The sequence below is a fragment of the Trematomus bernacchii genome, unplaced genomic scaffold (genome assembly GCF_902827165.1).
Source record: "Trematomus bernacchii unplaced genomic scaffold, fTreBer1.1, whole genome shotgun sequence".
NCBI classification, from domain to species: domain Eukaryota; kingdom Metazoa; phylum Chordata; class Actinopteri; order Perciformes; family Nototheniidae; genus Trematomus; species Trematomus bernacchii.
Genome location: NW_022988098.1, coordinates 8,145,120 through 8,289,298, shown reverse-complemented (window position 1 = coordinate 8,289,298; position 144,179 = coordinate 8,145,120). Strand labels below are relative to the sequence as shown.

General features: G+C 40.2%; 4 protein-coding genes and 1 long non-coding RNA gene across 6 annotated transcripts; 2 read left to right on the top strand and 3 right to left on the bottom strand.

Annotated features, from left to right (window-relative positions):
- Positions 1-23,643: 23,643 nt before the first annotated feature.
- On the top strand, positions 23,644-25,463 carry svbp (small vasohibin binding protein). Its single transcript, XM_034121544.1, has 3 exons — positions 23,644-23,778; positions 24,268-24,401; positions 24,525-25,463. Exons 2-3 carry the CDS (start codon positions 24,288-24,290, stop codon positions 24,609-24,611), a joined length of 201 nt encoding a protein of 66 aa, XP_033977435.1. The 5' UTR covers positions 23,644-23,778; positions 24,268-24,287; the 3' UTR covers positions 24,612-25,463.
- A 786-nt stretch (positions 25,464-26,249) lies between these two features.
- fbxo2 (F-box protein 2) lies at positions 26,250-34,692 on the bottom strand. The gene is made up of 6 exons (XM_034121507.1): positions 34,543-34,692; positions 32,250-32,318; positions 31,552-31,678; positions 30,170-30,262; positions 29,526-29,664; positions 26,250-26,973 (listed from the first exon to the last, which is right to left on the bottom strand). The coding sequence occupies exons 2-6, from the start codon at positions 32,284-32,286 to the stop codon at positions 26,839-26,841; spliced, it is 531 nt and encodes a 176-aa protein (XP_033977398.1). The 5' UTR covers positions 32,287-32,318; positions 34,543-34,692; the 3' UTR covers positions 26,250-26,838.
- A 2,309-nt stretch (positions 34,693-37,001) lies between these two features.
- Positions 37,002-104,693, bottom strand: LOC117475609 (integrin alpha-5-like). Its single transcript, XM_034121913.1, has 30 exons — positions 103,016-104,693; positions 93,093-93,217; positions 89,269-89,369; positions 86,892-87,015; positions 85,577-85,638; positions 85,382-85,427; positions 85,090-85,215; positions 81,644-81,688; positions 80,884-80,927; positions 80,735-80,791; positions 76,936-76,988; positions 73,201-73,403; positions 72,362-72,553; positions 71,379-71,424; positions 71,179-71,292; positions 68,141-68,196; positions 67,189-67,346; positions 64,366-64,503; positions 54,673-54,740; positions 50,429-50,579; positions 48,500-48,592; positions 47,361-47,440; positions 46,710-46,790; positions 46,494-46,599; positions 45,489-45,647; positions 44,924-45,028; positions 39,564-39,677; positions 38,679-38,780; positions 38,442-38,564; positions 37,002-37,741 (listed from the first exon to the last, which is right to left on the bottom strand). The coding sequence occupies exons 1-30, from the start codon at positions 103,213-103,215 to the stop codon at positions 37,658-37,660; spliced, it is 3,156 nt and encodes a 1,051-aa protein (XP_033977804.1). The 5' UTR covers positions 103,216-104,693; the 3' UTR covers positions 37,002-37,657.
- Positions 104,694-130,511: 25,818 nt separating this feature from the next.
- On the top strand, positions 130,512-140,670 carry LOC117475332 (apoptosis regulator BAX-like). Of its 2 annotated transcripts, XM_034121483.1 has the most exons (6): positions 130,512-130,596; positions 134,604-134,634; positions 136,854-137,015; positions 137,937-138,075; positions 139,271-139,375; positions 140,528-140,670. In XM_034121483.1, the coding sequence occupies exons 1-6, from the start codon at positions 130,578-130,580 to the stop codon at positions 140,666-140,668; spliced, it is 597 nt and encodes a 198-aa protein (XP_033977374.1). In that variant the 5' UTR covers positions 130,512-130,577; the 3' UTR covers positions 140,669-140,670. The 2 variants fall into 2 exon arrangements, with proteins under 2 accessions (XP_033977374.1, XP_033977375.1); XM_034121484.1 differs by lacking the exons at positions 130,512-130,596; positions 134,604-134,634; positions 136,854-137,015 and adding an exon at positions 137,469-137,848.
- Positions 140,434-143,726, bottom strand: LOC117475333. The gene is made up of 3 exons (XR_004555158.1): positions 143,693-143,726; positions 143,411-143,576; positions 140,434-140,670 (listed from the first exon to the last, which is right to left on the bottom strand). It is a non-coding gene; the product is annotated as an uncharacterized LOC117475333 (long non-coding RNA).
- Positions 143,727-144,179: the final 453 nt, after the last annotated feature.

Here is a 144,179-nt window from a genome sequence, read left to right as displayed (position 1 = left end):
GCACCTGCAAAAGCAGCTCTCACATAGCCCAGACAAATCTCTCAACAATCTGGACTAAGTCTGCCAAAAGAAAAGGTCAACTGAGGCCAGAGCACTGAGAGATGTCTGTGCTCTGGAGTGCCACCAGTCTCTCGTGAAACTGTCTTCACCAAGACGACCATCTCTTGTTTGACTGTGCTTCTATACACCGCCTGAATGTGTGTGTATATGTACTCTGTGTGTGTGTGTGTGTGTGTGTGTGTGTGTGTGTGTGTGTGTGTGTGTGTGTGTGTGTGTGTGTGTGTGTGTGTGTGTGTATATATAGGTATGTGTGTATGTATGGATGTATAGGCAAGTGTGTATGTATGCATAGGTGTATGTCTAGGTACGTATATATGTGTATGTATGTGTGTATATGTGTATGTATATGTTTGTACGTATATATATAAATATATATGTGTATATGTATATATATATGTATATATACTGTATGTGTGTGTTTAAGTAGGTACATGTGTAGATATTTATCATTTCAAACAAGCCCTATGTACTTTTTCGTTTTTATTTTACTAATTTTGTTCTGTATTTAATTTGTCATTCTCGGGTCACTAAAGAGATATGATTTTCAAAACTCTACTTTTAATATAATGTGACCCCAAGTAAAGAATAATACAACAAAGAAACTGTCTTCACCAAATCTCCAAAGGATTTAGCAATGACTGTTCAAATCGGTCTCTTTGGTGTCGCTGTTGGGAGGTTTGCTGCACATGTGTGTGTTATGCTTGTTTACACAGATGATTAATTGACTGACCTCCCTTCATGGCTCCATGTTGCAGTCACCTGTGGGTTTTTTGGAGATGTGAGAACTCTTATCTCTTTTAGCTGGAGCGTTACACTAGGGGCTAAGGGCACAGAGAGATGCCAAGTCGCCCTCTATTTTCCCACCACCCTCTCAACCTGTATGTGTGTGTGTTTATGAATTTCAGATGGAGTGCTTGTCTCGCACGAAGGACCTCCGAGTGCCAGTTTCACGCTGAAGCCCACTCCAACGTCAACTCACTTTGTCAGTCGATTTGCTTAATGTACCCCCCTCACCTTTCATGTGGAGTTGTTTATCTGGCTCTCGCCCAGACAGCTCTGTTCATCCGTGGCCCGGAGAATCAGACAGAAGAAAGTCCCACATGTAAACTGCTTAGAAAACTTCTGGGTACACTGAAACTGATAAGCGTCCATCTTTACATCTTTATCACTTATCTTATTACGTTTTTCTGCAAGTACTTAGAAATATCAGTGGTGGAAGAAATATCCTTTACTTTAAAGGTGGGGTAGGTAAGTTTGAGAAACCGGCTCGAGATACACTTGTTGTTATATTCCATGGAATGCTCTTAACATCCCGATAGCAATGAATATCTGAAGTGCTTTGACAAAAAATCCATAAAAAATGTCATCAGTGGAAGCCGTAGTACTGTAAAAAGCACGACCAATCATTTTAGCCGGCCCAGCTAAAATAACTGGATGGCCTACCTGCCTGTCAGCCTTCCATCTGTGCACAGACTTATCTCGTGCCCTCATTGGTCATGTGCGCGTTCGTGTGTGTTGGAGGAGGGGCTCTGTGAGGAAGTGGCAGATTTTTTCCGGCTGTGTATTTTCAAATTCTAGCGCACTCAAGCTGGTTTCTCCAAACTTACCTGCCCCACCTTTAAGTAGAAGTACCATTACATTAATATCAAAATACTCCATTAAGAGTCAAATTCCTACATTCAAAATCTTACTACTTACTCAACAAAATGTACTAATAAAAGTAATAACTCTTATTAGATTGTTAATATTGTTGCATCAAGAAGCATGTTACTGTTGTAGACACAAAACAAGTATTTATACACACATTTGCAACTTTTTGCAATATATTGGATAGTTTTACTTTTTTTAAGACATAGCCCACTGGTTTTATTTTTAGAGATGCATTATGTTGCATCAATGCCACATTTTAACCTGAAAGGTAACTAAACTAACTAAACTAAAGTTTTAAAGGAAAAATGCACCTTTTAAATGTATTGGAGAAGTATAGTATGACGCAATATTGAATGGAAATACTCAATTCATGTATAAGTTACAACTTGAGTAAATGTAGTTACTTTCTACCACTGATGTCAATAAACCATTTTCACACAACATGTATACCCATACCGTTCTATTCCTCCATAAAAGGAAAAGGTAATTACGCACGTAGACAGTCAGAGACCAATAAACCCTCAGCTTTGTGAATGCATGTCCAAAGACTTGATATCCGGCTGCTGTCCTGAACCCTTTATCAGGCCAAGAGCAACTCTCCGTGACTAACAGGAACCACCGTCACCATCTCTGCCAGCCAGGAAATAAATACAGCTGCAAGAACGTGGACCGACACGCTGTCCAGTGATGTTTGGTCAACAGAACGGGGAGCTTGTTTATCATAAACACAAACTTCTGACGAGCTTTTAGAGACGGTGATAACATCTCAAACTTGAATGTGTCTCAGCGTTTAGTAAAAAGCGCTGCAGAAATTAAACGCTGTAAATACAAGACCACTGCAAGAAGCTCAAAACACAACGGAAACGGGGACACTAAGAAGTGACGCACACAGCTCGGACCGGAGATCATAAGGTTGGCCAACTGTCTCTGTTGTTGGAAAGTTACCTAAGATGTTTTAGTGGCTTATTTTAACAATGTGCTCACACAAATCCTTCCAATACTTTTGCAGATCTGCTGTAAGCTAGCTAGCTAATCGGGTCATTTCAAATGTACTCACGAAATACTAACAAATATAAAACAGGCGAACTGTGGCCAACCTTATAATCCCCGAACGTCAACAAGCTCTCAGCTGAGTGCATCACTTTTTTAGTGTCCCTGGCTGTTTCAATTGGGTTTTAAGCTTCTTGGAAAGTTTTTATATTTGCAGCGTAACCATGAAGCAGATTCAGGCAGTAGGCGTATAGATTCACCCTTAACGTATTATCCTTCAGAACAGTACAGCCTACAGAGAAGAGATAACATCTGATCCTTTTACAACAAACATTATATTATCTTTTAAGTTTTGTTCTAACTTTGTAATCCTGCTAGTAATCCCCAATCTTTTTAAATGTACCAGTAATCTGAATACGTCTATTTTCTATGTAACAGTTACTTTGTTTTGTATGCTGATTACGTTATCTCTTTAAATGTAATCTGTTACTCCCCAAGCCAGTATTTATTGGCTGAAATCCTACCTGAGCAGTTTCTTTTAGCAGGAATGTCCTATCTGTCTCTCCCTCATGACGTGAACGCAGCGTAAAAACAGTGCAGGTGTTCCAGGTGTTGCAGATCTGCCCTCGCTGGATAAACCTCGTTCAATGCGGGCACTGTTCAGAGAGTGCGTGATTCCAGAGTTTTACCAACTCCTCTGGCTGCTTCCCTTTGGACGATTACGCCAGCAGGGTTTACTTTAGGATGAGAGCGTGACAGCTGTGGAATAATTCCCTCTGCCCACAGGGAGCGAGACATGGGTCACAACAGAACCACAAGAACACAGAACCTACAGGAGGCTTAAAGGTCCCCTATTATACTGTTTTTCATCAATATATTATAGGTCTCAGATATAAACAGAACATGTCTCTGAAGTGTTTGGCTCCAAATACCAAACAGATCATTGCAGCATCCCATAATCCCCTCTGTTTCAGCCCTGTTTCAAAAGTGCTGATTCTCTGTCTGTTACTTCAGATGAAAATAAGGAGCCCCTCCCCACGCCCCTCGAGAGAGATTTGGTTAAAAAGAACACAATGGTGCTCTAGGAGGAGATTCAGGTGATAAGGTGGGGGGGGGGTTACCTTGGTTGGTGATTGGCTAATGGTTACACAAGACAAAACATCGTTATGACATCATAACGTGGCCAAAATCTGATCAGCTCATTTTCAGACAGGTTTTTATATAAATGGATCAGGACAAAAAGAGAGAGAATCTTTTTTCCTGAAACTTTCAGAGTCTCTTTACACAGAGGGGACACATGTTGATGTAGAAGAGACATGAAGAAGAGGGGACACATGTTGATGGAGAAGAGACATGAACAAGTGGATTTTGCACAATAGGTGACCTTTAAATGGGCCATGGATCAAGAGGCAAGGCAAGGCAAGTTTATTTATATAAGGCAATTCAAAGTGCTTTACAAAAATGAAAGACATGAAGAGCATTAAGAAACATATTATAAAAGGCAATGTCCTGCCGAGCGGTTACATATGTACTCTTGACTTATACACATTTTTGTTGGTTGTACATGTGTGTATTTGTTATTCCTGATCTTTTTTGGGAAACGTTATGACTGTAAGTTCAAGGAGATATTGTCAATTTAATCACTAAGAAGCCCTACTTAGCTCTTTGGGGTTTTCCCTCTCCTGTATTGTGTTCTTTAGGTTTTAGTGCATGTAAATGGTCTGCAAAGGCTCAAGTCCCTGTGTTCCCTCCAGAGGGAGTTTATATACAGTATGTATCCCTGTTTATTTTATTATGTATTAAAGAGCATGATGCAAAGCAGAAATGTAGTGCCCTATAGATTAGTGAAACACTATCAGAGAGAACAGTGAACGCATACACCTCGTTTGGCTCCTCGACATCAGTTCATTGCCATGAAAAGTGCAGAAAGGGCCACTGATGCTTCTACCACCGCAGGCCTGGTGTGTTCTGCTTGTTCCTTACCTCCTTGTCTAACTCACACCTTCTCCCACTCTGTCCACACACACACACACACACACACACACACACACACACACACACACACACACACACACACACACACACACACACACACACACACACACACACACACAAACACAGAGGAGGGCCTGTACGCGTCCTCCTCAATTAGGAGTGTTTAGCTTTAACAGTGCGCCGGCGTCGGCTAAGCCACAGCCCCCTCGGGACCGAGCCGCCAATCTCACTGAGTCCACACACACACACACACACACACACACACACACACACACACACACACACACACACACACACCACACACACACACACACACACACACACACACACACACACACACACACACACACACACACACACACACACACACACACACACACACACACGTGCATACAGTACCCTGAAATTAGTACGAAACACACACACAAACATGCACACACAGAATCATACACACAATTCTCACTACTTCGTTACTGTACTAAAGTACATTTTTCTGGTATTATTACTTTACTCCACTACTTATTTCTCTGACGACTTTTTACTTTTACTTCTTACATTTTGAACACAAATACCTGTACTTTCTACTTCTTACATTTCCCAAACAGGCTGGTTCCTTTAGTTTGAATGTGTGTTTGGTGGCGTGATCATTATTATTTAGAGTCATTGCGTGCCTATTGATTTGAACACGATCCGTGTATCCATCATTTCCTGGTCTTCTCTAAAGAAGAGGGACCAATGAAAACGTTGTCATGTTGCCGTTGTTCAGCATGGAAACATTCATTAGCTAACAATGACATTATTGTTCTATTAATATAAAGGGAGGTCAGGTACTCTTTAAAACAGCTGCTAGTTATGGGTACTTTTTACTGAAGTACATTTCAAAGCCCATACTTCTTTACTTTTACTTTAAGAAGTTTAGTCAGTACTTCTACTTTCACCAGAGTATTTTTAAACACGAGTATCTGTACTTCTACTTGAGTACAGGATGTGTGTACTTTTTCCATCTCTGTCTACCATCAGTGAGTGGCAGTAGTTTTCTCTCTGCTACACACACTGATACGCAGTCCAGGTCATCAGTGTCACCTGCTGTGGTTTTATGCTAAATTAGCGTGGCAGTGTGTATGTGTACAGGTGGGATACACTACACTCATTCATACAGAGACACCTGGCTGTCTTGGAGTGCATGTTTCTTTGTGTGTGTGTGTGTGTGTTGGTGTGTGTTTTGACAGCTGGGTCTAACCAGGCTGCTCAGTGTCCTCAGACGTCCCACAGAAACTTTAACCCTTTGACCTCGATTTTCACCACACGCCACCAGATACAAACTGCAGGTTTCACTCAGAGTTCAGTCAACTCTGTTCCTCAAAGTTAACAGAGCTGGATTCACAGAGAGAATCATAGTATGTACAACTTAATGTATAACAATTATTTACAAAACATGTCTCTATAAACACACCATACCCGAAAAGCAGCAGGGAGAAGAAAATAATCTTATATTACCTGCCCCTTTCTCAAAATAAATAAATGAATAGAAATAGATGGTCTGTTCTTCATATTTTCTTATTCACAGCCAATCATCACAGTATGGTAGGAAAATAAGAGAAACACAAAAACGTACAAAACAAGACCTAGTTCCCACCTGACAGTTAATCACTGAAAAGTCATGTAAACTGGGTGCACCTGGTGGGGTCAGTGGAATATGTTATGTCATATTTGCACATTTTGAAGGATTAGATAAAAAACCTGCATGGAAACGGGAATGTTCACTCAAAACGTTCTCAATATAAGAAAAGATAAGTTATTGTGTGGCTGAATAGATGTTCCTGTTGCCCGAGAAAGACTACTGTATACATATGTGATATATATATTGATATGATAGGATAATAAAGGAATTAACCAGTGAGACAATCTTAGAAAGAACAGATAAGGAATACATAAATATACCCTTTCAGCCCACTTTTAACTGTTTCTGTCTGAAGCTAATCAGTTTTGCATCAATCTTGATACAGGGTACTTATTATATGTTGTACTTTGGATTCCTAAAGCTTTTAGTCTACTAACCCATCATCCAAGGGTAGTTTTCACTATAAGTAAAAAATAATTTTTGGACGGACACTATAATTTACATTTTTTTACTATGTTCAATCTGAATTTTCTTTAAAATAAAAAACATCTATATTGATTCTGACTTTTCTACATCCAACTCAAAGGTTTATCATTGCTTTGAGAAAAAAGATGATTAATATTCCCCTTTTAGAAGTGTAGTTATGGTCATTTGTTCTGGGAATGTCATTTTCGAGCCTGAGACCTGAAAAACAGGCTCGGGGCTTAACAGGTAAACTGCTCAGAGAGTTTAAGGTTTCAGTATTAAGTATTATTATATTTCACTCAGCCGATATAGTTACATGAATTATATAGATGTCAAGTTGTGAATGTTGCTGTATGCCCGACTTGCAATAATGTGATTTTTTTCTGGCCAGCAGTGTATTTTTTTCAGACGTTAACGTTGCATAAGGGATCCCCGTTTTCCAAAGAAAAGAGCGACTGTTGGTAATTATCCAACAATATTCTGCAACATTTTGACCACAGGCCTGCAGTGTGGCTGAACCCTGTTGGGAAACACTCTGCTCTGGAGAATATCCACTGAATCGAGTGTGTGTTCACAGTCCTGTGTGTGTGTGTGTGTGTGTGTGTGTGTGTGTGTGTGTGTGTGTGTGTGTGTGTGTGTGTGTGTGTGTGTGTGTGTGTGTGTGTGTGTGTGTGTGTGTGTGTGTGTGTGTGTGTGTGTGTGTGTGTGTGTGTGTGTACCTGATCCTAAGAATGCATGTATTGTTTATCACATTCCTGGTGTGTGTAGGGAAACCTAAACCCACCGTGGCTGTACGCTCGCAGCTCTCCTCAGACAGAAAATTGGGAGGGTTGGGGTCCAAATTACACTCGGTGAGAGAAGAGAACGCTGCGTTTGTTTCCTGCTCGGTGTGTTTGGCGTGTGTACAGTGACGGGAGTGTGTGTGGTGGAGTGTAATGAGTGTGTGTTGTGGAGTGTAATGAGTGTGTGGCGTGTGTTTTTCTCTGGCCTGGCCCACTGTGGGCGAGAGCTGCCTCACTCTGACAGGCTCTTCAAGGAGTATTATCGATTCTATCTAAACTAAACGGGTGTCAGTGTCCAACACAACATAAACACAAGAAACACTGCCACTGTGTAAGGGTGTGTGTGTGTGTGTGTGTGTGTGTGTGTGTGTGTGTGTGTGTGTGTGTGTGTGTGTGTGTGTGTGTGTGTGTGTGTGTGTGTGTGTGTGTGTGTGTGTGTGTGTGTGTGTGTGTGTGTGTGTGTTCAGTAGCAGTCCAGTTCAGTACTTGAGATTGATATTAAGAGGAAGAGCCTATAATTAACAGGAAGCTCTCCACAATGCTTGTTCTTTTCTTTCTAAATAAACCCCCCAGAAAGTAACTGTCTCATTACAAAGACCTTAGGATGAGGCTTATACTTTCAAAATAAAAGCCCATAGAAATTAACTTTATCATAACAGGATGCTTAAAGGGGACCTATCATGCAAAATGCACTTTGTACGTCTTTTATACATAAATATGTGTCCCCGGTGTGTCGGGGAACTCATGCAGCGTCAGAAAATAAAACCCTCTCTCTTTTCCTCCGTACCCAAATCTTTTAAAAACGGGTGTTCAACGAGCGGATACAGATTTCCATCTGAACTGACGTGTCCATCCGTGGTGACGTCGGCGGACCCACAGAAAGTTGCTATCAGAAACAATGCCTGACGTGTTTTGGACGTCTTTGTTTACATTAGCAAGCCTCGCTAACACTCAGAGCTAACCTGTACTGGAGAGCACATGTGTTTAAAAAGCAGGAAATAAAAAAAGAACTCACCTTGTGATAAACCCGCAAGAGAAAAAGCATTTGAGCTCCATACTGTTTCAGAAATAATCCTTGACGTGGTTTAGACAGGATGGCGTTTTATCACAACCGAATTTAACTTTATCTCCGGTAGAATCTCTTATTTATTTTTTTCAAGCTAAGGACCCCAAATCCGCGTTTCTCTAACAGGGCTGCAAAAGAGGGGTTTGAGCAGTATGAGGCATGGCTACAATGGGTGATCTGTTTGGTATTTTGAAAAAAAAACTTCACAGACATGTTTTATATAGGTATGGCCCTACAATATATGTTTCAAATATAGCATGATAGGTCCACTTTAAGATGAGGCTTATAATGTAGAAATAAAACCCCAGAAAGTCATTGTATTGTTACAGGAAGCTCAGAATTATTCTTGATTTTCTAAATAAAAGCCCCAAAAAAGCAACAATACAGCTACTGCTATCATCACCTATTTATTACTTGCAATATTAGCCCTGACACAAATCAGGTGCCAGTCATACAGTCACAATAAATCAGAGTGGAGATTTCTAGGTCCACTTGAGATTGCTATAAGGGCAAGAGGAAGCCTTAACCTTTCTATAATCTATGTATTTACTGAAGAGAATGTGTCTGATTGCTGCTCTAATACGTCTTCAAAAGGTTGCCCAAAGGTTAAAGGTGCGTTCACAACTAACTACTTTGATTCGGTTCAACTTCGGTTCGCTTGTGCCAGTGTGAAAGCTGTCAATCAAACGTTTGTAGACTAAACAATGACATAAGACTGCTTTTTTTCACAGATGTGCTGTCGGTGTAATTGTGCTGCAATGACTGGCCTGTTATTGACTAAATAATCTTATAATTGTAACCAACTTTTATTGCAAAGATTACTAGGAGTCCTGGGGTTATTTGGAGGGTATAAGGTCATGTTTATAGAAAAAAATGAATATACATTTTCATATCCATCACACATTCTGTCTGTACGGTTAGACGTGTGTGTGATCGAAGGGGGGGTGTGTGTCCAAGCTCGGTAAAAGTAAACACAGTGGTGTGTTCGCCTGATCGCTGGCGTTTAGAGGCTTTACTAAGTGGCACCTGGTCACTGCCAAAACAAACACAACCCTGTGTGTGTGTGTGTGTGTGTGTGTGTGTGTGTGTGTGTGTGTGTGTGTGTGTGTGTGTGTGTGTGTGTGTGTGTGTGTGTGTGTGTGTGTGTGTGTGTGTGTGTGTGTGTGTGTGTGTGTGTGTGTGTGTGTGTGTGTCTGCGAGCACACACGTGGGTAAGCGTGTTGCTGCTAAGTGCCACTGTGTGTCGGCCAACACAAACAGGCTTAATGAGAAGCAGCTCCTGGGACAGAGAGAGAGGGAGATGGGGGAGAGATGGGGGAGACCAACACACTGACCCCGCTGTGTGTCTTAAAGCAGCCTCTGTCCTCCCCCTATAGCAGGACCATCACCTCCATCCAGAGAGGGCAAAATTACACACATCCTTTACTCAAGTAGAAGTACAGTTACTCGTGTTTATAAATACTCTGGTAAAAGTAGAAGTACTGACTAAACTTCTTTACTCAAGTAAAAGTAAAAAGTATGGGCTTTGAAATGTACTTAAGTAAAAAGTACCCATAACTATTGTGTTCAAATCAATAGGCACGCAATGACTCTAAATAATAATGATCACGCCACCAAACACACATTCAAACTAAAGTAACCAGCCTGTTTGGAAAATGTAAGAAGTAGAAAGTACAGGTATTTGTGTTCAACATGTAAGAAGTCAAAGTAAAAAGTTGTCAGAAAAATAAGTAGTGGAGTAAAGTGCTGATACCAGAGACATGTACTTTAGTACAGTAACAAAGTATTTGTACTCCACTACTTCCCCCCTCCCTCCGTCAGCCTCTCGCTCCTCCACACTCCTTCCTGTGCCCGACTCTCACCCCTCTATTCACCGCTGAGGTGTGAGAGTGAAGGGGTGATAGGGGGGAGGAGGGGGTGTACGAGGTGAGTGATGGCAATTAGAAGAACATTTGTAACTGTGTGAGGTAGAACCGGGTTGTTTTCTAGATGCTTAGCAGCTGTGGGAAGGACAGAGGAGAGAAATGGAGGGAACGTGCTTTAAAGGTCCCCTATTATACTGTTTTTCATCAATATATTATAGGTCTCAGATATATACAAAACATGTCTCTGAAGTGTTTGGCTCCAAACACCAAACAGATCATTGCAGCATCCCATAATCCCCTCTGTTTCAGCCCTGTTTCCAAAGTGCTGATTCTCTGGCTGTTACTTTACCTCTTAAAAAGTGTGTTAAAAAGAACACAATGGTGCTCTAGGAGGAGATTCAGGTGATAAGGTGAGGGGGGGGGGGGTTACCTTGGTTGGTGATTGGCTAATGGTTACACAAGCCAAAACATCGTTATGACATCATAAAGTGGCCAAAATCTGATCAGCTCATTTTCAGACAGGTTTTTATATAAATGGATCAGGACAAAAAGAGAGAGAATCTTTGTTCCTGAAACTTTCAGAATCTCTTTACACAGAGGGGACACATGTTGATGTAGAAGAGACATGAAGAAGAGGGGACACGTGTTGATGTAGAAGAGACATGAAGAAGAGGGGACACGTGTTGATGTAGAAGAGACATGAAGAAGAGGGGACACATGTTGATGTAGAAGAGACATGAAGAAGAGGGGACACATGTTGATGTAGAAGAGACATGAAGAAGAGGGGACACATGTTGATGTAGAAGAGACATGAAGAAGAGGGGACACATGTTGATGTAGAAGAGACATGAAGAAGAGGGGACACATGTTGATGTAGAAGAGACATGAACAAGTGGATTTTGCATAATAGGTGACATTTAACGAGTCTACAGGAGATTTATATTCATCCCTGAAACCCCCATACATCTCAACCTTTCTAGTACCTACAGTAAATGTCACATCTAGGAGCTGATAGCACAGACGTTGCACAAAACAAATATTCATGGCCGGTTGATGATGCAAAATCTAATAAAGGTTAGGCAGAGAAATAGCCCTTTGCCATGTTGACTGCAGGGCCTGGGGATAGAACCGATGACCCTCTGATAGAGGTAGATGCTTAAAGAACACGGCTGCAATGGAGTAAACACAAACACAACCACAAACAACAGTAATGATTGCGTAATCATTAGGAGATGAAGAGGAGACCGTGGGGAGTTTGTATAGATAACGACGAGGCCTTATGGTGACTAAGGTTCAAGGTTCAAGGTTAGTTTATTTGTAAAGCACATTTTAAGACACATTTGCATTTCAAAGTGCTTCACATAGGCATTTAACACATAATAATACAAAAATTAAAAAAGACTATTCATAAAAGCGATAAAATAATGGATGCAGCTAAAAGTGCAAGGCACGGTTATACAGTAGCATCTCAAGACGTAAAGACCTGTGTTGTCTTAATCAGGGCTTTTTTTAAAGTATGTTTTCTGTAGTGCTGTAGTGGAAGCCAATGTGTTTGGTGGACAGTACAAACTGATGAGAGGAAAGTTAATTGAGAGGTCATATTGTATTGTGGAAGCTAATCAATCATTCTGCCTACCTGGTTCAAAACTCTGATATTAACTGACCTTCGTGTGTTAAAGACTGAATGATTTAGACAAAAATACTTTTAGATGATTCAATCATTAAGCTGGTTCCCTTTGTTTAATTTCACCACTTCCTCTCACATGACATTAACGTTAAGAGCTGCACACACTGTGAGGTAACCTTCAGTTAATGTCATTTATTTCTATTTGTCAAAGGAATTTACTAAAACCCAGTGTGCAGTGTACATGAAAGCAGTTACAACACAAACAGAGAGAAGCTGCTTTGTTATGAGAGAGAGACTGGAAGAGGAGACAGGAGATTAAGGTCTAAAGTCCCTCAGACTCCAGGAGGATCCTGATGCTTAGAGGGGGGTGGCTGAAGCCGGTGGTTGAATACAGATGTTTTGGGATTTGTTAGACATAGAGAATTTCCCTCAGTTTTGTCTCTGTTAGCACTGAGACAGAGTCGAGATGATATATTCATGGAGAGGGTAAAAATGTGTCCATTATTGGAGTTTTGGGCAATACTGTTTGCTTTCTTATATATTTCTTAGAATAGTCTAAGTTTACAGCCCAGAAGATTGATGGAAGGGTTGTGTTCAGTTTGGTATAAAAGACAGCATAAGTGATATCAACTATGTGATCTTATGATATTTGCTGGATTCTTGCGTGATCTTGCTAAAATCAGCTGTAAAATGCAAGGTAACAGGAGTTAAGGCAGTCTACTGTACAATCTACTGTACCATGCAAACCAACTTAACTGTTAGAAATAATGTACTAGTGAATAAAGACTTATAAGTGATTTGTGGCAATAATTTCCTAGAAGAAGGAAAAATAAGACCAGACGGGTCTTGCAAGCATACAACTTAGATATTGAATTCTTAATGCCTTTATATCGAAATTACTTTGACATTAACATGTAGAAAAGCAATTCCCGTTTGAAGAGGCAGTATTTAGGTTTGAACGACTTGAATAATGTCATGTTATTTGCTTTTAAGATTAAGACTTGATCAAGGACTTGGACTTGAATTTGGCTACAAAGACTCAAGACTGACTTGAGGCTTGTTCTCAATAGGTGCGTTCACACCGGAGTACTTTGGTGTACTTTTCCCACAATAGTTCATCAGAACTACGATATATTTGCGTTCACACCAAAAAGCCCCAGGAACTAAAGTAGCTCAACTTAGTTCTTCAGACCGGCTTTTCAGGCCCTGCTAGAGAGCAGGGACTGTCGTGGGAGAAAGTAGTTCGTACGTCTGATTGGCTGTGCGGAATGCAAACCACGCCCGTTTGACTCAGAATTTTTTGTTGTAAGCGGCCATTGTATTTCCTCGCTTCGCAGCACACATGAAGAGATTCCTTTTGTGAAAGCAGTTATTATAGCAACACTAAATAAATCAATTGGAGCGGTGGAGTGATGAGGATGAGGATGTGTCTGCGCTTCTGGCGATTGACTCGGAGGACGCGAAGCGCCACATTCAGAAGCTTCTACTGAATGCAGTTTCTGTGGCTCTGCAAAGTTAGCAGACCTGGCAAAGTCATGTCGGGACGACTACGAAGGTAAAATAAAATACATGCACTGCACTGTTTTAATCTGCACAATACTGGTCTTAGATGTACTTTTATTTGCTCAGTAGATCGAGCTAGCCATGGTAGAACTTGCTAACGTTAGGTCCAAGCTGGCTAATAACATCTAGCTAGCTAGCTATTCTCAGCCGTGCCCGCTATGAACACGTTTTGACTTGTGAATAAGTGTGCAATGTTCTGTAATTTGCTTCACTAACTCATGGCACTAATCGTGTGTTTCAGACGAGGTGTTTCTCTCAGGATTAGAAACTAGTTTTCCCCTCCGGGATAAAACAATAATATAACGTTAGCAATTAGCATGCTAGCTGGACATAATGCTACCTCTGTGGCTAATGCATAGAGGTAAACAATAGATTGTAGTTGCTATAATTTCAAGTAATTTGCAACATTCATTCTACATGTTAATGGTAAAAGCTTAAACAGTTGATTACCTGCATGCCACAAAGACTGATGTTCTAATATTTTTGCACATTTAAGTAGAAATGTAATTGAAATTCTATTTACTGCCTAAACATTGTTCCTTGTATTATCCTAAATAGTTTGACCTTGTTTCCTCAGAAGGCTTCTCAGACTACATGGAGGATCCCTCAGAGAAACACAGTTTCCACGTTCAGTTCCCCCCCGCTGAGAGTAGGCAGCTCCACACCATGTGCCCGTTCAGCGGACACCATCAGGACTACCATCCTGACCGCTGCTGCCATACTGCAGCAAACAGGAGGGAACGGAGGTGAAAACACACTTTATACATTTAGATATGTGGAGCACAAAGAAAAGCATTCCTAAAAAACATTTAGCAGCTAAACTGTGGATAACAAGTAAACCACATTGGTTTGTTATTCAATATTCAAAAGCTTTTTGAATCATTACATGTCACTTGTTAGACACTTTTATCCAAAGCTTACATACTCAATACTGTGGGCAATCCCCACAGGAGCATTTTGGGGTGAAGTGTCTCAGGGACACAACGACATGCTGACTTCAGTGGGGTTTGAACCTGTGCTCCCCTGATCCGAACACCAATGCACTTATCCACTGCGCCACACGCCTCCCTATCATGTCCTGAGAGCCCTCCATCCCCCAATTGCTAGTGCCTTCACCATTTAAAATGTTAATAGTCAAATCAAAGGTGTTCCCCGTGTTCCTCCTGTTGTGTGCCTGCAGAGACAGATTTGGACAATGTTGTCTCGTTGTTGCGATTAAACTGATCTTGTATCTTGCATATTTCACCTTAGGAAAGTGGGCACGCGATGACAGCTTCCTTGACACCATCATGGCGATGGACCTGCGTGCCATGGTCAGCAAGGAGAATGAGGACCTGCGTGCCAAGGAGATGCACGACGAACGGCTGCTGCATTCACAGCAACAAAATACCTTTCTGGCTGGGCTTCTGGCAGTGCTAAGCGAGCTGATTAAATCCAACAGGCCTTCAATACAAAAATTAAGAAAAACTTGTCGTTGATAAACTGTACAATGACTTGTTGGGAGGCGTCTGGTGCAGTGGTCTGGTGCGTTGGTGTTCGGATCAGGGGCGCACAGGTTCAAACCCCACTGCAGTCAGGATGTCGTTGTGTCCCTGGGCAAGACACTTCACCCCAAATTGCCTACACCTGTGACAGTTAATTTTGTATTATTGTGATTATATATATATTGCCACTGTTATTATATTGTTTTGATACTACTGACACTTATTGATCTGCTGCTGATAAATAAAAGAGAACCTACATGCACGGCACTAGCATCATGACTGTCTTTGTTTAAACCAGCAGCAGTGCAGCGGTACACAGACTAACCTGTGTGTGTGTAACGTAGTTCTTCAGGTGTGCATGCTTAACATGTATGTTAACATGTATGTATACAAAAGATTTTAAAGAGCTTTCAACCTCATCCCATTGTCTTTAACACACATTTAACATAATATACTCATTAATATACAGTATGAGTACTGTTTTGATACTGACATTTAATCTCTGCACTATTGTAATTGTGTCTGTTGACTGGTAAATAAAAGAGAACCAAATGCACTGTACAAAATATCAGCTTTATTGTCAATTTACAATTTCCATGCTGTTCAGATGCCTCTCCACAACGTTGCTTCCAGGCGAATACAGAGGAGTTGAAAAGAGCCCTTGGACATTCGGAAATCTTCGATCCACTGTACGTTGGCACCACCTCCCACCAGGCCGACGTTCTATTGTTCACCCAGAGTTCCGTAGTATTCGCATATCTGGAACACATACAAAGACACAAATTAGCCCTACATAACTCCATAAATCCTACATTAGATAGTATTAATGTGATTTAATGAAAGTACCATTGCTGTTCTTTGGGCGTGATAACGGCCATCATCCTCGGCTGTACAACGGCGAAACATGTCCATCGCGTGTGATTTCGTCGTCTAATCCTTTTGTTAAGGCTTCTTAACCGCCTTCGCCTCCGACTCAGCATGTCTATTGCATTTGAATGGTCGATCTGTATTTGTGGCTGAGTTATTGGCTTAAATAACTCCGTTACGGTGTCTGAGGTCGGAAGGTAAACAGAAGCATACAGCGGAAGCGGAATTTTTTTTTCTTCTTCTCTCGGTTTTTTGGCGAATTGCAACTTTAAGGTGCATACCGCCACCTACTGTACTCGCCGTGAAGTTGTTTGCGGCCTGCCAGTAAACCCAAAGCAGAAGAAGAAGAAGTGACGTCAGCGGCTCATTTGCCTAATCCACCCCCAGGAACTCATTTTGGTGTGAACGCGATCTGCTTTAGTTCATCAGAACTAAAGAGCTCTCATGAACTAAAGTTCTCATGAACTACTGTGGGAAAAGTACTACTATATAGTAGTATAGACATGAACTTGACCTCAACAACTCAAGATCTGATATCAAGATTGATTTGAGAATGGATTTCGACTTGACTTAAAGGATTTGACGTGAACTTGACTCAAAGCTTGTCTGGTAAATTGTTCTGAAAGAACTTTGACTTGACATCAAGAAATTGAAAATTGATGTGAGAGACAGATTTTAGACTGGAGACTTGACTTGGACTTGGGACCCAAAACAGTTCTGCTTCTCACAACCTATGTAATACTTGGTGGGTTGTTTGGTCCAAAATGTTTTTTATTAACACCCTTCCTTTTTTGTACAATTGCCAAGTGAATATCATGACGTTTTCTGTCCGATAAAGACACCCTTTTCCCAACGTTACCTCAGATATAGTTGAGTCATCTCTCTGGATCCTCCTCTGAACCAGGCCGCTCACTGTAACTGTATCTGAGTAGCAGAGTGGTGTTAAAGAGGCATACAATCTGAAAACCCTTCCCAGCTTCAGGGAAAGAACCTCAAATACAAGCTGACAGCGTTCTGAGTGTGTGTTTGTGTGCCAGTGTGTGTGTGTGTTTGCTGCATCCCTCACACTGACCCCTGCTTGTCAGGTCATATCCTGTCCATATCTTTTTTATTTTTTATTCTACCGGTTGCTGCTCGCTGTTTGCTTTGGCGGCTGCAGGTCTATCGGGGTTTAGGTGTGAAGAGAGACACAGAGCGTGAGTGCATTTCATGAAGCTTTTGTGTATGCCTGTACAGTAACCGATGTGTGTGTGTCCAGTTATTTTAGGCACAGTCACCATGGTTGTTTATTTTTAGTTCTGAAAGACTTTGTGTGTATGCATTATGTACACGTCTATGGGGATTTGTACACAGCGTGCTCACGGGTGTGTATGTGTGTGTGTTTTTTGGCAGTGGACTGGCCAGAGGTTGTGGTGAGTTTGTGTGTTCAGGGCCGCTGGTGTGAAAGAGCCGTCAGAGCTGCGCTTCCCCCTGGAGAGAGAGTTTAATTTAGAAGAACAAGGCTCCTAACACACACTCGTGCCGCTGCCTCGTCTCTCCTCACCTCATCCCTCCCTCTCTGCCACTCTATAAAACTTTAACCGTCTCTCCATCTTCTCTTCCTTTACTTCTTAACCTTTTCATCCCTTTTCCTGCTTTGTTGGGCTGCCACTCCGTCCCTCTGCGAAGCAACTTAAAGGTCACCTATTATGCAAAATCCACTTCTTCATTTCTCTTCTACATCAACATGTGTCCCCTCTGTGTTAAGAGATTCTGAAAGTTTCAGGAAAAAAGATGCTCTCTCTTTTTGTCCTGATCCATTTATATAAAAACCTGTCTGAAAATGAGCTGATCAGATTTTGGCCACGATTTTTTGTCTTGTGTAACCATTAGCCAATCACCAACCAAGGTAATCCCCCCCCCCCACCACCTTATCACCTGAATCTCCTCCTAGAGTACCATTAGGCGCTTTCACACCGGAGTACTTTTCCCCGTACTTTTCCCGTTTAGTTCCGTTAGTGCCTGGAATTTTGCGTTCACACCAAAAAGAGAACTTAGTTCCGAGAATTTTTACCCCAATTTTTAGTGCCTGCTAGAGAGGTGGGACTATCCTGGGGAGAAAAAAGTACCAATTTCGATTGGCTGGGCGAATTGCAAACCACACCCTGTAAAACTCTGAAAAGTTTTGTGAAGCCTCCATTTTATTTGCTGGCATTAGCAATATTAGCATTAGCATTAGCCCCGCGCACCAACGGAGAGAGAATAACTTATGGCAACACAAAAAAAAACATGGGAGCGGTGGAGATGAGGAGGTGTCGGCGTTCTGGCGATTTACTCGGAAGGCTTCAGTAGAAGCTGCTGGGAGTCCCAGCAGCTTCTACTGAAGCCAGTCCCCAACTCCGGGGACTTCCGGCCGGGGACTTCGGGTGGCAGTATACGCCGTGAAGTTGTTTGCGGCCTGCCAGTAAACCCAAAGCAGAAGAAGAAGAAGTGACGTCAGCGGCTTCATTTGCGTAATCTTCCCTCAGGGAACTTATTCCGGTGTGAACGCAATCTGTACTTAGTTCCATGGGGGTACTAAGTGCTGGCACTAAGTGCCGGCACTAAGTACAGCAAAGTACTTGGTGTGAAAGCAGCTAATGTCTTCTTTTTAACCAAATATCTCTCAGAGGGGCGTGGGGAGTGGCTCCTTATTTTCATCTAAAGTAACAGACAGAGAATCAGCACTTTTGAAACAGGGCTGAAACAGAGGGGATTAGGGATGCTCCGATCGCCAATTTTGGGGCCGATCGCCGGAATCAGTATCGGCCGATACCGATCGCCGATCCGATCAAGTGGGCGGGGCCTAAATGGAAGATTTAAACATCACTTTAAATCTTTCATTTAAAGTGATGTTTAAAACTCAGTTAATGGGGCTCATTCACTGGAGCTTCCACAAACAACAATCAACTTAATTATTACATTCAAATGATGTACATTATTCAAGTTTACATTCACTTTGGATAATAACACGGGAGAAATGAGCGGTCTCTCTCTTTTCCTCTCTCCCTCTCTCTCTCCCTCTCTCTCTCCCCTTCTCTCTCCCCCTCTCTCCCTCTCCTGACAGCTCGTCAGTATCGTCTCATGCAGCTCACTGATCCAGTAATGAGTGACCCTACAGTGAAGAATAAATATATGTATAACTAGTTTAGCTTGTTCCAGAGGTAGATAAGATAGCTAAGTGTGTTAGGTCTAACTCTTAGTGTGTGTTGCTCCGCTCACCGGTCCGTCACAGCGTGCGGAGCTGCAGGATTTCTGCTTCACACACACGTTGCATACCGCTATTTTACTGTCTTTTTCGGACACCTTAAAATAATGCCAGACCGGTGAAGCCATTTTGGCGAGCTTGTTTTGCCGCGCACAGAGAAAAGTGTCATGTATTTTACGTCATGCGATCGGCTCTCGCGATCGGCATGTTTAGAGAGCACCGATCGATCGGTAGAGAGTGAATATCGGCCGATCTCGATCGGTGACCGATCAATCGGAGCATCCCTAGAGGGGATTATGGGATGCTACAATGATCTGTTTGGTATTTGGAGCCAAACACTTCAGAGACATGTTTTGTATATATCTGAGACCTATAATATATCGATGAAAAACAGTATAATAGGGGACCTTTAAAACTGAAGAGACAGACAGGTTGCTCGAGCCACTGGTTAGTATAATGAAGTTCACTGTAACGTTGTTTTATGCACGTGTTTGGTCCTTTGCTGGATATTCATAACACTTTCTAATCCTCTAAGGGCGGGACAATACAGAAGCAAGGATGTACAAAGAGAAATGGATACACCATTGGACGTGGGACCTCGGATCTTGGGCAATAGAAAGTGAACATTTGTGTTTTGCTTAAGCCCCGCCTCCAATCTGCAGCATCATGGCCAATCGCGAGTCTATCAAATGAATGGAGAGGGCAAATAACTCTCGATTCAGCTTTTAGTAAAGTGTTTGTACTGGGCAGTTGATTTAGTTTACAAAAATAATATCTGCTGATATTTGTCCCGAAAATGACCTAACGGAAGTTGTAGTACCAACGTCCGGCCACCAATAAAATTTGCTTCAACGTCCTGCGAACTTTCTGCAATAGTAAGATGGTTTTCCGACTGGAGGATTGGTGACACCTACTGATTATCTTGACGAACTTATATAAAAGTCCAGTGTTACTTTGAACACTTTATTACTGTCGATATGTTCACAGGAGCAATTTGGGGTTAAGTATATTGCCCATAGACACTTAGACATGTTGACTAAGGATCAGACGCTAACCCTCAAAGTGAAGGAGGCCTATTTTTTCCAGGGTCACAGCTCCTTAGTGTACAATAAAATAAAATGTTATTAATACATATAACTACATGGAACTATCTGCACATACAGTGGTAGATGCCCTATGTGCTAAGCGCTAACCAATGGTTTCATACTTTTTAGTATCTTAAAAATGTGAAGCCCCCCAACTGGTACAGATGGTGTAATGTAAAGTATATGTATTTTACACTGTAAGCCAGGGGTCCTTGCCCACAGGATGAGAACTACTGAATTAAAGCACTTTTAGACAGTACAACAACAACAACAATCTTTTACTAATCATGCACGTCTCTTTATGTGAGTTGGGTCTAATGAAATACTGTACAATATCAATTTGAGGCATGTTGAAGATAGTTTGATGAATGTGTGGTGTATTGCGGCGCTGCGATGTAAATAGTAAAATGTTTATGAGCGCAGAGGCATGTCATCAGCTCACTCCATCAATCTGCACCACCCTAAAGCTGCAGCAAAACAATAAACAAGCTCTGGAAATATAGGGCTAACGCTTTATGCAGTGAAAAACCTCAGACAGCGCTGAGAAGTAGAGCGTGGGGAGAATTTTCTTTTCCCAAACTTTATTCAAAAAATGGCGCTTGCAGTCATATATTTTTTAGCATTATTCTAAAGTGGAAACGGGATGGCACAATTATTTCCCATCTGAAAATACCTGGCAAAAACTCACTTTCAAATGTTTTCTTTCTATATGTGTATTCACTTTCACTTTCAACACAGGAATTGTAGCCTTTGCAGACCATTTACATGCACTAAAACCTATAACACACTACAGGCAAAACCCAAAATAAACAAGAGGGCCTATTTAACAAGTACGTATTTTGTCTTGTTTTGTTTACTTTGTCTATTTAGTCACACATATTTGATGTTTTTTAGACAACACACACACTTGTCTGACTATTCTGATTCTCCTCACAATAATAACAACACCTCCTTAAACTCTGTGGTTTGCTCTTTACATATGCAACACCTTTTTCCTGTGATTTATTGCTACGTTTGGTTCAATCATCCCTGTGGGTGTTTGTGCTTTTGCTCTTCCCAGAATTACCCTGTCAATCAAACTGCGTGGTTAGTACTCTGACGTCTTTCACCTCACATTTTCTCTGGGTGGCACGCTTTGCTGACAACCGTGATGACTTGGTAACTGCCCAGTGTGTTTACTGTGTCTTTTCTTGTTTTCAGATGAACTTTGCTACATGAGATAAATCTTCCACTGAGGATTTCCCCAAGCTTTATAACTCAGGGGGGGGGGGGTTAGTATTAGCAAATATTTCATAAGCTTTTGCAATGTGAAACATCAGATTTGTTAAACCTGCAGACAGAGGTCAAAACAATGAGCATTATTGCTCTAATTCCTGGAAATGCAGCTTCCAGCTTCAGTCTTTTCACTTAAAGAGGTCGTATTATGCTTATGGGGGTGTTCCCTGTCCTTTAAAGTGGTATATAACTTTTAGTGCATGTAAACGGTCTCCAGTGCAAACACTAAAATCCCCAGCCCGGCTGAAACGCCTCAATTGAACTCCTTTGTTTACACTACGTTACACTCACGCTTCTATTGGCTAGCGCATCAACACATTGTATGTGAAACTCTAAGGGGCGGGACATCTCTAAGCAGTTGACCAATCACAACAGAACCGGCCAGCTAACCAATCAGAGCAGACTGGGCTCTGGTTTCAGACAGAGGGTGAAAAGAGGTGCTGCAGCACAGGCAGTATGATAAAAATAAAGAGCTTTGTGAACATTAAAGCATGGAGACATGTCACAGTCGAGACACTAGATACAAGAACCTAAAAAAGAGCATAATATGTCCTAGCCAATGATATGTCAGTTAAGGGACCTGTTTTTCATTATTAAGCTTTATGAAAAGTGTTTTTCTTTATGCTTCTGTGCATATGGAGCAGCAGGTCTGGCTGTTGTCTGCGGCGCTCAGCAGAAGTTGTTCTTGGCAGGATATTATTTCGAGGGAGAGCTCTCCGCTGTAGTTGGAGGATAAATCCAGGTAAACCGTTGGTATGCTGCGCGATAAATCTCTGTGGCGTGTAGCCTTGCCAGAGGGCACACACTCAGACCGGGGTTCACAACAACAGCAGAGAGAGAGAGAGAGAGAGACTCGCTGTCAGGAGGCTCGGGCTGAGGTTTCCTAATTTCATATGTGAGAGTGTTTAGTGATTCTGTCCCTTCGTAATGACTGTTTTTGTTTCTGAGGTGATAAATGTGCTCTGGACCTCCCCTCAGCTGGAGTCAGGCTCACTCCTCACCCCGCTGATTTATACACTGAGGAGCTGCCCTGAGGGAGTCTGTACAGTGTGTGTGTGTGTGTGTGTGTGTGTGTGTGTGTGTGTGTGTGTGTGGTATGAGTATACTATAGAGCACAAGTGAAAACAGGGCTGAAGCAGTTAAAACATTTTAATTATCTAAATGTTCATGAACAGGTGTAAGAGGATCAGGCTAAGTGACTCTCAGGACCAATTTTTACCACTTGTAATTTGTATTAAGAGTTGGCCTATTTCAAAAATCATCTTACCATCATTACCAAATATTTTTTGCAAATTGAGAGGCAGAAGAGAAAAAAAGTACTAAGGAAAATGAAATCTACAAACACTCATGTCACATGGCCCAAGCATCTGTATGAATGCAAACTTGTGCAAGTACAACAGACTATAAGACAAGGGCGACATCTTGTGGTTAGAGTTCTTCATTTTCTAAGATAAACCAAAAATTGTTGAGTAATTTCATATTTGATCAAAAATCCCTATAGATTTTTGTTCTACCTTGCCTTTATTGTTAATTTAAGAAGATGCAGGCTTTTCAGGTATTTATTTTCAGTTAATGCTATTGGTGGTCGGTAAAGGACAAAAATGATAAGTGGTAAAACCATAGACTGTACATATAAAGGGTAAAACACAAAAGGAAACATAGAAATGTACTAGGCCTACTGCTAATTGGACAATTGGATCCAATGGTTAAAATCCAAAGCAATATGTTCGTTATGACGCAACATATAGAACTGTATAATATTTGTTTTAATGCATCTCTGTATCAAATGTCAGCAGCCTGAGAGTTCCTACAATTATGAAACTTAGCACAGGGGGGGAAATAAATATAGCGTGAGATCCACTATTAATCCATCTTGTTTATTTGTTTTCCTTTCTAAATTGTATTCGTATATTATTCCTAGGAGAACGGCGCTGGATTGTTGTAATGAACAGTAGGGCCTACGTTTTTTTTTTATTCAGCGTAAACCGGAACTTTTGTCAAACAACCGGAACCTTCGAACGAAAGCTTCACTCGGGTTTGTTTATCGGTGACACCCCGGGAACAGCTGTTGGATCGGCTAACAGCTACAGCCAACATACCGGCTAACTGAACGTTTATCAACATTATATCACTGTTTTACGCCTTTTTACTCTACAGGTAAGTGCAACAGTAACTGCAATATACATATGTTATAGCTGGTTGGAATGTTAGTATAAAAAAAGGTAAACAACAGCTATCAAGCTAACATTAGCTAACTGGGAAAACAGCTAACGTTGGCTTTGTGAGTTTATTTAATGGTTTATGTTTAAATGAATGGCATGCTAGCTAAAATGTCCTGCAAGTTATGCAGGCATTTGAAAATAAAACATTATCGGATGAGTATGGACAGTGTAGAACACGATACAACATATTATCAACTGTCACTCTTCTATTCAACATATACAAACTACCGTTAACGTACACCAAACTACCGTCCGTTGCTACGTTTAAGGTTGCCGTTTTCTGACGATATTATGCACGTTTTTACCGAATTGAAATTATTTGTGTATGTCATGATACTGACAAATATCTCAAACTTTGTATTTAAGACTTTTAACTCAGGTTCTGTCAGAAATGTGATAATCTTCTTACCTTTAAACTGCACAGGTTGCTTGGAGACTGTTGCCATGGAGCCTGCCTGCCGTAAAGACAAGCAGAAGCTGAACTCCACCCCGACTAGAGGAGACCGAGCCAAGCAGAAATCTGCTCAGCAAGAGCTCAAACAGCGGCAGAGAGCAGAGGTAACTCCCAAATATGAACCTGCCATAGACTCTCTAGTGCTCTGCCAAATGTATTTTATGTCACATTACGTCTCGCTCCTGTGTAACCATCTGTGTCGACTGTCTTCCCTTCTTTATTTACAGATTTATGCCCTGAACAAAGTGATGACGGAGTTGGAACAGCAGCAGTTTGAGGCCTTTTGTAAACAGATGCAGACACAAGGAGAATGAGGCCTTACTCTTCACATGGACCAGAAGCTGTTACCATGCAAAACTACCATACTAATGTCATACAATCACACACATTAATGTTCAATTAGACAATCTTTGACCTCCTACTAACTCAAATTCTTGATTTTGTAACTTGGATACGCCAGAGACTATTAGTATAATCAACCGATCCGATTGTAGAAGGTGTTGAAGGTAAATGTGTCCAAAAGAAAACTCTGAAAATGTAAATTAAAGCTGCTTCTTTTCAAGACACATCAAGTCCACAACATTTCCTTTGCTTAAATATCAACGTATCTTAAATGTATCTACTGAGCGTCCTTTTTTATCAATACTTCTGATTTACATGCTTTGAGATTTTGAAGTAGAGCAGGTTAAACACAGAGTAGCTGTAAGTGAATTTACCCAGATGCAAATGTTATTAAGCTGGTTAGCGATCCTTTAGTTGAAAAGCACACCTGAAAACGAGCTTTGGTATCAGCCGTCAATCACTAGAGGTTATCCTCATTTGGAAATGCTTCATAAGCTTCTTGAAATAACAGTTTTTCCCTGAGAAACATCCAATGTGCTTCGGACTCCCAACAGCAGAACAATACCTTATTTTCAGTGAAATGTAAACATTGTTTAATGTAGCTTTAAAATACACGGTGCCCTTAGTATGCCAGTGTTAATGGTGCTCACTTTGAATCACTTTCTGTGAATGACATTGTATGCAGAGCCAAATGGCCTGTCCATGTTTCATTATTGCAATTTGAACTATTTATGTCTGATGACTGAAATGTGTATATTACTGACTGTATGTCTTCCACCTTCAATTGACTTTGGATTGAATGAGAATAAAAGTGTTTTTTTTAATTTGCTGCATGTCATATCTTATATGTATTTATAACTGGGCCCTGGGTCTTCACATGCAGTTTCTACTTATTCGGGCACATATAATCCTGTTCAATCACATCCAGCTGTGTGAGTTTTGAAGTTAATTCTGCATGCTGTTATCTCAACTGAAAATCTTGCTAATCTTTTATACATCCGAGCATTTCTTGGGTTCACAAAATCCATACCGCAGAACACACAACTACATTTTAGCCTGACACTTGGTATAAATCAAATAGTCATATGCTATTTTGAAAAACCCCTCATTCTATATATGTCTATTTCTGCATTGTTACTGGTACAGGCTGCCGATTCAAGATACTTTTGTACTTATAGTCACATTTTAAATATGATTTGCAAAGGAGTATACAGTATCAACAGTATTACTTATAAGTAGTCAAAGTATTTCTCCACCACATATTTTAATGTTGCGGCTGAGCTAACCGGAGCTAGTTGATCCACTTTAGATGAAGTCAGGCAGTTTAGTCTGGTGATAAACAACCTTTTACGTACTCAAGCTTAATAATTGAGCTGAAGTTGAGGTACTTGAACATTAATTGAGCATACAAGATTTCCCTCTAGTAAAATAAAATGGAAATCCTCAAGTACATGTATATAGAAATTGTATTAAGCATAGTACTTGAATATGAACGTACCCCTACATTACATTTAATTTAGCTGACGCTTTTATCCAAAGCGACTTACAATAAGTGCAAAAACTACAACTACTACTGCTGCTTGCAAGAAAGAAACAACAAGGAATACCAGTCTTCATTTCCTCAGCCCCACATTTTGAAACGTCTAAGGTCCGTTTTATTATAATTGAGGACAAACCGTGACCACACGTCAATCAATTTTACATCTACAGTCAAAATGCAATCATTATTGGGACAAACAAAAGGGTCTCTTAGTCGATAACATCTTAAAACTAACAGTCAAATTGACAAAACAGGCAATTATTTAGTTAAGATTTTATTTCAGAGTCCAATTTGAAATCGATATCTTGATCATTTACACCTCTATTCACCAAACACATGGTTTAGATTAACACTAAAGTAAGTCACTGTGCAGAGGTAGTAGTTACTGTAACAGACCATAATAATGTCTGTGTTGCAAGCAGTCATTTTAATATCTTAAAGTTAGTAAAGCTGCTGTTTTAGTTTGTTAGTGCAGTCTTCATAGCAGCAGTTTGTTTTAACAGCATTAAGAACGAGGTGTTAGCACAAGGCAAAGCTGGTCCTATTGAAACCTAGAAACCTCCCTGGAGTCCTTATATGACTCCAGTTCCCTGTCCTCCTTTACCTTCCAGTGTTATAACTACTTGGTTCCCTTCTCCTCTTTCACTTTCCCCCGTCCTTCAGACCTCCACAGTCACAGAGCTGCCAGTGACTCGGACTCCGAACCATCCGTCCCAGAACTTTGTGTCCTGTCCTCCGTGTTCGAAGGTGATGAAACGCAATCCAGGGCCGTACTCAGAGAACGTGTGGCTGACCTGGAGTTCAGAGTGAGAGAAAACACACTGTGATACAGACTTGTGTGTGGGGGAGAGAAAAACAGCAGCATCAGTCGCTTCAGCAAGTTCCAAAAAAACAACATGTTCCCGTGACAGATCCCTGTGATGGCAGAAATAAATAGTATGGCAGCAGCACAAATCCAGCACCAGACACTTTTTGTTATGCTGCTATGGACAGTCTAGCAGTAATGTACGTTCTCAAAGATATTGAAGTGACTGTTATTATACATATTTGCATACATATTTTTATATATATTTGTTTTTGTATTCGGGATTGTGGGAATATTTTGATCTCTGTCTGTACACACAAACTGAAAGATTGACAATAAAGTTGACTTTGACTTGACTTTGAAAGGAGGATATCAGTTGACGTTATAAAGTGACCAGAGGCCTGTACTACGAAGCCGGATTTTCCTAACCTGGATATGTTTGAGTTAGCCGGTTGGCCCAATCCAAAACATACGCGCTCTGGCTAAGCTGTACTACGACGCTGGTTATCAAGTGGATCGCTCAAGCCAGCCGTGTCCTATCTAGTTAGGTGCGCGTTCACATGGAAGGGGTGGTATTTGGAGCATTCGACCAATCTCAAACATGGACAAGCGTACTGACAGCGCAGCGTCATACTTCCTGAATGAAAAGTGAACTTTAATATTAGTCAAATATGAAGAACTTAAACTTTAAACATCCATGACTTAAACACTTTATCCAGGATAAAAGCCACATAGCTGCACCTGCAAGGTGAATACAGCTGGTAAAAGAAAAAGTGTTTGAATGCGTACATTAACAGGTTTATGAAATCACTGCCCCGTCCAAGACACGATCTGACTTTAATTAGGAGAATTTGACTCGAGTGTTTCGTCAACTTAATGTGTTGCTTAAAATAATACTTCTGCATACAGTATGTGACACTGTGAGTGTTGCACGGCCAGATACGGCTCAAGAAGCTGACTCAGATAAGGAAATATATGATACATTATGATGTGATATGATATGAATGATAATGGGACACATCGACGTCTGCACTCACAGGACTGTACTTAATGTTACTCTGATCCGGTTACTTATGTTGTGGCAGATATTTAAGTAAGCTTTCTTAACGCTAATATTATAATAGTCAGATTGCTCTGAAGATGGGAGGGGATATTCTATTAATGTTCACGTTCACACAGTCAGTTGATTTTGGCCGGCCGTCTTTCCTGCAACGGCAGTTTTTCTGTATTTCCTCTATCCTGTAATATGAATTGATCGCTTTAAACTCCGCACACGGAGCTCTGATTGGTCAGCAGGCGGTGCTTTCACTGAGTTGATCTCTTAGCCTGCCACCTAACCTGCTCCGGAGCAGGTTTGCCGCTCAGCATAAGTTACCATGGAGATCTAGCCTGCTAAAAAGAGAACCAGCGTCGTAGGACCGGAAAGTCCGAGATTTCCCTGAAGTTAGCCAGCTAAGCGAAAATCCAGCTTCGTAGTACAGGCCTCTGGTCCAATACAGGATGAGGTCAAGGTCGATGAGCAGATAAAACCTCTAATTTAACAAAAAATAATGCCCTAAATGCCCCTAAAATACTATACACTGGGTTTCTGTGGCAACGTTTCCTGGAAAAGACAAAACTGTTTGGATCTATAAAAAAGGTATCCAAAAACACAACCTCATTATATCTCATCGCAAGCTGTAGTGTTAGCAAACAGAGTCAATCGTCTTTTCTGATGAGTTTACAGCAGCTATGTGCAAATACAGACAACTCTATCCGGTTGAAATTCATGCACGACACATTTTATGACATGGCATTGTACTTATAGAATCATCCGAAAGAGACAGATGAATGAAATACAACTCTTCAGAATGAACATTACCATCGACAATGTGTTTCAAACTGAACTGTGAGTAATGATTGTGTCCCTCTGTGACCTTAGTTCCTCTGCTGTATACCAGAGATGGAAAGAGTACACATATCCTTTACTCAAGTAGAAGTACAGATATGTGTTTAAAAATACTCTGGTAAAAGTAGAAGTACTGACTAAACTTCTTTACTCAAGTAAAAGTAAAGAGGGCTTTGAAATGTACTTAAGTAAAAAGTACCCATAACTAGCAGCTGTTTTAAAGAGTACCTGACCTCCCTTTATATTAATAGAACAATAATGTCATTGTTAGCTAATGAATGTTTCCATGCTGAACAACGGCAACATGACAACGTTTTCATTGGTCCCTCTTCTTTAGAGAAGACCAGGAAATGATGGATACACGGATCGTGTTCAAATCAATAGGCACGCAATGACTCTAAATAATAATGATCACGCCACCAAACACACATTCAAACTAAAGGAACCAGCCTGTTTGGGAAATGTGAGAAGTAGAAAGTACAGGTATTTGGGTTCAAAATGTAAGAAGTAAAAGTAAAAAGTCGTCAGAAAAGTAAGTAGTGGAGTAAAGTACTGATACCAAATAAATGTACTTAAGTACAGTAACGAAGTATTTGTACTCCACTACTTCCCACCTCTGCTATACACTACAGATCCTCCTCCTCCCTGTGTACCTGTTTCCAGGAGCATTCGTCACTGTCGGGGTCATGGGTCACCGGATCAGGTTTGAACTGCTCGATGACCTCCTGGTTCTCATCCAGCAGAGTCACGGTCATCTGGTACGTGCAGCCGCAGTCCGACCTCCCACAGTACCTGCATTAAACACCCTGATTATCAGTGACTTAGTGTTGAGAAAATACTGAATGTGCTCTTCCAATACCAGAGTCCACATGATAACAAAGGTATCCCAACTGTAGCTGTGTACATGACAGGATGTATGATTACCTAGAAGAGCATCAGGACTGTTTTAGGCATATGATAGCTATGTGATTAACATGATGATTCAGCCTCTATGGAGATAGACATATGACAAGCATGATCATTTCTGACGTGGAGCTAATCTGAAGTAAACATTGAATACTGCTTTATATTCCTCCATCTTGTGACTGTGTAACTCCCTCTCTTGGATATCAGCATGTGAAGGACACTGTTCAGGAACTAGTTGATGCTCTGGATGTGATGACTACTTCCATTCTTGAGAGGATCAGAAATACATGGATTCTGAGATTGAAGCTCAAGCCGGGGACGAGTGATATTTTTCTAACACTCACACACTTACAGGAGGTGTGTAAAGAGCATCACTCCTACTCTTTCTTACCAGTCTTCCACGGTGACGGGAGGCTGAGCGTCCAACTGCTCGCTGGAGTAATCCTCCGCCAACAAGTCGATCACCTGCCTCTTTAGACACAGCCTAGGAAACACAGTTTTTAAGAAACAGGAAGATTTTACCTTGGGTTATCTTACATACATATACATTTGTAGATATGACTTATATCAGGGTTATCAGAATCTTTGGGGTTATAGTTCCGAAGTGGTTTTGTGTCCTTCTTTTAAAGCAGATAATACAAAATGCAGCTTATAAACACAGTACAAAAGTCCACATACTGTAAGGCTATCAATATAAGAGTGTAAAGATGTGTTTTTTTATTTTTATATATTCTTTATTTAACCAGGTAAAAGTCTCAATGAGATTAAAATTTCTTTTTCAAGAGCGACCTGGCCAAGAGGACAACATGAACCAACTTACAACAAATGAACACAAAACAATACAGGCAGGTGTTGAGCGATGTATTGAATTGTCAGTATTTAAACATGACCATACACCAGGGGCGGACTGGCCATTGGGAATACCGGGAGTTACCCCGGTGGGCCGGTGCTGTGCGAAAAAATTCATCTTTTTTTTTTTGCCTAAATCCTACCGGCCCACATTTGTAAGTGTTCCGGCCACTCCCTGGCAGGGAAACGGGGTTCAGGGGGAGTGGCTGTACCCGTAGGATAGAAAAGGGGGAAGTGACGTCTGACTCAGAGGTCGTGCGGCTGTGGAGAAGAACGTGTTGCCCACATTCTGTTACTGAGTTTAGGCTAGTTAGCTAGCAGGTTTATTGTTTTGGGTGCAGTCACTTTTGCCTCCACTTGCTGTTCAAATAAATGTTGAAAGAAAAAGTAAATCTGTTTACAGTTCTGTTTCATATGGGTGTTGAGAGATGTCCCTAATGTTGCTCTCAAAGTGCACCAGATTGATGCATTTAACTTCAACATTTAAAAAAAAATCTTCCCGGGGGAGCTTGCCCCCGGACCCCAGAGGAGGTGAGGTCCACCACCTGCCCACATCCCCTGTTAAATTGTCTCACCCACATTGAGGATGCTTCCTACGCCCATGTTTTATTTCATGTGTCAAGTCAGGCAAATTGGGTCCAAATGTTATTGCATTAATGATCTGTTAACATTAAAATCACTAAATATATGCTGTAACTATTTTTGCTCTAGGCAACTCAAGGGCTCAGGTAATGTGATTACTATATGAATAATGGTCCAAAATAACATCAAATGCATAGGGTTTTTTGTTAAGTAACAAACTTTCGTCGCCGGCCGGCCGATACATGCCGCGCATTAAGTGGGCCTGTCTGTCAATTAAACCCTGGGCCACTTTTTCCCCCCAGTCCGCCCCTGCCATACACACAGACAGTAATACACACTCACTCAAAGGAGGTTGCAAAGTATTTGGTCACTCCGTCGAGGCCGGAGTCGGAGCCGCAGTCTCCCGGTATCTCCTCCACTTTCCACTGACTCCCGCCGTTCTCCGTCAGCTCCCAGAAGTCCAGAAGCTCTGGGAGGGAAATGCACAAATGTTCAATTCCAAGAGCAGACACTCTAAAAAGAAATCAACCCATCCATCAATCCATCCATTTTTAACTTTTTAATGCTATTTTATTTCTATTTCAGAAATATTTTCCACTGTTTATTTGTAGTGTCTTAATTTCTCGTATACATTGCCTTGTTTTTTATGCTGCTGCAACGCAAGCATTTCCCAAATTGGGATCAATAAAGTACCTACCTATCTATCCATCCATCCATCCATCCATCAATCAATCAAGGCATCAATTCATCAGTCAAAAAATAGATAACGCAATTCATCAATCCATCCATCGATCAATCAGTCAATCGATCAATACTAATCATACATTTGAATGCTTGTACTTTTCAATTAATCCTCAATGAAATGCTCTCAATAGAAATAGCTGTTTAACAGAAGTCGAGAAGTTAATAAGACGTACATTTTCCAAACAAACCAGTTAGTATTCATTATTAAAGTTTTTACTCTTGAAAAACACTCATCACATCCGATTTATAACATGGTTGTAGATATATCTCCTGTGACGAAGAAAATGGCCCCTCACCTTCCCCACTGGGGTTCTTCAGCAGGTTTTTGGCCATGACTGCAGCTTGAACAGGAGGAGGAGGCGGGGCTGAAGAAACAGGAAATGAAATCAATAAGTGTCTCTACTGCGGTTTCTAATGGGCGGACAATCCCCAGGATGCAGATACAGCTTGCTTTATTCCATCTGCATCCTGTACAGCATACATTAGACTTCTTACTCATGAACTCTGTTTATAATACACAGTTCATCTGTACATGTGTTATTTATTAAAGTATACAGTGTTTGTTCTACTGTACAGTATTTCATTTTACATTATTTATTCTACTTTCTATGTACATATATATTTGTCTTAGTCCTGCAACTGACTGGCACCATTATGACAATTGCACTATTTTATTGCACTATTTATTTTCATATATTTGTATGCTAGGTATATTGTTTGTTGCATTTTTGGAGTAGCATTTGCCAATAAAGCTAAATAATAATGTCTCAAACAAGGATTATATGATCATAATGGCATACAGTCGACTGCTTTAGAGTCAATTAACACTTTAAAACAAAATTATTCCTGCAAATTACCGGCATTATTATTGAACTTTTACACTACTTTGTTGTTATTTTGTGTCATTTTTCTCTCCTCATGTTTAGAGTATTGTATGTTGCATGTCGGAGGAGCATACGACACTGTAACTATTGTGCATATGATAATAAAGCCCTTTAATCTCAATTATTAATGTCCCAAACACACAAAACATGCAAGGGTTGTCTGATGCTAAAGGCAAAAGAAACGATGAGATCTTACGTGGGAAAAAATATGAATTTGGACACACAAATGTATTTACTGACAGACACGGTGTTTGGTCCAGCAGCATTGAAAAGGTTAAATGTAAAAGTCCATGAAGGCCGGGTCACCTCCACAGAAGTGGAACACTAATACCCTGTTCTGCTGACTCACTGCTCAACAAGTGGGCCAAAGCCTCTCTGTGCACATGCTGAATAGCAGGAATCACAGAGGATCAACCCGTCATCAAACACACATCAGTCAGCATGAAAACAACCCGGGGTCGTGTGTTGCCATAGAAACTGTGGAAAGCAGGAGGTTAAGGAGCTGTTTTGAGGCTGAGGAGGTTATAGGTGTTACTGAAATGTACTTAAAATGAACTGGCTTTAAGAGAAATGCATAACATGTAACAGGATTATGTAATCAGGATACAAACAAAAGGATTCCCTTACAGTTACATACAAAAGAGTAATCAGATTACTGTTATTTTGCGAACTAGCAGGATTACAATGTTACAATTCAAATGTACTATCACCGTAATAAACCGTATTTAATTGTACCATATCTAGACTTCTTGCACAATCTTTTATTTGTATTTTTGTATGTTGCATCGTTGGAGGAGGTCGGGTCAGAAGATTTTCATTGCCATTAAAACCTTTGAATCTTGAATCTTGTTAGTAAAAACCTAAGAGCATATACAGAAGTGTTTGTTGTAAAGCATCAGATGTTCTCTCTTCTCTGTAAACTGTGCTGTTCTGTAGGATAATACTTTAAGTGTGAATCTATACTTCTACTGCCTGAATCTGCTTTATGGTTTTCACTTTCTTTGGTTAATTACATAAATAAAATCTCTGAGCAGAGGACACATCTTTGATCCTAAATATCTTGGTTTCTTACATAATACACTGAAGTAAGAATCATCTTATTGATATTCCCTTTCCCTTGTATGTATCTGCACTGCATTTAATATTGAGGTAATCCAAAAGAAAGTACATTGTTTATATATGTTGATACTCAGATCAGGTTACAAGTCATTGTAACAGAATACATTTCAAAGGTTACCCTCCCAACTCTGACAATGATCCTACACATTTTTTTAAAACTATAACCACTTCAAACCACTAAGTGTTCTGTTATAAGATCAGAAAACTCAAAATATTCCTACATTTCTGAGATTACTCATCAAATTACTGTCAATGCAAAGACTATTTGTGTACTTTAAAAAAGTCACACCCAAAGAATATATAAAGGTCACAACACCAACAATAACCTATAAAAGAAGCAGTTTTGGACATTTTTAAAGGAAACGCCATGGAGGTATTTATCTGAGTAACATACAACATCTCCCAGTTTCTTGTTTGCATTATAACATTACTCACTAAGGCACCAAACAAAAACAGCCGAGTCATGTTCCCTGGCTGCAGACTTGACATCAGAGGCATAAAATACGCAGTACATGCAAAAATACTCTCATGATCCACTGTAAATAAACCCATTCTGCTCCGTGTGAAAACAAAAAAGCTTACTCACAGCGAGAGGAAATGCAGTCTTCTCTGTCCTTCGTCTCTTTTTCTCACTTGCGCTTGAGCTCCTTTGCAGAGGCCCCCTCGTCACAGTGAGGCCTTTATAGCCAGGGAACACACACACACACACACACACACACACACACACACACACACACACACACACACACACATACGCAGTGAGAGAGAGGGGGAGGGAGAGACACAAAACCCTCTGCAGGTTAGGGAAAGCATCCATCCAGCAGAACTCAGCAGAACCACACATGCTCACACTCAGCACAAATGTCAGTAAGAGCAAATATAAAACCCTCAGTGCTCTTCTTTCTAAAGGACACATGCAGGCCTTTAACTGTACTAACGTTGTATTCTGTAGACATTACGTTACATGTCACTTGTTAGACGCTTTTATCCACAGCGACTAACATACTCAATACTGTGGGCAATCCCCACAGGAGCCATTTGGGGTGAAGTGTCTCAGGGACACAACGACATGCTGACTGCAGTCAGGGTTTTAACCTGATCAGAACACCAACGCTCTGCCCACTGCGCCACACGCCACCCCCAACAACAACAACTATGAAGTCTCCACAAATGCACTTGTGTCTGCAACTATATCTTTGCTTTCTTTCACCTCCTCTGACAAGTCCCACTTTTTCATCAGGAAGCTTCACATCAAGTGTGCTGTTATGGCGCGTTAGTGACGCAGAGAAACACAGTGGGAAAGTCCTGTACAGTATGTCCAAAGAAGAAGAAGAAGCAGCGCCCTCTATTGATTGAGTAATTCAAAATAATACAAACAGCATATACATATAACTTTAAAATTAGTTGTGAACAAATGCACCGCCTCATAGTTGTCATAAGGGGCTTATCTAACTACAAAGATCATTTCGTTTTGAGAACCAGGCTAGAAAAATGTTTATTTCTGGTGTAAAGTTGGGCATTTTAACAAGAGGATCTATGGACATTGCTCCCTGCTGCAACCAGCCCCCTACAGGCCACCTGATGAACTGCAGGCTGTGGCACTTCCGCATAGGCTTCACTTGCCGATTATCTCATACATTCTTACAATTAAAAAGACTTCAGAGGACATCTAAGGTTGGATTTCAAGAATATGCGCTTGTACAATTAAATTGTTACTCTAAACCTTACTCAAAATAAAATTATAAAGAAATAGTGAAAGTCTCCACACATTTTGACAATAAAAATGATAAAAAATACGCTAATAAATCGTCCAATCATGCAATCATCAATCCATGATAGGCACTATTACTTTTTGTAATCTAAACTCATTTTAATGCTTGTACTTTAAAAAAAATGTTACCTCGTTGAATAAAGGTGCATTTAAAAGTTTAAATGCAGCTCTACGTCACAGCTCTACCATGGTATTACTACTTTTAGATAAGGTGAGTACTTGCCCCCCCCAAAGCTTATACGTACGTTTTCTGTCATGAGTTTTGATAAAAAATAAACCCAAAGATACAGAAACATTAGTGTAAACAAGAGAATAAGTATTACAATTTGGGAAGGCACATGAACACATCAGAAAACTGCAGTACAGTGGCAATACAATATATCACCTGCAGAGGGGGGTAATGCACTGCAATAAAGTTATACCGTTTTTGGTATTACTAATGATGTGTTTTACTCATAGAATGTATATATAAACTAAGATATATACTAAGACATCTGACATAAACATCTCAAAATCTGATAGTAGAAAATTGTTAATTTGGTTGATGTCTAATGGTAACACAAATATTTAAGTTCTGCAAGAAATCTGAATCTATGTCATGTTATTGCATACTTTATCAATAGGTTATTACCAGAAGTGAGAGAAGTACTCAGATCTTGTACTTGAGTAAAAGTAGAAGTACTCAGATATTGTACTTGAGTAAAAGTAGAAGTACTCAGATCTTGTACTTGAGTAAAAAAAAGTACCAGAGTGTAGGAATACTCTGTTACAGTAAAAGTCCTGCATTCAAAATGTTACTCAAGTAAAAGTAGAAAAGTATTATCATCAAAATATAGTGAAAGTAGCGACAGTAAAAGTAGTCGTTGTGCAGATTGGTCCATTTCAGAATAATATATATGATATGTTTTATAATGATTGATCATGAAAGTGTTCTCAAAGCTGGTAAAGGTGCAGCTAGTTTGAATGACTTTGTATACTGCAGGGTAGCTTGTGAATTTACTCCAGGTGGAACTACAGTCTGATTTAACACTTGATTATATTTCACATCATTCATCCAGATCTGTAAAGTAACTAAAGGTATTAAATACATGTAGTGGAGTCAAAGTACACCATGTACCTCTGAATTGTAGTGGAGTAGAAGTACAAAGACGCAGGACAGTGACATACTCAAGTAAAGTACAAGTATCTCAAAATTGTACTTGAGTAAATGTACTTAGTTACTTCCCACCTCTGTCCAACATATGAATAGTTCTTTACAAAAGAGAGTATATGGGTACACAAAAAGAGGCTTTATTCTGGGCCACAACACCAACGGGTCATAACACAATGAATACATTACGAACATTATAACAATACACACCTCCCAATATGGGAGAGGAATAATTCAAGTTAAACATTGCAGTTTGATCAGGATTGTCGTGCAGACAGTACAGAACAACATTCAACGACCAATGGGAACAGCACTGTGCCATAAATAAAGAGTGGTGTATAAACCATACAAAGGCAGACGTTTCTGGAAGTTTCCAACACTGGGATTGCAGACATGGCTTTAAACAGGGATGAGGACATACTGTAGAGTTAGTGCTTTTTGTTGGAGCTGCATTTCTTCCTGTATTGATAATCGTTTCCTGGAACACACGCTGAGTATTTTCCATTTAAATCGTTTTTCCACAGGGAGACGTTTCTGTCCTTGTTGCTGCAGAGGCTTGATAAACCGTGCTCTGATTCAACACGTCCCAAACAGCAGTGCGTTTCAACCTCATGACCTTTGTAGTCTTTCCTGCTGTGGCTTTTTAGTGCATGTCCAGTGACCCATAACAGTCCCTTCTTGAATGGGTTCTCCTGCTCATCTCCTGCATGTTTCCCTGTTTGTTTCAGGAATGTGACGGTGGTTCCAGTTGTGTGGAGCAGGGAGGCTCCTTCTTTGGATCTAAGCTTCAGACGAGGCCTGGGGTTTGAGCTGGGCCTTTTCCATGGTGGTACCGTACGGATCGGACCTCTTAAAGAAGCCCATCTGCAGGGAGACATGGAGAGAGGAGGATCAGAACAAAGATATATCCGACAAAAAGGAGTTTAACTTCAATTACACTTGATGATGAGTCAGATGAATCAAATCTGACTTTTCCCTTCAGATCATTGGCGGGTTATGTTATTAAAGACTTATTTAAGATTATACTAGTCAATAAATCAAATGCAATACGCACACGTATCAACACACCATACACATTGTACAAAAAGTACCCTTTAAAACACCATTACTGAGGAAAATGAACAATAGTTAAATACGCTTTCATAGAAAAATTCAAACATAGTCTATCACATCACTGATGAGTTGTACAACACCCGAAATTGCATGAGAAACTTTGTTTTGTGATTAAAACAGACACAAAAGTGTCAAGACCTTTTTTCTTTCTTTGTGAATGTTTTTGCCTCTGTGGCAGTTTTGTGTCTCTTTCTGTGAATGTTGTGTATCCTTGTGAAAAATGTAGTATCTCTTTGTTGTCATTTTGCATCTCTTTCCTTCTTTTTTTGGGTGTCTAGTGTCCAAGCAGTCCTTTTTCAACAGAGGCTCTATGACAGGTAGAACTGTATCTTAGGTTGTAAAAACCATCTAATCCCCACCTCAACTGTACATGACGTGGCTGTAAACAATATCCTAACACCTGTCAGTCACTATTTTCTAGTATAAGCAGGGTTTTATATCCGCTTGTTACCTTGTATAGTAGATATATGAGCAGGGCGAGTAACAGCAGCCCAGCCAGGATAGCCAGGATGATGATCCACACAGGAACAGGGAAAGGTGTGTCCGGTTTGTTCCACATCACAGCCATCACCACCTGAACAACAAGAAACAACAGCATGTGTGAGCCTTCGCAGATTTGTACCACCTTCACATGTTACTATCCATTGAAAACATGTCTAATGTTCAGTAAAAAACCCGATGAAGTTACCTTTTTGGATCCTGATGGCTTGAATTTGGGAGGAATAGAATAAGGCATCTTGTCCACCTTGTAGTGAACAGAGCACTCCAGGACAAACTGCTTATAGACCCTCTGTGGACCGGCAAAACACAAATATTTTAATATGAATATAGCGCTTAAAAAACAGCACTTTAAACAAATAATGCTTCAAATGTAAATATGCCGGATTTTAGCTTTGAGCTAAGTTCCATCCGTAGTCCCTCACATACAACATTTAAGAACATGACATTTATATACATAGCAAAAATAAATACATGATATGCAGATGATACCAAAATAGTCCTAGAAAGACAAGTTAAACTTAACTAATGTTGCGAAAACTAAAAGGTGCCATGGGGTCAGATTAGAATTTCCGAAAGGGGGGTTCGTTTAGCATGAAACACTTGAAATAACTAAAGGATAAGTTAAAAAATAAAGTAGAAAGAAAGAAAGACTATTTCTGCTAAAAAGTGAGCAATGATTGAGAGTCAGACCTAAACATTTCAGATGTGTGTATCTCACACTGCACTGTCACTTTAACTCATGTACCTTTGTTATTCATGTTTTATTGTCTTTGCTTTAAAATTAGTATTTTTAAATGACATTTTATAATATGTTTCTGCTCTTCATGTCTTTCATTTTTGTAAAGCACTTTGAATTGCCTTGTGTTGAAAGGTGCTATATAAATAAACTTGCCTTGCCTTAAATCGAATCATCTTGTAAGCCTAGTGTGTTCTTAGTACTTCCCAACAGAGGGCAGTATAGGAACACATATTTGTAGACGTTGCTTCTCTCATACAGTCCCTGTCTCCCTCTTGGAGTGTTCCTGTACTGTAACAGATTGAACATGACCCAGCACAGTTCCTGTAGCCTCACCTCGATGAAGGTTTCGGCCCAAAGTCTGGATCGTAGAGTCAGGATGACGCTGGCTCCTCTCTCCAGCGTCCCAACATCACACTGAATCTGCCAGCACTCCACTGAAGAGCAGCTCTGTGGAGAGAGACAGAGAAACAGTCAAACACAGCACACTCAGCACTACTGATGACACTCAGATATTGGATCGGGAGTCTCAAATCAACATGAATTGTCACAGTTTATTACATGGTTTAGTTGAATACTCGATTCTGATTGGTCAATTCAGAACACGTGACACGTTGTTAATCCAGAACAGACAGACCGCTGTCAAGGATTTATTGACCGTTGTTAACCTCTTAAACCCTGAGCCTGTTTTTCAGGTCTCAGGCTCGACAATGACATTCCCAGAACAAATGACCATATCTTCCCTTCTAAAAGGGTTAAATTAATAATCTTTATTCTCAAAGTAATGATAAACCTGTGAGTTGGATGTAGAAAAGTCAGAATCAATATAGATGTTTTTTATTTTAAAGAAAATTCAGATTTTACATAGTAAAAAACTGTAAATTATAGTGTCCGTCCAAAAATATTTTTTTACTTATAGTGAAAACTACCCTTGGATGATGGGTTAGTAGACTAAAAGCTTTAGGAATCCAAAGTACAACATATAATAAGTACCCTGTATCAATATTGATGCAAAACAAGTGAAATTTGACCTTTTTAGAGAGATTTAGCCAAAAACCCCCACTTCTGGGGTCATTTGGGTGGATTTGACCTATCTCTGGCCCCCCTTGGTCGATTTTGATGAATGAAATCTCTTTATAACCGCTAGAGCCAATGGAATCGAGGGAAAGTTATATACACACCAAAACGTTAACAAATAAGGAGTGAGAGTGACGCGTTACCAAACCGGAAGCTGCATACACTCTGGTGGCTACCATTAGCAGCTAACCTTTCCGCTCCGATTTTTACATAAAAAATGGAATTATGGAATATAAATAATTTTTTAAAAGGTACAGGTACATTATCAACCTATGGATCAACAGTTGTAGACATTTTTTTTTCGTTTTAATGCCATTGAACACGTCTTTTGACCTAATTGACAGCTACGGTGAGACGATCTGCCGTAAAAGCTCCGTAAAGGTACGTGTTGTGATGTCTGTGTTTGCTTCCCCCATCGCAAGTTCGGATCGCTCAGTGATGATACTATACCTAAATAATCAGTGGAGTCTCAGCTTTAATAGGCTATATTGTATGTGCAGCTACGATAAGTAATATGGGTATCTTTATCTTGAATTGTGTGCCGCAGTGCGTTAGAATTTTTTCGCTCAGGTGTCATTTAGACCCTTCTTATGAGACTTGTGTTTTGTTTTGGTAAAAATGGTTCATATCTTCAGTTAGCTGAGATTCTTCCCGTTAATCTGGTGCTACACATTAATAGTTTCATAAATGTTAAGAAGCCCTGAGACATTATCTCGAAAACAAAAAGGTGGGAGGGGTCCAATGGGGGGACCGCCGTGCTTAAGAGGTTAAGGACGCTCACATCTGCACAAACAAGTCCGGTCGATTGAACTGTATACAGTTTGGTCTAACTGACAAGACAAGAGCGACAAGAAAACAGCGGAGAAGTAACGGGCAGACACCCTCCTTTTTACGCAGCGGTCCAGACATAGACATCAAACGGCGACACATATTCAGTTGCCAGTTACTTTGGCATTAGGGCAAGGATATCTAGATACTTTCCAAGGTTTGACATAATGAATTGTGCTACTTTTAAAGCAAGCAACGATGTTTTCAAATCTGTAATCAAAAAGCTCCGCCTTCCTGCCATTGCGTTGCGACGTTTTTTTTTTTCAAACGGTAACAACGGACTATTTTCCTTAGCGGATGCATGTCAATTTAAATCAATACATACAACTATTTTTTAAATCAATAAAATCATTTTCTAAATCCATAAAAGCATTTCAATTAATAGTGGGAGTCTATTTGTTGAGAATGTGGCCATGTAATAAGACCGCGTCGCTGCACATTATCCCTTACTTATTCTGCAGAACGATGTTGTATACAATTATGATTTCCATACATGGTAAGGAGGTCCACTTCAGAACAGGCTGATACACATTGTTCTGTTGACAACACATATTGTCAATAGGCCTCAAATACATCTTACTTAATCGCCACTTCAGTAGAACTTAAAAAAAACACATTTAGTTTAATTTCTATATGTATTCTTAGGGTTTTTACAAAGGCGTTTGTTCAAATGCCGATCATAGCCTGATAAATATAATTATGTATTCCCGAAATCAGGGTGGAATTGTTAACCCTTGCTTTATCCATTTTTAAGAACTATGTTAATGAAAACTCATCTTTGTTTTTTAAAGCTGACGATAAATTGACCGGACTTCTTTCTGCTGATATGAACGCACAGTCCTTTGATCCGAGCGTCCTCCTTAGATAAAGTCTGCTAACAAACAATAGAAGTGGAATATCCAAATTGACCAATCAGAATCAAGTATTCTACTACGCTGTGTAACAAGTCCATTTTCAATGTTCAACTATGGTTTTGTAATGTTTTTTATTATTGCATTTTGGCTACTCTCGCCATCAGAACATCTGAATATTTCTGAGACAGTGATCAACACTTCCCCTCACGATGCCAGTGCTCTATTATCTAATCTTAAGAACATTTTATCGTCTCTTCCTGGAGACCCTCCTCCCTCCAGCTTCTATCTGTCGTCAGTTTCACCGTAGTCTGACATCTTTTACTTTGTCAACAGACATTCAAAAGACCTCCATTTGCTTGCTTTATATAAGTTGTAGTGTTTGCGTGCATGGAACGACAGCAGGAAAGTCATTTGGTCCAATTTCAAGATCATCTGAATGCCATAAGAGATTAATTGTCAAACATTACAGTCGGTGATGCAAACCACACAAAAGGAACTCAGTATATCACAAGCCTAATTAACTTCATCTCTCAAACAATTACAGCCGGCAGCAGCAGGAGATGTTGACCAGAGCTCATTATATCTAGTCCCATTTCCTCTGTTGAAAGAGATAATCTCATTATAGCTCAAATCTTCTTCAAAGTCACAGGCCAGTGCTTAGTCTTCCCACAATCTGAATGGACTATTTTGGTTTAAATGTACTCCATGAATGCGAACAGAACTGAATGAAAGTCACATAGCACCTCGGGAGAGCCACACACTAATGAAATAACACTCTCCCAACCCAACACCCAACACCCAACACCAGAGTCTCAATTGAAGAGCGTTTGTTGTGGTATGTCGGTGAAAGAAAAGCGTCACCATGATTCCCTCCACATGCTGGGTCATGGAGGGGAGAAACAGAGAAAAACAAACACCTCCTGGGGGTCTTTATTGGACACATGGAGGCAACTCTTTCATCCTAATAAGGACCAACTGTGCTCAGGAAGTTAGAGGAGAAAAGGTAAATCCAGCCAGAAATTGGTTATTTTCTCACTTAACCATTCTGAATGGACTAGGTATGCCTTTAAGTGCAAACAGGTATATTCTTTGTAGAATAAATAAAATAAAATACTGTGGTTTTGGGGCATCTGGAACATACAGTGTTACCTTAGCTAGGCTAACAGTTGCATCATGCTTGCAGTGTTTGTGCTAAGCTAGGCTAAATAATAATAATAATAATATATGGGATTTGTATAGCGCTTTTCCAAATGCTCAAAGACGCTTTACATAAAATCAGAACAGAAACAATACAAAGAAAACAAAAAAACAAAAACAGTAGTCCTAATCAAAGTGCGGAGTAAAAGGGGGGTCAGAGTTTGAAAGCTAGAGTGAATAAGTGAGTTTTGAGAGACTTTTTGAAGGATTCAAGAGTGCTGAATGTGTTAAATGTGTTAAATACAACCATTGCTTGACAAACAAATAAAAGGGAATATGAGAAACATAGAAAATAACTTCACAGTGATAACATATCTGTCTACAGGAATACTACAACATATTTGGTAGAAAGTGTTAAAAAGCATTTGGAGGCTCCACAGGGATTTATTTTAGTTATGTCACTAGAGTCAGCATTGGTGATTGATCTTTACCATGTATTGAAAGAACTGGATACTGGAACTGAACATGGCACCTATTTAATCCAATCAATTATAGCTTGTTTGCCATACGACAAAAAAGTTGTCTATCTTCCAGGTTTTCTTCCTGGTTATGAGGACAACTAAATATGTGGAGTGGAGTTTCTCCCACTGGCCCCACCCACAAGTTCCCACATGGCTTAAATGTTAAATTTAGGGAGGATGTGGCGCAGTGGATAGTGCGTTGGTGTTCGGATCAGGGGAGCACAGGTTCAAACCCCACTGCAGTCGTTGTGTCCCTGAGACACTTCCCCAAATGGCTCCTGTGGGGATTGCCCACAGTATTGAGTATGTAAGTCGCTTTGGATAAAAGCGTCTAACAAGTAACAAGTACCGTAATGTAATGTAATGTAATGTTAAATAGAAAAAGTAATAATTGAAATGAATGTGCAGTTCGAGGCATCCTAAAACCGTTAACAGTATAGCAGACGACTCTCTTATAATGGTGGTCAATGGGGACATTTTGTTTTTTGGGATGTAACATTTGAAGCAAGGCTGAGCAGCAACGATTTATCCACTACGTATGATGCATCCCTAGAATGTTGAAATGAGTGGGTGCATTGTGGGTATTGTAGGCGCCAGCTTGTGACATGAAGAAGAATGCCTGGTCCTGCTGCATTCATTCGGTGACCACATGTTTGAACTTTATTTTCCTGTAATAGCTTGAAGCCATATCACGAGTATATGCTAGGACACTGTAAATTACAGTAGGTGTGCATGCTCAAATGTTGTATGAATGAGTGTCCTTGAGTGTGTCTTATGACTCTCACTGATACATTATGCTTTTGTAACAGATTGGAGTTTTTGGGATGCATTGTTATCAATTGATATGCTTAAGTATGTCTCTATTTTAGCCATGGCTCAAAGTATTGACAGTTAAAATACATTGTGCTAAGGATTTCTTTTTCTTTTAATATACTTTACATAACCCCAGGAGGTTTTTATGCATTTGTCCTTCATACACGCTTTCAAAAATGTCCCAAATAAAAAAGAAATCCCAAATTAGGATCAATAAAGTACTTCTTATATTATCTTTCAAATGATTTATCTTATAGTACAAATATATGTGTAAATTAAGAATGAAACAAAACTCAACTGTGACAACACTGTATTGATAAACCAGTACAATGCCAAACGAGAAAGTGTCGTTAGAAATATATGAAGTAATTGAACCTCATAATGAACTCAGTGGATGCATATGGATTGGTATTAAAGCAGCGCTCTTGCTTGAAACTGAACTTCCTAGTCTTTCACGATGTCTCACCAGGTTTCCTTGTTCAGCGAGCAGATCTCTGAACACCTCCCTCCTCTGGATGTGATGCTCAGGGCTGGTTTTCAGTGACGTGGGCTGAGCGGCTGCAGGCTGGAGCTGCAGAGAGAGAGAGAGACATGGTCATAAACAAACATCAATTTAGGGCTAAGAATAACCCAAGAGCAAATCTGACTGACATGTACCTCTACCTTTTTACGTGACTGTATGTGCATTTAATATTTTTTATTTAAAATGAAATACTAATATGTACCAAGTTGTGATATGTCTACTGTAGTTTTATTGTTTATTGTTAATTATATTAATTTCTATGTACTATTACTGTGGATTCGGACCCCCTTGAAAACTAGATGGTGCATCTCAAGGGGTTTATCCTAATAAATACATTTCTATATATTCGTTTTGTAAAATATGTTGTTCAGGCAGGAGGATAAAAAATAGACCAAAAACACGCTTCTCTACTTTGTATTTTGCACTAGATGTTGTTTATGTGTAATTGCCTGTTTCACAATCATTAATATTAATTACGTGGAGTATGAAAGAGTGTCCTCGTCCTCACCTTGAGTTTCAGAGCGTTGAAGGTGTGTTTGGAGGAGCAGCTGAGCGGCCCCTCGGTGAGGAACTCCACAGGGTAGAGAAGCTCGTGTCCGTGGGCCCTCAGAGGACAACGCACCTCTAATGATGAGAGGCTGACCACACTGGGACCGTTATTCACCAACTGAGAGACAGACAGAATTTAAGTTACAATGAATCATTATTAAAAGTTTCATAAGGAGGCGTGTGGCGTAGTGGTCTAGTGCGTTGGTGTTTGGATCAGGGGGTCACAGGTTCAAACTCCTCTGCAGTCAGCATGTCGTTGTGTCCCTGAGACACTTCACCCCAAATTGCTCCTGTGGGGATTGTCCACAGTATTGAGTATGTAAGTGATAAAAGCGTGTAACAAGTAACATGTAATGTAATGTAATAAGGTCCGTTAATAGTCCCTTAAAAGATATGTTTACCACATTTATTACACGGCTTAGTTGAATACTTGGTTCTGATTGGTCAATTGGGACATCCCCTTGGTTGTTATTTTTCGCAAACAGACCGTTGCTAAGGATAACAGACCGTCGCTAAGGAGGATCAAAAAGTCAGAATGTTTTGAAAAAGTCAGAATTTTTTGAAAAAGTCTTAATTTTGAGAGAATTTTGAGATTTTTTGAAAAAGTCTGTATTTTGAGAAAAAGTACGAATTTTTAGAAAAGTCTGAATTTTGAGAAAAAGTCTGAATTTTGAGATTTTCAGAAAAAAGCCAACATTTTGAGAAAAAACTCAGTATTTTGTACATGACAGGATGTATGATAACCTAGAAGAACCGGTATTCCTCCATCTTGTGTCTGTGTAACTCCCTCTCTTGTATATCAGCATGTGAAGGACACTGTTCAGGAACTAGCTGATGCTCTGTATGTGATGACTACTTCCATTCTGGAGAGGATCAGAAATACATGGATCCTGAGATTGAAGCTCAAGCCAGTGATATTTTTCTAACAGTACTGATTATAAAACATTAATAAATGTGTGTGTACCTCGTAGACCTGCTGCAGCTCTGGGCCCACGTCCTGCTCGTCCCTCAGGCTCTGACTCACCTTCCAGTTTGGAGGAGGGAAGATCACTTTGTCTGGGCGGGAAACACTGCAACAGAGGAACACAGAGGGGTTGTTTTTGGGCAGGAACCACAATGATAAGCCAGATGATATAATGGTAATGTAATGATGTAGTTCACGAGGGTGTTGTAGCCTCACCCTTGCAGAATGACGTCAGCCTTGGCAGCCACTTCCAGCTCAAACTGCACCACCTCGCTCTCTGAGTTATTCACATTTTTACTATAACAGAGACACATAAAGTTATTAAACTGACAGAACAGTTCAAACTGTTATATTTCTGCATATGCAAAGAGAATGACCTTCCTGGATATGTTTAAGCGAGGTGCTGCTAGGTCTGTGTTGCTAACATCAGACAGTCAGCTAGCTGTTCCACCTCGTTTTGGGTCATTTTGCTAACTGTCTCTGTATTTAGGGATATATTTAATGGAATAAATAAGTAACAATCTCCTCATCTAACTGTGAATAAGTGTGTTATTCTCTCATATCAGTCCTCTGTCGGAAACACCTCCATTGGACTCCTTTGTTTACGTCTGCAAAAACATAATGACATCACTATGTAACACTCGCGTTTCTATTGGCTAGCGCTCCAACACATTGCCCAGCCTAGGAGTACATGCTCCTGTCTCTCTCTCCAAACTGGGGCATGTTGAGTGCCATCTACTTTGGATAATTTACCTAATTTGAATTACTACCACATAAAAGCCCACTTTAAAGAATCTGAAATACCTCTTAAGAACTTTAACTTATATCTCAACACGTAGAACTGGACTGTATAAGGAAGTGACTTACCTTCGTATTTGGAGTTCAAACTGAACAGTATTGTGAGTGTCCTTCAGTCTGGGTACAGTGAACCGAAGGCCGGCCCATAACTAGAAAATGAAGCACAGAAAATGTAAAAAAAAAATCCAAGAAACATGAAAACACATTGTAGGAGCCAATTAACACTGTGGTATAAAGGTAGGAACCAATGATTGTGGACTCAGGTTCAGCCAGAAAGCCAAACACAAGATTACAATCATTTGCTAAGGTATTGTGTGAACCGTAATATTATGTACGGTAAAAGGAAATAAATGGACTATATTTACTGTAGCTGCAAACTTTGTATCGGACTTTTTTTCACCTGGCAAGCTATGTGTGTGTCAATAACGTCAAGTTAGCGCATCCTCAGAGGCTTAAAGCGTTGGCTAAGCCTCTATACACACACTTTAAAAACTCAAAATCTTGCCAAGTATTTTTGTCTAATATCTAGTCAGAATATGTCTTTACACTCGATATAAGAAACTGAAGAGGTAACAATGCAGTAAGATATAGGGTCTTGTTTTTAGACGATGCAACTTCCAGACTCTAGAAAACATCTTATTTTGAGTTGTATCTCAAATTAAACAAGTTTCTTAAGCTGCTACAACAAATTCTTATTGGAAAATCACCAACTAACATCAGAAAACTGAAAACTTTTGAGCATTTCAGACTTGTTTTGTAACAACATTTACTGATCCTAGTAAGATAGAGTTCAAAATAAGTTTTACCAGCTAAAGATCTCATTTATCTAAATATCCTGTCTTATTCAAGAACTCTAACCAAGCAAATGTTCACTTGTTCTATTGTTTTTATCATTTTGGAGCAACATTCTTTCCAGTGCATGATATAAAAATGAAACGGATGTCTTGCATTATTCATCAATCATTTTCAACATTTCCTCGACAACTTAAATATCAAAAAATGGCCTCATTGGTGGTAATGAAAAGTTGTAATCTTATTATAAACAGATAATAAATAGTCAAACAGAGCCTTGACTCTTATTTTGATCCAAAGTATTCCCTTGCTTTTAGAAACCGATGCATTTCTCTCTGCCAGAACGAGTTGGCGTGACTTAATTGTTCTAAGAAACACAAACTGAAGGAGGCCAAAGCCAACATGTGGGCTCTTACGCTGGTTCCAGACTTCATGGGGTTTCCCAGGTCACACACCAGGTAGCGAGTCTGGTTTTCTGCCTCATAGCTGCACGTCAGCTGAGTCAAGCTCTGGAGAGGACACACAAACATCAAAAGCTCTGACATTAATATCACTGGAGAACTAAACACTGAGCCTAAAATAGTGCGCCTGTTGTTTTGTCAATGAGACGTATCAATATGTCAATGAGACGTTTTCTAAATTGGGGTTTTCTATTTTGTTGTGTTTTTACATCATGTATGAGGGTTTTCAGTCTGGGGCTATACGTATGTCTCGTGCTTTTACATTAGTTTCTTTTTGTCCTATCGGTTTTGTCTAAATGTATTTATACTGCTTTTTTATATATGTATTGATGTACAACACTTTGGTCAACTCTGTTGTTTTTAAATGTGCTATATCAATCCAGTTGGATTGGAATATGTTTCCTTTGACAGACAGGATTGTGTTTTTTGCCCCAACTTTAATCCAGTATTGTTATTTTTTTGGCATATTTCTCATGCTGTGTTTTTATTCCGCAATAATACTGTTGGGAATGTACACAATGTGGGTTTTCCACATCCGTTGCTTTCAAGAGCGAACATTCTGTACACTGTAATGAAAGCCATGTGTTTTTTGTACTTAGGATGGAGAAAATAATTTGTTCTGTGATTAAAATATAGTATTTTGTATCCGTATAGTTACCGATAGGGAGGATCAAAGTGTCTACAGTAAATGGTGTTTGGCACAATGTCAAGTGTACACATTGTGACAGCCAGGGAGTGAGGCCTCCATTGGAGCAGATTTTCAAAACAGTGGCAATACAGTGGTACTACAAGTTATGTTTTGGCCCAGAAATACATTTTTCCATTGACTTACATTTGGAAAGAGATGTCTGTTAATCAGCATCTTTGTTTTTTGCTAAATCATCTACCCAGTATTTGAATCGTTTGTATTTAAACATGCATTGTGTATTCTTCCGGGTTTTTGTCATTGCATTGAAACCAGGTTATGACACTATTTTGCCTCGATTGGTTAGGTTATTAGTCTTATTGTGTGACTTTGGTTAGTTTGTATTTACCAAATTACTGTGGAAGTCAAATGTGTCTTTTGTCATAGTACTCTGGTGGTTTTGAAGAAAGCATATTCTGTGCTGGTACCTGTTCTTCCAAACTGGGTGTGTGCCAACCAACCGCCATCTACTATAGTTAACACACTGACTATGGATAAACACCCAGAGATGGCAAAAGTACACACATCCTTTACTCAAGTAGAAGTACAGATACTCGTGTTTAAAAATACTCTGGTGAAAGTAGAAGTACTGACTAAACTACTTTACTCAAGTAAAAGTAAAGAAGTATGGGCTTTGAAATGTACTTAAGTAAAAAGTACCCATAACTACCATCTGTTTTAAAGAGTACCTGACCTCCCTTTATATTAATAGAACAATAATGTCATTGTTAGCTAATGAATGTTTCCATGCTGAACAACGGCAACATGACAACGTTTTCATTGGTCCCTCTTCTTTAGAGAAGACCAGGAAATGATGGATACACGGATCGTGTTCAAATCAATAGGCACGCAATGACTCTAAATAATAATGATCACGCCACCAAACACACATTCAAACTAAAGGAACCAGCCTGTTTGGAAAATGTAAGAAGTAGAAAGTACAGGTATTTGGGTTCAAAATGTAAGAAGTAGAAAGTACAGGTATTTGGGATCAAAATGTAAGAAGTCAAAGTAAAAAGTCGTCAGAAAAATAAGTAGTGGAGTAAAGTACTGATACCAGAAACATGTAGTTACTGTAAGTACAGAAACGAAGTATTTGTACTCCACCACTTCCCACCTCTGTAAGCACCTCATGCAACCCCACTTCAAAACACCTGAACCACCCTTTTAAAGGTCAAAGTGACCGTTGTGTGTCTCACCACGTTGTTGCGTGCGATCCCGCTGTAGTCGGCCTCTGGAGGAAGAACCACGTAGAGCTCGGCCTCGTACGCCCCTCCCTCTCCTTCGTTCCTGGCATTGAACGTCAGACTCAAGGAGTTTTCATCGCCCAGGTAGACCTCAGCTCTGTCACTGAGAGACGAGAACCACAGCAAGGTTGTTGACAAAAAATGAAATAATTACCTTTTCAGCATGTTGGAAAATTGCTGAACACACAGCGTAGAAAAGTGAGTTCCAAAACCAGAAATCCTAGAAAATAAACAGTGAGCAGTTCGAGAACTTTGTCAACACCCCTAATACATGATGGCTTTCTGTCTTTTTTATTCTTTCATATCCATTATTTGAGAACTCACTTGAAAAAAGACCTTTCGAAACCGTTTAAATAGTCAAGATAACAACCTTTTCCATTGCAGCAACAATTCGTCAGTTGCACATTTTAGTTTGAACGTTTGTGTAGTAGTTGCTTCAGAGACATTCACACACATTCATGGTCCTCAGATGGTCTTTTTCTTTAAAAACTAACATCTACAAGATGAATCGCCACACATTTTGTACAGATATTCATGTCTATAACCCCTTAGCAATCCTTGACTTTTCCTTGAGTGATGATGCTCCCTCTTGTTGACTTTGCCCTTTAAAAGTAAACAAAGTCAAAGAATAAGCGATCAAATGTTGAAAACGTCACGAAAACTCAATTTAGTACATAATACTTATATGCAAACACAGTCTCACGGCATTTCGTGTTATAGTCACGAAATTAATCTATTGATTCGTGTTCACCAACACGATTTCGCCATTTTTTTCGTGTCACACAGAACGATTTTAAAAGCAATGTAAATAATAACAAATTATAAGGAAAAAGACATTTAAAAAAATACAGATTTAAGTATTCTGACACAGAACGATTTTAGAAGCAATGTATTTATATTGGTAGTATGTTTTGTGCCTGCACCAAATAATAACAAATTAGAAGGAAAAAAAGATGACAAAAAATACAGATGTCAGTATTCTGAGGCTCTGAGCCATTTCTTTTCCTCACTGACGGCAAAAAAACTCAGACATTATACAATTTAAAATAAAAGGGATAGGGTTAGGCTTAGGGTAAGATATTGAGTAAGAACATGTTTTTATGAACCACACAGCTTCTGGTCTTCCAAGACCCGACCGGACAAAAAGACGTGTTGCAGGCACGAAACATACTACCAATAGAAATACATTGCATTTAAAATCGTTCTGTGTGACACGAAAAAAATGCGAAAATCATGTTGGTGAACATGAATCAATAGATTAAATTAATTTCGTGACTATAACACGAAATGCCGTGAGACTGGGTTGTATATGCTAACATGCTAAGCTAAGAAGGCGAACATGGTAAAAATACCTGCTAAACGTCAGTATGATTACGGACATGTTAGCATGCTGACATTAGCATTTAGCTCAAAGCTACACCATGCTAAATAACAGCCTTATAGAGCCTGCATTTGTGCTTGGCTGTAGACTCTTGTGTTTTTCTAAAGTTGAATTCCCCAAGAGTATCTATTACAAAGCCATTATTTTTCTTCAGTCGTGAAAAGGCCTTTTTTTAATCGTACGCCATCCACATTACTACCATTTAAAGCCCTTATTTGCTGGCTTGGTTTAGTTTGAGCTACCTTTGCTGCCGTGTTCATTTGAAGTGTTTCGGTGCAGGGCATGACCAAAATGCCAGAGAAGCAATTGTAAAACGTAATGAAAAGCAGGGACGTGAATTCCTTTCCAGACAATGCTTCTCTGTTTCTAGAAAGTCCCCACAGGCCATGTTCTCCGGGCATATCTGTCCATGACTGACCTGGGAAATGACCCAAATCTGATCACTGTGATTTGTCTCAGGAAACCGACCCCCACCTTCTTCTGCATGTTCACAGTGACGCCTGTGTGCAAACAGCGAAGTGATAAATCCTCTTGACACTCTCACACTGCAGCCCTCCCCCAAAAGCTTCACTTTGTGGCAGTGAATTCATGTTTCTATTGAGCAGGAGGAGGAGAAAGGGAGTCTGGCGGAGGGTCAGCATCAGGGTTCTTCTTTCACTCTCCGTTTCCTCCTCCCCTCCCCCCGTCTTCAGAGGGTCTGGACGCAGTGACCCCTCGCTAGGTAAGACAACCACCAGATGATCTTAATTAAGCCTGGGCAAGTTTAGCGAATGCAGAGGAAGCAAACACTGATACTCTAACGCCAACACTCAGCAGATGCTAAGAAGAGAAATCCTCAGAGATGTTAACAGCGCTTTCATCAGGCGTTTCAATCTTTGGGAGAGATGTCACAGTGGAGGACAAATCTCTTAAAAGCATAATTGGATCCAGAAGATACAACTTAAACACCGGGGCTGTGAATGTTAAACATCTTGCAGATTCTTAGAGAACAAGAGAAAGTGCTGTGTCTCGTAGAATGTCGGTGAATTCAGGGAAAAATGCTGAATCATTCGAGTCCCGTGGCACAAATAACAAATGCAGATATTTGAGTTTTTTGTGGGAGACTTTCGCTCTTGATTGCATTTCTGCAGCTAAGAGAAATCACATGGTGATATAATGCAAAACACTCCTCATAACAGAGCAGCCTGGGAGGAGACAGTCTGAGTTTTCTTTTGTGAACGGACCGAGACACTGCCAAGTATTTGGCCGACGTCCATTCATGAACAAGGATACACGATTAAAAAACATGTTTGAATCCTTCCTCTTAATCTGTACTCCAGTGAAAGCATGTTATGAGCTTTGAACTGTCTTCCAGTGTCTTACAGTCAATAAATCAAGTTTATCCCTTTGAAATATCATTCATATTGTTTTCTTTGATGTTTGATCTGAACTTTATTAACAGATATTTGAATAATAATCTGTAGGCAACTGTGTCTGTAGTCTATCCTTGAGGCTATAATAAAAATACTTTGAATGCACTTAAAGCCAAATAAAACATCTTGAAATATGACTTTTTTAAATATATTTTAAGCTTTTATTTATTGTGGAAGCTATAAGAATCGTTGGATAACATGGAAGCATTTAGAGAAAAGTTTATGGTGTTGCCCATGTGCCAATACCTCCTGATGCGTGTACACATGATACATCAAACGTGCTAACTAAAAGCTAATCCATAGCACTTCACAGGGTACCTCTATCTAGAAACTAACAACTTTTTAAGATTGACATCCAGCCTTCCTTTATCTTCTAACTTTGGTGAGTGTCCTAAAAAAAAAAGGACTTTGAGGAGGTGATGCTACAGCGCAGAGATTGCGTTTTTGATTGTGCACTCATTTACTTAAGAGCCCTTTAAAACCACTGATAACTAGTGTGACCTTGTAACCTGATGGGCAACTTGATTAAACAAATGAAAAAAACCTTGTGGTCTATCCTCCCCAGCAGCAAACAGCACATGCACAAAGTTAGCAACTAGCATGTGCACATAGTGAAGCATTTAGCTGCTAAAGATGCAGATATTTCCCTCGACAGTTGATGGAGACCAAAAACAGAGCTATAATGAGAGTTAATATTGGTCTTACTTTCACCTCCCACACACTCCCCCCCCCCTGCCTGAAACACCACCATTAGACTCCTTTGTTTACCTCCTGAACAAAGTGTCATCACTATGTAACACTTGCGCTACTACTGGCTAGCGCTCCAACACATTGTACGTGATAGGCTAAGCAGCGGGACATCTCTAAGCGGTTGACCAATCACAACAGAGCCGGCCAGCTAACCAATCAGAGCAGACTGGGCTCTGGTTTCAGACAGAGGGTGAAAAGAGGTGCTGCAGCACAGGCAGTATGAGAAAAATAAAGAGCTTTTTGAACATTAAAGCGTGTAAAAATCTCACAGAAGACAAAATACAATTATGAACCTGAAAAGGAGCAGAATAGGGCTGTTTTAAACCGTAGGGCCATTTGCTGTGGAATAATACTGAGTGTGGTTCCAATAAGTGCCGGTGTTTACTTTGTCTATTGAGCCAAGACTGCTAATGCTAACCATGCAGCTCTTCTAGCGTTCTTTCCACACTAACCAAAAGCATAAAATGCATCACTTCAGAGGAGGTGTTTCAAATGGCAAACAGAAGAGCTTTCCTCATTATTCTAAAGTTATGCTTTTCTTTTCAGTCGCAGAAGGAAAAACAATCGAAGCAGCCTCGCAAAGCATGACTGGAGGGTTTTAAGTTTTTGTTTGTTGAATCAGGTAAAGTAATAGAACCGTGACTTCCTCTCACCCATAAACAGCCAGCTTGAGGTCAGGGACGCAGATGTTGTCGTCTCCACAATCCAGTTGAATCTGGGCCTGAGAGAGAGAGAAGGACAGACATAAATGGAGGGGAACGAGGGATGAACGAGGCATGGATATGAAGGGTGAAATGGAGAGAAATATCCAGGGTTATTGGGAGAGGGAGAAGCTTTTGAGGAAGTGGATGTTTACAGGAGCCGGCACACCAGATTCATGATTTAATGAAAGGATAAGAGAGGATATAGACTATACATCTCCTCCACATATGAACAAAACTGTACCAATATTTGCAACAACCAGATGCCAGGAGGTTGTGTGGAAGCTGCATCCTTTCATGTTTGGAAGGATAAAAGTAATAAGTGAGCTTTACATGTGGGGAGGGACAATAGAGAAAACATGGTGAAGGTTTTCGGAGAATGAAAGAGACGATGAATTCCATCTAAACAAGCAGTACATTTTTGCGGGAAAAAAGCCTCGATCACAAAGAGTGAAAACCTCACATTTCAAACGGAGAATATAGGGCTTAATCTGCATTTTTTTTAAATCCGTCGACAGATGAGTTAAAAACCACAGCAGAAGATAAATGTGATTGGATTTGGCGGCATTGTCTTTCCCAGTGTTGAAGCTTCAGCTTATTCTCCTTCTCTGTCTCCACTATTTCTCTCATATTGTCATTGTTGCCGTGCCCTCATCTCTCCAACATATGGGAGACATTAGATTCCCGAAGAATGCAACAGAGAGCAGAGCATCAGCCTGGCAATAGTTAACAGTGTCTCAGCGGAGATTCACATCCAGTGCAGGACTCACGGGGCTATCGGTCATTTAACACCAAACAGACACGAGCACACACTCTCTCTCAGATCAAGTGATGACTCCCAACTTATCTCCTCTTCAAACCACTTTCATCTCCTCATCTTCCTATACGTTTGATCCATGGGGATTCACTGTCCTGTTGGTCAACTTTGAGGATATGAAAAGATGAAAACAATGGAATGATATGGTATTTCGTGACAAAACCTGTAAAAGGCTTGTAGCAATGTCAGGAAAGAAAATAAAGGTCCCCAAAAAACACGTTGAACAATATCATATTTAAGGAAAATTGTCAACTTCTGTACAGAAACATCCAAATAATAAACTTCAATAAATACAGCGACCCTTTTACCCTCTCTTCCAGACACCTTACAGGAGAACAGCGGATTATATTCACTATGAGTGTCGCCAACAAGGTGACCCAACTAATCCAACCCATAATTGATCACAAAATGATAAACAATAATGATATAAACAAAGCTAATACTAAAATATGAACAATCACTTCAGTCGCTTTAAAGAAAACATTGGACCTCATTCAAAAACCACGGGTATAAACAAGTTTGCCCTTTATCTGCACATACAAGTGATTTAAGAGAATTGGCCTCCCCCAACTAAGGACACCATTTGTGTTGTGTTTTTGTTGGTTATTTACAAAAGCATGACTTGATGACATTTCTATAAATCGAACTCGCCCACATACTAAGTAAAACATGTCGCCTGCAACAAGCTTAAGACAATTTTAGGGGCGTCGATTACATCTATCAAATCTCCCAAACACCTTATGAGAAGAATTATTGTCAAATAGGACACTTCTGACAGAAAAACTAGATTCTACACTGAACTACTTTCATGTGGAGAAATAACAGGATTCGTTGAAAGATGGTTGTATTCATATTAAGTCCACATTTCTCTCTGGTAAAGCTTCAAACCTAGTGTGTGTGCATATTGAATCCTGGGCAGAAAAGGCAGACTCAGGAGCCCAGGATGTCTCTATACAATGCAGCAGGGATTGATAGCTCAAAAGAGTAAAAGGAGATGCATGTGAGACAAAATGTCCAATTCAGAGGACATTGGTCAATGGGCTGGGTGTCATTAATATAGAGAGGCAATGACAGAACATAAAACACATTACATTGCTATAAGTGGAGGAGCATTAATGGGATTAGACATTATTAAAATCTTACGCAGCATCATGTTAACTTTAGGTGTGGTTAGACGTTGGCCTGTTGCTCTACGACCACACCCAGTAATGACTAACATTGCACTGCAGTCATTACATCACTGCCACAATATTAAAATAACAACTCAAGCAGCAAAACCACACCACTCAGCTGTGGTTCACTTTCTTTAATCCTTTATTTTCTCGACTGATTACGTCGTAATGGGATAGAAAAAGTGAAATGTAGTCTTTTCAAATCTTTGTACACAAGAGACAGCATGAAGCCTAGTGTTACTCTATGAGTCTTTCTGAGTCTTGAGTCTTTCACAAGGGAGTTCTGTTTGTTGTTTTACGTATTGAGCCTTCACATAAAGCAATTTTCTACCATTGTCTGTCCTTCAATTGGGTCCTACCTGCTCGGGTCATCATTGACAGAAGAATACAACACAGAAAAACACAGACAGATCGAGACACATCCACAAAATAGCTTTCCCATTCATCGTCTTTTAGGCAATTCCTTAACCTCTTAAGCCCTGAGCCTGTTTTTCAGGTCTCAGGCTTGAAAATGACATTCCCAGAACAAATGACCATATCTTCCGTTCTAAAAGGGTTAAATTAATAATCTTTATTCTCAAAGTAATGATAAACCTGTGAGTTGGATGTAGAAAAGTCAGAATCAATATAGTGTAGTGCCGAGAGATAGGAGTCGGAGGCGGTGCATCGAAGGTGCAAATGGGAACTTTAATGAGCAGCAGAAACGGACATGTTGTCGGCCCAGGAAGAAGAGAAAGAAGCCAGGAGGGCACACAATAAATACTGTCAGCAACACATATGTCCGTGCGGAAACAATACCCCCCCACCTGTAGTTCCATGAGTGAATTATGTACATGAGTAAATGAGTGATCACTACACAAGCCCCCCCAGAATTCAACCATGGACACAATCCTCGCGTCCGGGAGGAAGCACCACAGGGGCCGAGGAGGGCGGGGCCGCAGAAAGCAGGGTCGCTTAGTTGCGACGTGGGGACGGGCGTGAATATCCGTGTGTGGGCGACATCCGAAGCTGCTGCCGAGGCGAAGGAAGAGGCCAGACAGGGTCCCGAAGCGCGCCACCCACGGGCCGATGAAGGCATGGGCGACGTCCGAAACCGTAGAGTCAAGGCGAGACGGGGTCCAGAAGCGCGCCACCCACGGGCCGAAGAAGGCATGGGCTACGTCCGAAGCCGCCGTCGAGGTGGTGAAAAAGCGAGAGGGTCCACACAAGGCCGACCAGACAAGGTCGAACCTCCTCTCAGGCACCAGAAAAAAACTCGAAAGGGTCGTCCTGTCCACGATTAAAAACAGGTGGGCGAAAAAGCGAGAGGGTCCACACGAGGCCGACCAGACTTGATCGAACCTCCTCTCCGGCACCAAAAAAAAAAGAAAAAAAAAAAGGGGGCTAACAGTCGGATGTCGTTAGCCGCTAGCTGCTAGTCGCCAGCTGTCCCTTAGCCGTTAGCGAGCGCAGCCGGACATGCAGCCGCATGTCCCGAATAAACCAGGCATCGTCGTGTATCGGCTCCATGGAAGGCTTGCTGTCCCCCAGTGCCGAAAAGCCGTGGAAATGGCGAGCGTCGTCCGCGGCCATTCCGGAGGGCGCACCGAGCCACAGTCCGTGTGCACGTGGCAGCCATGGACGTCCCCAAAAATCTCCGGCATTTCGAGAAAAACAGTGTCTGTTTTTTGCCGTGTTCGGTTCAGTCTCGGATCCTTCGCGAGACTTATGTCAGGGTCACCAATGTAGTGCCGAGAGATAGGAGTCGGAGGCGGTGCATCGAAGGTGCAAATGGGAACTTTAATGAGCAGCAGAAACGGACATGTTGTCGGGTCGCAGCCCAGGAAGAAGAGAAAGAAGCCAGGAGGGCACACAATAAATACTGTCAGCAACACATATGTCTGTGCGGAAACAATACCCCCCCACCTGTAGTTCCATGAGTGAATTATGTACATGAGTAAATGAGTGATCACTACAATAGATGTTTTTTATTTTAAAGAAAATTCTGATTTTACATAGTAAAAAACTGTAAATTATAGTGTCCGTCCAAAAATTCTTTTTTACTTATAGTGAAAACTACCCTTGGATGATGGGTTAGTAGACTAAAGGTTTTAGGAATCTTAAGTACAACATATAATAAGTACCCTGTATCAAGATTGATGCAAAACAAGTGAAATTTGACCTTTTTAGAGAGATTTAGCCAAAAAACCCCACTTCTGGGGTCATTTGGGTGGATTTGACCTATCTCTGGCCCCCCTTGCTCGATTTTGATGAATGAAATCTCTTTATAACCGCTAGAGCCAATGGAATCGAGGGAAAGTTATATACACACCAAAACGTTGACAAATAAGGAGTGAGAGTGACGCGTTACCAAAACCGGAAGCTGCATACACTCTGGTGGCTACCATTAGCAGCTAACTTTTCCGCTCCGATTTCTACATAAAAAATGGAATTATGGATTATAAATAATTTTTTCAAAGGCACAGGTACATTATCAACCTATGGATCAACAGTTGTAGCATTTTCTTTTTTCGTTTTAATGCCATTGAACACGTCTTTTGACCTAATTGACAGCTACGGTGAGACGATCTGCCGTAAATGCTCCGTAAAGGTACGTGTTGTGATGTCTGTGTTTGCTTCCCCTGTCGCAAGTTCGGATCGCTCAGTGATGATACTATACCTAAATAATATGTGGAGTCTCAGCTTTAATCGGCTATATTGTATGTGCAGCTACGATAAGTAATAAGGGTATTTTTATCTTGAATTGTGTGCCGCAGTGCATTAGAATTGTTTTGTTTTGGTAAAAATGGTTCATATCTTCAGTTAGCTGAGATTCTTCCCGTTAATCTGGTGCTACACATTAATAGTTTGATAAATGTTAAGAAGCCCTGAGACATTATCTCGAAAAAAAAACGGTGGGAGGGGTCCAATGGGGGGACCGCCGTGCTTAAGAGGTTAATATTTAATGGCATCACACCTTTGAGATTTAGCGGTGTTTACACGAGAACGAAACAGGTTGTATCTGCTACTTTTCTCTCGCGTATAGCCCGTTCGTTCACACAAGGCCGTAACGGAACCGCGGAAACGGACCCCGCAAACGATAACGCGTCCAACGGTGGATAGATCTGCAACCGGAACGCTCTGGGGGCCAAACGGCTCAGTGTGTACGCCCTATACGATCATTTCCTGATAATGATGAAGCCATAGCCCCACCTCTGCTGCTCACTGCTGTAGCATGGTCAGTAGCTACTGTCAGTAGCTACTGCTAGTGCTACTGCTACTGACCATGCTGCAGATGTTAGTGCAAAATCTACAGCTCGACCATGCTACAGATGTTAGTGCAAAATCTACAGCTCCTCTACCACAACCATCAGCAACAAGTGGACATGGAGAATTACATGAACTACATGTTGCTAAATCCACCGCGGGGCATAAACAGAAGGGCAACCATGGCAACCATGCTCGGGGGTCTTCTTCGCTGCTTTTGGTGTATTTTGTGGCAGAAGTACAGCGACACTTACAGGCCCGGCATATATACTACAGCGTTTCCAGTGGTCTCGTGTGAACGGACACGTTAAATGAGCCGAATGCGTGTGAACGGAAGACTTTTTTGATAACGAATTCTGTCCGTTTGCGTTTGCGCTCCCGTGTATGGGGTCTTACTTCTCTAGTTTCTGTATTTGATAGAGAGTAGTTAATGTTCACAAATATTGAAAAAGGTTTCCCAGGACATGTGGAAATATATGGAAAAGCCCTATTGTTTCCCTAGGTTTTTGTGCATGTAAATGGTCCCAAAGTTCCCTCAAAAGCAAGTTTCTCTTCCATTGTCAGCACAGGCAGTATGAGAGAAGAGCTTTTTGAACATTAAAGCATGGAGACATGTCACAGTAGAGACACTAAATACAGATATGAACCTGGAAATGAGTATAATTACATAAGAAGAAGGGAGAACACCAAGGGGTGAATTGTTTAGTGTCCTTTAAGGTTTCAAGGCTGAAAACACTTGGTTGTTTTCTGTTAAAAACAAGTACATGACTGCACACTCACGCACCCACTTTACCTTGTATCACTCACATAAACATGTGCACGTTTCCAGGCTGTGTCTCTGGTGGAGGAGACCGCTGGCAACATACATAAACAAACCACAACCAGATGTGTGTGAGTGGAGCGCCGCCCAAACCCAGACGGAGCTGTCAGTCCTCCCTCTGTGTTTCTGCACAGCCATGCCTCTCCGCTCCTCTATAAACCTTCCAACTCTTCATGGAGGAGAGAAAACACAATGGAGACCTGATTCCTGACTCCTGAGATATTTATTTCGTATTTTATTATACATGTTGCATTGTTGGAGGAGCTCAGGTCAGAAGAATTTCATTGCCATTTCTACACCAAAAAACTGGTTCATGCACTTGTCTTCTCAAGACTAGATTATTGCAATGCACTCCTCTCCGGTCTCCCAGCCAAATCCATCAACCGCCTGCAACTTGTCCAGAACAGTACAGCCAGAGTTCTCACCGGTGCAAAAAGGTCCGCACACATAACCCTCATACTTGCACAACTACACTGGCTCTATGTCCACTACAGGATCCAGTTTAAGGTTCTGCTCCTGACTTACAAAGCCCTGAATGGACAAAGCCCAAAATACCTCTGTGACCTCATCCGTACCCAGACATCTACCTGCTCTCTCCGCTCCAGCCACGCTCCTGTTCTTTACATCCCCCGCACACGTCTCCAAACAATGGGAGACCGAGCCTTCTGCTCATTCGCCCCGCGCCTCTGGAACTCCCTCCCAGATCAGCTGAGATCTGCCCCTTCCACCGAGGTCTTCAAAACCGGCCTTAAGACCCTCTTCTTTCGGCAGGCCTTCCAATAAACTTTGAGCATGGTACACCTGGAGTACTGCCATTTTTTCTTTTTTTTTTTTTAATCTCTCAAATTTGATCAGTGTCCTTTGTTGTGAAGCGCTTCGAGATTTGTCTTGGCAGATGAGAAGCGCTATATAAATTAAATGTATTATTATTATTATTATTACTGTAGCTTTGTGCATATGTCAATAAAACCTTTGAATCTTGAATCCTTTACTTGAGTAAAAGTACAACAAATATGGTGTTAAAATACTCCATTACAAGTTAATGTACTGATTTCAAAAGTGCAAAAGTATAAGCATCAAAATATACTTAAAATGCAAAAAGGAAAAGTAGTCATGTTGCACATATCAGCTAAATGTACTACAAAAATCAAAAGTAGAAGTATTTGTTGTACTGAATTTGTCTTGTTTTATTATTATTATTTATTATATGTTCATGTTTTTATACATGTAAGAGCATTTTAGTACTAGTTCTAGTTTGTCAATGTGGACCAAATTAAGATACTAGAAATACTGTGATTAGTAGTACAGTACTGCATTATACCATATCAACATATCATGTGTTTTTATATGTAAAAAGTACCTATGGTGAAGTACAAAGTATGATATTTGCCTCTGAAAAGTAGTGGAGTAGAAGTTTAAAGCAGCGTTTTATGGGAATACTCAAGTACAGTACATCAAAAGGTAGAATACTTAAGTAAATATACTTTCCATTACTGATCTCAACCTCTTACCATGTGGGCTTCGGCTCTATAGGGGGCCTTTACGATTGATGTCAGTTTTAATATGGCCGCCTGTAACCTCAGCCTTTGCCATTTAAATAAATCCCCTGCATGCAAACTGTAAACATTGGGACATGTGCTGTGGTGTAGAGGCTGAAGCTAAAGTGTGTGTGAGCGCCGTTTGTTCACGATTTTAAATAGTTTGGTACCGTTTTGTAAAAGAAAGGTCATGACGCCATCTGTTCAGCTCTCTCTCTCCACTGGTGAGCGTTGTGGTGACTCTCTGCTTAGTTCATAACATGCAAGGCGTGCGGAAATACAAGTGTTGTGTGGTTCAGACGCTCAGTGTGGTGATGTAGAATATAGATTCAGTGTATGACTCTACACAGACACACACTCAATTTTGGATTTCTCAACCTGGATGTATTTTTTTAGATACATTTGTTACACATCATGTTTAAAGGGGCCCCATTATTCTAATTTTCAGGTTCATATTTGTATTGTGTGCCTCTACTGTGATATGCCATTTAAGCCCCGAGCCTGTTTTTCAGGCCTCAGGCTCGAAAATGACATTCCCAGAACAATTGACTATATTTTCACTTCTAAAAGGGTTAAATTAATAATCTTTTTTCTCAAAGCAATGATAAACCTGTGAGTTGGATGTAGAAAAGTCAGAATCAATATAGATGTTTTTTATTTTAAAGTAAACTCAGATTGAACATATGTAAAAAAATGTAAATAACATTACTTATAGTGAAAACCACCCTTGAATGATGGGATCAGGGACTAAAAGCTTTAGGAATCCAAACTGTAACATATAATAAGTACCCTGTATTAAGATTGATGCAAAACAAGTGACATGTGACCTTTTTAGAGAGGTTTAGAAAAAAGAAACCACTTCTGGGGTCATTTGGGTGGATTTGCCATATATCTGACCATTTTGATGATTGACACCTCTTTTTAACCGTTAGAGCCAATAGAATCGAGGGGAAGTCCCTAAAATCCATCTAAACATTACCCATTGGTGAATGAGTGATGCACAGCCAGAATGCCCTGGAACAGGAAGCTGCGATACACTCTCGTAGCTATCATAGCAGCTATGAAAACTCCGTTATTGACATAAAAATGGAATGATGGATTATCAGTAATCATTTCAAAGTGACACAGACACATTGGATTAACCTATGGATTAACCTTCAGCAGCGTTTTTATCGTTTTAATGCCATTGAACACAACTTTTGATCAGAAACAGCAACGGTAAGACTTATTTTCCGATGTGGTCCCGTAAAGCTAATTTTGTTGTTGTTGTTGTTTGTTGTAATTTAGCCGCGAGTTCTGATTGCTCAGTGATGATACTTGTAATGTACGATAAGTAATAAGGGTATTTTAACGTGAGTTCTGTGCTAAGTGTGTTAGCATTATTTCGCTCAGGGCTAACTCAGAGCCTTTGTTATTACCCTTATGTTTCGTTTTGCTAAAAATGGTTAATATTGTCTGATAGCTGAGTTTCTTCCCGTTAAGTGGATATGACACATTCATAGTTTATTCAATGTTAAGAAGCCCTCAGACGCTGTTTCTTGCAAGATGTTGCGTTTTGCCCCGGTACAGACCATTTACATGCACAAAAACCTAGGAAAAAAAAACCAAATGCCTAAACTAGAATTTCCATATCATTTTTCATGGCCTGGGAAACCTTTTTCAATATCTGGGAACATGAACTACTCTCTATCAAATACAGAAACTAGAGAAGGAAGTCTCAAAGGTGTTATGCCATTAAGTAAAGCATGGAATTGCCTCATAGACAATGAATGGGAAAGCTACTTTGTGGATGTGTCACGATCTGTCAGTTTTCATGTTTTATTTACATGCACAAAAAACCTATAGAACACACTAAAGGAAAGGGGAAACCCCAAATGCATAATAGGGCCTCTTTAAAATTACTGAAGCTTTCAACTATGCCATGAAATAAACCTTAATGAAATGTATTTAAAAATGTTGGAGCCCACTGAATACATGACGTAACGTACTGCGTGACCCTCATTGTGGCATTGGTTTTACGAGGTACTTTGCATCATGAGTTAATATACATACCTTCTGCTCTATTCGCTGCTCCGTCTCATAATTCAGGATTGGTCGGAGGCCATGCTGGTCCTCCGGGGCCTCGGGATCCAGACTGAAGTTCAGGCTGATGAAAATGGGAGAGAGTTTATCCCGAAACTCCTCTTCCCCCTGCACACAGAGAGAGAGATGCAACCATGTGAGATATTGATGTGAAAAATCGCCAAGTTAGTCCTTTTTCTGGTGTATTTATATCTAAAAGAGGCAGGAACTTCGGAAAATATGGTTAGAAATGTGTCATCATTTTGGGATTTCCAACATTTTAGTTACTTTTATTATGAAACCCTCCTTTAAAAACATTTAGAAGAAAAATATTGATGGATTAAACAAAATCAGAAGCAGATGTTACAGTCACTATTGGCCTATATGTAGTATTAAAGAAACCCTATTATGCTTTTGGGGTTTTATCTTTCCTGTGGTGTGTTACATGTAAGTAGGTTTTTGTGACTACTTTTGTTTACTTCCAGAACATAGTGACATCACTGTGGAACACTCTCAGAGGACTCTTTAAAGTAGAGACACTACATACTAATATACACCTGAACATCAACAGGAGAGGACTCTTTAAAGTAGAGACACTACATACTGATATACACCTGAACATCAGCAGGAGAGGACTCTTTAAAGTAGAGACACTACATACTGATATACACCTGAACATCAGCAGGAGAGGACTCTTTAAAGTAGAAACACTACATACTGATATACACCTGAACATCAGCAGGAGAGGACTCTTTAAAGTAGAGACACTACATACTGATATACACCTGAACATCAGCAGGAGAGGACTCTTTAAAGTAGAGACACTACATACTGATATACACCTGAACATCAGCAGGAGAGGACTCTTTAAAGTAGAGACATTACTGATATACACCTGAACATCAGCAGGAGAGGACTCTTTAAAGTAGAGACACTACATACTGATATACACCTGGACATCAGCAGGAGAGGACTCTTTAAAGTAGAGACACTACATACTGATATACACTTGAACATCAGCAGGAGAGGACTCTTTAAAGTAGAGACACTACAAACTGATATACACCTGAACATCAGCAGGAGAGGACTCTTTAAAGTAGAGACACTACATACTGATATACACCTGAACATCAGCAGGAGAGGACTCTTTAAAGTAGAGACATTACTGATATACACCTGAACATCAGCAGGAGAGGACTCTTTAAAGTAGAGACACTACATACTGATATACACCTGGACATCAGCAGGAGAGGACTCTTTAAAGTAGAGACACTACATACTGATATACACCTGAACATCAGCAGGAGAGGACTCTTTAAAGTAGAGACACTACAAACTGATATACACCTGAACATCAGCAGGAGATGACTCTTTAAAGTAGAGACACTACATACTGATATACACCTGAACATCAGCAGGAGAGGACTCTTTAAAGTAGAGACACTACATACTGATATACACCTGAACATCATCAGGAGAGAACTCTTTAAAGTAGAGACACTAAATACTGATATACACCTGAACATCAGCAGGAGAGGATGGGCCTTTTTAAATACTGTTTAAACAACAACAATGGTGTGGCCCCTTTAAAGGAACACATGGTGTATAAACAGTCTGACAAATGAGGGGATGTTGGTGCATTTCTACTCAAAACATCTCTCATCCCGTCAAAGAGTAAAGTGCTCCGATCATTATGTCGTTACAATGAGCGTCTACACATATGACCTAAGTGTTTTTGGCAGGCATTTACTTTGATCAGGTCACCGTTGAGTGATGAGAAGATTGGTACTGTACCAGTTTCACCTCAAATATCACTTCAAACAGCAACTTCAAACCCTGTCTATTAGGAAAGGACTTCACCCTGCCAGCGGGTTAACTACAGTCACCTGGGGCTGCAGGTGCAACACAGTCACTGATTAGATGGGGCCGGGAATAACAAGCGGAACATTTGTGAAAGATAAATAAGGCATTTTGAGAGGCTTGCGATGATTGGCCTGAAAGAAAAGTTACAATAACCTAAAGTTCATGAACAATCTGTCTAGTTTTCTACGTCAGTGCAGTGCATTGCTAAGGCTACATCGACGAAAAGCAATGGGATTTTTCCATTTGATGTGATTTCGTGTCACCATCGCTAGGCTAAAGGTGGCTTATGATGACATTTAGTAGTTTATTTACTCACTTGTTAGCAACCGCTCTTTAAAGACACATAGAAGCTTTGGACATTCATGAAAGAAGGAGTATTTACTGACGTATTTTAAACAAAGAATCTCTTCAGCTTGTGTTAGACACAGACCTTTTCTTAGGCTTCTAACGTTAGACTTGGAGACTAAAATGTGAACTCATTCTAAACTCATTCCTGCACCACTCTATACGGGTCATAGTAGGTTTAAAACATGTCAAAAGAAGCTGGGAGAAGGGGGTTAATATTGTGGGGAAAACCTCAGAATTCTTCAGATAATATTCTTTACAAATCTTTTTAGGTTGAAGTGGAAAACAAAAAACAATATTTAAAAATCACACTTTAGCGAAGAAGAAATCTGAAATTCTCTAAGGTGCTACAAAAAGACATTACATATCCCTGAGAGGCAGCTATTTGACTGTATACATACTGAAGTAGGTTTAACAACATGTAAAAAGAAGCTGGGGGAGGGGGACAATATTGTGAGGAAAACCTTTTTCAAAAATTGTGTTTGAGGTTTAAGCGAAAACTTAAAATATATTTAAAAATCTCACTTTAGCGAGAACAAATCTGAAATTCTCTAAGGTGCTACAAAAACACAGTTTATATCCCTGAGAAGCAGCTCTGTGACTGACCCTCAGATAGATCTTGGTCTCGTGGCACGAGCGTTCTCCGTTCTCCAGGCTGAGGGTCTTCAGCAGAAAGGGCTGCTGGCTGTCCAGGAACAAAGTCCTCCTGATGGACTCCTTCTGGCTCAGCTTCACGCTGTCCAGCTGGACCTCCACCACAAAGCCTTGGAGATACACACATACAAAAACACGCAAGGTAAGAATGTAGTGAACATGCACTGTAAATCTATATGGCTGTTTATACGCATACAATATATTATACACAAAAAACATGCATATGCAGAGGCACACACATATTAGGTAAACAGTACTCTTTTGGCATTTTACTATTGTCAATACTGGCTGCCAATGGGTGCAATATTCACTGTTATTCGCAATAATCACATTATTTTAATAGAATCTATTCATTTTTTATTACCAAGGATGTGTGCTTATTTGATTTATTATTATTATATATGCAAATGCACACACATATGAAGTGGTAAACATTAAAATAAACCACCTTATGTGCTGTTCACAGAATGAGTGCATTGTTGCAGCCCACATGACAACAACTATGCAGAGAACACAGACAACACACACCGGTGCACTTTAAGTAACCACACACACACTTTTCTAAACTGCTGCAGCCCACCAAGTTACCCTCTGTTTACAGGACTGTTCTTTTATCTTGATCCTAACTGGCAAATTGACCACAGAGAAGTCCAGCATACTTGTGGCTGTGCAAGGAAAGCAAGGTAATAGGGACCATGTGTGTGTGTGTGTGTGTGTGTGTGTGTGTGTGTGTGTGTGTGTGTGTGTGTGTGTGTGTGTGTGTGTGTGTGTGTGTGTGTGTGTGGTGTGTGGTGTGTGTGTGTGTGTAAGTGTGTGTGTGTGTGTGTGTGTGTGTGTGTGTGTGTGTGTGTGTGTGTGTGTGTGTGTGTGTGTGTGTGTGTGTGTGTGTGTGTGTGTGCCTCACCTAGATGAGAGGGGAGGTGCTTCCCATTAGCCAGCAGGCAGAAACCGATGCTGACACTGGAGGTTGAACACAGACAGAAATATGAAGAGAAAAAACTTCAACACTGATCTCAGACAGATGTGTTTACACTGATTTGAGGAACTTCTGTATATCCATTTCTTTTCATGAAATCAAACCCCACATTCAATAGTATTTATGCACAAAGGTTTTTCTGGAATTGCCATTCAGTGTATTTACAGACAGTAATTACCTCTCTATGGAGAAGTTACTCACAGGTTTTCAATTAAGACATTTTACATTTCTTAAAAAATCTGTTAAATCTGTTTGAAATATTCCCATTTTGTCACTAAATCACATTGATTACAAACAGTTTTGGAGGTCACTCGGTCGTAGTTATTGACATTATTTACTACTGCATGGCTCAGGACTAATCATTCATTTGTCAGACTGATTATTAGACAGCTTAGTCGAATACTCGATTCTGATTGGTCAATTTCGACATTCCAGAGGTCTGCTATTTTTCGCTATGAGAACGTTGCTAAGGAGAGCACACCGTTGCTAAGGAGGACACTCGGATCAAGGGACTACAGTATGTACAGTCAAATAAAACCAGTAATTATCAGTACAGCGATCTGCTGGATCAAGACTCCTCAAAGTAACCAACGATTACTACAGTATTTCCTGCTGTTGTTTACAAAACTCCTAGCACTAATGTTGCTGTTACCAAGGGTGTAACCATATAAAACAGGCTAGAAATCTTAATGGTTACAACTCTTAGTTACAAATCCTTAAAGTAATCAATGCCTGGAATCTTGTAAACGTTCACAAACAGTTACTCATTCATTTTGAGGAAAGTGAAATCCCTTTTCCAACCTTTTCAATGTTAATAATAACCACTCTCTCCACCATTTCATCTTTCCATACGACTACTCCACCTTTCTTCCACTTCCTCCTCTCCGCTCCTTTCATCCCCTTTTTGTTACCACAGCAGCAAAAACACCAATAAACACAAAAAACTAAAAGACGTACTTGTATTAACCTAAAGGGCAAAATGTTCGGTGGTTTGGTAAATGCCTCTTACGTCAGTCTAAAAATGTTCCGGTTAGCACAATGGTTAAACTGAATTGGTGGAAAGAGCTTCATTGGGATTGAAAGCAGGCTAAAATGTTCCCATTTTCTTTCACTGGGTCTAAGAATACTGAGTGTGTAGTTCGGAGCGGCTCAAACAGGAAACTGGCATTAGTCATTTGACATTCTGGTGAGGAAAAGTTTAGAAAGCTGAAACTGAACAAAGACGTGTGTTTCATAACATTGGTAAGACTTCCCATGTTCTGTTATTGTCGAGGAGCTCTTAACCTGTTAAGCCCTGAGCCTGTTTTTCAGGTCTCAGGCTCGAAAATGACATTCCCAGAACAAATGACCATATCTTCCCTTCTAAAAGGGTTAAATTAATAATCTTTTTTCTCAAAGTAATGATAAACCTGTGAGTTGGATGTAGAAAAGTCAGAATCAATATAGATGTTTTTTATTTTAAAGAAAATTCAGATTTTACATAGTAAAAAACTGTAAATTATAGTGTCCGTCCAAAAATTCTTTTTTACTTATAGTGAAAACCACCCTTGGATGATGGGTTAGTAGACTAAAAGCTTTAGGAATCCAAAGTACAACATATAATAAGTACCCTGTATCAAGATTGATGTAAAACAAGTGACATTTTACCTTTTTAGAGAGATTTAACAAAAAGAAACCACTTCTGGGGTCATTTGGGTGGATTTTCCATATCTCTGGCCCCCCTTGCTCGATTTTGATGGTTGACACCTCTTTCTGACCGTTAGAGCCAATAGAATCAAAGGGGGAGTCCCCCACACACACACGTTGTGAAGAGAAAAGGTGGGGGCTTCGCGCATGTAATTTTGCATCAGAGTGGACCTATCTCTAGCTTTGACATCTGGAAACGGAAAAGCAGTTTTAATGCTTATGGATTATCAGAAATCATTTCAAAGGGACACAGACACATTAGATTAACCTATGGATTAACTTCAGCAGCGTTTGTATCGTTTTAATGCCATTGAAGACCACTTTGGAAAGACTACAGAGCCAAGGTAAAAATGTTAGCATTTTTAGCTACCTAGCGTCACCTGTTTTGATGTCCGCTTTTGCTTATAACGTCGCAAATACGTATAATTCAGTGGTAATGTCGGTGTCAATCGATTCTGTGTCACCTCACGATGTGAAATGATGTGTTGGATGTGGTGAAAAGATAAATAATAAGGTGTTGTGAGTGATTTTCGGTGCAGTAAGGTGTTAGCATTTGTCGCTCGTTGCTAATTCAGAGGCTCAGTGTTAGCATTGTGGGTTTTCTTTTAAAAAAAAAAAAAAATTATCAGCTAGATGAGTTTCTTCCCGTTACATGGATATAAAACATTCATAGTTTTATTAAATGAACATGCCCTCAGACACTGTTTCCTGCAAGATGTTGCGGCAGTACCCCGGTACCGGGGTCTCTCGGGCTTAACAGGTTAAACCTCTCTCAAGATCTTTCTTAAATCATTACAGATATTTCCGCTACAATGACAAATATTGTGCGCTGGATCAAACGGTGTATAATCTTCCTGTTAAGATTCAAATGAAAAGCTCCACTGGTACATTTTATAGGACATGGCAACCATTTTTAACGTACATGGAAAGTTCCCTAACTGATTCTTAATTTTTTATTTATTTTTTATAACTGAATTAGAACACAGATTTAAGTCAACCATGACTAACATTTATCTCAACCTTGCTATGTGTTTTGTTGTTGTTGTTGTTGTTGTTTTAGTTTTTTGTGCTGTGATTTCAACCATCTGTTTGTTTATTTTTAAATGTTTTTGTACTATTAATCTTGTCTTATTCTGTTTGGGGGGGGGGGGGGGGGGGGTTGAAAAAAATGCACAACCTGCACATATGTGTTTTTTGTCATTGAAACTGAATGTGTTGTTTAAAAAAAAAGTAAAAAAAGGATTCAAATGGAAAATAAGGAAAATAGTTGACGTCCATACCATGACACGGTGGTGGTTTCAGTCCCTGTGATCAGCTCACAAGTCTTCTCCTCGTGGTTAAACATGGTCGGCTGCACCGTGAGAGAAGCACTGGCGCTCACTATCGGTCGAGCTCTGATGAACAGACAGAGAATGAAGGCATTAGAATAAAAAGAAGCGTAGATACTGTTGTAACTATACTACAAGTTGTGTTCACATACCTGTATAAGACTGCTTTATCAGCCCCAAAAGCACCAACTATCAGATCTGCAAGAAGGGAAAGTTGCATGAAGATATTACAGCAGATGGCAAAGTGTAAAGGGATATATCAGATTGTTTATTTTGGAAACTGAATTTCCCCCTCGGGGAATTAATAAAGGTCCATCTTGCAGGTCTCCCTTGAAAAAGAGATCTATGATCTCAATGGGACCAATCTGGTTAAATAAAGGTTTGAAATGAAATGAAATCTTCTTCATCTTCTACTTCTTAGTTTAGTGGGGTTGTTAAGGTAATGATCCACATTCAGTGTATTACATTTGCAGAAATAGTACCAGGATAGGAGTAGATGGGGGGCATCAAAACATATTTTTTGTTGAGTAAAAGAAAGGCCCACCTCCCAAAATCATGCTAAGTTTAAGTGTATAATATAATTCGATTTTTTTACCTTTTTTACCTTGAAGTTAGACAGCCATTTGTGACGGGAACATGTTACCTTTATCTAGCCGTTTCTGGGTTCTGTTAGGTCAATTATTGATTTTTTTAAAGAAGATTTGGTAGCTTTGGTGAGGGCAAAGATGTCCAATATGGCTTCAGTTCCCTGTAGTAAAAGGCTCTCTGACAGCAAGGTTGGGTGTTAAAAATAATCTAAATATAGCCTATACTTATGTTGTACGTGACGGGACTACGGATGGAAATGAGCTCAAAGCTAAAATCCGGCTCATTTACATTTCAAAGCATTACTTTGTTTAAAATGTTCATTAATGTGCATTGTCCCGGTTCAAATAAACGATTAAATGAAAAATACCTAAACTGATATTGATTTTTTTTAAGTGGCTTAAATCTGTTTTGCTGCTGTTCCCATGCAGACTGATGGAGCCGTGCCAACCGCCTGTAGGCAATACACTGAATATGGATAAGTTAAGTACCTACATTTTCACTTCGAGAAAAATCAAAACAATCCATTGAATAAATCATTGATTTCTACCTGGATAGCCGTTTTGATCGAGGTCGCTGTTGCCTCGCAGGGAAAAACCAAAACTTGCTGGGAAAGAGCTGGAAGCCCATTGGCCGGAGAGAGTCTGAGTGGGCGTGTCTATCAGTCCTTCAGCAAAGCCATTATAAATGAGAACCAATCCCTGCTGGTCGTCCCCTCCATAGGGACAGCCGATGGCCATGTCTGTTGAAAATAACATCAACAGAAAATATTCAGAATTTCATGTTTTCTCAAATACTGTATTTACACGGTATATCTCACACACACATCTCCATTTTAGGTCTGAAGCTGAAGCCTACATTCAGAGTTGTATGCTGACAATGAAGCTTTTTATAAGCTAGCTACTAAAAATCTAGTGATCTCTCAACTACGACTGCATTCTCAGGTTGCTTATCGAACCGAGGAAGTCTTGGCTAAACTGTTTCAGACAGCGATTAACGGTCAATTTAGCCTCATCAGGAGGAGGCTGTGGCTCAGTGTGATAGTGCGCTGAACTTATTGCGCTGAACTTTGAATCAGGGGATAGCAAGTTCGAGTCCCACTGCAGTCAGCATGTCATTGTCCACAGTACTGAATGTATGTAAGTCGCTTTGGAAAAAAGCATCTAACAAGTGACATGTAATGTAATGTAATTTTAGACTGGTAGTCAAGATTACTTGCTATTGAGATGTTGACATTTTTAAATGTTTATTTCTAGTCTTTTACTTTTATTGTACAATGCCATGTCTTTCTATGCTGCTACAACACAAACATTTCCCAACTTGGGATCAATAAAGTACTAGTTATTTTTGTTTTATGGTGATTAACTCCTTCATATGTAGCAGACCTACCGTTGAATCCGTCCTGGTTGAGATCACCGAGCGGAGCCAGCGAGGTGCCGAAGCGGCTGAAAGCCTGTTGACCAATCAGATGGCTCGGCTCCAGCATCAGAGGGCCTCTCTGCAGGTAAACATACACCTTTCCCAGCTCCTCCAGACGACCATCGGACCCTCGACGCATGAACATCGGAGCGCCCACTATCAGGTCATCCAAACTGGGAAGACAAAGGGAAGAGAGATTAAGACTTTGGCAGATATCCAAACTGGCAGCAGTGATAAGTGATTAACATTTGAGTATATCAGCTTAAACATACTTTAAAGGTGTGCTAGAATTTGAAAATACACAGCCGGAACAAATCTGCCACTTCCTTACAGAGCCCCTCCTCCAACACACACGAACGCGCACATGACCAATGAGGGCACGAGATAAGTTTGTGCACCGATGGAAGGCTGACAGGCAGGTAGGCCATCCAGTTATTTTAGCCGGGCTGGCTAAAATGATTGGTCGTACTTTTTACAGTACCACGGCTTCCACAGATGACATTTTTTAATGGATTTTTTGTCAAAGCACTTAAGATATTCATTGCTATCGGGATGTTAAGAGCATTCCATGGAATATAACAAAAAGTGTATCTCGAGCCGGTTTCTCAAACTTACCTACCCCACCTTTAAGGAGTTTTTCACTGGTTGAGCAATCTCAATTTAATACTGACTTTTAAATCCAGGCTGAAGACTTTCTTTTTGCAGCTACTTTTAATTGAACTATTCACATCTCACACTGCACTGTAACTATTATTCATGTACCTGTGTTATTCATGCGTTATTATCTTTGCTTTTTAATGTTATGCTCTTAATGTCTTTCATTTTTGTAACCACTTTGAATTGCCTTGTGTTGAAAAGTGCTATATAAATAAACTTGCCTTGCCTTAATGATTCACTATGACCTACTTAAGAACCCCAGAGAGAAAAATGGCAATTTCTATATTATAATCTTTCTTAATGCCTGTCACCGTGTCCGATTCTCTGCTAAATGATAAAAAAAGATTTACAGCACTTGGATCGTAAGTGTTTACATTTACACAGGCAAAGTTAAACAGTAATATGTTCGCCAGTTAAAATGAAGCACAGGGATATTTGTCTTCAGAGAATTGTATGTCTTCATGTTTTGTGTTCATTGCTGATCCTAAAGTAGGAAATAAAAAGCTAAAAGGAACTGTGATTGAGCCCCGACAAAAACAGCCACGGTCAATAATTTGATAACTTTCCGGATATGTAAGGATTCAAAATTCCTACAAGATCCTGCTTTGCCCTTTTTACTTATTCAGGGTATATGCAGGAATCCTGAAGTCAAATGTAAGACCTTTTAAGACCTTTTTTAAGACCCTTTCCATACATTTTAAGACCTCATCGCCACTTTGAGTTTTAACCGGTTACATTGGCGACACACTTTACCTCACATTTACTATATACAGTATTGATTGTCCTTCCTCCTTATCTTCCAACCATTTGGACGCAGACTTGCATTTCCCCATAACGATGTTGTTTAACAACCGGCGTAAACGGACCTTCACACGCTATCAAGCAGTGAGCGCGCGATGTCCTGTTCAGATGACGTCAAATCCAACGGGATGCCATAAATAAACTACACAGAATCACACTACACACCTACGCAATGATTACATTCAGGCAGACTGTAGAATACAACCTCTTTGGACAATTTATATACTTATTGAAAACAAGCTACAAAATGTAATACCTTGGAAAATGCCGTTAAATACTTTTTGATAGCCTTAATTTTCGCTAAATTGATTTATCAACTTTAAAATACTTTTTAAGACCCCGCGGACACCCTGTTATTGACTAAGTATGTAATATGTGGTTTTACAGCAATGCCGTTGGTGGCTAAAACAAAGCTAGCTAAAGCTTTGGCTAGCTTCAGTTGAATGTAACTAACATTGCCGCATTTGTTGAGCAAAGGAAGAACCAGCAAAGCTTTCTGTGATTGTTTGTGCTGCTCTGCATTCTAAAATAATTGAAAAAGTATTAATTAAAAGAAGCTGTTTTTTATATTTCACTCGCTTCCAAAACAAGTGCGCAAGTTAGCGTACTTTAAAACACACTAAGAATAAGTCCTGACTGATGATATAGAATAGTGAATAGTGAATTTGAGGAAGTGAAATCAACAAATGGAGAACTTTACACTGAGAGGAAACTGAAGGTATTTTCAGAAAAGTTCATGACACATTCGAGAGTGACAGGGTGACTGAGCATGAGCATGGGAAACTTTTGCTTCAGTTTCAGTGACCTCATCTTTGCCGTTACACTTATTTCCCCCATTTTGTCTCTATTTCTACAGTTTTTACCATCGTCTGTCCCACCGTCACCCTAGCCAAATAAAGGTTAATCTTCGTCTTAGTTTGATCTCAAAATAGTAAAGAAAACAGAACTAAAAAGTGAAAGATATACATCTGTAGACTGTCTGTCAGATAAACACTATGAAGAGACAAAATACAGGTAACACAATTTCAAAGTAGGATTTTAAAGGTCCCCTATTATACTGTTTTTCATCATATATCACAGGTCTCAGATCTATACAGAACATGTCTCTGAAGTGTTTGGCTCCAAACACCAAACAGATCTTTGCAGCATCCCATAATCCCCTCTGTTTCAGCCCTGTTTCAAAAGTGCTGATTCTCTGTCTGTTACTTTAGATGAAAATAAGGAGCCCCTCCCCACGCCCCTCTGAGAGATATTTGGTTAAAAAGAACACAATAGGCGCTTTCACACCAAGTACTTTGCCGTACTTAGTTCTGATGAACTAAAGAGCAGATTGCGTTCACACCGGAATAAGTCCCTGAGGGAGGATTACGCAAATGAAGCCGCTGACATCACTTCGTCTTCTTCTGCTTTGGGTTTACTGGCAGGCCGCAAACAACTTCACGGCGTATACTGCCACCCGAAGTCCCCGGCCGGAAGTCCCTGGAGTTGGGGACTGGCTTCAGGAGAAGCTGCTGGGACTCCTGAAGCCTTCCGAGTAAATCGCCAGAAACGCCGACACCTCCTCATCACTCCACCGCTCCCATGTTTTATTTTGTGTTGCCATAAATTAGTCTCTCTGCTTTTGTGCGCTGGGCTAATGCTAATGCTAATAATGCTAATGCGAGGAAAATAAAATGGCAGCTTCACAAAACTTGTTGGGAGTTTTACGGGGCGTGGTTTGCAATCCGCCCAGCCAATCAGAAATGGGAACCTTTTTCTCCCATGAAAGTGCCTGCTCTCTAGCAGGGACTGAAAAGGGGGTGAAAAGGTTCTCATCAACTAAATTCTAGTTCCGGATTTTTTTGGTGTGAACGCACATTTTCGGAACTATATCGGAACTATACTGGGAAAAGTACTCCGGTGTGAAAGCGCCTAATGGTGCTCTAGGAGGAGATTCAGGTGATAAGGTGGGTGGTGGGGGGGGGGGGGTTACCTTGGTTGGTGGTTGGCTAATGGTTACACAAGCCAAAAATCGTGATGACATCATAAAGTGGCCAAAATCTGACCAGCTCATTTTCAGACAGGTTTTTATATAAATGGATCAGGACAAAAAGAGAGAGAATCTTTGTTCCTGAAACTTTCAGAATCTCTTTCCACAGAGGGGACACATGTGATGTAGAAAAGACATGAACAAGTAGATTTTGCATAATAGGTGACCTTTAAAATGTTGTTAATTTTGTCTCCAGTATAAATGAGCCATCCACTCACCCGTCGTTGTTGATGTCGGTCGCTGCCACTGCGTATCCGAAGTAAGACCCCATCTGGAACGCATTACAAACAAGACTGAGTTAGCCTGTAATCACACCACGGTGCACAGATCCCTTTCTTTTTCTTTCATTTTCTTTCTCCATGCCCTTTTTTCCTCTTTTGTACTCTCCTTCAGCCCCAGAAGCTTTCCTCTTCAATCTCTCAATCCCAAAATCCCCTGGGGTCTCCTCTTTTCTCCCTTTTCATGGAGCTCAGTGTTCAAGCTTCTGTAAGAGGTAGGGGGTCCTGGGATCAGGAATTCAAACCCCTTTAAAACTCACTCGGAGTAATACACATGGGTCTTGGGTTTTTCCGGTTACATTTCATACCATATATGATAAATTAGGGTCAGGTTACATCCTTTAGCGAGCATTGTTTCAAAGTGATATGTACACAGAGATTGGAGCCCCTTGTGAAAAATGAGACAAAATATCAGGGTTGTCTTCCTGTACCACACATGCAAAACAGCTCATATCCACATAAATCAAACTAATGATCTGGACAAAGTTCAGATTCATTGCGATATCCCGTAAGAAGCTTTGCCAGATAGATTTACACTGTAAATAATATGATCTCCACTTCCTGTAGAGCTGAAGAACAGGGATTGTTTACCTGAGCTGAAGTGATATCAGGGAGCTTAGAAATAACATGAAATATAATAAGGAAGTAACTTATATTTCAGTAGTAAATAGTGGTTAAGCACAACATTGACATATTATCACCTTTGGGTTGATATGGTGAACAAAGGTAGATGCAGATACAGATACAAAACTATGTATGTCCATTACCCCTTCCGCATTGTTTTTGTTGTTTTATTTTAGTATTATAAAAATATATCCTATGGCCACTTATAGTAGTTTTATCTAAAGGACTCTAGGAATAAATCACCTGTATCCTTTCACCTCAAGAAATACTTTTTTTGAAACTAATACCAACGCTGCATTTCTTCTGCATAGAGAAGCTTGGCTATACTCAATTATGGCGCGTTTCCACTACACGGCCTCGCTCGGCCTCGCTCGGTATGGCTAGGCCTCGTTAGGACTGGCTCACTTTATGGCGCATTTCCATTACAGTTTAGGAACTGGGGTAGTATCTATAGTAACGCAGTGTAGGCGGAGCCGAGACGTCATCGTCAATGAGAACCCCAGAAAAACAACACAGCCGTTAGCTGTTAGCACTCAGAGCTCACAGCTCCTCATATCTGTTCAGAAACTAGACAAAAGTTAAACAAGTACAAACCACAGACTGCCTGTGTCATGGCGAATACAGTCGCTGCTTTATTTATGTCTGTATAGGCCGTTGTTGTGAGTGTGGACGGTTGGAGCATATACTGCGTTAGCTTAGCCAATCTCCATTTAGAAAACACGCATTTTAAAAGGTTTTTCGCCTGCCGTCTGTCTGCAGACTTGACAAAGCATTAATTCATGGTTTTTACTAACCGGTATCAGTATGTTGTTACTTCGGCATCATTTTGAAACGTGTATTACAATTAAATCACGGTCAAATATGTCCATCTTGTTGTAGTTGTAGCCCCCTTGCCAGCGATGCTCTCTCTAGTTTAGCATACTCAGCCCGACTCAGCCTCGTTGTCTCTGGCCCTAGACCCACGATTTTATGAGGCCAGAAAAACTGTGAATTAGGACCCGCCGGCCGGTACTAGGCCAAGTGGAAACGCAACCAAAGACGGGCTGCTGACGTCACAGCCCTCTTAAACCGTGCTCCGCGCTGTAGTGGAAACGCGCCATTAGACTTGCTTTTCCTTTTATATTTCCAAAAGTTGTGATAGTGCTTTTTTGGTACCATCTCAGTTGGGGTTCCAAGTAAGCTGAGATGATACTAAAAGAAGTTAAAACTTTCGTCACTAAAGCTAGACCTGCACAAAACCATCCTGCGCCGATAAAGCCAAGCTAACGTCAAACCGCAACCACAACTTTTGTATCGCTTAACTCAAGTTCTCAAAATGGCAAGCCCCCAAAACTACGCTCTACAAAGACTTTCTGCTGTTTGGATACCATTGAAAGGATCCAGCGAGTCTTGCATTTAAGATTATCTTGCGGTAGTTTGAAACTGGCGATCCTAAGGCTATGATTTGGTGGTACTGAGGGGGAACTACAACAAGAGGGAAACAAAATAGAGAAAGCATAAAATAAATGTATAATTGTATAATATGATTAAATTGACATGCATTTTAACAAAGAACAAATGCAATACTTAAAATGAAGATACTCCTCATTGAAAATCATGAGCGATCAAAACTCCAAGCCAATAAAACCAGAACAGTTCGACTTCTTTAACAATAATGGTCAGATACCTCTAGAGATATCACGTGGTAAAAACAGCATGGTCCCTGAGGCATGACACATTGTTCTGTGATTTGGAAACACAAATTGTTTTTGTAGGCCAAGGATACTTGGCTGTACAGAAGAAATATTGTTTACTGGCTTAGAAAAATTACAAGATTTAAGGTTTCATTCACCAAACAACAGGGGCCTCTTTCACAAAGACCCTCTGGGGTGTTTTTGCAGCTGACTACACAGAGAGCAGACAGTCCATTAGTTTACCTCCGAACTCTCGCTATGACTTAACAGTTTACTCAGCGCTTTGAGACTGACACCTCTGAGCTGATGACCTCCCACACTGACCACACACACACACACACACACACACACACACACACACACACACACACACACACACACACACACACACACACACACACACACACACACACACACACACACACACACTTTCTCATGTGTCTGGGGTCACATCCCCTATCTTCTTGCTGTGTTAAATTGCACAATAAAGTCACCAGTAAATCAGTTTTCCTCATGGAGTTGTTAGCATGTCCCAACTCAACAGATAGCTTTGCATGTTTTTCAGTTTTGTTTTGCGTAATCGTTCCTCCTTTCGATGCCAAAATAGTTCCCAAAGCGACTTCATTTCATTCCTACGCAAGAAGAAATTCCAAAGTTGATCAAAGGTTTCATTTATTTTACAACCACAGTTACAGTAGTCTGAGTCAGACAAACCATGAGGGTAACTTTGAAAAATACAGCCTCTTTAGTGCCAAGTTCCCACTGTATGTTTTCGCCAATTCAGTTAGGAAGTACAGTTTCCATCCATCAGTTTTGATGTGCATTTGCAATTGAAAATATGAGTGGATTTAAAAAAAACACTTGAAACACACTTGCCTGAGAAGCAAAAGATGGTATATAACGATAAATATATAAAGGAAACAATTGTAACCTAAACTTAGCCAATATCCTTTACATAGATGAAGCAAATTAGTTTCATGCCCACTCTTTGGAACAAGGAAATAAAAGTGACGTTTTCAATACGTGCCTCTCTCCTTTCAATCGAGAAAGCCTAGTTTCAGCTGAACTTTAGAAAGCAATTTTTAGTTACAGTGTAGGAGTAAGGGACATTTTGTTTTTTAAAATAACACATCTTCTGGTTATATTTTAAGCACTATGACTAACAGCTCAGCGAGTGACTCACAAATTCAACCACACTACAGGACTTCCTGATTTAAAAAGTACATGCTCAATCAATGCAGTGACAACATGAACACTAGCTGTTTCTGGGTTTGGGTTACAGCTTTTTAGGAACCTTGAGCTGTGCATACTGTAAGCTCAAACTCTGACCCTCTCCACAGGGCACATTCCTTCATCTCCAGCCCTCCAGCCAATTTAAACGTGTACCCACATATGAAAATGGGGCTATATTACAGAAGATATCCAGCCAGATGTGCACATACCTGCTCTCCTGTCAAGTTGAGCAGAGACTTCAGGTCCTTTGCATTCAATATGGACACCTAGTGCGACGGAAAACATAGATTATTAAGGTATACTGCATGTTTATACTTTTAAATGTGTTTTTTTTCTGTTAAATATCGAGATTCCTTACTACACCATAGAGCATGAGTCCTTTAGGAACTCCTGTGATGAAATCTGCATCAAGGAAAGCAAAGGTTAAGAGATTTCAAAACAACACTGATGACAAAAAAAGGTGTGACCACACTACATTTGAAATCTTGCCAAGTATATTTGTCTAATATCTAGTCAGAATATGTATTTACACTTGCTATAAGACATAATAACTTCAGTGCAGTGAGATATCAGGTGTTGTTATTAGACAATGCATCATCTTGTTAAGTCAAACAATCTTATTTTGAGTTGTATCTCAGATGAAACTTTTTTTTTTTTCACATTTTTATTGGAAAATCACCAACTAACATCAGAAAACAGAACACTTTTGAGCATTTGCAGCTTATTTTGCAACACAACATTTACTGATTCTGGTAAAATATAGTTCAACATAAATTTTCCCAGCTAATTACAAGATCTGATTTATCTAGATATCCCTTCTTCAAGGAATCTTACCAAGCACATTTTCACGTGTTCTATTGGCAGATTTTTGTACTTATTTCAAGTGAAAACAGCTTGTTTTTGCATTTTTTTCCAGTGCAATGAACAAAGACACTTCATGAAGTTTGAGGTTTGTTTGTATTTTATTCCCCTCTAATTGTTCCTGCTTCCGGAAAGACTTAATAATCCTTTTCCACTCAATCACGTGTGTCAAGGCTGAGCAGTTAGACATTAGACAGAGTTTGACCCTGTAGTCAGCCATGCATGTTGTCTCTCTGTACTGTAAACATGACCCTCACCTTCCTCATCATCCCCACTGAACTCGCCACCAGCCACAGAGTAACCTGCAGGAGGAACAAAGATTAAAGACAGAGTGAGAATGAGAGCAAACAGCTGTGGTTGGGAGTGATGAATAACATTAAAAAGGTTTTATAATACATCATCTGTTTTAGTGTGTGGGTTATAAGAAGTTTTAACAACACGTAGCTATTTTGTTTAATGATATTAGATTAGCGAACTAATTGCTCTTTTTTAAATAAGTCTTCAAGCTAGCTTCAGCGAGCTAACCCAGCAGCACAGATCACACCCACTTAGCTAAAGAACGATAGCCAATTTACATTTGAATCACCAAAAGGTAAATCATGACAGGTCTTTTGCTTGTTTATAATTATGGTACGTTGCAATCTCCCCATAGACACACATATCCCAGCTAGAGATAGAGGTTTTAGTCTTTCTGGTTACTAGTAAAATAAATAGCCTTCACATTGTTGTTGTCAGTCATGTAGCGCATGTAGCATCATTTGTTTACATCAACTGACAATTTTAAATAAATCATATTTAAATGTTGACATCTTACAATGGCTATGTGTACTTAATTTACAATTGACGATGACTTAATGCTTTGCAAAACCTGGTGCCTTTCCAGAAAAAGCAACATACTGCTAACAGTTCAGTCAGATATTAGCGCGTCTAAGCTAGTAGCGGCTAATGTAGCAAAGAGCTGCTAGCTTCAAGCAGAAAGGCACCTGATACAGACATCTGGCAAAGCTCACTTCTTTCTTACTCTCAATCCTTTACTTCCAGCGATTGAGTTGCATCATATTATCCAAAAAGGAACTAGCAAGAGTAACGCTATGTCTAAGCAAGGTAGCTCTGGATGTTTTTCTGGACACTTTTTATTCAACCGCCTATTGGCTTTCTTCAATTTTCTGATTACGAAGTTGACAATGTGACATGAGGTTGCTGTTAGAGGAATGTTTCATCGTATAAACCACAAATTGGCTCGTAAGCAGCTAGCACGCTTTAGCGCTTCGTCTATGCTACAAGCAAGGTAGCTCTGGATTGTTGGTTTGGTCACTTTTTAAACTGGTCTTTCCATCCTTATTATGAACTCCTTATTGATGAGTGAGACCGCTTTCCTTTGCGCTGAATAAAGACAACAGCAAAAAACGAATCTAATTGTAAATGGTGTCAGTAATACTATTATAACTGAAGCAAACTTGATAGAAAACGAACCTAGCATTTATATAAAAAGAGAATAACTAAATGCAAATGTTAGGGCTGATATGTTGAGAAAAGGTTTCCCTCAATAGGCCCTGTTTTATTGGAGTGCAATGCTAAATCAATGGGGTACTCACACGACCAAAAACTATAAAACTATATATAAACCATAAATATTCCTCAGCCATCTGGAAGGGGGTTGGGGAACGATCAGAAACCCGACAGTATTCCCCTATACTGTGGCCCTTAAACTCCAGGCCCCACAGTTTGAACATTTGGAAGAAGGTAATGACGGCAAAATGTGTGTCCTGAGGCCAGCACCAGTCACAGTCACTTTTACGCTGCTATGGACAATTTTGCACTCCCTTTTGCACTATGTACATCATCTTTTTTATATATATATCCTTGCTTACTTTAAGTAAACGGTTATTTTGTGGGTTTTTTGTAAATTATTGAGTCTTCTTGCATTTTAATGTGTGAGTTTTTTATACCTCGGGATTGTGGGAGACAGTGTTTCGATCTTTCTGTGTATACAAACATATTTTGAGATTGACAATAAAGTTGACTTTGACTTTTTGACTAGCTCTAAAGAAAAGGGTCATCAAGTTGAAATAATCAGAAGCTTACTGTATATCCCCTTGGGAGTATTATTGTGCTCAGTCTATTGGTGATCTTCCCATTAGATGATGACCTAGTATCTTCAGTCAGGTCATGAGTCATGCTTTCACTGATATTTTTGGCTTGATTGCAAAAGAAGAGGAAAGGTCAAGAAAGTCCAACTGCTGTTTTCCAGTTTTTCCAAGTACAAAGTTGACAATTTGCCACGAGGTTGGTGTCCAAATGTGTACAAAATGGAAAGAGTTCTTCCTCTATGGCACATATGTCAAACTCAAGGCCCGGGGGCCAAATCAGGCCCTTGGCGGATTTAATTTCGGCCCGCAGGATAATTTCTAATTACTATTAGATCTGGCCCGCCGGTATATTGCACGCCCACCTTCACTCAATCCTGAGGATTTCCTCAGCTCAGAGCCTGACCCCAAACATTGATGAACTTGCACCCAAGATGAGATGCCAAGTATCTGGCTTGAACTAGCATCACAGCAGCAAACTGAGTTTCAATGGATGTTTCCTTCTGCACTTTTTCTCTTGTGACAACAGGGCATGTTTGTTTTTTTCTTTGAGGGAAATTGTTTTTTTGAAGCTGTTGTTGGCCTGTGGAAAAATGTAATTTTGCAATAAACATTGAACCAGTCCGGCCCTCGACTAGTACCCATTTTTTAATTTTGGCCCACTGTGTATTTGAGTTTGACACCCCTGCTGTAGGGAGTATGAATGTGATAAGAGAACTTTAGAAGGATATTCAGTTAGATTTAGGTTCTAATTACCTGCAGTCTGAAATGAAAAACTCAATCATTTGTTTTTAAGGTGATGGTTTTTTCCTTGACTTACCAAAGTCCTGGTCAAAATGTTGACCTCATGGTGGTGTTAGACAAAAGGTCAGAGGGTTTCTAACACCACCAATATTAACCTTTGGGAACCATGAATATCCCAAACTCAAATGTCATTCTGCTCTAAATGTTAATACATAATAAACAACCAACTTAAGTCATAAGTTCTTGCTGCTGGCAGGTGTTAAAATGTACAGCAGCAATAAAAGAAGACTATCCAATATTCCAAAACACCATTAGCCAGAAACATTTCCCCTTGGACCATTCAAACACACTGGCCTGCTTAATACTGAAGTACAAGGCTATTTGTTATGCAGAATGACAGCAAAAAATGTTTTCTACATGGCGATAGCATTGCCTTCCCTACTATCCCTCTTATTGGCTACTTGTTGCATTGGTTAGTTGGATTGGTTAGGCTTAGGCTGAAGCCCCACGAGGACAAAGCCGTTTGACCCCCCAGAGCGCTCCGTTTGCAGATCTATCCACCTTGGGACCCGTTATCGTTTGCGGGATCCGTTTCTATCGTTTTGTTACGGCCTCGTGTAAATGAAAGGGCTATACGCAAGAGACACTATGCGGATACAACCCGTTTCGTTCCCGTGTAAATGGGGTCTGAGTGTGTGAGTGTTAGCTTCCTAGAGCAAGTGGTACTGCTCTGTATGAATGAGGTGTGAAAGGATGAATGAGTACATGTAGTATGTTAAGTGCTTTGAGGGGTCGCAAAGACTGGATAAAGCGCTATATAAGTACACTCCATTTACCATTTACATGTATTTGACTCAAGTGTACTTCCTCACCCAGATAACTGTCGTCGTAGTTCCCCTGCGCCTGTCTGGTCTGAATCTGTCCGGCAACAGACAGTAGAAAGTATGAAGGGTAGTAGGCCTTCACAATCTCCTCTGTGGTGGCTGAGATCAGCTGGCCTGTGGGATGATTGGTTGACAAAGGGTTAAAGGTCAGGGGTTAAAATAAGACATGTGACTTTTGAACTCTTGCTCCTGAACTAAAGCTTGTTTAAAGACAAAGGCATTGATTTTATGAATCTTTAGAAAGAAAAATCCATGCTGTTTCACATTCTTTGGAGCTCACCTTGCCAGTAAAAACTGCCTGGTCCTCCGAGCACAACCCTCCCGTCCTGAAACACACAACAGTTACATCATGAGTGTCAAACAAACTCTGCAAATCTGATGTACACAGCAGAATCTCCACTGCTTACTTCGACCAGAACAGATTAGCTATTTGTTGGATTATGGGGGAAACGGGTCCAACAAATGTTTATCTTACCTTGGTGAAGTCTGCACTGAATCCACCTTGACAAAAGCCCTGTCCAACAGGTCCATGTCTTTCTGCAATGCACAGCATCAAACATTGGACACTTAACATAACATTTAATACACATTTATAGACATACACAAAAAAACTAAACAATCTGCTGTGTTGAGAGCGGGAAAACAACAGAACACGTCAAAGTCAAAATTCAGGGCAGATTTTTAGCATTTGCTTTAAAAGTAACTGTTTTAACTATCTGGTTTAGTCAATACGTTTAAAAAGTTGACCTGAATTGTAGACAGCAACTTTCATTCGATATATAGTTAACAGTATACAGAATATTTAGCACAAACATATTTATACAAACTGTAAAAATGCTAGAAAACAAGTTAAAAATAACTTTTAAGGTTTTTTCTTCTATATAAGTGCACAGGTTTTCAACACAGAGCAAATATTTGCACTCTCTTCTCTATCCACTCATATGGATAGTGTCAGTGTTCTGGGAGTATAACAACTGTGTGGTTGGGACATTCCCGACCTTAGTACTCTGTATATGCGAGAGTGAGTAACTCCTCTAATTTACTTACTTTGATTTGGGCGATAATCTTGCTCTAAGTTATTGAATGATTTGGGGGATTTAGTAAAATGTCGCCATGGACTCAGTTAGCTTTGCAAACCAACGTTTTTTTAGCCTACATTTGTTAACAGTCATACAAGTACAAGTATGTTGAATAAGTGATTAGCAATACCTGTTTGCAATGCACCCAGTTACAAACAACTATCACTGGATTACTTTGGCATTGACGAAAACTTAAAATCTTAAGTAATACAGGATTTTAAAGGGGGCTTTCTTAATCTGGTAGAGCTAGTGTTATGGCTGCTAAATGTGGCATCCCCCCTCTGGAACTTTGGCTAGGATGGTCATAATCTCAACAAACTCACACTGGTGTTTGTTATTCTCCTCTAGTTTAAGCAAACAAAAGCATTTGACTCTGAGCAGGTGAAATGTTAAAGATAATTTATGGACGTATATTCGGAAAGGACATCAAGGAATGCTTTCCTCTGGGTTAGGGTTAGGGTTGTTATCGTATCTGTTTGTGTTATGAATCCAGAGTCAGATCTGAGTCAAACAAAGACCTGTCCATTTCACTTTGCATTTTCTTTGCATCACGTCTCCGTTTTTGAAGTCCATAACAGAGCTAAAAGAAGATATTCATAAGGTGGAAAGACACATACTAAACACTGAATACTAATGTCGCTTTTGGACTAAGGTAAACTACACTTGCTCCGATGTTGGCCATACCCTCTCTGAAGGATTGCAGAAACTCACCTGTTCGGCACGGTGCGTACTCAACAAAAGTTTTCAGACTGTCCACAGAGAGGTAGCAGGTTCCTGTGACATCAGCGAAGGGTTCGTCATGTTCGGTTCTCCAGTAGTACCGGGGAGCACAAGCCTGGCAAACATATAGAGAGAAGCCTCTCAATGACATCCTGATCCTGACCTTCTCCCTAAAACATCACTTATGCAATCAAAGCTTATCCACTGTAACTACACACAGAACGTCTGTTAAGCTTTTAGAGCCCTTGAAATCTGGAAACTAGTAAAACGGTACTCGATGGACATAAAAGATTGGAGGGTGGGCTCGTTTTCTTGGTAGAAAATACAAAAGCAGCTCCAAGTAACGGAGGAAACAATGTGTGCTGTGAGGAATCTACTTCCATGGCCACAGGGAGACATTATATGAGCCATATGGAGTTTGTGGGATAACAGGTTGTTAGGAATAGCTGGGGAATGTTTCAAATGTTTACTACGCATTAAGCAGCAGCTGTGTACTGCTTTGCATTTCATGTGCGGTAATATATTTGATTTTACTTGCCATACTCATGGTTTAGTGGTCACCCTTCCTCCTTGTAAAGGTGCAGCATATTGCTTCAAAATGCAATAAACTGGGACAACCATTAAACTGTGTTAGTATCTGAACTATAGTTATGGTACCAACTAGTGTACCCTGCAATATAAGATCAACACTGCCTCTTATTTTCATTGTCTTCTACATTAATTAACAATGCTAACTTGTTGCCTGGGACCTATTTGGAGGCTGTGGCTCAGTGGGTAGTGTGCTGGACTTCGAATCAGGGGGTATCAAGTTCGAGTCCCACTGCAGTCAGCATGTCGTTGTGTCCCTGGGCAAGACACTTCGCCCCAAATTGTTCCTGTGGGGATTGTCCACAGTACTGAATGTATGTAAGTCGCTTTGGATAAAAGCGTCTAACAAATGACATGTAATGTAATTTGTGTTGCTGTTTTTGATTCAAACTAAATTGGATAACATGAACATTGCTATTGTTACTGTTAGCATTCAGCGTTCACTGACTCTCTGTATAAAAGCTAATGGAAAGTTTATTACAAACCTTTTAACATTATATGGAAACTGACAGTATATTTTCTACAAATACATGTAGTAAACAAAATATGTTGTGTAAGTTTACCTATGTTTACCATTTTTAAATCATTGAGGGAACATTCTGCAACCTTGTCTGAAGAGTACATCGAGCTAACCCACATGGAGTTCATATTAAAAAATCCCCAAAATACAATTCAATTTAACCTTGTGCACTACTATGGACACTTTTGGATTTTACATTTTGAATATTGGGATTGTTTTGGTAAGAGTATGAGTATTATATTTAGAAAGTTGAACATTATCTTTGTCATTGCCCAATATTTTGTAGTTCATGACGAGGACTGAAGTTGGTTACAAATATTTAAAATCAGTGACGGTTGACGTTTATTTTTGGGTCGTGATGATCAGTACTGATGTTCTTTAAAGCCCGCGTCACACTGTCCCAAAATTGACACCAGATGGACACACGATAAAGGAAATGTAGCAGCAACTTCGTGAGCGGTGGCAAAATCTTTGGCATGCCAAAAAATTGCCGAAAGACCTTGCGAAGGTTCATTTTCGTGTTGAATTCGTGTGTCCATTTTGCCCTTCGTAAGGCCATCGTGAGGGCATCTAGTCAAATTGTGTCATCTTCGTCTTTACTTCGTGTGATCATCGGTTCCATCGGGCATTTTTCGCCTCACGAAGACAATACGAAGGAAACAAGAAGCTGCCCGATTGTCTTAGGAAGGCAACACGACTACGTGAAGCCCTCGCAATGTCGTCGTGTAGCCATCGTATTATAGTACAATTTGTGTTCTGTGAAACTGAAAAGGATATTACATTGTTTTTGTTACTTTCTTTGCAGTTGTATGTCTTCAATGTAATTTAGGTTAACTTCCTGTTTTATTTAGATGCTTTTATTTTGAAGGCGAGTTTACGCTGTTGACAGGAAGTTGTTGTTGCTATGGAAACAACATGACGGACGGTATGGTTCGGGTGCCATCGTTTGGCCTTCTGTAGGCATCGTACTTGCTTCTGCTGTTGCTTGGCTGTTGACCAAGTTCGGGGCCATCTTCGTGCAAAATTCACAATTCCATATTCGTGTGTCCATCTGGTGTCAATTTTGGGACAGTGTGACGCGGGCTTAAAGGAAGTTACTAAGTGAAATCAATATTCAGAATATTTACTATTTTCATGGACTTTGCAGGCAAATTTCGCATCAAAATCAATGTTGTTGACCAATATTTTGTAGTTATGATGCGTACTGAAGTTGGTCAAAAAATATTTAAAATCATCGACAGTTCAATTTCTAATTCTTACCAGGATGCTGTTGCCATGGGAACGCACTGTAGCTCCGAACCACTGATGGGACTTGAACTCCACCTGAGTGTTCACGTTGTTTATGTAAAAATATCGATCGCCTAGAACAAAATAGACGAGAAAAAAACACACATTTAAGATCATATTTAAGACAGCTCTTCTAAGATAAGATAAGATAAGATAAGACTTTATTTATCCCGACGGAAACTGTTGTGCCAGATTACAAAAAATACAATAAACACAGCAGCATAATAGTAAAACTGTACACTAACAGTGCAGTAAAAAGAGCAATTAAATATCTACAGGAAACATAGACGGTCACATAATTAATGTAAATACCTAGACACCTTGTCTTCTTGGAAAATGTGACTTCAGTGATTTTCAGGTTTTGCTATTCGAAGTAAGTCAAAGATCCCCTTGTCATCAGTGTTTGATTTCTGTGCTGTCAGGGCCTCATTTGAGTGTGTTCCCCACATGTTCTTGGCTTTTTTACATGGATATTTGATGGCCTTGTTCCAGGGCTCTGCAGTCTTAATCCATCCTCCATGCTCGGCAGACATCAAACAGCTCAAAAGGAGTCAGACCTTGTTGTTACTGTAAACCAAACGGCTGTACTTCATTGTCAGGATCTGTTTTAAGAAGAGGCCCATGGAGGTACGAAGGCAATGAGCAGTGATGAAAAGGGGGAAGGAGGAGTGATCTAGGTGTGTTGTTTTTCTGACAAATGTTGTACTTTTGCAGCCTCAGCAGCATTAAACCTTCTCAAGTTTTGTTCTCAACAACAACATGCTCCAAAATGATTCATTTGGAGAGGTAAGATGGTAATATTTCTTCTTTGATTGCTATCCCTGGTCCACTAAATGTCTTTATAGGTGAGCCAGGTTGAGTTTACTTCCAATGGCACTCTGTAAAAACAAATCCCTACCTCGGAAACACAAATCATTTGGGACTGATCCGACTCTTTTAAAGGGGCCCTGTAGTGCTTTTTAGGGTTTTCACTTTCCTGTAGTGTGTTCTATAGGTTTGTGTGCATGTAAATGGTCTGCAAAGAATAAAAACACCATGTAACACTGTTGGTTAGCGCTCAAACACATTGTATGTGATAGGCTAAGAGGTGGGACATCTCTAAGCGGTGGACCAATAACAACAGAGCCGGCCAGCTAACCAATCAGAGTAGTCTGGGCTCTGGTTTCAGACAGAGGGTGAAAAGAGGTGCTGCAGCACAGGCAGTATGAGAAAAATAAAGAGCTTTTTGAACATTAAAGCATGGAGACATGTCACAGTAATTGTTTGGTAAAAGCGCAAATGCTTGATGTATGGGATTCACCATTGTCCAATTAGATGAATTGAGAGGCGGGACTTCTGTGGTCACTTTTGCTGGATACCCAAAGCTATATGACTTTACTACTAGTTACCATGACTTGAACATATTGTGGGGGTTTTCCTCGTCGATCCTAATTTCTTCTTCATGCAGGAATTTACTCACACCTACTGCTCAGCACAAAAATGTATTTTTGCAATTCAGCATCCTTGAAAATCATTTAAGAAAAACCTGACGCCCTAAATCACAATTACATACTTCTGTTAGTGCATGTGTAAGCTTTACTGTGGTCGATTCTCTGATATGTTTGCCTGCTGTGAGTAGCAGAGTGGTGACATTAAACTCCTCTGGCTGTGTTTCAGTGCCTGTTTGGCTAATGAAGTCTGGGCTGTGTCCTTAAACACACCGTGAATCCTGAGGCCTGCAATGGGAAATGCAAGAAACCAAAAGCATAAGCATGTGAGTGTAAATATGTGTGTGTGCAGAGATGGCCAAAGTACACACATCCTTTACTCAAGTGGAAGTACAGATACTCATGTTTAAAAATACTCTGGTAAAAGTAGAAGTACTGACTAAACTTCTTTACTCAAGTAAAAGTAAAGAAGTATGGGCTTTGAAATGTACATAAGTAAAAAGTACCCATAACTGCAGCTGTTTTAAAGAGTACCTGACCTCCCTTTATATTAATAGAACAATAATGTCATTGTTAGCTAATGAATGTTTCCATGCTGAACAACGGCAACATGACAACGTGTTCATTGGTCCCTCTTCTTTAGAGAAGACCAGGAAATGATGGATACACGGATCGTGTTCAAATCAATAGGCACGCAATGACTCTAAATAATAATGATCACGCCACCAAACACACATTCAAACTAAAGTAACCAGCCTGTTTGGAAAATGTAAGAAGTAGAAAGTTCAGGTATTTGTGTTCAACATGTAAGAAGTCAAAGTAAAAAGTCGTCAGAAAGATAAGTAAAGTACTGATACCAGAAAAATGTACTTACTGTAAGTACAGTAACGAAGTATTTGTACTACTTCCCACCTCTGTGTGTGTGTGTGTGTGTGTGTGTGTGTGTGTGTGTGTGTGTGTGTGTGTGTGTGTGTGTGTGTGTTTGTGTGCGCAGAGTTTACATAGCCGCAGCTCCCAGTCTTGTCTGATATCAACGTACGATAAGTTAGACCCTGTGATCCTCAAACGGTGGTCCTTATCGCTTCCTGTATTTCTGATGAGGGTGATTATTTTTCAGGGGGCAGTTCAGGTCCTCTGGGGTCTTTGTCCCCATTATGACTCTCCACTAATTAAAGAACGCTCACAACACTGGGCCCGAGTCCAACAGGAAATCAAAGCTCTGTGAAAACACTGCAAAATACAGACAAGGTCCCAAAATGGAGACCTTAGCGAGGGGGGGAGGAAAGCTAGGTATTAAAGCTAACGAAAACAGAAGCAATGGATTAGACACTGTAAATATCTGCACTTCTGACCTCAGGGTCACAGTTAACCCGGGATGCTACCTTTGGCTTCTCTCAGACACTTTTTATGGATGGTTAGAGACAGATGTTAACGATTCGCTTCTGTCTCAAACAGTTTAACATCTCTTTTGGTGAAAGTGACATTTTTACTTCCATGTCCTTGAACAATGTGATTTACAACCTCATAATGGCATGATGTAGGGACAATTCTCTCCATTGGATTTTCAATTGAAGGGGCCATATTATACTTTTTAGGGTGTTCTCTTTCCTGTAGTGTATTATATAGGTTTCTGTGCATGTAAATGGTCTGCTGAACATCAGCAGGAGAGGACTCTTTAAAGTAGAGACACTACATACTGATATACACCTGAACATCAGCAGTAGAGGACTCTTTAAAGTAGAGACACTACATACACCTGAATATCAGCAGGAGAGGACTCTTTAAAGTAGAGACACTACATACTGATATACACCTGAACAACAGCAAGAGAGAACTCTTTAAAGTAGAGACACTACATACTGTTATACACCTGAACATCAGCAGGAGAGGAACTCTTTAAAGTAGAGACACTACATACTGATATACACCTGGACATCAGCAGGAGAGGACTCTTTAAAGTAGAGACACTACATACTGATATACACCTGAACATCAGCAGGAGAGGACTCTTTAAAGTAGAGACACTACATACTGATATACACCTGAACATCAGCAGGAGAGGACTCTTTAAAGTAGAGACACTACATACTGATATACACCTGAACATCAGCAGGAGAGGACTCTTTAAAGTAGAGACACTACATACTGATATACACCTGAACATCAGCAGGAGAGGACTCTTTAAAGTAGAGACATTACATACTGATATACACCTGAACATCAGCAGGAGAGGACTCTTTAAAGTAGAGACACTACATACTGATATACAACTGAACAACAGCATTTTAGGGCCCCTTTAACGTGGCTTAGAGATCACATTTTTATCTACAAAGAGGAAGGCTCTTCAAATTACATTTCAAGACACCCTACCTTGCTTGTCGAAGTGGATCATGCTGCAGTTATCGTGTCTCCAGGGGCACGAGAACACGCCTCCTCCTTCAGTGATGTCCGGCTGGCTGGTGTTGGCTTTCGGAGCTCCGATCAAAACACTGAAGCTAGAGGAGGAGGAAAGAAAAAAAACGTAAATTGCGGTGATGGGACTGTGTCCAGGAAAAGTGCAAGATTACGCCAAGTAACATTTGTGTTGATCTCAAATCAAAACAAATGGAATCAAGTGCAATTATCCTGTCTTAAAATAAGTGTTGTCTTACATACAGCTGATGAAAAGAGGATCAATCTGGACAAAGAAGGGGGGTAAAAAGAGTCTGAAGGGTACATTTGGAGCCTACATATGACTATAGGATGCCAAAAGTATTATTTTTTTGCCAGTGAGTTAGATGAGATTAACGTTAAGGTAAACTACCACCTTGCTTTTGAAAACCTTTCGCCGACCAATCAAGTTGCAGTTTACTACACTGAAAAAACTGAAACGTTGACTTTAAATAAACGTATCATGTCAACAGATTTCACATAACTATATTAGGTTAGTTGAAAGCAACAATATTAAGTTTGAATACAAAATATTATTGCTTTCAACTAACCTAATACAGCTATACAACATTTAATTAAAGTCAACATTTCAGTTTTTTCAGTGTAGGGCTGGACCGTAAAATTCCCATATTCTTTTGTTGTCTAAGGATTTGAGGATTCAAGTATTTGTGCGATCACGTTGAACTGAAGACAAAGGCAGAGTACTAAATATGGGAGGTTAATTTATCCATGATTAAGAAAATGTCCAAAAAGTGCACATTGAACATTGAACCAAACAATTCTGAATTTCCAAAAACACACCAAACATTTAAAAAAAGGAATCCGGTTTTTTCAATAACAATGAATATACACTTTAGAAAAACTCAATTGACACTATCTGTATAAGTGTATGTATTTAAGTAGACTAAAAGAAACTTGTAGCATTTCAGACAAGAATTGAAAAATGTCTCATTGTCTCGTTACTCAGTAGAGAAAGCAAGACACAGAAGTAATTTATACAACACTACTATAAAAAGTGGTACCAAAGGTTATCATCCCCTAGTTTATGGGGTCTCTTCCACAGCACATGGTTTCCCATACACACACTTAAAGCTCAGTTTACATCTTTCACCTCAGTGGCTGTTCTTCTGCAGATCCCTGTCATTATCACTAACAGTTAGTAATGGAGGATTTTAAAAGTCTGCAAGAGGAAAAACACTGAGTCCAGAATCGCTGCCCAGAAGGTTAAACATCTGTCTTCACTCAACAATGTCACATATTGTAACATTAAGTTAAGCTGAAGATTTGTAACCGCAGCATGAGGTCAAAGTCAGCAACGAAATCCTTTATCCTCAGTTAATGTATGAAATAAAAAGCAGTGTAGACGGAGGAGTATCATTTTTGCCTCAAGCCAGGTAGAGTCAGTGTTCATATTGGCAGCTATTTTAGATTTAGTCTTAGTCTTTAGAAAAAATTGGTTATTAGTTTTAGTCACATTTTAGTCCTTTTTATCCTTCATAGTTTTAGTCTAGTTTTAGTCGACGACAACTCAAAAAGTTTATGTCCAGTTTTAGTCGATGAAGAATCATTACATTTTAGTCAACTTTTAGTCCAAATGTTTTCTCTCTTTAAACTAATTCAGTTAATACAGGTATCTGAAATTGGAATCAAGAGGCGCTTTCACACCGCAGTACTTTTCCCACAAAGGTTCATCAGAACTTAGTTCATCAGAACTCTTTAGTTCTCATGAACTAAGTACAGATCGCGTTCACACCGGAATAAGTCCCTGGGGGAGGATTAGGCAAATGAGCCGCTGACGTCACTTCTACTTCTTCTGCTTTGGGTTTACTGGCAGGCCGCAAACAACTTCAAGGCGTACACTGCCACCCGAAATCCCCGGCCGGAAGTTCCCGGAGTTGGGGACTGGCTTCGTTAGAAGCTGCTGGGACTCCCAGCAGCTTCTAACGAAAGTCTGCTCTCTAGCAGGGACTGAAAAGGGGGTAAAAAGGTTCTCATTAACTCATTTTAGTTGGTGGTGTGAACGCAACATTTCGGAACTATATCGAAACTAAAGTGGGAAAAGTACTGCGGCGGCGGGTGGTGTGTGTGTCTACAGAAGGTCCAGTTGTGATAGACACGGTTCGCCACTGCGAAAACCAATATACATTTCGTCATAGTTTATATTATCAAATATCTATTTTAAGCTCGTCATCGTCTCGTCTTTGTCATGTAAAAAAGGTCGTTGACGAGGTGATGAGCAGGTAGTATACAGTGAAAACCAAAACAATGAGTTGAAAGACCCTAAAACTCAGTAGAGCTTAGGGGGACTGCAAAGCCAGTACAAAATTGTTTTCAACATTTCACATATTTGTTTCTAATAAAAGTCTGGGGAAGTCTAGATAGGACGTGATACCTGTGTTAGGGTCCGGTGTGAAAACAAGTCACTGTTGACTCATTTTAATGTTACATCAGAAATAAAAAAAACATAATAAGTGTAGCCTACTTGTTTCAAGCCAAACCGTGACCTTTTACAGAACCAAGTAGTTGTTGTTGAGTTATTTTTTCGTTTGGTTTGAGTTTGCAATGTGTTTAAAACTTGAAATAGTTTTATGAAACGTTATTTTGTAGGAGACCAGATTGTTATGGTTCTTAGTTTTCCAGATAAAGCTGTGTTAATTCAAGAGTTTTTCTCATAATGAAGAAATTCTCTTAGTAGAGCAATATAGGAAGCTTAGCAACTGCACTAAAAATACACACTCCTGTACCAAATCGGTCCGGAGAAATGAGAATTTAATAACTGTAATTACCAAGATTGTAATCAGCAAGTTAGGAAAAGTGGCCTTAAGCATTTTTCCCTATGTCCAAAAGATTTCAGCCTTGAAATATATGAATGGCAAGGCGTATGTGTGAATATCATGCACTTAAACCCACATGCAAACGTACACATGCAAGACAGTGTTTGTGTATAATAAGCCAGCTGTGCTTTCAAGGTTTTCAGACAAAGCTACAAAAAGGCCTGGTGCTGAGCGAGTTTCCCAACCTAAGACTTGGTGACTGATGACATTAGCAGAGATGAGACGGACTCTGTACTCCCCCCCCATCCCCCAACATGTCTGGAGAGCACAAGAGGAATATTTACATGGCTGGATAAGCTCTTCTTATAAACCACTCACTCCACAGCCACTCTTTAAGGCCGTCTCTCACAAAGCTACAGGACTTTTTAACCACTGCCTCCACCTGTGATCTCTGCACGTGTGGAGCTTTTAAGAGACAATTAAAAGCTCTTGTAATGTAATTTTACAACAATACCAGGAGGTGTATCAATGGGATGGTAGATGTTTTTGTTGTGACCTGAAATAAGGATTCCTTTCCTTTAACTCACACTCAACAGGAACATCTGCAAAGAGGGAAAAGGCTTAAAGGCACGGCCCGGGTCAATGATGCAACATGTCGTTTAACTCAAGGATTTATGAGTTCAAGTGAAAACATTTACACACGCACATTATTCTGAAGCTAGTCATCGCCTAATGACAGGTCTTCGTCAGTCTAACTGTTCCTATGCATGGATGCCTACTCAGAACATTATCTTCTACACATCATTGTCCTTTAAAGAACACATTTTCTGCCAGATATTCAGTAATTTTACGCTTTTCGGCTGCTAAATGTATTTCAATGCTTCATTTTAAGGGGTACAGTACAGGCCAAACAGGTAAAGAGCCACTGAGCTATAATGATAAGATCTTACATTACATTTAGCAATAAACTACAATATTTGTCCATGAATCCCACAGAGCTTCTTGATCCAAGCAAACCCTGGTCAGTTTTCTTGAGATGTTATCTGGGTTCTTATAATAAACAGGATATGATGCTTACATGAGCCGGATCCCCAACCTCAAATTCAGTTTTGTTTGGGTAGCATGCAAATACATTCAGTAAACTCACACAGAATGTGGGTGGCCCATATCTCTCATGTTACTCAATTAGGGTTTTTTTGTAGTATTTGTAGTACTTCTAGTAGAAAAATCCCCAACCCTTTTAGATCATACATTTGCTCTGAACACTGACTGTGACTGCCTGTTCAGTTCAATTGTGCTATCAACGTTAGCCATTTGGTAGCCTTTATTGTAGAGTTCATATATAGGCTGTCAAACATAAGAAGATTATAGATTATAGCTAATAAATTATCCAACATTTAAGCCATGATGCAGAACACACTGCCAACAACGCTAATTTTCGGCTTGCTAACCATACTTGCCAACCTTGAGACCTCAGACATCGGGAGTATTTCAAAACCACTGTGGGGGGGCTAGTGCATAGCGGGGGGCGGGGGGGGGGGGGGGGGGGGGGGGGGTTCTAGTAGTGGATCGCCGGAGCTGTTAGAACATTAACATGCTTATTGTAGTTGCGGCCTGTCGCACCACCCTTGATGGAGCATATGGCCGTTTCTCAATGTCGAGTAGAGCTGCTGCAGAGCCACTATTTCAAGTATACTACGTCATCGAGTGGTGCCGAAGGACTGTTTAAATGCATGTTAAATGCCCAGCATTCGGCGCCACTCGATGACGTAGTATACTTGAAATAGTGGCTCTGCAGAAGGTATACTCGACATTGAGAAATGGCCTATGTGTGGGCTGGACCTGTATTTTACAGGAAAGGAGTGAGCAGGGGGTAGAGTTGTCGATTCTTGTTCTGTTTTCTGTGACTATCTGCATGCCTCACCCTCTCAGACTTTCAGTTGAGCGCGCTACTAAAGAGACGCGCCATGGAAACCAAACAATGGTGTAGCTGTATTAAAGTCCGGGTGGAAACAGTCGTGACTAAATCTGATTTTGTCAGAAATCGGGAGAAATGCGGGAGAAATATGACCCCGGGAGGAAACCGGGAGAGGGCAATGAAATCGGGAGTCTCCCGCGACAATCGGGAGGGTTGGCAAGTATGATGCTAACACACCTGCAATGAAAATGCTAGCATGTTAATGTTAAGCAGGTATTATATTGAACATTAACTAATAAGAACTTGAGGCTGGTGGAAATGTCAGTATTATAATGGCAGATCTTGGGTTACACTAAAGTATCGGACAGAAACGTTTAAATGATGGACCTGGAGACAATCAGGGGGAAAGAGAGAGAGACACACAAACACCCACTACTGCACGTAACAGTGACGCTAAAGGAAAAGTCTATGGATTTTCTGAAGACATTTCACCATAAATCAAAAATATCAGCCTTCTGGCGACACTATGGCGATGTTAAAGGATGACCAAAGTCAGCAGGAATTATCCACGATAAAACCATGACTGTATGCACAAATATAACCGCTATTCATCCAATTGTTCTCACAATATTTAGTCTCGGCCAAAGCAGACGATCCAACCAGTCAAAGTTGCCATCCCTAGAGCCATGATGCAATTTTTGGTTGTTTTTCACTATTGAACCATCTCTAGCAACACACTTGAGGCCTCCTGATTCAGACATATTGACTTTAACTGGACATGTGTGCGGAGGCAGTGAAAACAGAGATAGCAACTGGGGTAATTGTGAGAATGCATGACAACCAGCAGAAGCATCCCATCAGCAGAATAAGAAAACATCTCATGGAAAGCATCCGTTTCCTGTTGTGTTGTTTACCTACCACAAGACAAAATTCCCTAAATTCATGAAGATGTCCAAAAGGGGTTGAGAGCTGTCAAAACACACGAGTTTGGTCAAAAACAAAGGTTGTATTGTTCAGCGAAGGCACAACGATTGCAGGGGAAAAGGGGGCTTAGTCAGTACAAATTGGTCTAAATCAACATCTCAGTAATGACTCAACAACATGCTCTCTTACTGCCAGGAGCTTAGTTAAGAAAACTGAGAGAATCTTAACCAATTTCCTCACAGGAAGATATCTACATTCATTACACTAACATTGGTTTTACTGTGCGACCAACGAGGATGTTAGTGAGGGATAGTGGTGGAAAAAGTACTCTTAGTAAAGTTAACTCAAAACTAATTGCATCAAAATATACTTTAAGTACCAAATGTAAAAATACACATTGTGAATAACGGTCTATAATGTCTGAATATGTTAGTTGATTGCAGTAATAATACAGTCATGTGTTCATTCCTATATTGTTACAGCTGGGTATTTTTTACAACTATCCCCTAGGTAGAAATGAAGTCCTTACATAAAGTATTTCAACCAACCCACAAATTCATTGTAGTCTAACTGAGGTTGTTAAAAAGTAAGGTGATTATTATTTTTCTTTGACCTACTTTATTTATTTATATATATAAATGGAAAAAAGGGGGTACATATTGGTATCATGCTCTTTCTTGATTGTGTTACCCTGTGAAAATTCAATAAATATATCTTAAAAATGAGTGGAATAAAAAAGGTGAAGTAAAGACTTTAATATTTGGAGTTGAGCGGAGTAGAAATATAATACTGACACGGAGCTGATAAGGAGTCAATTAAATCTGTATGGCTTAGATCTCCCAACACTTTTCACAGGAGCAGCTTCTAAACATTTTCCACTACGAGCTGCTCTCCAGGAGGTTATCATAAAGCAGATTAACAGCTGATATGCACTACATTTCTGTCGTCATCCAAAAAACAGCTTCCAGGTGATGTAACACATCCTTTCTGGCTCTTCAGCAGCAGCAGCAGCTGTGAACAGCTGGCTGAGGGCGTTTCGGCTGGACAAGCCAAATGTGTTTCAACGTCTCCAAAAGTGATATAATGCTATGTTGAAATCCTCTTGTTAGCTTGTTGGCTGTAAGTCTACTGCTTAAACTCTTTTATAAACTCTAAACTTGACAGAGTTAGTTAGGAGTTGAAAATGCAGTACAGTTAAATAGGTAAAGTACCATTATTTCTTAATTATACGGACATTACTTAGTGTTCAGGTACAGGTAGACGTACTGGTGTTTGTTAGCTAACAATTTGTTCAGCTTAAAGTGAGACTATCGTTATTGCTGAATACCTGCCACTGTGGCAACAAGTGACCATTATTGTATGATAGTAAATAGCAAAATAGTTTTAGCGTAACAGTAGAACAAATAGATAAGACCAGTAGAATCAGATAACAGTCTCATATCAAGATATCCACTCAAAGTTTGCTAGAATTTGCCACCAAAAGCTTCTTATTAGACAAAGGCTGTAGCAGTAATACCTGAACAAGCAAGGGTGCGTTGTGTTGCATATTATTACAAATTCATAAGCAGTGAATTCATTTCAGACTCCAAGTATAGCTGGCTTTAACTGCAAAGTTTTCGCTAAGCCTCAATTCATATTGGAGACCATTAAGGGACAGTTTACCCCACACATACAAATACATAGCCTCTCTTTCCTCTTACCTGTAGTGCTTTTTATCAATCTAGTATCCGGGTCTGGGGTCAGAAGGTGGACATTTGCATGCAATGTCGTGTAAGTTATAGATAACTTATTGTAAAAGCGACATTGTGACTTTATGACCCGCCACCAGAGCTAGCCATATTTTCTAGGAAGCCAACCTGAACCCAAACATCATTACAATCTTAACGTAATCGAAATAAAACGATTATTCTTTTATTATTATTATTACTTTTATTTTTTTATTAATTCTTTTTTTTATTGGTTTTTCAGTTGAATTATACTTAAAGTTCAGGGTGATCAACTGTTCAAAACATACTGTTCAAAAAGAAATTCTCCAATAAATTGATGTTTTCAAAGTAAATGGATAATCGTTTAATCGTGATATCAATTATTGACCCAAATAATCGAGATTATGATTTTTGCCATAATCGAGCAGCCCTAATGTTGGGCTCTCACAAGCACAAGCCTGTTGACAATGAGTAGATATGATGTGATACAGTTGGCGGTTGTAGTTTGGTAGAAAGAAAAATAGTTCCCACATGGAACAGCTCACAACAAAGTCTGTTTATTATCTGAAGTAATCGGGTCATGATGTCCTGAAAGAGACATTGCTATTCATTGCTATTTAAATGTATTTTTGGCAACAATAAGCAATATGCCATACAGTTCCCTTAGAGAGACATCTATGGCCAATATCTTCAACACTGAGAAACTCACACCAAGACAATCTGGATGGATAAATAGCCCTACAGGTAACAGGAAACATATGTTGCCCTAATATTTCTGGGGGACGAGGAGTGAACCGAGCCTTAAGCACAACAACAGTAACATTTAAAATGTCAAATACTAGAATGTAACAGCAAAATATAGGCTACTAATATAACTAGTCGATTTCTGGTAATACAATCTTTGGTAAAAGCTCCGTGACTCGAATGTAATGAAGGATAACGAGAGGCACAAAATGTATGTGCAGCGGAGAAATGGAAACCCATAAATCCACTGGCCCTCATTCATCATATCCAAGTTGGATTATGACCATGTGTGTGTTCCATTATCGCCCACAGGAGGGTTTTCTCAATGAGCCAAAACAGGTGACGGTCTGCTGTGTGTGTGAAGAAAGAAGAACATCGTTGATCTTTGACTTTATCTCACTCAGCAGTTCCTCCTCTGTCAACAGAAGAACCAGCGGGAACCCCCCCCCTCGCCACTTCAGTTTATATTCAGAAGAAACAGATTAGCATATTTCTTACTTTGCTGTAGGTGAACCCCCCCCCCTCTCCTCTGAATCAAACACACACTCAAATGTCTGTTTCCAATCACACTCGGGCTGGAATCCTGTGTGTGTGTGTGTGTGTGTGTGTGTGTGTGTGTGTGTGTGTGTGTGTGTGTGTGTGTGTGTGTGTGTGTGTGTGTGTGTGTGTGTGTGTGTGTGTGTGTGTGAGAGAGAGAGAGAGAGAGAGAGAGAGAGAGAGAGGAGGGGATCAAGAGGAGAGAGAGAGAGAGAGAGAGGAGGGTATTTGTATTTTGATATTCCTAATATTACAAGTATTTTTGTATTGTATAAATGTTAATTCTACTTTAATGCTTTGACTCAAAACCTTTTTACACCCAGGAAGCCATTGAATTCAAGTTGAGACGTGCAGATATTGAATGACATTTACCTTTGTACCCTGACAAGATCCATCATTATGTCACTATGATGTATTTAACAGGAATAAGTTATATTGTAAGTTTTAAAATGAGTCTACAAATAGTGATAAAGAAAATGTAGGCTGCTGTGCCAACAAATTAAAGTAATTGAAATATAATATAGGAACAAGATCACCTTAAGTTAACCCTAATGCTTACTACATAAAAACCACAACATTTTATAGGAACACTAGAAGATTGGCAAGGGCTACAATGTTGATATTCTAGGCTGCAAAATAAAAAATAAATGAAGTATGTGTGCAGAACAGAAATGTAATATGTAGTCAGTGGGGGAAAAAGTACTCAGGTCCTTTGCTTGAGTAAAAGTAGATTTACTATGGGCTTAAAATACTCCATTACAGGTACAAATCTTGAATTAAAACTATTACATAAGTAGAAATACAAAAAGTGTTATCAGTAAAATGTACTCTGTATCAAAGTAAAGTACTCAGTATGCAGAAGGCTCTTTTTTGGGTGTTGTCTAATAATATTATTCAAGCAAATACATGTCAATTAATATTAATGTTGTTGTTTGTCAATGTAGAGCCACTTTTAGATGCTTTTTAAAAGAATGTGGATATTAAAAATGTATGTATTGCATCAAATCATGTGTTTTCAAATGCACAAAGTAGCTAATAACTATGAGTGTTGTGATGAATAAATGTAGTGGAGTAAACGTATAGCGTTAAATGGAAATAGTCAAGTAAAGTACGAGTATGCACACATTTGAGGAAATGTACTCCCACCAATGCATGTGTTAGTTAGTATATCAAAAGGATCCCATTAGAATAAAGGAATAGTCAAAGTGTGAGTTAGTGTTAAAGGCATGCAAACATTGAGGTGCTGCATTGAGACTTTACCTGGATGAGTTGCTCAAGAACTCCACTGAATATCCGAAGTAGCTCCCCGGTGGTCCGGTGAAAACGACGCGTTTCTCCGTGTCCAAGTTAAAAGCGGCGCAAAGCTGCAGAAGAATCGCCACTACAGGTAAAAGTAACACTGCGTTATGACCACTTTTTCCCCAGGAGCGGGGAGGAGAAAGTCCAGGAACGGTGCCCATCTCTTCTGTTGCGCGTCTCTTCTTTCATTGAGTAGCTGAAGCGCAAAACGCATCATCCGTGCAGAACTGGAGTATTCATAAAGTTCTGTAGTAATCCCTTCAGCTCCAACAGGTCCGGTGTTCTGGTCCAGAGTGCATGGTGAAATGTTAGAGAAAAGAGAGTCAGAGAGGGAAAGAGAAAGGGAGGGAAGGAGGGGGGATGATTGCAACCTCATTTGGGGTGGAGCTTTACATATTACCAGACTACAGGCTGTGGTGATGCAGTAAACAGATATTACTGCAAAACTCCGTCTATTATTAGACTCAGAGGTGGAGGAAGTACTCAGATTATTTACTTTACTACACTGTAAAATACTCAGTTACACAGTGGTGGGAAGTAATTAGGTACATACAGTCTATCTATCTATCTATCTATCTACATTTACTCCAGTTTTAAAAAAAATGTACCGTACTTGTACTCAGTGGTGTAAGTAACTAAGTATACTCAAGCACTGCACTTAATTTTGACAAACGTGTACTTTACTTAAGTGTATTTTATGCTACATTTACTTATACTCCACTACATTTTGGAGGCAAATATTGTACTTTCTACTCCACCAAATGTATTAAACACTCATAGTAACTTTTTACATCTAAAAACACATGATATATAATGAGATGCAGTACTGCAAATGTACCTAGTATTTTATAAAAACAAATCGTAACTTGGTGCCACATTGAAAAACAACATTGTTCAATACTCCTACATGTATTAGTACACATTATGCATACTGAATACTTTTACTTTTGTTACTTGAAGTACATATCGCTCAAAGTATTAATGTACTTCTACTTGAGTAACATTTTCAATTCAGGACTTTTCTTGAGGAGTGTTTTAAGACCCTAATATTCGTACTTGTACTTAGGTAAAGAATCTGAGTACTTCTTCCACCACTGCTCTGTAATTCTTTGCGTAGTCTTTTATGTTTGTATGTTGTCATTTTGAGTCAATACAGAAGTCCTTTTGAGTTACATTTTCTGTAATCCATCCATAGTCAACTTCCCTCAGGACTTCAAGATATAAGACTTACACAACTTGTGTCTCATGTGTGCCAATGACTGTGTATAGCTTGTTGTTTTATATGGCAGATTGACATTAGTTGTGATTAAGCCATCAGAAATGCATGCTTTGTAATAAATCTGCCAAGTTTCTTCAAGACAAGACATCGTGTCAGGGTGCTTACATTCAGAATGTTGTGGGGTTTTGTTTTGACATAGTCTGCATGTCAAGACATAATTCAGAGTGACTAAACCTGGAAACCCCACAAACATCCATCTCCAGTCCGTCTCTCGTCACTTTGTAGGAACTGAAATTACAATCATGGCAGACTGACAGCAGGCCAGAGTACAATGTGTGATTATTTGTAGCTCTCTCATGTGTGTCTGTAGCTCAAAGGAAAAGAGAGTGTTACTTTTAAAGAGCGGTGAGTCAGAAGGTCTCACCTGCCAAAGGCTACAGGAACCGGGACGGAGAGTTTATGTCTCTGTAAAAACAAATGATCACAGGATACTTGTAGAAACTGATAATACAACAGTGAGTTCCTCCTGAAACGTAACAAATGCCAGCACATGTGGTGGATACTGGATGTTTAAAGAGGCCCTATTAGGCTTTTTCGGGTTTTCTCGTTCCTGTAGGGTTATATAGGTTTTAATGCATGTAAATGGTCTGCAAAGGCTAAAATCCCTGTGTTCCCTCTGCAATGAAACGTCTCCATTGGACTCCTTTGTTTACAAGGCGGGACATCTCTGAGCGGTTGACCAATCACAACAGAGCCGGCCAGCTAACCAATCAGAGCAGACTGGGCTCTGGTTTCAGACAGAGGGTGAAAAGAGGTGCTGCAGCACAGGCAGTATGAGAGAAATAAAGAGCTTTTTGAACATTAGAGCATGGAGACATGTCACAGTGGAGGAACATTATTGACCTCTATTGGCATGAAGTAAAAACTGCAGCATGCGGGGCCTGATACATTTTCCAAACGATGTAGTGTTGCCCTAGTTTTAAGGATGAGATAAACACAACAATAAATTAAAATAAGTAAAAACAAGTTACAAAAACAAAACAGACTTTGATCACAATACAATAAAACTTGAACAATGAAACCGGTAAATGTAACCCAAGTTAAAAGCCAAATTAAAACAATAGGTCTATGATTTATTTTTTAAATATGGTGTTCAGCCAGTCAAAACCAACACTGCTCTATTATTTGTTTTACTCGGAAACAGGCTTGCTATAACATGTTTTCTATTTTCATTATTGCAACATCACTGTAACTTCAACAACAACCAAAGCAATCACAAGATACAAGCATACACATTTCCTCTTTAACGCTGAAAGCTAAGGGCACTCACCATTTACTGACCTTCTGAACTGTCTCTTCCTGCTTCTTGTCTCTACATCCTGAAATATGTCAAATTACAGTAGCAACACCCCGTCCACGTGCTGCCTCCTCATGACTTCAAAAATACGGGCTGTGTATTTAAACGTAGTTATCAGATACAAATACTTCCCCTGGTCCAATTCAAGTATCCGTTTTTTTATCCTGGAGGGTCTTGGGTTTGACATTTGAAACAGAGACTCAGCTCAGAGGAAGCTATAGCTTTGACCGAGACCTCTAACGTCACAGAGGGTCTCAAAATGTACTTCACAGTAAATAAATAATGGCTAATAATACCTCTGATCTACAGGTATCGCCAGAGGTGGGAAGTAGTGGAGTACAAATACTTTGTTACTGTACTTAAGTTCATTTTTCTGGTATCAGTACTTTACTCCATACTTATTTTTCTGACGACTTTTTACTTTTACTTCTTACATTTTGAACACAAATACCTGAACTTTCTACTTCTTACATTTTCCAAACAGGCTGGTTCCTTTAGTTTGAATGTGTGTTTGGTGGCGTGATCATTATTATTTAGAGTCATTGCGTGCCTATTGATTTGAACACGATCCGTGTATCCATCATTTCCTGGTCTTCTCTAAAGAAGAGGGACCAATGAAAACGTTGTCATGTTGCCGTTGTTCAGCATGGAAACATTCATTAGCTAACAATGACATTATTGTTCTATTAATATAAAGGGAGGTCAGGTAGGCTACTCTTTAAAACAGCTGGTAGTTATGGGTACTTTTTACTTAAAGTGGACCTATCATGCTATATTTGAATAATATATTGTAGGGCCATACCTATATAAGGTATATTTATACGTTTTCTTTTTCAAAATACCAAACAGATCATGCATTTTAGCCATGCCTCATTTCGCTCTATTTTGCTGTCCTCCACCCTGTCTTTGCATGCGCTGCAGCTGACCACGCCCCCCTGCAAAGGAGGGGGCCGAGTTACCAGCTTCGTGTTACCATGCTGTTACCATGCCACGGCAACCTCTCATTCCCCTGATAGGTCAGCTCCGCCGTCCTGACGTCAGAGGAATGTTCAAATCTGGATCAGTTTTTATCAGATCCGTTGCAGCCCCGTTTTTAGAGATTTGGGTATGGAGGAAAAGAGAGAGGGTTGTGTTTTCTGACACTTGGTGAGTTCCCTGGAACACCGGGGACACATATTCATGTATAAAAGACATACTAAAGTGCATTTTGCATGATAGGTCCCCTTTAAGTACATTTCAAAGCCCATACTTCTTTACTTTTACTTGAGTAAAGAAGTTTAGTCAGTACTTCTACTTTTACCAGAGTATTTTTAAACATGAGTATCTGTACTTCTACTTGAGTAAAGGATGTGTGTACTTTTGCCATCTCTGGGTATCGGTAACACCAAAAGTATGCAGCAACGCACCAAAGCTAGCAAACAAAAAAGTAAACAATGCTGGATTTTAAACACTTTCCAAACTCTACTATGCACATGTTTTATGACAACATAAATGCATCTAATATGTGTTAAACTTAAGGAATTTTGTTGCAAAAAACTGAAATTGTATCCTTTGTTTACCTTAGTAATAAGGTATCTGATACCCTGGAGGCACACATTAGCAGCCATGTTGTTTTAATTGTGGTAATCCAGCAGCTTCCTGTGTGTGTAGGTGGCCACATGTGTGTGTGTGTGTGTGTGTGTGTGTGTGTGTGTGTGTGTGTGTGTGCGTGCGTGTGTGTGTGTGTGTGTGTGTGGAGGGAAGAGAGCTCCATCTCTCAGAGCTCCAGACAACATGCAGACACTCAGAGTAGGTGTGTGTTATGTCTCTTATCACCTTCTACTCTGACATTATGCAGACTGTCTAGTGTGTGTGTGTGTGTGTGTGTGTGTGTGTGTGTGTGTGTGTGTGTGTGTGTGTGTGTGTGTGTGTGTGTGTGTGTGTGTGTGTGTGTGTGTGTGCATGCGTGCTTGTGTGTGTGGGGGGGTTGGGAGGTAATTTTGGCTGTGAAAAGACATACATAAAATCCCCCACATGGCAGGCGAGTTGACCGTTGGAAAATGAAACCCTTTAAACTTAACAAGCCTCCGCGTATAGCACAATCATTGCAGAAATGCTGAAATAGGTGTTCTAGTGTTCTCTAGTGTTTTTCTCAGGCTTTGTCAATTGGCCTGGAAGCAGCTCAGCAGGTCTTTGAGCTTCTGCGGTTTCAGCGTGCTACTTGAAGCTTGGAAAAATGTTCTCTTTTCATGGATTTGAACAAAAACAGTTAAGGTCACTGTGTTCACTTTTTCTTTTCATCTGTCTTTGGATATGAAACAATAAGTCCACAGAATGCATCACAGAGTAATACGTCCATTCAAATATGGGTGATTGTTCTTTAAAGAGGCTATTTCCCTTTCCTGTAGTGTGTTATATGTTGTTTTGCATATATGGTCAACAAAGGCTAACATCTCAAAGCTCCAGGAGCAGAGGGGAAGTCATCTGTGTGTTGTTGATTTGATCGTGATTTTGACTTAATACACTTTTCTACAGTAATATCTGTTTTCTTTGTCTTTCCTGGGACATTTTCACCTTGACAGAAATAATGAAACTCCACCCTGACTCCATTGGACTCCATTGGACATTGGGAAGTTGTTGACCAATCACAACAGAGCCGGCCAGCTAACCAATCAGAGCAAACTGGGCTCTGGTTTCAGACAGAGGGTGAAAAGAGGTGCTGCAGCACAGGCAGTAAGAGAAAAATAAAGAGCTTTTTGAACATTAAACCATGCAGACATGTAGAGACACTACATACTGATATACACCTGAACATCAGCAGGAGAGGACTCTTTAAAGTAGAGACACTACATACTGATATACACCTGAACATCAGCAGGAGAGGACTCTTTAAAGTAGAGACACTACATACTGATATACACCTGAACATCAGCAGGAGAGGACTCTTTAAAGTAGAGACACTACATACTGATATACACCTGAACATCAGCAGGAGAGGACTCTTTAAAGTAGAGACACTACATACTGATATACACCTGAACATCAGCAGGAGAGGACTCTTTAAAGTAGAGACACTACATACTGATATACACCTGAACATCAGCAGGAGAGGACTCTTTAAAGTAGAGACACTACATACTGATATACACCTGAACATCAGCAGGAGAGGACTCTTTAAAGTAGAGACACTACATACTGATATACACCTGAACATCAGCAGGAGAGGACTCTTTAAAGAAGAGACACTACTGACTGATATACACCTGAACATCAACAGGAGAGGACTCTTTAAAGTAGAGACACTACATACTGATATACACCTGAACATCAGCAGGAGAGGACTCTTTAAAGAAGAGACACTACATACTGATATGAACCTGAACATCAGCAGGAGAGGACTCTTTAAAGTAGAGGCACTACATACTGATATACACCTGAACATCAGCAGGAGAGGACTCTTTAAAGTAGAGACACTACATACTGATATACACCTGAAAATCAGCATATGTCCTCCTTAACAATAAAGCATGTCAATGTTGTGTTCATAGACTCATTTTTAAAAGAAAAACATCTGTTAAAAAACGATTTCTCCCTTCGACTTACAACTGTTAAGATATTCTCTCTTTAAAGAAAGCAGAAAGCACCTTCATCGCCCAGAAAGGTGGTGTTGTAGGTTGGAAAACTGTGATTAAACTGAAGGACCTATAATCAAACTTCTGTCAGCGAGCATCCACCCTGATGAAGTGTATCTGAGGAAGGCCAGCTCATGTTATCAAGCATGACGTCCGACCTTTACCTGACCTCCAATCTGTCTGCCTATTGCGGAAGAGAAAAAGAGAAGAGTTTAAGAACACGATTTCCCCTTTTTTCACATGATTTGCTCTTGTTTGTTGTTAGGAGTTTGATTATCTATGTTTTTTGCACTTTGGATGTAAGCGTCTTTTTGCTATATCAGACTGTCTGAGTTTTCTAAAAATATTCATACTTACTTAGTATCAACTTGAACTTGTGCTGACCTAGAAACGCATGCATTTTTACAAGTTGTGCTTCGAGGAATGTGACCTAGAGCGTTTGAAACCCCATATCTCTCCGGGGAAGCTTATCAAAGTTATTCTGTCATCCGCCACATCAACACACCAACGCTACATGCTAATGGACCCGAGCTAGAACAGCTTTTAGCCCCTTGAACCTGCACAACTATCGCCGAAAAGGAGCCTGGAGGAAAACTCTCTCCACAAATAAGCGGAGCAGCACGAGGCCAGCGGGGAAGAAAAAGGCCTCGGAGTGATTCTCGTCCAGATACAGGCCTCTCATTGAGGAAAAGTACAAGTAACAATGCATTATATTCATATTGGAGCACAGCCCAGAGCCCTCCACTGTGAATATCACCTTTCAATATTAACCTCTCAGTGACAGAGAGACTCTATAAATAACATCATCTCAGTTACTGTTGGACAGAAGGGAAGTCTTGTTGTTGATTTTATCAGGGTCTTTCAGTCTGTATTCCCACGGGTTGACTGATAAATATTCTACTTAAGAGTTTCTACAGTCATTTTTGTTTTTCCTGTCAATCCTGTGACATTTTCACTGCTACCAAAGAGTAGATTGTTGTATTTAAGGGAGTTAAGAATGGAGTCTGCTCAGGAAGGAAATGCAACATTTATCATTTCGTTTTTGATAAGAAGCCAGAAATGTAAAATACTTAGCTGCTGTTATCAACATCCACCTGGAAAGGCTTCCTGTAAGTGAAAAGATAAATTAAAGGGGCCTATTCTGCTCATTTTTAGGTTCATATCAGTATGTAGTGTCTCTACTTTAAAGAGTCCTCTCCTGCTGTTGTTCAGGTGTATATCAGTATGTAGTGTCTCTACTTTAAAGAGTCCTCTCCTGCTGTTGTTCAGGTGTATATCAGTATGTAGTGTCTCTACTTTAAAGAGTCCTCTCCTGCTGATGTTCAGGTGTATATCAGTATGTAGTGTCTCTACTTTAAAGAGTCCTCTCCTGCTGATGTTCAGGTGTATATCAGTATGTAGTGTCTCTACTGTGACGTGTCTCCATGCTTTAATGTTCAAAAAGCTCTTTATTTTTCTCATACTGCCTGTGCTGCAGCACCTCTTTTCACCCTCTGTCTGAAACCAGAGCCCAGAGCTGCTCTGATTGGTTAGCTGGCCGGCTCTGTTGTGATTGGTCAACCGCTTAGAGATGTCCCCTCCCTTAGCCTATCCAACACGTTCTCAATATCACGTACAATGTGTTGGAGCGATAGCCAATAGAAGCGTGAGTGTTACATACTGATGTCACTATGTTCCGGGCGTAAACAAAGGAGTCCAATGGAGGCAGGGGGAATTTCATTCTTGAAAATGTCCCCAATACCTTATTTTCTGGAATGTAATATGTCTGAAAGGATAGGATAGATACATGTACAATTTAAGGTCATTTCAAGCAAGGACTTATGTTTGTCATGAATTACTATTTATGTATCTTATAGAGCATGGATGTATAATAAGAACTGGATACAGCGTGGGAGGCGGGGTCTCGTTCTTTCCTATGAGAGCTGCTCATTGGCGCATGAGGACAAAATGGCCCAACTTTTGAGAGAGCGAAATGCCTGGCTGTCAGAGCAGAATAACCTGTATAGAGTGGCGAAGTCACGCCCATCTACCTCCGGTCCATGGGACCTTATGGCGCGTTTCCACTACACGGCCTCGCTCGGCCCCGCTCGGTATGGCTGGGCCTCGTTAGGACTGGCTCACTTTATGGCGCATTTCCATTACAGTTTAGGAACTGGGGCAGTATCTATAGTAACGCAGTGTAGGCAGAGCCGTGACGTGATCTTCAGAGGACCCCAGAAAAACAACACAGCCGTTAGCTGTTAGCACTCAGAGCTCACAGCTCCTCATATATGTTCAGAAACTAGACAAAAGTTAAACAAGTACAAACCACAGACTGCCTGTGTCATGGTGAATACAGTCGCTGCTTTATTTATGTCTGTATAGGCCGTTGTTGTGAGTGTGGACGGTCGGAGCATATACTGCATTAGCTTAGCCAATCTCCATTTAGAAAACAAGCATTTTAAAAGGTTTTTCCCCTGCCGTCTGTCTGCAGACTTGACAAAGCATTAATTCATGGTTTTTACTAACCGGTATCAGTATGTTGTTACTTCGGCATCATTTTGAAACGTGTATTACAATTAAATCACGGTCAAATATGTACATCTTGTTGTAGTTGTTGCCCCCTTGCCAGCGACGCTCTCTCTAGTTTAGCATACTCAGCCCGACTCAGCCTCGTTGTCTCTGGCCCTGGACCCACGATTTATGAGGCCAGAAAAACTGTGAATTAGGACCCGCCGGCCGGTACTAGGCCAAGTGGAAACGCAACCAAAGACGGGCCGCTGACGTCACAGCCCTCTTAAACCGGGCTGCGCGCTGTAGTGGAAACGCGCCATTATAGAGTGGCGAAGTCCCTCCCCTTCCGGTGGACCTCCATGGGACCTTATTTCAGAAAAATTATGTATTGAAGTCAATGGAGAGAGAAAGATTATCTTTCGATCCCGTTTGAATTGTGCCACGAATTACACATATGATGTTTGTCAATTTAAAAGATAATTTTGCAAGTCAAAAAAAAAAAAATGTGTCGTAAAACTGTGAAGTAACACATTTGTTTGTGTGAAACGCTCAATGAACTACATCTCTGGTCTCACAGAACAACACACGTCACCAAGATGGCCGTCACTACTGTCTTGTCAACCAAACGATTGACTACCCTCACTATCACCACAATGAAACACGTCCTGAAGAAAGTCATGCAAAGCTGCCTGCCTGCCTTCCTTTGATTCTCTCTGAACTGCCTGGTCTTTTTAATGTTTAATGTCAACCATTTGTGCAGATAGCATGAAGTAGAGAATATCGCTAGCGTTAGCGTTAGCATTTCTCCCCCGGGCTTAAATTGTGTATTATAGAATGATCACACCGGTGTGACAGTACTCTTCAAAGGGTTCACGAAATATGGCTACTACTCTTACTGTTTAACATTTTGGGTTACTTAATGTTACTTCATGTTAAGGCTAATACAAATGACAAGGCTGTAATGCTAACTAATGTGCTAGCTACTAGCTAGCTTGATCCAGACACTCCTGGTCCTTTCATCAGACAGGAAGCGAAAGAACGAGCAAGACCCATTGCTGGTATGAACAACCTGGTACTAAGCACACAGGCATCTTGTTAAAGTTATCTTATCTTAGCCAGCGCCATATAGATAGATTCTATCTATATGGCGCTGATCTTAGCTATCTCTTAGTGGAGGAAAACAATTGTGACATCACTTACGCGACTCTGGGATTTGTAGTCTTTCTAGTTGCGTATTTTTCATAGTCTTATATTTCAACAGTTTTACGACAAACTGTGACTTTTTTGACATGGAAATGATTTTTTAAGATTGACAAACATCATATGTGTAATTCATGGCACAATTCAAACGGGATCGAAAGATAAGTTTTCTCTCTCCATTGACTTCAATACATTATTTTTCCGAAATAAGGTCCCATGGGGCGGAAGTAGATGGGCGTGACTTCGCCACTCTATTTGTGAAAAATTATGTATTGAAGTCAATGCAGAGAGAAAACGTATCTTTCGATCCCGTTTGAATTGTGCCATGAATTACACATATGATGTTTGTCAATCTTATAAAAAATAAATCTAGATTCGGCTTTTAGTGCATTTTTATAACTTTAACCTGTTAAGCACCAAGCCTGTTTTTCATGTTTCAGGCTCGAAAATGACATGCCCAAAACAAATGACTACAACTTAACTTCTAAAAGGGTTATATGAATAATTTCTTTTATCAAAGCAAGGTTACATCTGTGAGTTGGATGTAGAAGTGTCAGAATCAATATAGATGTTTTTTATTTTAAAGAAAATTCAGATTTTACATAGTAAAAAACTGTAAATTATAGTGTCCGTCCAAAACTTCTTTTTTACAGATAGTAAAAACTACCCTTGGATGATGGGTTAGTAGACTAAAAGCTTTAGGAATCCAAAGTACAACATATAATAAGTACCCTGTATCAAGATTGATGCAAAACAAGTGACATTTGACCTTTTTAGAGAGGTTTAGCCAAAACCACCCCACCTCTGAGGTGATTTGGGTGAAAATGTTTTTTTTTACATATCTCTGGCCCCCCTTGGTCGATTTTGATGGTTGACACCTCTTTCTGACCGTTAGAGCCAATAGAATCGAAGGGGGAGGCCCCCACACACAGAAGAGAAAAGGTGGGGGCTGCGTGCATGTCATTTTGCGTCAGAGTGGACCTATCTCTAGCTCTGACGTTTGGAAACGAAAAAGCAGTTTTATTGCTTATGGATTATCAGAAATAATTTCAAAGAGGACACAGACACATTGGATTAACCTATGGATTAACTGCAGCATCGTTTTTTTATCGTTTTAATGCCATTGAAGACCAGTTTTGACCAAGGTAAGCCATGTTAGCGTTTCTAGCTACCTAGCTCCACATGTTATGATGTACGCTTTCGTTTATAGCGTCGCACATTTTTATCACTGAGTGTTGAGATGGGCACCCCCAGATTCTGTGTCTCCAGGTGATGCTAATCGATGGGTTGGCTGTGCATCTAGGATAAGTAATAAGGGAGTTAGGAGTGAGTTTAGGTGCAGAGATAGGTTACATTTTTTCGCTCGTGGCTAATTCAGCGGAGTGTTACCATTGTGGGTTTCTTTTGGAAAAAAAAATTAAAAGATCAGTTAGCTGAGTTTCTTCCCGTTACATGGATATAAAACATTCATAGTTTATTAAATATTAACATTCCTTAGACGTTTCCTGCAAATGACGCGTTTATCCGCCCGGTACCGGGGGGACGGTGCGTAACAGGTTAAGGACTTAATCAAGGTTCAAGGTTCAAGGTTCTTTATTGTCAATCTGACATAGCTACAGAGTAATTATGTAGTTGAAAATCTTATGTCACAGGCTTCTCCAACAATGCAACATAATAACATAATAACAATAAGAGCAAGAGCAATACAAAAAGAATAATAGTTATAAAATAAAATAAAGTGATGATGTGGAATAGTGCAGTACGAGTCTATATACAAGTTATTGGAATGATATATATATATATTAGGTATTAGATACATACTACTGAGTAGCAGATGAATGTTTGAAGTTGTTTCAACAGTTCAATTTTTTAACAGTCTCACTGCCCGCGGGAAGAAACTGTCTCCGAATCTTCTTGTCCTTGCCAGGATGCTGCGGTAACGTCTGTCAGACGGCAACAGAAAGAACAGTTTGTGGCTGGGGTGATGGGGGTCTTTGATAATCCGTAGTGATTTCTTCCTGAGCCGCTGGGAGTAAAGGTCCTCCATGGATGGCAGCTCCGTCCTGGTGATGTGCTGTGCAGTTTTCACCACCCTCTGTAAAGCCTTACGATCGAGGTCGGTGCAGCTGCCGTACCAGGCCGTCATGCTGCCAGTCAGGATACTCTCTATCGTGCACCTGTAGAAGTTGCAGAGTATCCTGGAATCCATTTTGAACCTCCTCAACCTGCGGAGGAAGAAGAGCCGCTGTCGAGCTTTCTTGGTGATGGTGGTGGTGTGAAGAGACCATGTCAGGTCCTCAGTGATGTGGACCCCAAGGAACCTGAAGCTTTTGACTCTCTCCACCGTAGTCCCATTGATGGCGATGGGGGCGTGTCCCTCTCCCTGCTGCTTCCTGTAATCCACAATCAGCTCCTTTGTTTTGCTGATGTTGAGATGGAGGTTGTTATCCTGGCACCAAGATGTCAGGTTTTCGACCTGTCTCGTCATCGTCTGTGATCTGGCTGATGACGGTCGTGTCATCAGCAAACTTCACGATGGTGTTGGAGCTGTGTGTGGCCACGCAGTCGTGGGTGAACAGGGAGTAGAGGAGAGGGCTGAGCACGCAGCCTTGAGGGGCACCGGTGTTTAGAATCAGGGTGGAGGATGTGATGTTTCCCACCCGCACTGCCTGGGGTCTGCCCGTCAGGAAGTTCAGGATCCAGTCACAGAGGGCGCTGTTGAGCCCGAGGTCTCTGAGCTTGATAGCCAGCTTGGAGGGCACAATGGTATTGAATGCTGAACTGTAGTCAATGAACAGCATTCTCACATATGTGTTCCTCTTCTTCGGGTCCAGGTGTGAGAGGGCAGTGTGGAGGGTGAGGGCTATGGCGTCGTCTGTGGACCTGTTTGCTCTGTAGGCAAACTGCAGGGGGTCCAGAGATTCAGGGAGGGAGGAGGTGATGAATGATTTGACTAACCGCTCAAAGCACTTCATTATGGTGGAGGTGAGTGCTACTGGGCGGTAGTTGTTGGGGCAGGTGATGATTGTCTTTTTCGGGACAGGAACGATAGTGGAATGTTTGAAGCATGTGGGGACTACAGACTGCAGCAGGGACCTGTTGAAGATGTCTATGAACACCTCTGCCAGCTGAACTGCACACACCCTGAGAACACGGCCAGGGATGCCATCAGGTCCAGGAGCCTTGTGTGGGTTAACCCTTTTAAAGGATTTACACACATCTGCCCTATTTAAAACAAAAGGGCAGTGTAGCTCCTGGTCCCTCTGTACCTCCACAGCCCGGCTGCTCTCAAAGCGTGCAAAAAAACTGTTCAGCTCATCTGGGAGAGATGCGCACGCAGACACTCCCGCAGCACCCCCCGCTGCTCCTTTGTAGTCAGTCATTGTCCTTAGTCCCGCCCACATATTCCTAGTGTTACAGCCTTTGAAGTCAGATTCCACCTTCTCTTTGTACTGTCTCTTTGCATTTTTAATTGCTCTCCGGAGATCATACCTAGACTTCCTGTACTCCTCCAAATCTCCAGCTCTGTGCACGATAGTGCGCGCTTTCAGCTTGCAGCGCACATCGGAGTTTATCCAGGGCTTTTGATTTGGGAATGTCCGTACAGAAACCTTCGGTACCACGTCATCGATGCATTTCCCAATGTAGCAGATGACAGTGTCCGTGTGTGTGTTGATGTTATTGTCCTCAAACACACTCCAATCCGTAGATGCAAAGCAATCCTGCAGTGCTGCATCTGACTCCTCGCTCCATCGTTGTACTGTCCTTGTTATCGGTCTGTCCCTTTTAAGTTTCTGCTTGTACGCAGGCAACAACAGTAGTGAGATATGGTCTGATTTGCCGAAGGGAGGGCGAGGGAGAGCCTTATATCCATTCCGGAAAGGGGAATAAACATGGTCCAGTATGTTTCCCCCCGCGCGTCGGGCAGCTGATGTGTTGGTAATATTTTGGCAAAACCTTCTTCATGTTGGCGGTGTTGAAATCTCCGGCCACAACGAACGCCGCATCTGGCCGTGAAGTCTCGGTCTTATCAATAATCCCAAACAGCTGATCGAGTGCCGTGTTGTTGTCGGCGAGTGGCTGCGGGGGGACATACACTGCTGTTATCACGGGATGGAAGGCCCGACATGAGATCATGAGGTGCTCTAGATGTGCGGAACAGTCCGATGAAATAATCTTCACATCTGAGCACCAGTTGTTGTTAGTCATTACACACACACCGCCTCCCTTACTTTTCCCCGAGTTAGCAGTCCGGTCCTGACGAAAAATAGAGAATCCATCAGGGACAATGGCGGAGTCCGGGATAGCGGGGTTGAGCCAAGTCTCAGTGAGAATTAACACGTTACAGTTCTTAACCTGTTACGCACCATCCGCCCGGTACCGGGCGGATAAACGCGTCATTTGCAGGAAACAACGTCTAAGGAATCTTAATATTGAATAAAACTATGAATGTTTTATATCCATAAAACGGGAAGAAACTCAGCTAACTGATCTTTTTAATTTTTTTTTTCAAAGAAACCCACAATGCTAGCACTCAGCCTCTGAATTAGCCACGAGCGAAAAAATGTAACCTAAAACGGCACTTAAACTCACTCATAACTCCCTTATTACTTATCCTAGATGCACAACCAACCACTCGTTTTTGGTGTCCTGGAGACACTGAATCTAGTGGTGCCCTCCTCAACACGCAGTGATAAACATTTGCGACGCTATAAACGAAAGCGTACATCATAACATGTGGAGCTAAGTAGCTAGAAACGCTAACATGGCTTACCTTGGTCAAAACTGGTCTTCAATGGCATTCAAACGATAAAAAAAACGATACTGCAGTTAATCCATAGGTTCATCCTATGTATCTGTGCCTTCTTTGAAATTATTTCTGATAATCCATAAGCAATAAAACTGCTTTTTAGTTTCCAAACTCCAGAAGGAGAAAATCTCCCAATCTAGTTTCATTTCCAGACGCGCAGCCCCCACCTTTTCTCTTTACAATGAGTGTGTGTGTGGGCCTCCTCCTTCGATTCTATTGGCTCTAACGGTCAGAAAGGTGTGTCAACGATCCAAATCGAGCAAGGGGGGCCAGAGATAGGTCAAATCCACCCAAATGACCCCAGAAGTGGGGGTTTTTGGCTAAATCTCTCTAAAAAGGTCAAATTTCACTTGTTTTGCATCAATCTTGATACAGGGTACTTATATGTTGTACTTTGGATTCCTTAAGCTTTTAGTCTACTAACCCATCATCCAAGGGTAGTTTTCACTATCTGTAAAAAATAATTTTTGGACGGACACTATAATTTACAGTTTTTTACTATGTCAAATCTGAATTTTCTTTAAAATAAAAAACATTTATATTGATTCTGACACTTCTACATCCAACTCACAGATGTAACCTTGCTTTGATAAAAGAAATTATTCATATAACCCTTTTAGAAGTTAAGTTGTAGTCATTTGTTTTGGGCATGTCATTTTCGAGCCTGAAACATGAAAAACAGGCTCGGTGCTTAACAGGTTAATGTCCCGTTGAAAAGCAATCCGGCTTCTGAGTTCATCTAGCTTATTTTCAATGGATTGAACATTATCCAGAAGAATACTCGGAAGAGGGGGTCGATTCTCTCGTTTCCTCAGTCTGACCAGCAGCCCGGCCCGGCACCCGCGTTTTGTCTTCTTCTTGCGTCTCTCAGGTAGAACAGCAACAGGTAGCCATGGTGAATCTCCATTGTCTGTCGGAGGGTTATTTTTGTCCACGAAGTTTCGCAATTGAAGAAGTTCTTCTCTGCTATATTGTATGACAGAGTAGGTGCGGTCGGCTAGCATGTTGCGAACCATGTTAAAAGTAAAACGGCAAAAGTAAAATAAATATGTACAAAATACGAAATTGGGCAAAGTTGGAGAGGAGCACAAAGACGATGCGGCCATCTTCACCGGCGCATCTCAGCAGTTAATGATTCTAATAAGGGCTATAAAATAGTTCATACTGGGTAGTTTATTAAGAAAATTATCCGCTGATTTACTGACGTCTCTTTCCCCATGTTAGTCAATGGGAAAAAGTATTTCTGGGCCCAGTGACGTCACGGACTGATACGGAAATTGTAGTAGCGCGGTTTGGACACAACACATTTTTTCCTCAGAGTCCGGCGCACTTCCTGGGGGCTTGTTATAGAGTGATGCAGTGACGAGTCCTAAAACCCCGAAGTGAGTTAGCATTTTACCACTTCCTGTCCACTTCCACTTCCTCGTCTCAGAGTCAATGGGATTTCTCCATAGAAATTTGGAAAATAGCTGGAAATAAAGTCTGTGGTTGACACAAATTTAAAAGACGGATCACGTTTTGTCCATACGACATTAAATACATCAGCAGTGACCCCACTGGTGATTTTTGAAGAGTTTACGTGTCTGAAAAACGATGGTTGTTAACAAGTGGCTGAATAGGACTACAGAAGTTGTCAAGGACGTTCTACGTCATTACGCCGTACACGTAAACACTACTCATCATTACAGGTTATGCCGTGTTATGCCCACCGAGGGGGGGCTAGTGAATTGTCTGACCGGCCCACTTCGGTACCGGCCCATCGGGATTCGTCCCGAACATCCCGATGGCCAGTCTGCCACTGCCCACATTCAACCATAAACAATACGGAGGCTAAATAAATTTCTGATTGGTCAATTCAGAACATGTGACACATTGTAAATCCAGTAGAACAGACCGCTGTCAAGGACTGTAATGACCGTTGCTAAGGAGGAGCGAGATAGAGAAAGGAAAAGAGGTTTTAAAAAAAAATGATGTCATTATGTTTCCACACAAATCATAATGTTTTGCAAATTATTTGGCGGCAAATATTGAATTATATTTACATCCTTTAATATTTTATTTGGGCTTTTAGATTGAAGACCGCACACAGTTAAAGGTAGGGTAGGTAATTTTGGAGAAACCAGCTTGAGTGCGCTAGAATTTGAAAATACACAGCCGGAAAAAATCTGCCACTTCCTTACAGAGCCCCTCCTCCAACACACACGAACGTGCACATGACCAATGAGGGCACGAGATAAGTTTGTGCACAGATGGAAGGCTGACAGGCAGGTAGGCCATCCAGTTATTTTAGCCGGGCCAGCTAAAATGATTGGTCGTGCTTTTTACAGTACTACGGCTTCCACATATTACATTTTTTAATGGATTTATTGTCAAAACACTTACAGTAAGATATTCATTGCTATCGGGATGTTAAGAGCATTCCATGGAATATAACAAAAAGTGTATCTCGAGCCGGTTTCTCAAACTTACCTACCCCACCTTTAAGTCTCCTGCAGGTTATACTACAAGATTTATTTTTTTAAATGTTGGTGATTTTGTCTTGTGGAAAATGTTACACTGTGTAGTGCTGCCAAAATCAATTAGAATACAAGAAATTCCATTATGGAAACAGAAATGTGAGAATAAATGTGAAGAGTTGTAAATTCTGATTCCATTGAAAAATGTATGTAAAATAGAAAAAAAACGTTAAAATCAAATTAAATGTGTGCCCTGTATAGACCAGTGTTATGATACAATGCTGTGTTGATTTGGAATTACTTGGTCACATGATATGGAAGCTATTGAAAGTACATTTTCAGTAAAATATTCATTTGAAATAGTTTAAACCACTAAATCGTCTTCTTCTCTCAGGAATTGTTTGTGAACATACAGCCATCAACATGAGCCTCCATTATCTGCTGAACTTCCTCCACCACATAGAGATCTTCTTCCCCCATAATGTTTTGCAGTTAAAAGGAATTACTGTAATGTATAACAGTAAGACATATTTGTTGTCTCAGTGTCTCTCAATGCATTTGACTTTGAGTGCTGTATAGTTTAAATGGATACTGTAAGATATATTCACATCTCACATGTTCTGTGTGGTTTCCTCCAGGTCCTGGTGGACTTCACAGACTTCCAGATCTACAGCAGCTGATCCAGAGCCGAGTATCAGAGACCTTTATTCCTCCTCCTCATCCTCCACCTTCATCACCAACTCCTGCTCTTCTAAGTTCAATAAAGTCCATCAATCTCTGCAATCATCAGATCTGTCCTTTAATATTCTCATATTTAATTTGTATTGCAGTTAGCCAGCAGCAATACATTGTTATCAGTATCACTGAGAAATGATAAGAGTGATAAATATAAACTCATAAGGACTGATGTGTAAAAAAACACTCATATTCTTGTATTAATACACAAATGTCAAGGTGTTCATACTAAGAATCATAAATGAAGTTTTGAACATTCACTGTGATTGGGTATATTATCCACGCAATACACATTATTTAATTTCATATTCTGTTCTTGTAAATATCATATTCTATTATATTACATGTATATAAACTTTTTGCGCTACTTTTTATTTTGTATTTTTGTATTTTATTATATATGTTGCATTGTTGGAGGAGCTCAGGTCCAGTGGCGTAACTATCGACGGTGCAGCCGGTGCAACGCACCGGGGCCCAGAGCCGGCCAGGGGCCCATGCAAAAAATAGGAAAATATTTCAATTATATTATTTTTTTAAAGTAACCAAGCAACCTAAATTAATTTGTAATTTGTCTGTCCAATGAATCTTGCTCCTTTTCATGTCATGTGATACCTTGCGTGACGAGCGAACCGTTTAATCAACCTGTACTGTACTGTAGCTAGCAGCAGCAAGTTCAGTAGCATTATAACAAATGTAATAGATTGCATTTATAATGTACAGCAAACCAAAGCACAAGAGCGGCGCTCAAAAGAGAAAGGACAAGAGAGAACAAGGAGATGTAACAGCTAAACTGACAAAATTAAACTGTTTTTTTTGTCATACATCGTCCTCGAAATCGAGCGCTAACGTTAGCAATGTTGACGTGCAGCGGCAGCCGGAGCCGGAGGCTAACGATAGCTCACCTGCCTCACCACCATCATTGCCATCTAGCTCCACAAGTGAAGCTGTATCCGTGGCCGTGGCTGTGCAACCTTCTTCTCCAGCCAGCCAGGAGGAGAAGCTGGATTTGGCTGTGCCGGGCAGTGATCCAACAGTTCCCCCAAGGGCCCCAACTGATAGGGGACTCTATGGCGATATTGAGACCCCCGACGCCAAAATCAAAAGCTATATTATAGCAACCGGTCTATGTAGGCCTACCGGCTCATTCCCCAGAGACAAATATCAAGGAAACAGGTTTAATCCTCTTCTTAGTTCGCTGTGCCGTTGTCAGGCTGTGGTGGTCTGAGGCCAGGGCAGGCTGTTGTTGATAGCCTATACATGTGGCGCTTCTGAGTGGTTGTGTATGTCCGTGCGTGTGTGAGCACATCAGTGTGCGCTGATGTTTCGACTACAAGAACTCAGCGCACCGTGCTGTGAAGTGGTAACGTATTTCAAAGGTTCTGGATTTGTTTACAAATCTAGAAACTAAATACAAAACTAGGACGATATGAAGATCTCATGACAAAAATAATTGTGATAAATGAGACAGAACTGGCCTGTCTGTGAGCTCATTTTATGTTGGTTTGGTTCTTCTGATAAAGGTGTGAATATCTAAATAATATATACCACCATATGCTATTGTCATTAGTTGTGTCCCTGTTCTTCAAGCTAAGGCATTGCTAAATTAACAACTCTTGGCTTACAGAGTGGTAACATGACACCGATTTTTATATATAAAATATAAATATATTTTTATTTTATAATTTATTTTAAATATTAACAATATAATAAAATAAATGGAAATATATACACCGGCAAATATTTAATATAAATACCTTGTGTGTGTGTGTATAGCTATTGCTTTATCTGCTTAATGTTATTTTCATATGAAAGTCCATGATTATAAGTATGCAGTATCATAACTACATCTTTGATGTTTATAAAAAAACAAACCGTTTGAAAATTGGTTGAAAATTGAGCAAGCTATGGTTATTTAAATAGTAAACCATAATGTTATGAATGAGAGCACTGCCTGTAGCAAGATGGCGGCCATGTGGCAACGTCGGTCTCCATTGGCCAGCAGCGCGGGTGAGTCATCTAGTGTTTATATATATCTATGACGACGCCTGTCCGCTTTGCGACAAACCCCGTGATTAATCTTCAAGCTCTGGGATTGGATGTTGGAGTGGCAGTGCGCCAAGGTTACGCCGAGCGTCAAGCTCTTTGAAATGGAACGAAACCACGGCAGACTATTCAAAACTGGACTCGAACGCCCCCCCAGAACTACACATGCTGGATATTGTGTTTCGCAACATGTTCTATGGCACGTCTCTACTGGGAATTGTAGTTTTAAAAGACGTTTTCGTTTTTCCCAAAATTAGAAGTTGACAGTATTAAACTGTGTACAGCCCTGGAGGTTTAGGCGATAGGAAACAAATTGGTGTGTACACATTTAAAACATGTAATTAATAAATGGGTGAAAATCGCTTGTGTCCATAATGGGCTGCATTAATATATACCCACATGACAGCTCATTGTTACTTTGTAATTCTACTCCACTACAATTCAGAGGTTAACCTGGTATTTTTACTCCACTACATTTATTTGAGTTACTTTGCAGATTCTGATTAATGATGTGAAATATAAACAACCCTTAAAGCAGACTTTAGTTACACCTGAGTAAAATTCAGGGAAAGGTGATTGTCAAGTGCCAACAATCAGGCGAGATATTTGATTGTTGGTGCTTGAGAAAACTAAACATTTATCTGCAGATCTCTATAAAGTATATTCATTAATCGTTATTCTCTACTAATAGTTAATTAAAGACTGTATATAATGGCTATTTTGCATATCCCTTTCAAGATTTCAAGATTTCAAGATTTTCTAAGGTTTATTGACATATCATATACTGTACACAACTACGGTGTAGTTATGCAATGAATGAAAAACTTGGGTCACAGGTTCGTCAACAGTGCATTACAAGACATCTATCAATATGTGTGTATACCTCCACCATTAAACTGTCAAATTCTGCACATTTCTTATTCTATCTACATACATAAGAGTGTATAATGTGTATAATATCAGTTAAAATAAGTGCTTCATCATAGTTAACATTGCAGGAAAGCAATATATTAGACGTTAAGTACTTTGTCAGGCTTAATATTTATCTGTAGATAGATACCCCCAAAGCTTTTTTCTTATTTGAAAGAAGACCTTAACCTAAAGTATTCTTTAATGTGTTAATAAAGGTTAATTAGTTTGTCTGTTTTGCACATCCTCATATTAATATCTTTGTACATCAGGCACTAAACTGTTTTATTGTAGAGATCAATTACAGTATCTTCTTGATTTTTTATGTTATATATTTCTATCATTGACCTTCTACTTTCCCCCTATGAAAGTATGTACTCTTAATATTTTTTTCATCAAATAACATTATTCAACAAAAATAACATTATTCAATAACATGCTTTAACCGCTAGGCGGTGCACACAAGGTACACACAGCATACTAATAATAACTTTGTATTATTAGTGTAGGACACTTATGTAAACATATGTAGTTTTATTCATGTTTTTACATAATTTTACAGGATATTGCTATACTATTTCTCATGTTTTTCTTCTACACATTAATATCTGATTTGTAAAACATCACAGACAGAAAGGTATATCCGTCATTTAATGGTAAGCTATTGAAATTGTGATTCCATAGATGTGTCTCCCATCACCCAAATCCCCTGACTATTCTCTCAACTCAGTATTTACATTCTTATATTCAAAGAAAATCAGTAATATCTTTAAAAACGACAAGTCCTTTTCTATCAGCTGTGCACCGTTATGGTGTAAATATAACCTATCTACCAATTGGATCAAATATAAAAGTCAGCCGAATTACTATTGATACTGCAAGGAGACGTATTTTGTGAAAAGAAATGTAAGATGTTGTTTAATTGTTGATATATTTATGATCCACGTCACGTATTCAGTTTTGGTGGCAGTTCTTCCTGTTTGTCCAGAAGTCTTCTCATCAGGGCTCTATAAATAAAGAACTACGGCAGATGTGTAATATTTAATGCAGCCGAACCGTGTATTACAATGCCGTTATGTGATGACTTTTTTTTTTAATGTTTTTCGGATTTCACATCGCATAGACACAGGCTTCCCAACGTGCATTGCGGCTAAAACATCCAATCAGTGAGCTGAGTATCTTTCCTACGTCTGTTTCCGGTATTGTTCCTGTAATGAGAGTTCACATTTATGCTACATTGAAGGGTGGAATTGACTACACATCTTCAGAAACATAATTTGCTTCAGATATAACTCATAGCAATATTGTAACCATTAAAGTGGACCTATCATGCTATATTTAAATGATATATTGTAGGGCCATACCTATATAAGGTATATTTATACGTTTCTGTTTTCAAAATACCAAACAGATCATGCATTTTAGCCATGCCTCATTTCGCTCTATGTGCCGTTTGCTGTCTACTGGGCTGATTCTATGAGCTGCAGCTGACCACGCCCCCCTGCAGGAGAGGGTAGCTGTGCTCTGATCAAGTCAAGAGGGGGAGAAAAAAAGATCTCCGTCCTCCGTGTTTTATTATATTGTTATAGGCCTATAGAGTCGTTATTCATTTGTTTTAAAGCTCAATAAATAACAAAGAAGACCTTTGACTGGCACTTTTCTAATTTTGTCCGGAAGATTTAAACATTAACGGACATCTTGACCGGCGAAAGAAACTGAAACTGAAACTCTGCCGCACGGTCCCCTCATTCCTTGGAAGAGGCGGAGAGGTGGGTGTTTGTCATCTGCTGGTGGACTAACCGGAGAGAATTACAGTGCTTGCCTCGACGGGGAGGGATTGCATTGAATTAAAGCAGCGGGAGCAAACGCTTGCCTCGGGGAGGGAGAAAAAAAGCCACAGCGGAGAATAAACAGAAGGGTAACCATGGTAACTATGGGCGGGAAGTCTTCTTCGCTGCTTTTGTGGCAGACTACAGCGCCACTTACAGGCCTGGCATATGTACTACAGCGTCTCCAGCGCTTTCGAGCGGCAATGGCCGGCCGTGGCCCAACCCCACATTCCCCTGATAGGTGGAGAGTTGGCCCAATAGCCGTAGCACCACTTCTGTGACGTCATTGAAGTGTTCAAATCTGGATCAGTTTTTATCAGATCCGTTGCAGCCCCTTTTTTAGAGATTTGGGTATGGAGGAAAATAGAGAGGGTTGTGTTTTCTGACACTTGGTGAGTTCCCTGGAACACCGGGGACACATATTCATGTATAAAAGACGTACAAAAGTGCATTTTGCATGATAGGTCCCCTTTAAGAAAAGCCAACTGCATTAAAAACCCAGTTAACAAACACTAGGTAAAGTATTTTTCCTTCAATAATGAAGATGTAACTCCAATGTAGACACACCTGGGGTCGCTGTTCTGTCTGTTACGCTGAGCCATGCATTGTCTGGAACGTAAAAGGGACGAAGAAGACAAAGTGTAGTGACGTACTTCCGGTTCAACTGTCATGAAAACATTCCCAGTTAAACATGCAGAAACAAATCGCTAAATAAAAAGATAAAACACTGGCATGTAATTTACGTTAGAATAAATAGAATGGTTTTGAATAATAGATGAGAGTAAAATCTACGTCACTTTACAGCCCCGCCCACTTTTGGGGAAACCAACGCTGTCATTTGAACGGCGATCAAGCCTGAAGCCACAGAGCTCTTCTGTTACGGGCCGTCTCCACGGCAGCGTTAAAAAAATCTTGGAGGTGGGCGTATCTGAAGCTTGGGGATTTTTTTGCGATCAACCAATCACATGAATCTCCCGCCCGCGACATACGAAGCCAAAAAGCCCGAAGTAAACTGGATATAAACTCCCCAAACAGGCGAAAACCTACCACTGTCTCTGCCACCTCCCTCCATGCCTGGCTCCTCTGGTTTATATCCCGGTAGGTCTGGTCATAAAGCACCGGGTGATTGATTCGCTACCGCTAATTTCTCCTCCATTTTTTGGAATATGAGGAAATGATCTGCAGTATGTCTCTCCCAGCATACACGCCGTTTGATTGGCTAGAGCTTGAACTGTCAGATTTGCGTACACGGGATTTGATTGGCTGACGCTTCCTCCTCAGCTTCAAAAGTTGAACATTGTTCAACTTTGGATCTTGAAAATCCTGAGAATCTCCGCTCGCCTGCCCACAATGCATTTCGGCGAAAGCGAAAAAAAGTGACGTCACCCCATTCAAAGTGAATGGGCAGAAGCGTTTCAAGATTTTTTAACGCTGCCGTGGAGACGGCCCGTTACTGTCCTTTCTTCTTAGAGGAAGTACAGAAACACGTAACTCTGGATTTGTTTTAATGTTTGAGGTGCAATAAACGACACAGCAGCTTTTTGGCATGTTAAAACTATTATTTTCTGCCTCGCTCATGAGAGTAACAGCTGGCGAAATTACAGCCTCGCCTACTGATTTTAATTTAACCATATATTGAGCCCGATCGTTGATTTCAAATGTGTGCTCTAAAATTATATTTATAAATGACTATTATCATTATTATAAGCAAGACAATAAATGGCAAAGATATGTAGAAAATAAACGTATTTGAGATACGTTCATAACAAACGTAATGTGGGAGAAAATACGTTTCTAGCTAAACGTAATTGAGAATGCAGTTTAGTTCTGTGGGAACGTAATTTTTAGGATACAGGGTTGGATTTTTTTTGTATGAATTTATGTTTCATCCAATCACAGAGCTTGTTGACTTATCACGAGGTTTGTCAAAGCGGACAGGCGTCGTCACAACAATAGCTGGGGATTGTGTGTAGTGTAGTCTCTTTGGCGCTCCACATTTCAGAGAAAACAAGTTGTTTCTCAGAATTGAAGGGGAAAAACACAAAAGCATTGCACACAATTTAAACCTATCAATGTCGTTTAATTAACAAAGATAATCTGGTGTTTTTGAGTTGATGAGTAGTGGAGATATCACTGTCAAATCAATCGACAGTGAGGAGAATACTTACTTCCGGGTGTAAAATCCTCCGTTATCCAATGGGAATGGACGCTCACATTGCCTTTAACAGCCTCCAACACAAACGAATGCCGTGCTTCCCTAAGCGTCAAATCCCGCCGCCGATGGGAATACATTGCAATCAGTTGAAAGCTCTTTGCGTCCGTTTATGAAGCTGAAGGAGCCTCGGCGCGTCCCAACTGCACACCACGGGACCCTGACCAAGCGTCGCTCCTGGACGTTTAGGGAGTGAGAGTGTGTTGCAATAAGGCACAACAAAAAACGCTCACAACGTGAGGAACAAAACTTACAAAAAGTTTTCAGGAGCATGAATCAGGCATGTGACAAGATAAGCAAATGCTGATGAGCAGAGTGCTGGCATGAGGACAGGACAAGACGAACTGACAACAAACAAAGGGAAACTGGGGAATATTAACAGGAGATAACTGGGCACAGGTGAAAACAATCAGGGGCGGGGCTGGTGCTGATGAGCGCGGGAGAAACGCACTAGGAAAGGGAGTCAAGGAACCTGGGCTGAAGTCGAATAGTCCATTTAGCTTAGGAACCTTCCTAACGGAGTGAAATGACGTCCCTCAGTGGCAGCCATGATAAGTGCCGTTCGAATTCTCTAGATGATAGGAAAGCAGGTTTCAAACTTCCTTTATAACCTCCTTTAGCTTAGGAACCACTGGACCTCCCTGTCACTACCCGATCTGTCCCCCTGCCCGATCTGTACTGCGCATGTGCGAGACGGTCCGCCATATTGGACAACTACATACGGCAACTCTACTAGGACACTTGACACAGTGGCTTTTGGCAAAGCAGAAAAAGAACCGAGAGAGATTATTGTTATTACAACGTGACTTCACTATTATTTAACAACTCTTTTTATTGGGTTCTTTTATTTGGGGTTAAATACATTGTCAGAATAAGTGAGACATGGATTTAACTTCTGTTAGACAGCTATATGCCATACATTTTTGCATACATTCACAGTAAATATGTATTCAGTATGATAGCTGATACTGATGAACGTTCAAAACAAAGCACTTTGGCAACTTACCACATACGTTTTAAAATGCTTAATAAGCACCGTAACTTTCATGATATAATTTCTTGTTCATAATCGGTTGTTTCCGTGAACGGCCGACTGTTGTGTGACGGCAAATGCCGCGGCCGCAAGGCATTGTGGGTCAGCATTTTCTCCTCTCCTTTAGGTTAGGGAGGTCCAGTGGTTCCTAAGCTAAAGGAGGTTATAAAGGAAGTTTGAAACCTCCTTTCCTTTCATTTAGAGAATTCGAACGGCACTTATCATGGCTGCCACTGAGGGACTTCCGGGTCATTTCACTCCGTTAGGAAGGTTCCTAAGCTAAATGGACTATTCGACCACAACCATAGGTATAATCAAAAAGAGAAATATGAACGTTAGTTTTTACTGAAATGATCAAATAAAGTCAACATTTCACAGTCTTTACTGAGCTGTGTGGGGTTTGTTCTTCAACTTTTAAAATATGTTTGAATGGTGATATACACAGTGATAGATGTTAAGGACTAATGTTTATAATAAATACATTTGTATTGATTTTAAGATCTTTCATACAATCATACATATTGGGATCATTTGTATTAATGTGGAGCGGAGGGAGAGGGGGACGAGCATACGTTTCACTTTCCTTTTTTATTTCAATTCCAACTTTGGTCATGAAGAATATGTTTCTCTGTTGTCCCCGTTCATAAAGCATAAAACAACAGCATCAGAGCACGGTGCAGAGTCTCTAGATGAGTTTACAGTAGTCCCTCGTTCTTATTAAACATCCATGTTGTAGTCCGCTGTATAGAAAACTGTAGTTTCCATAGTTTCCCCACAGCAGCAGACGCACATTTATGACGTCCGCTGGCGCATCATAAACACGTTGGATAGTGAAAGTGCAGTCGGATTCTCTAAATGTATATCTACACAGGTTGGAGTTTTACATGACATCTCTTAAAACTATCAAAATGACCTGTATGGTAGTTTTATAATACAAAATATCCCTAAACTTAATGACAGTGCTGAACATATCACATGAAAAAACAAAACTTTAATACAATTATTTTTTAAACTTTAAAAAATCTTTGGATATATGATAGAATAGACTCAAGAGCCTTTCAAATTTGATTTTACTTGAAGTGCAGGACTTAATCTACCACATTTTCATAACAAAACAATGGGGTTGCTAAACCGTTGCTAAGCCAATTGTTGGAGTTGCTATAGCAACTCCAAGCTACCCCTTGGCGCCGCCCCTGTCCAGCATACACCTCTATGGTGGACGCAGTGCCAATCATCTCATTAACTGTAAAAAAGAGTGAAATGCTTGTACGGTGTTGATTATGGACATGTATGTGAATTTTCAGTGATGTACTTACTGGGCCATAAATAACTATGGGTTCACCTTGATGTGAAGTCAAGATTTTTGATAAGCCAGGTGGTATTGCAATTTCACACGTGTACAAAAGTAATCAATTCAACTGACGAGGGCTATGTGAATAAATGTAAGCGATGTGATGCAAGTAGCTCTTGGTCACTTTCATTTTTTCAAAGTAGCTCTCAGATGAAGAAAGGTTGGAGACCCCTGATCTAAACAGTGTTTCATTCGGGGATTTTTATCAAACACGCACCACGTAGGTTTTTAAAGGACGGTTCATCTGGCTGTGGAGGGAACGAGAATGGCTTGCGAAGGAGACGGTATGTGGGGAAGCTTATTTAACGTAGGCTACAGTTCAAGTCCCATTAAAGTTATATATTCACTATTCTGCTGCTCTATTACAGGGTGTCCGCGGGGTCTTAAAAAGTATTAAAAGTTGATCAATCAATTTAGCGAAAATGAAGGCTATTAAAAAGTATTAAACAGCATTTCCCGAGGTATTACATTTTGTAGCTTGTTTTCAATAAGTATATAAATTGTCCAAAGAGGTTGTATTCTACAGTTTGCCTGAATGTAATCATTGCGTATGTGTGATTCTGTGTAGTTTATTTATGGCATCCCGTTGGATTTGACGTTATCTGAACAGGACATCGCACCATGGATGTATAAGAGGCTTGTTAGAGATGAGCTGCGTCTCGCCTCGAAAGTAGACGAGAATAGACGATTGCAGCCGGGGGCGGTCACAAAAAGCTCGTCTGAAGTCGGACAGCCCGGAGTCGGCTTGACTCGGTTTGCAAAGGCGGAAATGGCGCTGGCGTTCTTCGTTGCAGATGAAGTGGATGCAATAGAAATCCCACAATTATGATATCACTACAAATGAATGACTCAAGTGTCTGTTCATTTTAAAACAAATCAATACAAGGGGGGTTGAATTCTACATGTAAAAGACAGAACCACTTATTACTTTTCAAAACTACTTCCGTCAGTGGTCTTTACCAGTTTGCATTTATAAAGAATGCATAAATGTATATAATCGTTAATGTCAGATATGTAGCCTATTAAGTAAGTACATTTGTTCCTGCTCAAGATTAGATTCAACTTTATTGTTATTGCACAGATTACAGGTAGCCTACAGAGACAATGAAATGCAGTTTAGCTTCTAACCAGGAGTGCAAAAAGCAGTCAAGTCAAAAGTATCAAACTACAGAATAAAATATAGAATGAATTGAATGATGAATAAACAGGGGGGCGCTCGTGAATTGTTGTCACGGAAAGAGAGGGGTTTTAGGTTGGCTGTTGACGGTCTTATTATACATCCATCGGTTGGTTTTGTGGCACATGTGTAACGCTGTGCCAACTTGGGCAAGCACAGGCAAACTTGAGCGCACACAGGGTGGAGAGGTGGAGTGAGCCAGGTTGAGCGATGGAGAGAAAGGGAGAGAGAGAGATTGAGCAAGGCAGAGAGCGTGAGCAGCGGTCTGCTTGCGCACAGAGCAGGAGTTTGTGAGAGAACACCTGCTTGAGAGTCAATTTCTCTTCAAAATATAATTGATTGCCAGCCTCCCTTGTCTCTGGCTGGCTTGCTAGCTCGTTGGTAACGTAACTGATTTCTTCTAATGTGCCTGCATCTGGCGCTGAGTTGCCATATTCCTTTCGTGAACCACTTCCTGATATCCATTGTTGCAGATAAATATAAATGATAATAGCCAAACTAACCTAGCAAGAGTAAACTGACAGGCTGCTGTGCCGCATCTCACTCAAAAACCCACACGACTTAACCCAGCGAAAAACCAGTCTCGCGCGCAGCCTTTCATTCAGAATTTTCTAGCAAAATAAAAAAATGATATTAAACTAGTCTTTCAACATAGTTTAATACAAAAATAAATATTAGGACAAAGCTCTACAAATAACAACAATAAACATAATAATAAAACAATTAAAATGTTGTATTCAGCCCTGATTAAAACAGCGGGCTCAAATCCTGGATGGGCGGGCCCAAATCCTGCACATGACGCCGGGTCTGCAGTGGTGTAAAGCAGTGGTTCTCAAAACATTTTCAATCATGTACCCCTTTGAAAAATTCAGCCAAGTACCCCCTGATCAGCGCAAAAACAATTTGTTAGGGAAAAAATGCCTAAAGAGGTACAGTACAGCCTTGCACCATCAGTGTCTGATGTATTAAAACAACAACATTGTAACTGAGAAACACTTAAATGCTACATTTCAAATGTTACAATCCATCACTAAATTCATGGCAAACCAATTTTAACATCATGCAATAACACTAAGACGACATTAGTTGCATTGAACTGATCCTTTTAATAAGTTGTACTTACAATGTAGTGAGAAACATGGGCTTGTGCTTCACTGAGGATCTTTGTCATTCTGACAGGGAGGCAAACTGCAGTTATTACACTTCGCGTTTTGAAATATGTGTAACTCTGTTAATATAAAACCCACACTGCTCAAACTTCGTTACTTTTCCTAAAATTGGTATATTTGTATATTTATTTATTTAGGGGCGTGGGGTATGAAGAGAAAAAAATATATGAGCATTTTATGAGCATGGGATTGTGACCCCTCATATAAACATATGCATAATGCTGCGCGATACTTTGCGGCCACACGCCGTTGTCAAGCAACGCTTATTGTTTAGGTCCTTTGAAAAGCAGGCGGTCATATCATTAACTAGAACTAGCTAGATCTGATAGATTTGGACATAAACGCGAGTGAAGTATAACCGGACGCGAGAGAGAGATCAGAGATCAGATCAGCTGCTGCTGACGGAGAACACGCAGCTCTGCATGATCACAGCTCCGCCGCTGTGACGGACCGTTGAGCCGAGCAAAATACACTAACGGGCCGTCTCCACAGCAGCGTTAAAAAATCTTGAAACGCTTCTGCCCATTCACTTTGAATGGGGTTTTCGCCTGTTTTGGGGAGTTTATATCCAGTTTACTTCGGGCTTTTTTGCTTCGTATGTCGCGGGCGGGAGATTCATGTGATTGGTTGCTCGCAAAAAATCCTCAAGCTTCAGATACGCCCACCTCCAAGATTTTTTAACGCTGCTGTGGAGACGGCCCGTAACGGGCCGTCTCCACAGCAGCGTTAAAAAATCTTGAAACGCTTCTGCCCATTCACTTTGAATGGGGTGACGTCACTTTCCCTCACTTTTCGCCGGAATGCATTGTGGGCAGGCGAGCGGAGATTCTCAGGATTTTCAAGATTCAAAGTTGAACAATGTTCAACTTTTGAAGCTGAGGTGGAAGCGGCAGCCAATCAAATCCCGTGTACGCAAATCTGGCAGTTCAAGCTCTAGCCAATCAAACGGCGTGTATGCTGGGAGAGACATACCGCAGATCATTTCCTCATATTCCAAAAAATGGAGGAGAAATTAGCGGTAGCGAATCAATCACCCGGTGCTTTATGACCAGACCTACCGGGATATAAACCGGAGGAGCCAGGCATGGAGGGAGGTGGCAGAGACAGTGGTATGTTTTCGCCTGTTTTGGGGAGTTTATATCCAGTTTACTTCGGGCTTTTTGGCTTCGTATGTCGCGGGCGGGAGATTCATGTGATTGGTTGATCAAAACAATTCCCAAGCCTCAGATACGCCCACCTCCAAGATTTTTTTAACGCTGCTGTGGAGACGGTCCGTAAGAGTTAGACCTAACACACACTTAGCTAGTTTATCTACTCTGGAACTAGCTAAACTAGTTATAAATATATTTATTATTTACTGTCGGCTCACTTATTACAGGTTCAGTGAGCTGCACGAGACTGACGGGCTGTCAGGAGAGAGGAAAAGAGAGCACCCCGTTTACTTTTCCCATTTTATTATCCAGAATTACTGTAAACTTTTGAATAAAGTAGTTAATCTACTATTAGTAGTTTGTTTGAATGCATTAATTATGTTTTTTTTTTTCATTAACATAAAATAAATCTCACGTACCCCCTGCAGTACTCCAACGTACCCCTAGGGGTCCGCGTACCCCCATTTGAGAACCACTGGTGGAAAGTAACTAAGTACACTTTCTCAAGTACTGTACTTAAGTACTTACTTGAGTATTTCAATTTGTTGCTACTTTGTACTTCTACTCCACTACAATTCAGGTGTAAATGGTGTACATTTACTCCACTACATGTATTTACTAGCTTTAGTTACTTTACAGATTTGGATTAATGATGTGAAATATAATAATAAATCACACTTTAGTTACACCTGGTGGAGTAAGTACAAGATCTGAGTACTTCACCTCTGCTATTGACACAGGTACTGTTACAGAGGGTATAATGCTGCTTACTAAAGCTGTTTTACTCTCCACAGATGTGAGGATCGGGGAAGCCCTGATCAAAGAGTAAGTTCCTTCACTCATTTTATAATAATATGTAGTTTTGGCGCTTTCCATGCTAATACAACATTTTACAACAGAAAAAGTTGAATCAATAACCGTTTAGAGACTGATCAAAATTCAACTTTCTTTCTTTATATCCCAGTGGAAATTGAGTCTTTTGATAGTTGCACCATTTAAGACTGATATATATGAAAGACGAATACATTTAAAACTGTCTTTTTACATGTATGTGTATATATATATATATAAACATAAGAATTTTCAAAAAATAAAGAAATAAAGAACTTAAGATAACATAAATATATTTATACTAAAATAAGAAGTTAAAGTAAAATGTCCAATAAATATAAAATAAAAGAGAATAAAATCAAAACCTGTGTATATTTCTTTTAGATTTAATAAAAAACATAAATCAACAAATACATTGGACTGATTGGTTGATTAATCATTAGCTGAGGTTATGCTAATGTCATTTTCTAGTTATTTTAAAAATAAAATAGTAAAAGAGGCCATCATCTGTGAAGACAACTGAAAACACACTCAAATATAATAAACAGATATGGTAATGATTAAAGTCAGCTACACTTAATAAGCATTATTTTGTAAATAAAATACAAATGTTCTACCTTAAAGGGGACCTATCATGCAAAATGCACTTTTGTACGTCTTTTATACATGAATATGTGTCCCCGGTGTTCCAGGGAACTCACCAAGTGTCAGAAAACACAACCCTCTCTCTTTTCCTCCATACCCAAATCTCTAAAAACGGGGCTGCAACGGATCTGATAAAAACTGATCCAGATTTGAACATTCCTCTGACGGCAGGACGGTGGAGCTGACCTATCAGGGGAATGAGAGGTTGCCGTGGCATGGTAACAGCATGGCAACATGACGCTCGTAACTCGGCCCCCTCCTTTGCAGGGGCCCGTGGTCAGCTGCAGCGCATGCAAAGACAGGGTGGAGGACAGCAAAATAGAGCGAAATGAGGCATGGCTAAAATGCATGATCTGTTTGGTATTTTGAAAAAGAAAACGTATAAATATACCTTATATAGGTATGGCCCTACAATATATTATTCAAATATAGCATGATAGGTCCACTTTAAATGAATCGTTAACTTTCTAAAGCGAGTCTCAGTTTCATTTCACAGGAACAGACGATTCCCTTACGGTAAATCACACTGTGATCATGACTTATATAAGGAAGTAATAAATGAAAAAGTTCCACTGCAGTTTATGACGCTGTATTCACAAATGGGTGTGTCGCCCTCGATGTGGCAGGATTAAATTTGAGCATACATTCTCCAACATGCTCCAAATGTCTCATGGATTATGGAAGACATCTACACATTCACTCATAGACAGGGAGCTACTTCTCTTGCCAGTTCATAGAGTCCTCTTGGGACCCCGGAAATGTAGAGTACCTCAAAGTTTTATGTTAGAAATGTATAGTACGGGTCCCCAGCACATAGAAGCTGCTGGATGCTAACTTGCTGTTAGGCAATTCGCACGTAGCATACGTTTTGTTAATTAGCATTACTTACTAATAGCCATGTGGATAATAGTCTAAAAATGGCTTGGTCTATTTGGACAATTTTGGAGTGGTTTTGGGGGTTATTGGTTATGTTGAGACAATTTTCTGACATTTCAGGATCAAAACTGGTAGTTTAAAACAGAAAATGCCAATAGCGTGTGTTGTGGGCTGATTTTGATTAATTTTGGGTCATTTTGGTAGATTTAGGGGATCATTTGGATTGGACAGATTGCCTATTTATTTGATGGTTGCAACACTACTCGTGGTAGTCAAATTCAGCCCACAGAGAGTACAAATATGGCCTCTTTCTGGTTTCTGGTCAGGTGGCATCCTTACTGCCCAAACCACTTCAACTGCTCCTTTCTACCAAAGGAGCAGTTGCTCTAATCAGAGTCCCTCCCTGATGACTGAACCTCTCCCCTGATCTCTAAGGGAGAGCCCCTCTCCTGAGAAAACCCATTTGGGCTGCTTGTATTCGCCATCTCGTTCTTTCGGTTATGACCCATGACCCATCCTTCATGACCATAGGTTTAAATGAGAAATGTTTTACCAAACGCTACACTACCATTACACTTCCCTAAAAACGGCATTATGTTGAGTAAAATAAAAGGAGCCATCATTGTGTCCTGAGCTTTTTTGATTTGTGGAGTCTCTCCACAGTTTGGCATTAATGTCTTGTTCTGTTCCAGGGTCATAAATGCGGAGCTGAAAGCCCTCCCCTCACAGGACGTTCCTCCTCTGACTACACCCACTGCAGAGGTGGAGAATGAGCAGGAGCAGAAGGTGGTGGACCAGCTGGCCAACATCACCATCTCCATCGAGGAAAGTCTGTACATTAAGAGGCTCCAAGAGTGAGTACTAGGGCTGCACATATTATCAAAATGTTAACCAAATTGCAATATCTACTGGTACTATATCTAAATTGCAGGAAGCAAATTATTGGCTAAATATGTATTAAAATATTGAAATTAAGTATTGTGGAGCTGCTGTGATATCCCGGCCTACAAATCGTATTTTACAGACTTAACAAAACATATTTGTTTGGTACCGGAAAAAAACACACCAGAATAATTTGATTTCCCACTGATGAGAATTATGATTCAAAAATGATAAATCCCACCAGTATTTTTCAGAACAACTTGAAAGTGAGCATCACAAGGAAAACCTCGCCTAAAAGCAATGACTTTTTTCCTCTGGATTTAGAAATATTGCAGAAAATCAGATCTTTGACAAACACTTGTTTATGACACTTACAACATCACGGTCATACGACTGCGCGTCACCACCACTCTGTGTGTGTGTTGATATTTTTGTCCTCAAACACACTCCACTCCGTAGATTCAAAGCAGTGCTGGAGGGCTGAGTCTCACTCCAGCGTTGTATAGTCCGTGTCACCGGCCTGTCCCGTTTGTGTTCCTGCCTGTAAGCAGGCACCAGCAGCAGTGAGATGTGGTCTGATTTGCCGAAGAGAGGGCGAGGGAGAGCTTTATATCCATGTCGAAAAGGGGGATAAACATGGTCCAGTCAGTGTATTTCCGCCGCGCGTCGAGCAGCTGATATGCTGGTAGTACTTCGGCAGGACCTTCTTCATGTTGTCAGTGTTAAAATCCCCGGCCACAATGAAAGCCGCTTCTGGCCGTGAAGTCTCTGTCCTGTCGATTACATTCAGACATTCACCAGTGGGGTATTTACTGATGTATTTTATGTCGTAGAACAAAACATGAGAATCCCTTCAGCTTGGATTAACTACTCCTCTCTTGTGTCTGTTGCAGTGCTATCGACGCGGTGGCTCGTTCCTCTGGCTCTAAGTTGGACATGTTTAAGAAGGTGGCAGTAAAAGTATTTAAGGATGGGATCACCTGGGAGAAAATAGCTATTCTCTTCTACATCGCCGGCAAGCTGGCTGTGAAGGTGAGCCAGCCTGTTAGCTGACGATGAGAATGGATTTTCACAGGTAAATTGAAAGTCTTAAGCAGTTAAAGCATAGGTGTGCACTTATTAGAGATCACCTTTTCATCAAACAGTGTGTGTGACTTAGTTCTCCATGAGGAACGTTATGTTCATATAAGCGTTGCAGAAGAGGCTGCTAACGTTAACCACCAGAGTCTGTTTCGTTTTTGAAACGCATCACTTTCATTTTATCAAAGGATTTTCAGAACATCTGCCTGACACTGTGTGTTTAGAGGAAAAAGCTTTGAAGTGCCTTTCGACCTCTGTTTCCCAGTAAAAAAGGAATCTCCACTTTATTATTGTGTATTTTAACTTAAATGATTGAGGTGGGAATGCGTTTACCTTGCACTCCCATCTTAGCAAATATGTGACAAACGTTTCTATAACTGAAGCCTTTGAATGTTTTAGGTGGTTATCTTAAAGACTGGAGGGGGATAGTTGTTCTTGCTCATCAGTGTTGCAGTGATGACGTTTAGGCAGACCCAGAAGTAAGCATCGCCTTGGTTACCTCGACAAAAAGCCAATCAGATTTTTCCATAGGGTATGGATTATGATGAAAATAACATCAAAGGTTTATGATACTCACGTTTTGTTCAGTAGGAGTATGTTCCCAAATTCATTTTCTTTTATGATTTTTGGAGTGTAAATGCAAGCTCCAGAACTAAAAAACGTACGCTTGACTATTACATCGCAGCTGCATTACTTCACGTCGAAACTGCTAAGCTAAAGGTGGCTGATGTCTGGTTTGGTGACGTTTACTGCGTCAAACGTGATTCTGTTTAGCAGTCTCAATTAGCCCCTGGGTTGCAACCTTTCTTAAAGGCAAAACACCTTAGAAATGCAGACATTTGTGAGACATCTACGGATGTTTTTTAGTGAGAAAATCTATTAGACTTGCGATAACCACAGACCCCTATCCCAAAACCCATCGGCTTCCACACAAGAGAACTGGAAGTGCAAACATGCAGTATTATTTCAAAGTTTCACTGAGAGACTTGGCAAGTTTGTTTCTGATACTAGCTAGCATGCTAAGCTAACCATCACATCTGTCAGTTGCAGTTTTTTTCCAATGATCCAGTAATGTAACTGAAATAAATTACAGTTTGGCAGTCGCTTCACCTTGTGTATGGACTTTATTTGTGTGTGTGTGATTCAGATGGTGGTGACTCATCTCCCCGAGTCACTGATGGAGATCCAGAGATGGACTGTGGATTTTTTCAAAAACAATCTACTGGTCTGGATTCAGGAACATGGAGGATGGGTATGTCAGAACTTCATTTCTTCCATATTCTTCTGTTTGGAGCTCTTTTCTCTGCCATCCTGGTTTTGGGCACATTAAGCCTCACTGTATGAACCTGCATAGCGTCGTATATAAAGCTTCAACGGTTCCTGACACACTGAGTCAGTGATGAAGTTATACCATGAGTGTGTCGAGTTTTGAAGCTTCCCCATTTTCAAATATTTTATATCCTTACTCTCAAGCAAAACAATTGGCCTGCAATGCAGCTCATTGACCATAGAAAGTTTTACATGGCTGCACCAAATGGCATCGGCCAATCAGTTGAGACCTCTTCAGTTATTTATGATTTCCATGGCTTGTAGACTATAATGCCTCAGTGGGCAATGTGATAGACCTAAAAGCAGTACGAGGAGCGAAACATGTGAGTGAATCCACAGGAAGTGAGCCAGGCGTCAAAGCAATTTTTAAGTTGGCCAAACACTGGTACTAAAAACTTCAGTGTCAGTCTGTGACGTCATTGATTCAAGAAACACTTTTCCTATTGACTAAACTTGCTAAATATGTATATCAGAGTTACAAATATTTTTTAACTTAAAACAACTTCCCAGGACGAACACTTGAATAGCCCTTGTTTGAATCATTAGGTCCGAAAAGTGGTAATTTCTCTAAAAGCTGAATCCAATAATACTTAACCGCTCCATATCGACTGAGCCGTGACTGACCAAGGAAAACAAATCTGTGCATGCACTACGGACTTAAGACTTAAATGTTACATAAAGAAGTTAAAAAAAGACACAGAGAAGGAAATATAAAAGAGTGCAAAACAAGAAATAACAGTATCGATGCCTGTTTAATCACAATAAATAACAACAGTGCTCTCAGTTCTACTGGCATTGAGCAGCTTCCTTCTTGTTAACCTTTCCAAAGTTGATTATAGTTCCCTTTTATTATCATTTATAATCAGTATGTTAATGACATATGCTGTGTCTCAATTAACTTATTTCTGTAATAACACGTGCTATTTTAAATATCTTTTATTAGTAAACACATTTTCAAGTAAATCAAATAAAAAATATATATTTTAGTGCATACATTCTCTCTTCATTGATTTCCTAACAATATGTTCTCCCGAGTCATTACGATGGACCACAGTATTGAACCTGTCACTCACAGATCAACAGCTTCTCTGAGCTGGCCCAGTCGTCCATGCAGAGAGTGTCCACGATGAGCACTCACACCTACGGCCTCGTCGGCATCGGCATCCTCATCGCCGGCCTGGCTACAGGACGCAACATCCCCTGGAGACTAAGCTGAAACTGACACACACACACACACACACACACACACACACACACACACACACACACACACACACACACACACACACACACACACACACACACACACACACACACACACACACACACACACACACACACACACACACACACACACACACACACACACACACACACACACACACACACCACACACACACACACACACACACACACACACACACACACACACACACACACACACACACACACACACACACACACACACACACACACACACACACACGGTCACAATAGCGTGGTGCAGTGATAAGTCCTAAACCCACAAATCCAATTTTAGCACTTTGGGGTTCCCTACCCGTTGGTCAACGTTATTTTAATACATGTTTGGTTAGATGCCTTAAATAAGCTCTGTGATTAACACAAGCTGAAGGGATGTTTTGTTCTACAACGTAAAATACATGAGTAACTATGTATGGTGAATGTCTGAAGATTTCTTGAAAATGGTAGTTGCGAAAAATTATGTATTGAAGTCAATGGAGAGAGAAAACGTATCTTTCGATCCCGTTTGAATTGTGCCACGAATTACACATATGATGTTTGTCAATCTTAAAAAATAATTTCCATGTCAAAAAAGTCACAGTTTGTCGTAAAACTGTTGAAATATAAGACTATGAAAAATACGCAACTAGAAAGACTACAAATCCCAGAATCCCGGTCCCGCATGCTGGCTCTTACAGAACCGACTAACTCCCCTTGTGTGTATGTACAGCTCTCAACATGCCCAGACTTGGAGTGATTTTCACCTCTTTTAATACTTTTCGCCTCATTCTGAAAGAAAGAAGTGAAATGTGCCAACGTGACGGCCGTCTTGGTGTGTGGTGCGAGACGGGAGATGTAGTTCATTGAGCGGTTTCACACAGAAAAAGGGTTACTTCACAGTTTTACGACACATTTTTATTTGTTTGACTTGTAAAATTATCTTTTAAATTGACAAACATCATATGTGTAATTCGTGGCACAATTCAAACGGGATCTAAAGATAATCTTTCTCTCTCCATTGACTTCAATACATACTTTTTCCGAAATAAGGTCCCATGGAGCACGACTCCTGACTTTAACCCTGTGTTTTCTTTTTAAATATCTGTTGTAATTTATTGTCTTTTATTGTGATTATAGAAATGTGTTTTTATGTGATTGTAGTTATTACATGTACAGCACTTTGGCGCGACCAAAAATCGCTTTTAAATGTGCTTTATAAATAAACCTTCATTTGATTTGATTTGATGGAGGTCCCCCGGAAAGGGAGGGACTTCACCTCTCTATATACTGTAAAGGTCACAAGTTGAACAATGTGTGTCAATATTTGTTTTTTTATATTATTTGTTAACAACCCATTTTTAACCCTAACTCTTTAAGCACTCACTGACAAGGAACAACCGTAAAAATAGAAATATAAAGAAAAAAAAAAAAAGTAATTAAAGGTGGGGTAGGTAATTTTGGAGAAACCGGCTCGAGTGCGCTAGAATTTGAAAATACACAACCGGAAAAAATCTGCCACTTCCTTACAGAGCCCCTCCTCCAACACACACGAACGCGCACATGACCAATGAGGGCACGAGATAAGTTTGTGCACAGATGGAAGGCTGACAGGCAGGTAGGCCATCCAGTTACTTTAGCCGGGCCGGCTAAAATGATTGGTCGTGCTTTTTACAGTACCACGGCTTCCACAGATGACATTTTTTTATGGATTTTTTGTCAAAGCACTTAACATATTCATTGCTATCGGGATGTTAAGAGCATTCCATGGAATATAACAAAAAGTGTATCTCGAGCCGGTTTCTCAAACTTACCTACCCCACCTTTAAAGTAATTGAAGGCAAATTAAATACATAAAAACAAATATGTAGCAAATGTAGTTATGTAGTTATTTTAAGCTAGGTCATTCAGGGTTATTCACATACCAACCAACCCCTAACCCTTAATGCTCAATTCGGACCATTGGAGAAAAATACAAATGTAGGTGTTTATTTACTAACTTTGTCTTTTCGTCAGTAGATTTCTTCTATATTCACCAAAGGTCAAATAGATCATGCATCTTTAGCATATTCAAGCATTCGATTTGTATGCTTTTATTGTCTGTCCATAGCCTTTGTGTACCTTGTATTCATTCTTATGTGTGCCTTTTATCTATTATTGTAATATTATATTTTATTATAATGTTATGTTTGCTGTGAAGCACTGTGGTAAACCCTCTGTTTTTAATATGTGCTATAGAAATAAAGTGGATTGGATTTGATTACTGTACACAAAAAAGTGTCATAAATTACAAAAAGGTATTGTCTTTGTGTTTTTATGTTAAGAATCAATGAGGACGTTTCATGGTGTTATTTATTAGTTGCATTTTTGACCGTTCATTTTACACTACATATCTTTAAAGGCTGCTTTCTCTAAAAGAGCCTTTTTTCCTTTCTTAGAAGACATCTTTCACAGAAATACTAACATTCTGAAGGTTTTTTTTGGAGGGTTTGTTCATATATCATTCATGTTCATAAAAATGTTAGAACTGTAACATGTGAACACAATGAAATGTAAATTATGAACCTGACTTTATCGAGTGTTCACATATCCATACCGGAGATCTTTGCAAATGAGTATTATAGCATAATTGCAATATTTAAAAGGGTAATGCCTAATTTGTGCCTTAAGGTATCAACTGGGGAGGAAACTTGGTGATATCTAGTTATTATTTTATTACCTTATCACACCGACTGCAGGCATGAGGGATCAGGTCAGCTGCTGAGCGCTTTTAAACGCACGACGTAGCCGAGATGTAGCGCCCATTTTCACGTTTGCTCGATGCTAGGCGATCCCTTGCCATGGTACACGATGATGTCATAACTCCAACTGACATGCTCAGAACGCTGCAAAACATCACATGATGGTTAAAGGTCCCATGTCATGGCCATTTCTACTGATCATAATTCCATTGTTGAGGTCTACTAGAATAGATTTATATTGTTCAATTTTCCAAACTCACATTGGTTTCTCATACAGCATCTCTGTATAGTATGTGTATTCACTCTCTGTCCTAAACGGCTTGTTGGAGCTCCTAACCCCCCCTCCCTGTGAGCCCAGTGTGCTCTGATTGGTCGGGACGTTGAGAGACTCGTTGCTGCGAGCTGCTGCGAGGAGCAGACAGGCTTCCGTGTCGGCGATACAGCGAGAACAAGCGAAACTCATCCTGAGCACACACAAACATTCACAGCCGAAGTAAAAACAATAAGTGTGGCTTGATATTGAGTAAGAAAAAGGTTTATAACGCTGTGAGAATGGGTCTGCAGAGAGCATTTCTCCGCGATCCCAACGTAGTAGTCCGAAAAACGTTTACCCATTTAAACAGTCGTGGTAGATACCTTGTTTGTTTTAAACATCATAAATACACAAACAACAATGAATACTTACAGGTTGTGTACCCGAATCTCCCGCTGGTCCAAACAAAGTAGGAACAGCATCGTTCTTCAGTG

What these genes read in the sequence shown, in the direction of transcription:
- LOC117475609 (XM_034121913.1), bottom strand. Translation starts at nt 103,215, where the DNA reads ATGGGCACCGTTCCTGGACTTTCTCCTCCCCGCTCCTGGGGAAAAAGT. An exon ending in CCATGAAGTCTGGAACCAGC is followed by an intron (nt 47,441 to 48,499) that starts GTAAGAGCCCAC and finishes TTCATTTTCTAG; the next exon opens with TTATGGGCCGGCCTTCGGTT. An exon ending in GCTGACGTCATTCTGCAAGG is followed by an intron (nt 46,600 to 46,709) that starts GTGAGGCTACAA and finishes CCTCTGTTGCAG; the next exon opens with TGTTTCCCGCCCAGACAAAG.
- LOC117475332 (XM_034121483.1), top strand. An exon ending in TACATTAAGAGGCTCCAAGA is followed by an intron (nt 137,016 to 137,936) that starts GTGAGTACTAGG and finishes TGTCTGTTGCAG; the next exon opens with TGCTATCGACGCGGTGGCTC. An exon ending in TTCAGGAACATGGAGGATGG is followed by an intron (nt 139,376 to 140,527) that starts GTATGTCAGAAC and finishes TGTCACTCACAG; the next exon opens with ATCAACAGCTTCTCTGAGCT.
- fbxo2 (XM_034121507.1), bottom strand. Translation starts at nt 32,286, where the DNA reads ATGGCCAAAAACCTGCTGAAGAACCCCAGTGGGGAAG. An exon ending in GAAGAACCCCAGTGGGGAAG is followed by an intron (nt 31,679 to 32,249) that starts GTGAGGGGCCAT and finishes TTTCCCTCCCAG; the next exon opens with AGCTTCTGGACTTCTGGGAG. An exon ending in CCCGTCACCGTGGAAGACTG is followed by an intron (nt 29,665 to 30,169) that starts GTAAGAAAGAGT and finishes TGTTTAATGCAG; the next exon opens with GTACTGTGGGAGGTCGGACT.
- svbp (XM_034121544.1), top strand. Translation starts at nt 24,288, where the DNA reads ATGGAGCCTGCCTGCCGTAAAGACAAGCAGAAGCTGAACTCCACCCCG. An exon ending in AACAGCGGCAGAGAGCAGAG is followed by an intron (nt 24,402 to 24,524) that starts GTAACTCCCAAA and finishes CTTTATTTACAG; the next exon opens with ATTTATGCCCTGAACAAAGT.